Source organism: Vipera berus, assembly GCF_964194415.1.
Source record: "Vipera berus genome assembly, chromosome: 9".
Taxonomy (NCBI): Eukaryota; Metazoa; Chordata; class Lepidosauria; order Squamata; family Viperidae; genus Vipera; species Vipera berus.
The window spans coordinates 23,545,776-23,666,654 of NC_138212.1; the positions used below are offsets into that span (position 1 = coordinate 23,545,776).

The following is a 120,879-nucleotide window of genomic DNA, read 5'->3' on the forward strand; positions in this document are numbered from 1 at the left end:
CCCGAGGCCTCTCGTTTGTGGAGTTCCTCAGGGGTTGGTCCTCTCTCCCCTCCTGTTCAACATCTATATGAAGCCACTGGGTGAGCTCATTCGTGGTTTCGGGGTGGGGTATCATCAGTACGCTGATGATACCCAACTTTTTCTTTCCACCCCGAACCAACTCAGTGATGCCCTCAACGTGATGTCCCGTTGCCTTGAGGCGGTTCAGGTCTGGATGGGGAGAAACAGGCTCCGACTCAATCCTGCCAAGACTGAGTGGCTGTGCATACCGGCATCTCGGGAAAACCAGTTTTGTCCATCGTTAACTATGGGGGGAGAAGGGACGTGGTGGCTCAGTGGGTTAGGACGCTGAACTTGTCGATCGGAAGGTCGGCAGTTTGGCGGGTCGAATCCCGAGTGCTGCGTAGCAGAGTGAGCGCCTGTTACTCGTCCCAGCTTCTGCCAACCTAGCAGTTCAAAAGCATGTAAAAATGCAAGTAGAAAAATAGGGACCACTACGGTGGGAAGGTAACAGCGTTCCGTGTGCCTTTGGCATCTAGTCATGCCGGCCACATGACCACGGAGATGTCCTTGGACAAGCGCTGGCTCTTCGGCTTTGAAACGGAGATGAGCACCGGCCCCTAGAGTCGGAAACGACTAGCACGCATGTGCGGGGGAACCTTTACCTTACTAACTATGGGGGGTGACGTGTTACCCCCCGTTGATAGGGCTCGCAACTTGGGCGTCCTCCTGGATTCACGCCTCAGTTTAGAAGATCATATAGGAGCCGTGACCAGGGGGGCTTTTGCCCAGGTTCGCTTGGTGCGCCACTTGCGACCCTATCTGGACCGAGATGCCCTATGCACAGTCACTCATGCGCTCATGACCTCCCGTTTAGACTACTGCAACGCTCTCTACATGGGGATGCCCTTGGGGACCACTCGGAGGCTTCAACTGGTGCAGAATGCAGCCGCGCGAGTTGTGATGGGGGCTTCCCAATACTCCCATGTAACACGTCTACTCCGCGAGCTGCATTGGCTTCCGGTTGCCCTTCAGGTGAGATTCAAGGTGCTGGTGATGACCTATAAAGTCCTTAATGGCTTGGGTCTGGGTTATCTGAGGGAACACCTGCTGCCGGCATCAAGCTCCCTTCGTCCCGTGCGCTCCCACAGGGAGGGCCTTCTCAGGATACCGCCGGTTAGGGAATGCCGGCGGGTTATTCCTAAGGGAAGAGCGTTCTCTGTGGGCGCGCCTGCCCTCTGGAATGATTTACCCGTACAACTTAGGACCACCCCCGATCTGCGTTCGTTTCGCCGGGACCTGAAAACCTGGTTTTTCGATCCATCAGGCCTGGACTGAAGGGGTTTTAGCTTTTTTAAATGTTGTTTTAATTGGGCTTAATTAATTTAATGTATTTTAATTCTATATTATTTTTATATTGTATTTTATGCTGCCCTGTAAACCGCCCTGAGTCCTTCGGGAATAGGGCGGTATAGAAATTTAATTAAATAAATAAAAATAAATAAATCTGCCTGTATTAAAAAGGTTTATCGGGATCTGGGTGTCTCAGGACAGTTCAGCAGAAAAAAGTCTCTTTAGCCTCTCAAATGCTGCTTGACATTCTGTTGTCCACTTCAGAGGCTGACTGGGTTTCACTGGGGACCCCCCCCTTCGTTTTCAACATGTTTGTGAGGGGCAGGGCTATTTGGGCAAATGAAGGGATGAATTGGCGATAGAAATTTGCAAACCCCAGGAAACTTTACAATTGCTTCCGTGTGCGGGGGTGTGTGTGTGCCCATTCTAATACTTCCCTGACTTTCCCAGGGTCCATCTCGATGCCCTCTGGGGATGTGCGATACCCCAGATAGTCTATTCTTTCCTGGTGGAACTCACACTTCGATAATTTAGCATATAGGTGGGCAGCCCGCAACTTTTTCAGGATTGCTCTGACTAGGTTGATATGTTCCTCTTTGGTCTCAGTGAATATCAGGATGTCATCTAGGTAAACCAGGACCCCCTTATATAGGTGCTCTCTTAGCATGTCATTAATTAATTGCATAAAGACTGCGGGGGGCCCTTGTAGTCCAAATGGCAGTACTTTGAACTGGTAGCAACCCATTGGGCAGTTGAATGCAGTCTTCCATTCATCTCCTTCCTTAATCCTAATGCAGTAATATGCTTCTCTCAGGTCTAGTTTGGTAAAAATCCTTCCTTTTGATAGATGGGATAGCATATCCTTCATTAGGGGTAGGGGATACAGATTCCATTCACTAATTGTGTTTAGAGACCTATAGTCCACGCATAAACAATAAGAACCATCCTTCTTCTCCCTGAACAGAACCGGGGTGGCCACTTTGGGTTTGGCAGGCTCAATAAATCCTCTTTCTAAGTTTTTCTTTATGAATCTTTCCATCTTCACTGTTTCCTTTGGGCTCATGGCATACATCCTGGGCTTTGGGAGCTTTGCCCCGGGTTTGAATTCTATAGCGCAGTCTGTGGGGTGGTGGTGGGGAAGCTCATCTGCCCGTTCCTCAATGAAAACCTCAGCAAGGTCCCTGTATTCCTCCAGTATTTCTGGTAACCCCTTCTCTTGCCCCACTGATGCTGACTCCTCTCTTTGGGTTGAGGGGGTGCTTTGGGGTTTTAAGCTCCTAGGCTCCCCCTCTGGGAAGTTGAGTTCTGCTGTCCTCCAATTTATCCCGGGGTTCCATTTCTTCAGCCATTCCAGTCCTAAAATCATTGGGCATTCCATGTCTGGGGCCACTACAAATGTTATGTTTTCCTCATGAGTCCCCAGGGACAGGTGAATTGGTAAAGTGGCTAGGGTAGCTGCCCCCCCCCGCTATTGACCCATCTAATTGGCTAAAGGAGATTGGTTGGTTTAGTCTCCTCACTGGGATGCTCAATCTCTCCACTAGCGTCCAGCTGATGAGGCAGCAGGTGCAACCAGAGTCTATTAGTGCTTTTACTTTAACTCCTTCAGGCATAGAAGAAGCTAATATAGTCACTGTCTTAAGGATGGGTGGAATGGATCCACTTACCAAAGGTTCTCCCTCTGAGCTGTCTTCCGAGGTGTCCACCACCCCTGCGGTGTAGGCCAGAATACAATCTCAGTTCTTGGCAGGGGTTGTGGACTCTACAGCCTCTGTCCCCTTCATGGAAGATTCTTTTGGGTTGCCTTGTCATTTCCCTAGCCTCTTGGAGGGTGATGCCTCTGATGTACGCTGGGGGGCTTTTGAGTGGCATTCTGTGGTGCGGTGACCCTCTCTCCCGCATTTGAAACAGCCGTGGACAGTGGTTTTTCCCCCTCATGTGTTTGCTCGGGTGGCGGGCGGGCCCATGGTTTCCCCCGGCGGTGCCTCTTCAGTAGGTCTATCTCCGCCTCCTCTGCCAGGACATACCAGTCATTGAGAGGCAGGCAAGCATCATACAGGTCATAGTTTAGCCCGTCTTTGAAGTGGCTACTCCCATGTAACACCTCTTCTCCGTGAGCTACATTGGCTTCCGGTTGCCCTCCGGGTGAGATTCAAGGTGCTGGTAAATGACCTATAAAGCCCTAAATGGCTTGGGTCCAGACTATCTAAGGGAACACCTGCTGCTGGCATCATCTTCCCATCGTTCTGTGCGCCCCCACAGGGAAGGCCTTCTCAGGGTACCGCCGGTTAATGAATGCCGGCGGGTTATTCCCAGGGGAAGGGCGTTCTCTGTGGGTGCGCCTGCCCTATGGAACCAACTACCAACTGCCCCCGACCTTCGCTCATTTCGCCGGGACCTGAAAACTTGGCTCTTTGATCTGTTTGGTCCAGACTGTGGGGTTGTTAATTTAACTGGGTTTTAGATTTACTCTTGGGGCTTGAATTTAATTTAATTGTTTTAATTGATTTTAATTTTTGTATTTCATGGTTTTAACTGCCCTGTAAACTGCCCTGAGTCCTACGGGAATAGGGCGGTATACAAATTCAATAAAATAAATATCTTCTGGCCAGTTCAGCTTGCTGGCAATGGCTCAGAATTCTTGGGTATATTCAGCCACCGCCCGTCTGCCCTGCCTCACCGTTTTGATTCTCTCCTGGGCCTTATGATCAGCCAAAGGATCCTCGAACCGCTGCCTCAAGGATGACATGAATCAGTTGAAGTCGTTAATAGGGGAAGCCAGGCACCACACAAGTTATGCAGCAAGTAAACACAGGGTCAGTCACAAAGGACTCAAATGTCTATACACTAATGCACAGAGTATGAACAGTAAGCAGGGTGAACTAGAAATTCAGGTACATGAGGGCAGATATGATATTGTTGCCATTACAGAAACATGGTAGGACGAAACCTACCAATGGAACACACAGCTAGAGGGATTTAAACTATTTAAAAGAAACAGACTAAACAAAAGAGGAGGTGGAGTTGCTCTCTATATAAGAAATAACTTTATCTCTACAGAAATAGAGCACAACAATGACGAAAACTGTAAACTTGAATGCATTTGGGTCAATATAAAAGGGGGGGGAAAGACATTGACATAGGTGTATACTATAGGCCAATTGGAAAAAGGGGCACATAACTAAGTCCGAATATAAGCAAATAGCCCGTGCCTGCAAAGATGAAGTGAGGAAAGCTAAGGCTCAAAATGAACTGTTCTGTACCAGCCTACTACCGGCCCTGCAGATAAGGCAGGGACAACCCCTTTACAAGAAGGCAAGAGGCTGGAACTAAGCCTGCCAAATTTATGGACACAAAAGCAAACAGAGCAAAAACAAGACACGAACCATGAAACAGGAGCTATTATAACGGTTGCCTTCAGCAAACCAGCCCTCCCACGCATTCCCCTTTTAAACAGTTCAGGGCGTGGCTTCTCTCTGCCTCCTTCCGAGGTGCCCCATTGCCTTCCTCTGTTTACTCCTGATTTTTTTTATTGAAAAGTTTTAAAATACATTTTAAAATACAAAAAGGAAAAACAAAAAAAACCCTCCCCTCCTCCCCCCCTTCTCCCCAGCCCCCCCCTCCCCTTCCCCGACTTCCCAGAGCTGAATACAGGGTATAAAAATACAAACAAACATAATCTAAAATATGCTAACACAATAAAACATTAAAGTCTATCGCACTTTAACTCTCCATCGTCAAAATAATAACAAAATAACTATTAGCTAATCATACATCATATAACTCCACTACTTATTCAAATGGTAAATGAAACTTTTTAGTCCCATATTTATTCTGGATATAATCAATCCATCTCCTCCATTCCACAATATATCTCTGTTGTGATTGGTCTTTCAAATATGCTGAGATCTTTGCCATTTCCGCCAAATTAGAAACTTTTAAAGTCCACTCTTCTATAGTCGGCAGTTCTTCCTTCTTCCAATATTGCGCTACTAAAAGTCTCGCTGCCGTAATTAAATTCAACATCAACTTAATATCTATAACAATAGTATCTGTAATAATACCCAATAGAAACAATTACGGAGAGAACTTTATCCTTTTCTTGAATATCTTTTGCATATTCCACCAAATTTTAATCCAAAAAGCTTTAACCTTTTTACATGTCCACCAAATATGAAAATATGTTGCGTCCTCACAACCACACCTCCAACATTTGGGCTGACAATTTGGATACATACTTGCTAATTTTTTAGGATCTAAATGCCATCTATAAAACATTTTATAAAAATTCTCTCTTAAATTTTGGGCCTGTGTAAATTTTACATTTCTAACCCAAATCTTTTCCCAAGTATCCATTGTTATAACTTCTTGAAAATTTTGAGCCCACTTTATCATACAGTCTTTAACGAGTTCCGTTTCTGAATCAATTTGTATCAAAGCATTATATATCCTCTTTATATGTGCTTGTCCTTGATCTCTAATTTGCTTTACCAAGTTTTCATCAGTCATTGAAAAACCAGTTTTCTGGTCCTCTTTCCATCTAGCTTGTAATTGCCCATACTGGAACCAAGTTTGTACAATCTTTTCTTCTTTTAAAATATTATATGGCTTTAATTGCCATATATTCCTTTCTAAACTTAAAATTTCCTTATATGTAGTCTCATCATGTTTAAATCCTACATTTATATTTTCTATTGCATGTTTAGGTATTGCCCAAATGGGTATCTTGTAGCTTAACTTATGTCTATACTTTTTCCAAACTCGCAACAGAGCACACCTTAAAATATGTGTCTTAAACACTCTATCCACCTTCTTATCATACAATAAATATGCATGCCACCCAAATAACAAATCATGACCCTCAAGATTTAATAATCTCCCTTGTGTTAAATTAAACCAGTCACTTATCGCTGACAAAGCAGCAGCCTCATAATATAATTTGAAATTCGGCATTTTAAGACCACCTTTATGGACACAAAAGCAAACAGAGCAAAAACAAGACACAAACCATGAAACAGGAGCTATTCAAATGGTTGCCTTCAGCAAACCAGCCCTACCACGCATTCCCCTTTTATACAGTTCAGGGCATGGCTTCTCTCTGCCTCCTTCCGAGGTGCCCCATTGCCTTCCTCTGTTTACTCCTGATTGACTGCCTCCTGCATCGGGCGTCCTTGAACAGGGCCAGCTGTGGGTCATCTTCATCCACGCTGTCAGGCTCACACAGCTGGGTCTGCGTTGTAACCAGGTGGGAGGGGCCTGGCTGAGGGCTCTCATCAGCAAGCTCTCCAACCCCCTCAGCAACCTCTCCAACACCCCCCTCCTCCTCCTCTGAATCGTCCGACCCAACTGCCGAACCCACAGGCTGACCCTGAATCACAACATGAGCTAAGGCTTGCGACCAAAGTCAAAAATAACAAAAAATGCTTATATAAAAAACAAGCAAAAAGTTAAGGAAATGATTGGTCCATTAGTGGGGGAAAGTGGCAAGAAGGTGACAAGCAATAGGGAGAAAGCAGAACTATTTAACTCGTTTTTTGCATCTGTCTTTACACAAAGGGAAAAAACAGTCTAACCTACCAAAACCAGTGCCATAAAAAACAGAATAGAAACGCAAGTTAAGATAGGCAAAAAAATGGTAAGTGAGCACCTGTCCAGCCTAGACGAGTTCAAATCACCAGGGCCAGATGGATTACATCCCAAAGTTCTCAAGGAACTGGCAGACGTGATCTCAGAACCACTGAACTATATTTTTCATAGATCCTGGAGCACTGGGGAACTACCAGAGGACTGGAAGAGAGCTGATGTAGTTCCCATATTCAAAAAAGGGAAAAAATAGATCCAGGAAACTACAGACCTATCAGCCTGACCTCAATACCTGGGAAGATTCTGGAAAAGATAATCAAACAACAAATCAGCGAACACCTTGATGCAAACAAAGTCATTGTCAGAATCCATTTATATCACATTTCATAATTGTATAGGTAGAACAACGTGCTATTTCTGGGGATTCTGCCATCTCTCCGAGGGGGGGGAGAGGATGGTTACTAAAGCGATTTTCAAACAACAGGGGATGTTTTAACTGGGGGAAGGAGTGGGACAGACAGGTCTGGATTGTATCTTCATTTACAACTGAAAAGGAAAGCAATAACCATAAAACCAAGGAGAGTTCCCTTTCCCATGGAAGGACCTGACACCTAGCAACTGATGACAGCCTGACCAAATGGATGAGGGGAGGGGCTGAAATGGGAATGTTTTATATAGGATTGAAATGTAACTTTGTCAGATTCCGTCTTGTATTCCCACAATCGATTCCATCCTAGTAAACATTTTCCTTTTGGACTAAACTTGCATCCAAGAGTTCTTATTTCCTAAGATGTGGATTGAGGTGGGTCCTGACAGTAGACGGAATCTGCTTTAAGAGTCAACCTGGAAGGGAAAACCTTACCGGGGGACTTTGCAACAAATACAATGTCTGGCGACGAAGCAAGAGAGGAGGGAAGCCCCATGGAGGGGGAGTCTTCCCCCCAAATGGAATCCCAGAGACAATGGGAAGCTGAAGCAGCATATTCCCCCGGGAAGAAGCGGTGGAGCAGTACGACCGAAAACCCCAGTGGTCAATGGGCGTTGGAAGGAAAAGTGAGTGGGAAAAGGCTTCGGGAGAAACGACCCTGAGGCGTAGTAACCACCAACCGGAATGGAGGCAAGAGATGGAGAGTTCCCTGCACGCCAGCGAGGAGGAGCGGATCCTGGAAAAGGCCATTGATCTGATGAAAGCAACCCTGAGTTCACTGAGGGAGGAGAGAGCTGAGAATCGCAACCGAGGCAGCGCCTGGGGACGCAACTGGAAAGGTAACGGAGGGGATCCAACACCTGAAACCCCGGGGCCGTCCAATGGAACAGGAATTGCTGCCTCAGCAGTACCCCCCCCAGAACCACAGATGGGGACCAGGATGAGGAGCGATACCGGCCACGGCGCAGACAACGCTCCAGCCAAAGACTCCCGCCCCTGGAAGTCAAATTCAAGGGGGAGCCATCACGACTGGGATTTTTCCTAACCCAAGTCCTCAGCTACATGAAAGAGTACGGACGGGACATCCCCAGTGACAAAACACGCATCCGAATTGTGCAATCTGCCCTGGACGGGACGGCTGCAGACTGGGTGGTGAACTTGCATGACTCCAACGCCCCAGAACTCAACGACTTCAACCGATTCATGTCATCTTTGAGGCGACGGTTCGAGGATCCTTTGGCTGACCGTAAGGCCCGGGAGAGAATCAAAACGGTGAGGCAGGGCAGGCGAGCAGTGGCTGATTATACCCAAGAATTCCGAGCCATTGCCAGCAAGCTGAACTGGCCAAAAGACATCCTCCTTAGCCACTTCAAAGACGGTCTGAACTACGACCTGTATGATGCTTGCCTGCCTCGAGGAGACCCACGCCACCTCGACGACTGGTACATCCTGGCGGAGGAAGTGGAAATAGACCTACTGAAGAGACACCGCAGAGGAAAACCATGGGGCCGCCTGCCACCCGAGCAAACACGCGAGGGGGAAAAACCACCAGCCACAGCCAAAAAATCAACAGGTTGCTTCAACTGCGGGAGAGAGGGCCACCGTGCTGCAGAATGTCGTTCAAAAGCCCCCCCCACGAAAACCAGAGGCATCATCCTCCAAGAAGCCGGGGAAGCCCCAAGGCAACACAAAAGAATCTTCCATGAAGGGGACAGAGGCTGTAGAGTCCACAATTCCTGCCAGGAACTGGGACTGGACTCCGGCCTGCACCGCAGGGACGGTGGACAACTCGGAAGACAGCTCAGAGGGAGAACCATTGGTAAGTGGACCCCTTCCACCCATACTTAAGACAGTGACTATATTAGCTTCCCCTATGCCTGAAGCAGCCAAAATAAAAGCTCTGATAGACTCTGGGTGCATCCGCTGCCTTATCAGCCCAACGCTGGTGGAGAGATTGAGCATCCCAGTGAGGAGGCTAAAACAACCAATCTCTTTTAGTCAATTAGATGGGACAATAGCAGGGGGAGGACCAGCCACCCTAGCCACTTTACCAATCCACCTATCACTGGGGCCCCATGAGGAGGACATAACGTTTATAGTGGCCCCAGGCATGGAATGCCCAATGATCCTAGGACTGGAATGGCTGAAGAAATGGAACCCCGGGATAAACTGGAGGACAGCAGAACTCAATTTCCCAAAGGGGGGGCAGAAGAACTTAGACTCCAAAAGCACCCCCCCAACCCAGAGGGAGGAGACAGCAGCAGTGGGGAAAGAGAAGGGATTACCAGAGATACCGGAGGAATACAGGGACCTGGCTGAGGTTTTCAGTGAGGAAAGAGCAGATGAGCTTCCCCCCCACCGCCCCACAGACTGCACCATAGAATTCAAACCCGGGGCAAAACTCCCAAAACCCAGGATGTATGCCATGAGCCCAAGGGAAATGGCAGAAATGGAGAGATTCATAAAGAAAAACTTAGAAAGAGGATTTATTGAGCCTGCCAAACCCAAAGTGGCCGCCCCGGTTCTGTTCAGGGAGAAGAAGGATGGGTCTGTTCGTTTGGTTGTGGACTATAGAAATTTGAACACAATTAGTGAATGTAATCTGTACCCCCTTCCCCTAATGAAGGATATGTTATCCCACCTATCGAAAGGAAAGATTTTTTACCAAACTAGACCTGAGGGAAGCATACTACCGTATTAGGATTAAGGAAGGAGACGAATGGAAGACTGCATTCAACTGCCCAATGGGGTGCTATCAATTCAAAGTATTGCCATTCGGACTGCAAGGGGCCCCCGCAGTCTTTATGCAATTAATTAATGACGTGCTGAGAGAGCACCTATATAAGGGGGTCCTGGTTTACCTCGATGACATCCTTATCTTCACAGAAACCAAAGAGGAACATATCAAACTAGTCAGAGCAGTCCTGAAGAAGTTGCGAGCTGCCCACTTATATGCTAAATTATCGAAGTGTGAATTCCATCAGGAAAAAATCGACTACCTGGGATATCGCATATCTCCAGAGGGCATCGAAATGGACCCTGAGAAGGTCAGGGCAGTACTAGAGTGGGCACCCCCCCCCGCACACGGAAGCAATTGCAAAGTTTCCTGGGGTTTGCAAACTTCTACCACCAATTCATCCCCGCATTTGGCCAAATAGCCATGCCCCTCACAAATTTGTTGAAAACGAAGGGGGGGTCACCCGTGAAACCCAGCCAGCCTCTGAAATGGTCAATGGAATGTCAAGCAGCATTTGAGAGGCTAAAGAGACTTTTTTCTGCTGAACCTGTCCTAAAACACCCAGATCCCGACAAACCTTTTGTAATACAGGCAGATGCGAGTGATGTAGCGGTAGGAGCCGTACTATTACAAGAAAATGATGGGGGGACATTGCAACCATGCGCATACACATCCAGAAAACTCACAGAAACAGAACAACGCTGGCCAATATGGGAAAAAGAGGCATTCTCGTTGAGGTGGGCATTACTAACATGGCGCCAATTTTTAGAAGGAAATAAAATACCTTTCCAGGTCTGGACAGACCACAAAAATTTGGAAGCACTAAAAACGCCCAGGAAGCTCACTCCTAAGCAAGCCCGCTGGTCCCAACATTTTCACCGATTCAATTTCACTCTCAAACACTTACCGGGGGGAAAGAACTTCCTGGCAGATGCATTATCCCGCATGCCCCAATATAACAGCACAAGAGTTACTGACTTTAAACCACTTGTACCGGAACAACAACTGGCAGCACAAGTCACCACCAGGGCACAAGAAAAAATGAAGCCGAAGGTAGATAGCCAAACTGGAATAGAATTCAGGAAATCTTTGGAAAGTGATGAATGGTTCCAGAAAAATAAACATGTGTGCACAATTAAAGATGGACTGCCGTGGGTGGGGGAGAAGCTATATATACCTGCCACACAGAGAATCAATTTCATGCAACTGTGCCATGATACAAAATCAGCAGGACACTTTGGCTTTGTAAAAACCTTACACTTAACTAAAAGGCAATTTTGGTGGCTATCTATGAAAAAGGACATAGAAAGCTATGTGGGTAGCTGTCAAATTTGTGCGATGGCCAAAAGACTGCAAGGGAAACCGCCAGGTCTGTTACAACCGGTGGCAAACCCCTCAGCCCCATGGAAAGAAATAGCCATGGATTTTATCGTAGAACTGCCAGAAAGTAATGGAAACACCGTAGTCTGGACTGTCACAGATCTGTTCTCTAAGCAAGTACATTTCATACCTTGCCAAAAAATCCCGACTGCAAAAGCATTAGCAAAACTTTTTGTACAGCATATTTACAGATTGCACGGGGTACCACAACGCATCATATCTGACAGAGGGGTGCAATTTACGTCGGCATTTTGGAAAGAATTTTTATCCCTCTTAGGAACCACCCAAGGACTGTCATCTAGTCACCATCCTCAGACAGACGGAGCTTCTGAAAGACTTAATAATATACTTGAACAATATCTGAGATGCTATATTAATTTTCAGCAGTCCGACTGGACGGACCTACTGCCTTTTGCAGAAGTAGCATATAATAATGCAGTCCACTCAAGCACAGGTTACACTCCTTTTCAAGTAGCTACAGGCCAGAGTTTCAACCCAATACCAGAACTAACCCCAAAAGAACCGGTTATCCCTGATCTGAAGGAATGGATTGCTCAATTACAAAATACATGGCCAATCGTTAGGAAAGCGTTGGAAGATGCCAGAAAAGCATACAAGACACAGGCAGACAAAAAAGAACCGATCCCACACCATTTAGGGTAGGAGAGATGGTATATTTATCCACAAAATACCTGAAATCACTCCAACCCTGTAAAAAACTAGGACCAAAATATATTGGACCCTTTCCAATTAAAAGAATCATAAACCCAGTAACAGTTGAATTAGAACTACCCAAAAATCTTAGACGAATACACCCAACCTTCCACTGCAGTCTATTAAAGAGAGAACAACAATCACCACTACGAGAAAAAATCCCACCACCACCACCCACCATCATGGTGGAAGGAGAACAACATTTTGAAGTGAAAGAAATCTTAGATTCCAGAAAACACCATGGAACGATACAATATTTAGTGGCATGGAAACACCTCCCCTCCTCAGAAAATGAGTGGGTTAACAAACTCCATGTTAAAGCACCTAAGTTGCTTAAGAGGTTTCATACAGAATATCCAAACAAACCAGGCTAACATTTATATGTTTTCTTTCCCCACAGATGGACTCATCTTTTTTCTGAAAGGAGAGCCGAATGTCAGAATCCATTTATATCACATTTCATAATTGTATAGGTAGAACAACGTGCTATTTCTGGGGATTCTGCCATCTCTCCGAGGGGGGGGAGAGGATGGTTACTAAAGCGATTTTCAAACAACAGGGGATGTTTTAACTGGGGGAGGGAGGGGGACAGACAGGTCTGGATTGTATCTTCATTTACAACTGAAAAGGAAAGCAATAACCATAAAACCAAGGAGACTTCCCTTTCCCATGGAAGGACCTGACACCTAGCAACTGATGACAGCCTGACCAAATGGATGAGGGGAGGGGCTGAAATGGGAATGTTTTATATAGGATTGAAATGTAACTTTGTCAGATTCCGTCTTGTATTCCCACAATCGATTCCATCCTAGTAAACATTTTCCTTTTGGACTAAACTTGCATCCAAGAGTTCTTATTTCCTAAGATGTGGATTGAGGTGGGTCCTGACAGTCATCACTAAAAGTCAACATGGGTTTGTCAAAAACAGATCATGCCAGACAAATCTTATTACATTCTTTGACCAAGTGACAAAATTAGTGGACCAGAGGAATGCTGTAGATATAATTTACTTGGACTTCAGTAAGGCATTTGATAAAGTAAATCACAACCTACTACTTGATAAGATAGAAAAATGTAGGTTAGACAGCATCACCACCAGATGGATTCGTAGCTGGCTGACAGGCCATACTCAGCGTGTGGTCCTCAATGGAACTGCATCTACATGGAAGGAAGTGTGTAGTGGGGTGCCCCAGGGCTCTGTTCTGGGCCCAGTGCTCTTCAATATCTTCATTAACGATTTGGATGAGGGGATAGATGGGGAACTCATCAAATTTGCAGACGACACCAAGCTGGCAGGAATAGCCAATACTCCAGAAGATAGGCTTAAGATACAGAAGGATCTGGACAGACTCGAACACTGGGCACTATCTAACAAAATGAAATTCAATGGTGAAAAAAGTAAGGTTCTACATTTAGGCAGGAAAAATCAAATGCACAGGTATAGTATAGGTGGTACCTTGCTCAATAGTAGTAACTGTGAGAGGGATCTCGGAGTCCTAGTAGACAATCACTTAAATATGAGCCAGCAGTGTGCTGCAGCTGCCAAAAAAGCCAACACAGTGCTAGGCTACATTAACAGAGGGATAGAATCAAGATCAAGTGAAGTACTAATACCACTTTACAATGCTTTGGTAAGACCACACCTGGAATACTGCATCCAGTTTTGGTCACCACGATGTAAAAAAGATGTCGAGACTAGAAAGGGTACAGAGAAGAGCAACAAAGATGATGGCTGGAGGCCAAAACATATAGGGAATGGTTGCTGGAATTAGGTATGTGTAGTTTAATGAAGAGAAGGGTGAGGGGTGACATGATAGCAGTGTTCCAATATCTTAGGGGCTACCACAAAGAAGAGGGAGTCAAGCTATTCTCCAAAGCACCTGAAAGCAGGACAAGAAGCAACGGATGGAAACTAACCAAGGAGAGAAGCAATCTGGAACTAAGGAGAAACTTCCTGACAGTTAGAACAATTAACCAGTGGAACAACCTGCCTCCAGAGGTGGTGAATGCTCCAACACTGGAGGTTTTTAAGAAGAGACTGGACAGGCATTTGCCTGAAATGGTATAAGGTTTCCTGCCTGAGCAGGGGGTTGGACTAGATGACCTCCAAGGTCCCTTCCAACTTATTATGATGATGAGGAGGAGGAGGATGAGGATAATGATGATGTTCTGGGGCATTGGAGTCATGCAGGTTCACCCCCCAGTCCGCAGCTGGTCCGTCCAGGGTGGATTGCACAATATGGATGCGAGCTTTGTCACTGGGGATGTCCCGTCTGTATTCTTCCATATAGCTGAGGACTTGGGTTAGGAAAAACCGCAAGTGTGGTGGCTCCCCCCTGAATTTTGCTTCCAGGGGCGGAAGTCTTTGAATGTATTGTAGTGTTGTGATTCAGGGTCAGCCTGTGGGTTCGGCAGTTGGGTCGGACGATTCAGAAGAGGAGGATGAGGGGGGTGTTGGAGAGGTTGCTGAGAGGGTAGGAGAGCTTGCTGATGAAAGCCCTCAGCCAGGCCCCTCCCACCTGGTCACGACGCAGACCCAGCTGTGTGAGCCTGACAGCGTGGATGAAGATGACCCATAGCTGGCCCTGTTCAAGGATGCCCGACGCAGGAGGCAGTCAATCAGTAGTAAACAGAGGAAGGCAATGGGGCACTTCGGAAGGAGGCAGAGAGAAGCCACGCCCTGAACTGTATAAAAGGGGAATGCGTGGGAGGGCTGGTTTGCTGAAGGCAACCGCTTGAATAGCTCCTGTTTCATGGTTCGTGTCTTGTTCTGTTTGCTTTTGTGTCCATAAATTTGGCAGGCTTAGTTCCAGCCTCTTGCCTTCTTGTAAAAGGGGTTGTCCCTGCCTTTTCTGCAGGGCCGGTAGCAGGCTGGTACAGAACATGTTGTCTGCGCAGCGGGCGGTATTGCCCCTCATCCTGATCCCTGTCCGTGGTTCGGGGGTGGGTGGGTACTACTGAGGCAGCAACTCCTGTTCCAGCAGACGGCCCCGGTGTTGCAGGTACTGGATGCCCCCCACTGTCTCTCCAGTTGCGGCCCCAGGTGCTGCTGCGGCTGCGGTGCTCAGCTTTCTCCTCTCTTAGTGAGCTAAGGGTTTTCTTCATCAGGTCAATAGCTTTCTCTAGCATCCGCTCCTCTTCACTGACATGCAGGAAGCTCTCCATTTCTTTCCTCCATTCAGGTTGGTGGCCGCCCCGCCTCAGGGTCACTTTTCTCGATGCCTTTTCCCACTCACTTTTCCTTCCAACACCCATCGACCACCGCAGTTTGTGGTCGTGCGGCTCCACTGCTTCTTTCCCGGAGGAATATGATGCTTTTCCATGGGGATTTCCTCCTCCCTTGCTTTGTCATTAGACATTGTATTTTTTGCAAAGTCCCCCGGTAAGGTTTTCCCTTCCAGGTTGACTCTTACTGCAGATCCTGTCTAATGTCAGGACCCACCCCAATCCACATCTTAGGAAAGAAGAACTCTTGGAGACAGGATTGTCCAAGAAGGAGCTTTTACTAAAAACATGATTGTCAGTGGAAAAACTAGACAGGATCTGAAAACTGTGTTACAGATTGATACTTTTAAAGTGTCCCCAAGTGAAACCCCCTCCCCTCAGTCCATTTGGTCAGTCCCCGATCAATTAAGGTTCAGGTGTCAAAACCTTCCAAGGGAAAAGGGATCTTCCATGCCTTTACGACATTTCCTTACTCCCTTTCAGATTCTAATCGGAGATACAAACCGGTCTCCCCCCCCTTTCTTTCTTCTCAGTTCAAAGGTTCTTCCCCTGGACTGATGACGGCCTCCAGGCAGGCTGAATAAACAACCTTACATCAAATGGATAGGGATGGCCAATTAACATCTTCTCTTCTCCTCCTTGGGAATAGCAGAATCCAGTGAGGGATGTAAGATTTTAGAACATACAGATAGGGATTTATGAATAGGATATAAATGGATTCTGACAGTAACCTTTTGTTGATTCACTCTAAAAGGTTCCCCCGCACATGCATGCTAGTCGTTTCCGACTCTAGGGGCCGGTGCTCATCTCCGTTTCAAAGCCGAAGAGCCAGCGCTTGTCCGAGGACGTCTCCGTGGTCATGTGGCCGGCATGACTAGACGCCAAAGGCGCACGGAACGCTGTTACCTTCCCACCGTAGTGGTCCCTATTTTTCTACTTGCATTTTTACGTGCTTTCGAACTGCTAGGTTGGCAGAAGCTGGGACGAGTAACAGGCGCTCACTCTGCTACACGGCACTCGGGATTCGACCCGCCAAACTGCCGACCTTCCGATCGACAAGCTCAGCGTCCTAACCCACTGAGCCACCGCGTCCCTTTTTTGATTCACTCTAGGTATACAATATAGCCATCTGCCTTTCATCCTATGCCTCTCTGAAGATCTTCCCTGTGCTGACAGTAAGGGAAAAGGGGATGGGGGGAAGATACAACACTTGGAGTCTGGGCAATAAAAGGATTGAATGATCGTGCCAACTGAGCCGGACTGAAATTATCTTCCCTGAAATAAACACCTAGAATTGCTGGTTTCGATCGCCCGGAAGAACTTGTTCTGTACCAGCCTGCTACCGGCCCTGCAGAAAAAGCAGGGACAACCCCTTTGCAAACGGCAAGAGGCTGGAATAAAGCCTGCCAAATTTATTAACATAAAACAGACACCAACCATGAAACAGGAGCTATGAAACAGGACGATTCAAGCGGTTGCCTTCAGCAAACCAGCCCTCCCACACATTCCCCTTTTATACAGTTCAGGGCGTGGCTTCTCTCTGCCTCCTTCTGAGGTGCCCCATTGCCTTCCTCTGTTTACTCCTGATTGACTGCCTCCTGCGTCGGGCGTCCTTGAACAGGGCCAGCTGTGGGTCATCTTCATCCACGCTGTCAGGCTCACACAGCTGGGTCTCCGTCGTGACCAGGTGGGAGGGGCCTGGCTGAGGGCTCTGCGGAGCCTCAAGGCCATCATCAGCAAGCTCTTCAACACCCCCCTCCTCCTCCTCTGAGTCGTCCAACCCAACTGCCGAACCCACAGGCTGACCCTGAATCACAACAGAACTGTGGGTTGGGGGGGTTGTTTGGGGAACACTTTAAAACTTTGAATGATGGGGAGGGCTCCCCAGAGCCAGTCTAGCATGCCTTCAGTTAATTTCTCTTAATAAAGATTCCTATTGGAAGAAAATATTTCCAAGAGTTCTGTCTTCTTAAGATGTAAATTTAATTGGGTCCTTACATTAACTCCTTCCGAGAGAAGCCTCCAGCCTCTCCTTTGCAAGTCAGACAGCCTTCCAGCCCTTGAAATACCCTGCCAGGGCCTCCAGCTCCACAGAGGGAGAGACAGGGGTCTGAGGCCCCTGCAGCAGTGGGGAGCTTGGCAGCCCCTGCAGGTGGATGGTCACCAACCTCTGAGCTTGCTGCAGCTAACAGACGTATTACAACAGCTTGGCATGTTACAGAAGCCAGGAGATCAGCAGTTGGTGGGAGGGCGACCGCAGCAAAGAGGCTGGTCACCTTCCCCAAATGCACAGCAACCACTGAGAGGCCTACAGCAGCAGAGGGCATCACAACTCCCCGCTGACCAGCAGCAGGGAAGACATGCAACCCCTGGGCATGCAGCAGCAGCCAGGATGGGGCCCACAGCAACTGGGGGTGCAACAGCCACAGTAGGGAGCTGGGCTCAGCTGGGCTCAGCAGCAATTGAATCAGCAGCCAGGGTAGGGCCAGCAGCAACTGGGGGTTCAACAGCCACAGTGGGGGCCCCAGCAGCCAGTGATTACCCTATCTTTCAGAGCAACCTTTGATGGGGACCCAGAGAAGCGGATTTTTTTCCTCAACCAAGTGTGCTCTCATTTGAACTGCTGGGCCTATCTCTACCTGGACCCAGGCACCATGGTCAATGTGATTGCGTCCAGTTTAGAGTGAGAGGCATCCAAATGGCTGAACAATTTATATAATGAGCAAGCTCCCGAATTGGAGGACCCCCCATGTCTTCCTCTTAGGACTGAGGGAAAGATTTCAGGACCCATCCATTGTCCTCAAAGCAGAAGAACCAATCCATAAGATTAAACAAGCTGGCAGGCCTGCTCTGGAGTATGTAAGAGAGTTTCACAAGATAGCTAGTCACATAGAATGGTGGCTTGAACAGTCCCTAGTCCACCACTTCAGGGAAGGGTTGGACTATCACCTCTCTCAGGCTTGCATCTATCGAGCAGTACCTGATCAGGCAGCAGTAAAGCTAGATGTTCAGCTTGCCCACTACAAGAAATCTTTCCCACCTGAAGTCGAGCCGAGGCCAGAGCAACCCAAACGGCAACCACTACCCCAAAAACCTCCAACTGCTAAGGCTGCTGAAAGTCCCAGGATACCTGCAGGCCAACCAATCAAGTGCGAATTGCCCAGTCCCCTACCCCCAACAGCAGAGCAAACCAGGATCAGCAGTGAGGAAGAAACCTGTGCAGCAGCCAACGAGAGAGAAATCCAACCGGATCACACAGGAGCCTGTTGCACATCCCCCACACAGGAGGATGCCGGAACTCAGGATGGACCCGCCCCCGCTCTACCCTCTTTTGACAGTGACGACGAAGGAGAGAATGACCTGATGGTGAGTCGATACATCCCACCTTTGTACTGCCTGCCAAACTTATTATCCCTAAGTTGGGGGCACAAGTAGACTTAAAAGTGCTAGTCAATTCTGGATGCTCCTGATGCATCATTAGCCTGCCATTTGCAATGAAAATGGGCATACGAGCAAAACTACTCTCCAAGCCTGTAAGATTTGAGCAAACTGGTGACACTATCTAGAAGGGAGCAAGGTGCTTTTTGAAGTATGGACAGATCACAAAAATCTAGAGGCACTGAAAACTCCCTGCAAATTGTCCCCCAAGCAAGTGCGGTGGGTACAGTACTTTAACCATTTCAATTTCACTCTAAAGTGAGGAAAAAAACTTCCTAGCTGATGCACTATCGAGATTGCCCCAGTACAAAAGCGAACGCGAAGAGGTTAACGAGTCAATTATCTCCAATCCACAAACTGCTGCTCAACTCATGCCTGGCAGGGCCCCTAATCCTGATGACCCTGGGGCAAAGAAAATAAAACAAGAACTCCTCACCCATCAATGGTTCAAAGACAATCAAACCTCCCTAACATGTAGGGATGGTTTGGCTTACAAGGTGGGGGGGACTGTATTTGCCTGAAGCCCTCCGTCTTAAGGCTCTCAAACACAGCCATGACATAAAACAGGCTGGACACTTTGGATATCTAAAAACTCTACATCTCATCTGCTGGCAATTTTGGTGGCCGGGGCTAAAACAGGATGTGGAAAACTATGTCAGGAGTTGTGCTGTATGTGCCACCATGAAAAGAATCCCAGGGAAAACCCCTGGGTTACTGCAGCTGGTGGCAGACCCTTCTCAACCATGGGAAGAGATAGCTATGAACTTTATAGTAGACCTACCTGAAAGTAGAGGAAATACTGTTATCTGGACTGTAATAGACCTGTTCTCAATGCAGGCTCATTTCATTGCCTGCAAAGGACTCCCATCGGCCCAACGACTGACTAAATTGTTCCTGAAACCTATCTACTGGCTGCATGGCACTCCTAAGTGAATAATTTCAGATAGGGGGGTGCAGTTCACAGCGAAGTTTTGGAGAAGCTTTTTAAAATTAATTAGTGTCATCTGCTTTCCATCCAGCTACCAATGGAGCTGCGGAATCTGCTAACAAGATGGTGGAGCAATATCTCATATGTTATGTTTCATACCAACAAACAAACTGGACCGACCTGCTCCGTTTCGCAGAAGTGGCTTACAATAATTCTGTTCGCAACAGTGCCAGCAACACACCTTTCAGAGTAGCCACAGGAAAAGAGTTCATCCCAATACCTGAATACCCCCAGGTGCCCTCTGCTTCCTAGACACTTGATCAATGGGTGAGGGGGTGGGGTTTGGAGAAACACAAAAACTGCTTTAAAAAAGACTTCCGAGACCAATAAAAAGCAAACTGATAAAAAGAGGGCTCCCCAAGTTGAGGAAAAGGTTTATCTGTCGACTAAATATATACGCCTCAAATTACCCAGTAAGAAATTAAGACCAAAATTCTTGGGGCCTTTCCTCATCGTAAGGATCATCAACCCGGTCACCATAAAATTGAAACTCACTAGGCTTTTACAGAGAGTTCACCCTGTCTTACATTGCAGCTTGCTGAAAACTGTTCAGGGCTCCACTTTAAGACCTCCCCCTAAGAAGGCGCCCGGGCCCCTCGTAGTGGCAGGTCAGACTCACTATGAAGTGAAATGTATTCTTGACTCTAGAATTTTTAAATGGAAATTGCAGTACCTAGTACAATGGAAAGGATACTCATTGTTTGAAGCCACTTGGGTAAAATCTAGCGATGTGAAAGCCGACAGACTCATCAAAGTTTTATAAGAAACATCCTAACAAACCAAGAGATAGTACCTAACATATGCTTTTCTTTACACTACAGGGTCTGTCATTTTTGAAAGTGCGGAGCAGATGTCAATGCTGCTAACATCAGATGTTCTTGCTTTGACAACATAGGGAGATGCAGCCTTTTTCTTTCTATGCTTTACTTTTAGAATTAGATGATACTCAAAAAGGAAGAGGAATGTGATGGGAGTTAATTAAACATAACAATTCTGGGGCTTTTGAAATAAGAGATGACAAGAAATGGCGGGTTGGAAACAGGAGGGAAAGCTTGCATTTCAAACTAATTGGAGAATGTGATTTATGACTGCTAATTGGAGGTGGGAATGGTGCTTTGATACTATGTGTTTGTAAAGGTAAAGGTTCCCCTGCACATGCGTGCTAGTCGCTTCCGACTCTAGGGGCCAGTGCTCATCTCTGTTTCAAAGCCGAAGAGCCAGCGCTTGTCCGAGGACGTCTCCGTGGTCATGTGGGCGGCATGACTAGACGCCAAAGGCTACGGAACGCTGTTACCTTCCCACCGTAGTGGTACCTATTTTTCTACTTGCATTTTTACGTGCTTTCGAACTGCTAGGTTGGCAGAAGCTGGGATGAGTAACAGGCGCTCACTCTGTTACATGGCACTCGGGATTCGACCCGCCAAACTGCCGACCATCTGATCAACAAGCTCAGCGTCCTAACCCACTGAGCCACCACGTCCCTAACTATGTGTTTAGGGGAGGGGAATTCAGATTTCAACTTTGACCATGTATGTGCCAATGCTATGATACTTGAATAAAGATTCTTTAAGGTAAACAACTTAACATTAAAACTTGAAACTTAACATTAAGAAAATCAAGATCATGGCATCCGGCCCTCTCAATTCCTTGGTGGAGCAGTGGGCTAATGCCTCCTTAAGTAACACCAGCTGCCTGCAATTAGTGCAGGTTCGCATCCCACCAGGCTCAAGGTTGACTCAGCCTTCCATCCTTCCGAGGTAGATAAAATGAGGACCCAGATTGTTGGGGGCAATAAGCTGTCTTTGTAATAATGCCGCTTGGGGTGTGTGTGAAAGCCCTAACAAGCAGGCATATACATAGAATGAAGGCTACTGCTAAGCTTGTAAGCCGCCCTGAGTCTTCGGAGAAGGGCGGGATATAAATGTAATAAAAATAAAAATAAAAAAAATAAAATAAATAGATAGGGAAGAAATGGAGGTAGTGACAGATTTTATTTTTCTGGGCTCCAAGATCACTGCAGATGGGGACTGCAGCCAAGAAATTAAAAGACACTTGCTCCTGGGGAGGAAAGCCATGGCAAATCTAGACAGCACACTAAAAAGTAGAGAGATCAGCCTGCCAACAAAAGTGTGTATGGTCAAGGCTATGGTCTTCCCAGTTGCAATGTATGGCTGTGAAAGTTGGACCATAAGAAAGGCCGAGCGCCAAAGAATTGAGGCCTTTGCACTATGGTACTGGAGAAGACTCCTGTGAGTCCCTTAGACTGCAAGGCGATCAAACTGATCAGTCATAGAGGAGATCAACCCTGACTGCTCTTTAGAAGGCCAGATCCTGAAGTTGAACCTCAAATACTTTGGCCATCTAATGAGAAGGAAGGACTCACTGCAGAAGAGCCTAATGCTGGGAAAGATTGAGGGCAAGAGAAGAAGGGGATGACAGAGAATGAGGTAGTTGGACGGTGTCACTGAAGCAGTAGGCATGAGCCTAAATGGACTCCAGAAGATGGTAGAGGACAGGAAGGCCTGGAGGAACGTTGTCCATGGGGTTGCGATGGGTTGGACACGACTTCACAATTTACAACAACAAAAGTAAACAATGCCTTGAAGTACTTTGAAGAGTTTCATTTATTGTAACCATGAGAGAGAGAGTGAGAGTGAGAGTGAGAGTGAGAGTGAGAGTGAGAGTGAGAGTGAGAGAGAGAGAGAGAGAGAGAGAGAGAGAGAGAGAGAGAGAGAGAGAGAGAGAGAGAGAGAGAGAGAGAGAGAGAGAGAGAGAGAGAGAGAGAGAGAGAGAGATGATAGATCAGGCAGATATAGATAAAATTGCAACCTTCACTCCCAGCAAAATTACCAATGGCAGTGACATGACTGCACGGGATATGCCTAGAGACAGCAACTGGGATTTTAGAAACTGCCATTGTAACTTGGTGCAGTCATGTGAACTTATGCTTTATGGCTGCGTTGCATCATGGCAGAGTGCCCAGTCCCAACTCAGTGAGTAGTTTTAAATTGTGCTCCCCTTTTTCTAACTCAGCTTCCCTCAGTATCTGAATAAATAAGAGAAGATAAAAGGAGTAATACTCCCCAAATATCTGTGTCCTCAGGAAGAGTCTCCCAGCACTGGACAATTCACAAACTACTCCATGACCTGGATGGCTGAGAATCTCCGTAGACATTTAGCTATGCACTTTGGGATGAACAGCCTTTGAATGGTGAAAGACTATGAATGGATTTCCAGAAAAATTGCAGACCTCAGGAACCATTTGCACTTCAGTTTGAGATGCAGACAATAGATTCATCCCACAGCCTGCACCTGTGTTCAACAGTGAAGGGACACAGGGCAGAAAACATCCTGCAGAAAGCACAGCTCCAAATTCTCAATGATTCAGGACACAGATAATGACCTCCAAGTGGCCTCAATGACTCTCTAAAAGAATGCAAATGACCAGCTGTCTGCAAGGAGTACAAATCCTTCTATTTCCCACCATCCAGTCGGAGCTGAAGAAGCTTCTTGGATGAGAAGCGAAACATTAAAAAAACACACCAAGAAAGTCTAGTTGCCTCCTGAAAAAGCACCTTTGGGACATTTGAAATCCAGACTTAGAGAAAAACCTGGCTGTTCTCTCATTCAGATTGGGTGCTGCACAAAGGTGTTCTCTGATTCTTGTACATTTTTGCTCAGGTGTTTCACACCAGCAGCGCTGTTTCAAGAGAGGTCAAAGGGCAAATGACTCTCTAGTGCGGGAAAGTCTTGGAGGTTTGGTGGCAAAGGTTTTTGTTTACACACCCTGGGAAGAGACTCAGGGAATGTGGACATTTGGCCTGAAAAATGATGGTTAGAGTAACAGGTACCAGGGCTAACCTGGGGGAAGAGTGTACTGGATCAGAATGGGGTGCGGAGGAATGAAAACCTTCACCAGAGAGCCTTTTTTTTATTGAAAAGTTTTACAATACATTTTTGAATACAAAACCCCCCCTCCTCCCCCTCCCCTCTCCCCAACCCCCCCCCCGTACACTCCCCTCCCCCCTCCCCGGCTTCCCAGAGCTGAATACAGGGTATAATAATACAAACAAGCATAATCTAAAATATGCTAACAACAAAATAAAACATTAAATTCTATCGCACTTTAACTCTCCATAGTCAAAATATTAATGAAATAACTACTAACTAGTTATACGTCATAAAAATCCACTACTTATTCAAATGCTAAATGAAACTTTTTAGTCCCATATTTATTCTGAATATATTCAATCCATCTTCTCCATTCCACAATGTATCTCTGTTGCGATTGATCTTTCAAATATGCTGAAATCTTTGCCATTTCCGCCAAGTTAGAAACTTTCAAAGTCCACTCTTCTATAGTCGGCAGTTCTTCCTTCTTCCAATATTGCGCTACTAAAAGTCTCGCTGCCGTAATTAAATTCAACATCAACTTAATATCTAGCTTGTAATTGCCCATACTGGAACCAAGTTTGTACAATCTTTTCTTCTTTTAAAATATTATATGGCTTTAATTGCCATACATTCCTTTCTAAACTTAAAATTTCCTTATATGTAGTCTCATCATGTTTAAATCCCACATTTATATTTTCTATTGCATGTTTAGGTATTGCCCAAATTGGTATCTTATAATTTAACTTATGTCTATACTTTTTCCAAACTCGCAACAGAGCATACCTTAAAATATGTATCTTAAACACATTATCCACCTTCTTATCATACAATAAATATGCATGCCAACCAAATAACAAATCATGACCCTCAAGATTTAATAATCTCCCCTGTGTTAAATTAAACCAGTCACTTATCGATGACAAAGCAGCAGCCTCATAATATAATTTGAAATTAGGCAATTTAAGACCACCTCTTTCATGCGTATCTTGCATTATCTTAAATTTAACTCGTGGCTTTTTCCCTGCCCAGACAAATTTATTAATTCCTTTTTGCCATTCCTCCAAATTTAAATCTTTTTTGAGTATAGGTATCATTTGAAATAAAAATAAAAATTTTGGCAAAACATTCATTTTCACTGCTGCAATTCTTCCCAATAAAGATAATTGTAGTTTTTTCCAACTATCTAATTCTTTTTGTATTTTTCCCATAACATTTCATAATTATTTTTATATAACTTCACATTTGAGGCTGACAGATATATCCCCAAATATTTAATCTTTTTAACTATTTCAAATCCTGTTAGCTCTTCTAAAACAGCCTTTTGTGATACAGTCATATTCTTAGACAATATTTTAGTTTTTTGTATGTTTATCTTAAATCCAGAAACTTTCCCATATAACATTATTATTTCCATCAATTCTACAACTGAATAATCCGGCTGAGTTACTGTAATAACCAGGTTGTCCGCAAACGCCCTCAGTCTATAATCCTGATCTCTTATTTGAATTCCCCTAATTTTATTTGAATCTCGTATTTTAATCAGTAATATTTCCAATGTTAAAACAAACAATAAAGGTGACAGCGGACACCCCTGTCTTGTACCCTTTTCAATATTGCATGATTCTGTCAAACTGTTATTCACTATTATATGGGCTGTTTGCTTCTGATATATTGCCCTAATAGGTTGTAAACTTTTTTCCCCAAAGTCCATTTTCTCTAATACTTTCATCAAAAATTGCCAATCCAATTGATCAAAGGCTTTTTCAGCATCCAAAAAGATCAGCGCTGCGGGGATCTGATTATTTCTTTCCAAAAATTCCAATAGATCTACAATGTGTCTCACATTATTCTTCATTTGTCTACCACTTATGAATCCAGTTTGATCACTATGAATCACTTGTTGCATTACCTTCATTAATCTGTTAGCTAAGATTTTTGCAAATATTTTATAATCAGTATTTAAAAGCGATATTGGTCTGTAGTTTTTGGCTTGGGTGGCATCCTGATCTTCCTTCGGGATCAACGAAATAAAGGCAGTTTTCCACGATGGAGGTACCCCTCCTCCCAATTGAATTGTCTTAAACAATTCCCTTAAAGGTTCCACCATTTCTAACTGTAAATTTTTATAATAAACAGCAGTCAAACCGTCAGTTCCCGGCACTTTACCCACTTTTAATTGTTTAATTGCTAGAAAAATTTCTTCATCAGTTATCAATTGGTTCATCCCTTCCTTTTGTTCTTGTGTAAGAACAGGAATATTAGCTTTTGTCAAATATTCATCTATATCTACATCTCTAATCTTATCTCTAGCATACAACTTAGAATAAAAATCAACAAAAGTCTTTTTAATAAGATTCTGCTGATAGACTACTTTACCCTTATGTTCTATTCTATCTATATTACAAGCTCTTTGCTTCTTCCTTAACAAGTAAGCTAACCATCTACCCGGTTTATTAGCATTATAAAAAGTGTTATGTCTAGCATACCGTAAGTTAGTTGCCACTTGATCTGCCATTAACATATCAAACTGACCCCTTAATAAGGTAATTACCTCTTTGATCTTCCCATCAGATGGATTCAGAATTAAAGCCTTTTCTTTGTCCTTAATTTCATCCTCTAATTCTTTCCTCTTAAATTCCAGTTTACGTCTATGTTTATTGTTCAAATATATTAATACACCTCTCATATAAGCTTTACTTGCATCCCAAACCATCTCAATAGAAGTACCTTTATGCATATTAATTTTAAAAACTTCTTTCATCTGTTTTTTATACTCTTCCACATTTTCCTGGTATCTAAACAAATTTTCATTTAAACGCCAAGACCGTCTATCTCCATTATCTTTTTCTATCTCCAACCATACTGGACTATGATCAGATATGGTTCTTGGACAAATCTTGATCTTCTTAATCCTAGGAAAAAAATCATTAGTAATTAATACAAAATCGATCCTGGAGAAAGATTGATGCCTGTCGGAGAAAAAAGTAAAGTCTTTTTCTTGCAAGTTCCTTTCTCTCCAAACATCTCTCAATTCCAAGTCATCCTTCATCTCAAAAAAAGATTTAGGCAGTTTAGCATGACTTGGGGTACTTTTAAAAAGGCCTCCCTTGTCCATTTGTACATCCAAGACGCCATTCCAATCTAGCATAAAAATACAAGATTTATAATCCCACTGAATAATCTTGCTGTGTAGTAAATTGTAAAAATCTCCTTGCTGTTGATTAGGAGCGTATAATCCAACCAAAAGCATTTTCTTGCCTTCTATTAATAATTCAATTATAACATATCTTCCTTGTTTGTCTGCTTCAATTAAACTCGCTGTTAAAGTATTCTTAACATAAATAACAACTTCATTTTTCTTATCAGGCACGGAAGCAATAAACTGTGTGCCCAACCTGAAATTTACCAAGTACTTTTGATCAGCTGCTCTAATATGTGTTTCCTGTAAGCAAATAACATCGTTTTTAAATTGCTTTAGATATTGAAATACTTTCTTTCTCTTATGTGGTGATTGACGCTCTCCTTCACCATTCTTCCTTTTGGGTTCCAGAAGTGGTATGGGGACTGCCTTCAAAATGTTAGCATAAAAATCACGTGCCTGTAACACTGTGAGAAGACGATATCTCATGCCTGCATGCATCACCACCATACCTACTGGGATCTCCCATCTGAACTGGATATCCCGTCTTCTTAATTCTTCTGCCAAAAAAGCAAACTCTTTCCTTCTCCTTAGAATTCTTGGAGGGATCTCTTTTAAAATTAAAACTTCTTGCTCTGCAACTGCAAATTTGCTGTTATAAAAGGCTTGAATAACCTCATTTCTAATTGCTCTCTTTGTAAAATAAACCACCACGTCTCTAGGTAGTTTCCTTTGTCTTGCAGTCCAGGAATTAACACGAAATATTTTATCTATATCCACCATAATATCTTCTGCTGAGCGCCCCAGAACCTCTTCAAGGGCTTCTGAAACTACTTTTTTCAAATTTTCCTTAGGGTCTTCCTTCATCCCTCTAATTCTCACAGCAAACTCCATCTCTCTATGCTGAACCAATAATAAATCTTCATCAATCTTTTCCATCACCGTTTCAGCATCCGTCATTTTGGCATCTAATCTCACATTATTTTGGCTAAGTTCTTCCACTCTCTCATCCAAACGTTCAATACAAACAGCCATGCCTTGAAGTGCAAGTAAAATGTCTGCCCTTATTTCTGTGTTCTCCTCCTCAATAAGTTCATCTAATTGCTGAGATTGCTTTTTCAAAGCCTCTTGCAAAACATCCTGCAGATCTTTTATTGTCAAGGCTGGTGCGGGTGCAGGTGCCCGAGGGGGGCATTAAAGCCTGTAATGAAGATTGCTGAACCAGCAAAGCCCCCGTGCTTCTAGGAACTTTAGATGATTTGGCAGCCATTTTCACCCACTTAATCCTGTTGCGCACTTTCACTTTTAAAAGTCTCCACAAAATCTACTGAGTTAAAGTTCATATACTTGCTCTGACAACGTTCTCCTGTACAGCTCTGCCTGCATCCAGGTAATCAAAAGTTCACTCTCGCTGGCAGGGATGGTTGCAGCGTCCTGCTCTGCTCCAAAGCCTTGGAGCAGAGGCGTCTCGGCGTCTGGAGCAAACTCAGGCTTCGGGGGGGGGGGGGCTCAACCCTTCAACCACCAGAGTTTCAACTCTGGTGGTCTGGGGGAGCTCTACCCCTGCCTGGGCACTCACCCCCTCCTCTTCTCCCGAGGAGCGGGCTTCCGAGCCACCAAACAGCTGATCGTTGCTGTTTTTGGTGGCTCTACGGAAACAATGGGGCTGACAGCCGAAATGGCTGCCATCAATGGAGCCTTACCACCCGGAAGTCCCTTCACCAGAGAGCCTTCAATGAGCTTTGAGAAGGAGGGTCCAGGGTGCAATGGCAGCCCTTCCACTACCTTGGGATTATTAAGGAGATATGTCCATGTGGCTCTAAGCTTAGATCTGTGGTTTCTAAAGCCATATTTAGGAACCCTAGCAGAGCTCCTTCTGAAGAGCCTGAGCCCTTCCAGATGCCCTTCTGGTGACCCTGGGATTGGTCTCAAAGGCTGAGGGGCTGTGGAGGATGTCTTATTTCAGACAAGAAACAGGAAAGGCTTGTTGTGACCACATTCTCAGATGGTGGGACCCAGGCATCTTGCACTGGACAGAGGCCCTTTTGGACAACCCTCCTTGGGGTGTCTAAGTGCAAGACAGTTATGGGAGCTCCAGCTGGAACTGCTGATGGGCATCTCTTGCACAGAGCCATTTGTCCTTACATTTGTCTTGAATGTAAACAGCAGCAACCCTATTTCAACTGCCTTAATAAAGTGTGTGACAGAAAAAGAGGTTCAAAACAGCTTATAGTCTTAATCAAGAGGGACTTTTCATACATATGTGATGAAACCCAGGTTTACCAGTTAAACCTATGCTAATAGCCTCCTGGGGTACGGGTGCTACATTTTTTCAGAATGATTATTTTCAGCACCCAAAGGCAACAGTCCACATAGCATTACATTTTTATCCAAGGAAATGGCCTTAGAGGTTGTTCTGTGATCATTTTGGTGGTTTTGATACTAACCTGAAGTTAGGAATTGTCTGCAGCATAAGACCACCAAGAACTGTCTACCAGGATATAATGAACATCTGCAAAATAAAACTCTTAGAAGAACACATAAAGGTGAATGAGTCCAGAGAGACTCCTTGAGTTTTAGAAACTACCAAGCTTAGCTCCAGTAATGCAATGGAGTCAATGAGGTTTTCTTTGAAATTGTCCTCACTGCATCTTTTCTTTCTTGGAGATGCCCTGAATTCTTCTGTTGTCCCTTGCAAGCTCCACTGCGAGGCTTTAGGAGAGTGTTTGTGGATGTTCAGAGACATCTAGCAGCCAGGAATGGCAACTCAGGCAGCAGGGCAGGGTTCAAAGTCCACGTTTTGCCCAGCTGTGTCTCCCAGAGGCTGTAAAGAGAATGTTGAGGCAGATTGAGGTGAGTTCAGTCAAGAGGGCTGTCAGCCGACCCCTAAGTGGGTGGGCAACCCAAGTAAGCACAAGGGGCAGCCCACTGCAAGAATGACAAAGTCACTACACCGGGACCTATGAAATCACTCAGCAAAAAAACCCAAGAACACGGATTCACAAAGTCCAAGGGAATGAAGTTGGTGGTGGTGCTGAGCTTTTTAAAAAAAATGGGAAGAAGGAATAAGCAGCTGCTGAGGCTGGTATCGCAGAGGCAGCCAAGAGGTGGATGATGACTTCCAAATAAGAATAGATTGCAGATCTTTCAAAGAGGCATAAATTCAAGAGTGGAGCACTTTAAACACCCCAATATTTGTTGGGAGCCTGATTCTGCCAATCACGGTCCTACCAGGAAACTCTTGTTGTGTCATCCTAACAATTTCTCCTTCAGAGGATGGAGAAAGGCTGAGGACAATTGGCTCATTAGGGCTCTCCTGCAGTTCAATTAAAGTGCCCTCCACTTGTCTCAAACCAGCATGTTTGCTGTCTCCCTTGTGCCCCCCTCCCCGACTCTGTTCTGGTTTCCTACATTTCCCATGCAGGGAAATCTGCCCTTCCCCCACCTTTCAAATGTCACCAGCAGGAAGGACTATCTGGCTTTGGCAGAAGTCGAGATCTGCATCTGTCAGAATTCTCCCCCCGCCCAACTGTCACCTCACTGAGCCCGAGGTTCAGCTTCTCTGGCTGAAGACAGAAAGGAGCTCTTCACATGTAATTCCTCTGATCCTGATCCATCCAGATACATGACAGCCCAAACAATAGCTGACAGGTGTGGAGGAAATTGTAGGAGCTGGCTGTCTTTTTATACTGGAGTCTTCCTCCCCATCAGAGACATTAGCTGCTTTTGTTTGGGCTGTTTCTGAACATGGTGATGTTCTTAGAAGTTCAAAAGCCATCCAGACAGCAGCTGACAGGCATGGAAGATGTTGTTCTCCCATTTAATGTGCCGCTACTGCTCAGCTGGATCCCCTGTCTCTGGATCAGTTCACGAGATCAGGCAGCTACAGGGAAAAAGGTCACTTTGAAGGAATCACCTTCCCTGCTGCCCAAAGATTATGCCTGGGAACTAGGGGAAGAGAAGCACTCCAACCTTTGCCTGAAGGCCAATGGTACCATCCAATTCCACCTCTACATGTCACCTGACTGCAATGCTGCACAAATGCTTAGTGAAGCACATTAGCACTGCTAATGGCTCATGGCTGATTTAAGGGGGGAAAAACAAGTTTAACCCTGAAAAGTCTGGGTCCAGGCTATCAGGAACCATTTCAACCCAATTGGATTGGTCTGCACTGGGCAAAGGGCATGCTGCAGACCCCGTTGGTCAAGGAATTCCACTTGGTAGGGTCTGGGTCAAGAGCCTTTTCTACTGTGGCTTCTGCCCTCTGGAACATTGTTCCCTGCAAGGTGAGATCTACCCCACTCACGTTCCTGGCCTTCGGAAAGGGCCCGAAGAGCTGGGTTTGTCAAGGGGCCCCAATGGGGGCACCTTGTTCTGGAGGTGGTTAATGGACTAAGATAAGAACCCTCTGTGCATCTTCCTCCCTTCTTTGCTATCTTTATCAATTTTAAAGTCAATTTAATGTCAACAATTATTATTGTCTTATTGTGTTGCTTTTATCTGCTTGGAAGCCACCTAGTCACCCCTAGGCGAGATTGGTGAAATTAATAAAATTGCTAAGGCTGAATTTAAGGTGTCTTAGATATGGGTCAGCAATGAAATGAAGGTAACTACATAAAATATGAGGAAGAAGAAAAAGTAGTTGTTTCTGGGATTGTGTGTGTCATGATGAAGGGCAAGTTTAAAAGCCAACATGTGGACATGTTTAAGAAGAGACAATCACTTGTCTGAAATGGTATAGGTTCTCCTGCTGGAGCAGGGGGCTGGACTAGAAGACCTCCATGGCCCCTTCCAGTTCTATTCTATTCTAACATAGCAGTGATATTTGGGGATGTGAGTGTATAATGATATTTTTATTTTAAAGAGAACTAAACCTGAGGGAAGTTTAATTTCAGAAAAGTAAATTTTAATGACCTTAGGGAAAAGATGAGTAAACTTCTGTGGTAGGAGATGCTAATAGAATTGGAGGTCAAGGTGAGTGGAAGATCCTAAAGGAAATACTAAAAGCACAATTACACAATTCCAGGTAGAGGAAAATTGGAAGGCAATGTGGCTGCACAAACAGCTTGTGAAAGGCACAAAGAAGATGGAAAGAGGGACAAGGAGTACAGACTGGGAGGCTAAACTGGTTGAGGTGGGTGTTATGTTCACAGTCTGGTGAGGCATTGATGAGGCAGAATGTGAAACAGCAACACGTTTATTCAGTAACAACAGAAGCAGCCTCAACTGCTGCTTAGCTTCTTTTTTTTTAATCCCATTTATATCCCGCCCTTCTCTGAAGACTCAGGGCGGCTTACAATCTAAGAAGCACAAATCAATGTGCTTAGCAATAACCTTCATTCTATGTATATGCCCCCCCAGTGGCATTTTTACAAAGTCAGCTTATTGCCCCCAACAATCTGGGTCCTCATTTTACCTACCTCGGAAGGATTGCAGGCAGCTGGTGTTACTTAAGGAGGCATTAGCCCACTGCTCCACCAGCCAATGAGATTAAAACAGTAATTCCCATCCAAAATGCAAACTAACAACTCTGGAGACAAGCAGTCTGGAGTTTAACCATAACGGCCATTAACCATTGCACAAATTTACAAGCAATTTACATAACACCCCTCCCCCCTAGATGGTGCAATTCTCAAGTAATGAACATAGTCCTGTAAATATGTTGGTGGCCTTCGTGGCTGCTCTGAGTGTCTCAGAGGTCTACCAGCTTGCCTGCCAGGCTGGGTAGACCAAGGTTTTGAGACCTGATTGCTCCGGGTCAGCCTGAGTCCCTTTGGCTGGTCTGTCCCGGTAGTCCTGAGCCAAAGTCCATTGGTGGCACAGTTTCTGCTAGGCTGGAAATTGGAGCCATTTGTGGGTCCCACTCATTGGGTGGTCTGTGCATTCGGGGGTGATTCGCCTGCCACTAGCCCCCCCCTCCACAGCTGGGAGTCTCATCAGTGAATGCAGACTCTGCTGTCAGGCCTTTGTCGAGCTGCCCCTGGGGTTGGCCATCACACGAGTCTTGAGCCAGCCTATGACCCGGCGCAGATCCCAGCGAGCCCCATGGTTCACCGCGGAGCTCCGGGAGATGAAGCGTCAGAGACGGGGCCTAGAGAGCCGTTGGAGATCCAGTCGATACGAATCCGACCGATTGGATTAAGAATCCTCACCAGGTCTTATCTCGCTGCGATAAGGGTGGCAAAATCCAACTACTTTTCCACCCTCATCGCGTCCGCAGATAATCGCCCGGCTGCCTTGTTCAGAGTGACTCGCTCCCTACTGAACCAAGAGGTGAGGGAGGAACCCTTGCAGGGTCGAGCCGAGGAATTCGGTCAATATCTGTTGGATAAAATCGCTCGGATTCGAACCGGCCTGGACTCCAACTGGGCAGAGTTGGAAGAACAGGACATGGACAGTCTTGTCGACGTCATCTGGGAGGAATTTGATCGTGTGACTCCTAAGGAAGTGGACAGGATTATGAGGAGGTTGAGCTCCTCCACATGCTTACTGGACCCGTGCCCTTCCTGGCTGGCTTATGCGGCTCGAGAGGGGACACGAGGCTGGTTCCTAGCGGTCATCTCTGCTTCTCTGAGTGAGGGTCACTTCCCCACCGCCTTGAAGGAGGCGGTGGTGAGACCTCTCCTCAAGAAGCCCACCTTGGACCCATCCTCATTGAATAACTTTCGTCCAGTCTCCAATCTTCGCTTCCTTGCGAAGGTTGTTGAGAGCGTGGTGGCGCACCAACTTCCTCAGGTCCTGGATGAAGCGGTTTATCTAGACCCGTGCCAATCGGGCTTCAGGCCGGGCTACAGCACGGAGACGGCATTGGTCGCTCTGATGAATGATCTCTGGAGAGCCCAGGACAGGGGCCATTCCTCTGTCCTGGTCTTATTAGACCTTTCGGCGGCTTTCGATACCATCGACCATGGTATCTTGCTGCGGCGCCTCAGGGGACTGGGAGTGGGAGGCACGGTTCTGCGTTGGTTCTCCTCCTTTCTCCAGGGTCGCTCGCAGTCGGTGCTGGCAGGGGGACAGAGGTCGACCCCGAGGCCTCTTGTTTGCGGAGTCCCTCAGGGGTCGGTCCTCTTGCCTCTCCTGTTCAACATCTACATGAAACCGCTGGGTGAGATCATTCGTAGCTTTGGAGTAGGGTACCATCAGTATGCTGATGACACCCAGCTTTTCATCTCAACTCCAAACAGCATCAGTGATGCCCTCGACGTGATGTCCCGCTGCCTGAAAGCGGTCCGGGAATGGATGGGGAGGAACAGGCTTCAACTAAACCCGGACAAGACTGAATGGCTGTACGTACCGGCAAGCCAGGATACTCAGAGCATCCCACCCCTTAACATCGGGGATGAGTTACTACCCCCTGTCGATAGGGCCCGCAACCTGGGTGTCCTCCTAGACTCGCAGCTATCCCTGGAAGATCACATAGGAGCTGTGACCAAGGGGGCCTTCTCCCGGGTTCGACTGGTGCGCCAACTACGGCCTTATCTGGACCTGGATGCCTTACGTACAGTCACCCATGCCCTTGTGACCTCTCGCCTAGACTACTGTAACGCTCTCTACATGGGGCTGCCCTTGAGATCCACTCGGAAGCTTCAACTGGTGCAAAATGCAGCGGCACGGACACTTTTGGGAGCCTCCCGATACTCCCATATCACACCTCTCCTCCGTGCGCTGCACTGGCTTCCGGTTGCCTTCCGAGTGAAGTTCAAGGTGCTAACAATGACATACAAAGCCCTACATGGCATGGGTCCGGACTACCTACGGGAGCACCTTCTGCCAATGTCAACACCCCACCGTCCTGTGCGCTCCCACAGAGAGGGCCTCCTCAGGGTGCCACCACTCAAGGAATGTCGCCTGGTGGCCCCCAGGGGGAGGGCATTCTCAGTGGGTGCGCCAGCCCTCTGGAACTGCTTACCAACTGAAATCCGGATGGCCCCCGACCTCCGCACCTTCCGGCGCGACTTAAAAACTTACCTTTTCCAGCAGTCCGGCCTGGCCTGATAGCTCTAATTGGGGTCCCAGTTTGTTTTGACTATTGTTTTTTCAGTATTGTTTCATTATGTTTACCTACCTTACTCTGTACACCGCCCCGAGTCCCTCGGGAGAAGGGCGGTTTATAAAAACAAACAAATAAATAAATAAATAAATAAATTGGTTCGCTAGCCTCTGGCACAGCTGGTCAATGTGCCGCTGTATCACTCTGCCATCTTCCAGGACCACTTCGTAAGAAAGTGGCCCTGACACCTTACCAACCACAGCTACTACCCACAGTGTCCTTTGACTGTAATTCTGGGCCCAAACCTCGTCACCAACTTGCAAACTTCGTGGTGGTTTTAGCTGTGATGTGTCTGAGGCAACTCGGTCTGGATGCAGCCGATCCAACTTAGTGATTAAGCGCCGTCCCCATCTTAGTTCAGCTGGGCTTCTGCCCATTGAACTGCAGGGCATTGTGTGTTGGCAGAGTAAGAAATCTGCCAGCCTGTGCTGCCAGTCGCCGGTTACGATCCTCTTTAAGGATTCTTTGGTTGTTTGGACTATGTGTTCCGCTTGGCCATTTGAGGCCAGGTGAAAGGGGGCCAAAGTGGCATGCCTTATCAGGTTAGCCCTCAGAAAGGAATGAAATTCTGCAGTGGTAAATTGAGCCCCATTGTCTGAGACTAGCATGTCAGGTAACCCGTGTGTTGAAAAGATCCTGCACAGTTCCTGGATGGTCCTGGCAGTAGTCATATTTGGGGTGGGTGCGACCTCTAACCACTTAGAGTGACTGTCCACCACAATGAAAAACAGCTGTCCCTGAAATGGCCTGGCAAATTCAATGTGGATTCTTGACCACGGATCATGCGTGGCTTCCCATTGGTGGACAGGGGCTTGAGGCATTTCGTGCCTTGATTGCTGGCATGTGCAACAGCTATGTGCCTGGGCCTCAATATCTTTATCTAGCCCAGGCCACCAAAGGTAGCTCCTCGGAAGTGCCTTCATCCGGACTATTCCCGGATGTCCCTTGTGAAGAGATTCTAAAACCCTGGGCCTCAAAGAGCTTGGGACTATGACCCAACTCTCCCAAAAGATGCAACCCTTATGAGCTGAGAGCTCATCTTTTCTCATGTAAAAACTCTTGAAGTTTGGCCCTGGACATTTGTCCAGCTATCCTGTGTACACCCAATTCAACACGCAGCTAAGCGTCTTGTCAGTGGCTGTCTCAGCAACCACATCCCCAGCGTGAAGGGGAGGCTCTGGCAAATCTTGGATAGCCAGGATGCAAGCAGCTGGAGCGGGGTCTGGCTATAAATGTGGCAGGAGCAGCCTGCTGATGCCGTCTGCATGGCCCATTTCCCTGCCCGGTTTGTGAATCAGCCTATAATTATAGGCTGAAAGGAAGATAGACCACCTCAGCATTTGTGAAGATAGAATCTGAGGTGTCTGTTTGTTCGTTGTGAACAAACCCAGAAGTGGCTTATGGTCTGTGAAGACTGAAATGGCGGCCATACAAGTAATCATGAAACTTCTTTATACCAGGCACTATGGCCAGTGCCTCCTTGCCTATTTGTGCGTAATTGCGTTCTGCTGAAGACAGAGTCCTAGAATAATAAGCGATGGGAGCCTGTCTCCTGTAAGCCATCAAATGACTCAACACAGACCCTACCCTGTACGGGGATGCATCACAAGCGATGTAGATAGGCAGCTTTTCACTAAAATGGGTGAGTACTGAGTTCGAAGATAGCAGTGATAAGCCCAGAAGCTTTTCTCATGGACACTCGTCCACTGCCACTGTGCCTTTTTGTCCAAGAGCCTGTGTAACGGCTCTGCCACTGTGGCCTTAGACTTAGGACTGGGAGCCTGCTTGATTGCTTTGAGCTTGGAATCTGCCGAATGAATGCCTGTGGCATCTCTGTGGAAACCAAGGAATTCGGCTGAATCCACCCCAATCTTGCACTTTTCTCTTTTTAGCTTCAGCCCTGCTCCACAGAAACGCTGAAGGATGGCTTTGAGCCGTTCAGCCAAAATCTCCACCGACTCCCCAGCTATGAAGACATCATCAAAGTAGGCACACACACCTGGAATGTTGAGTGTGCACTCCATCACTCCCTGGAAAAGCCCTGGGGCTACATTGACCCCAAATTGTGGGCGCCTAACCCTGAAAGCTCCCCTGTGGGTGACAATGTTCTGAGCTTCTGCCATGGCGTCATCCATGGGCAGTTGCTGGTAGGTTTGTGCCAAATCTAATTTGGTGAATACGTGACCTCCCTGTAGTGACACCAAAATGTGACTGACTATAGCATGTTGTTGAAGTGCTCTGTTAATAGTGCATTTATAATCTGCACATATGCGCACCTCACCATTGGCCTTAAGTGGTGTGACTATGGGGGTTTCCCACACCCCACTATCTACTGGCTGCAACACCCCTTGTTGCACCAGCTTGTCCAGCTCTGGATTGATTTTGGGTTTGAGGGCAAAAAGCACTCTACGAGGCTTGATCCGTATTGGGGTTACGGTAGGATCAAGGTGGAGGACAATTGGAGGTCCCTTGTACTTTCCTAAGTTCGAGCTGAACACATCAGCAAATTCCTGGCAAACTGCTGACAGGTCCGCTGCTTGCATTCTGTGAATGCCAGTCACTTGGATGCCCAAGGCATCAAACCAGTCAAGTCCAATGAGGCTTGTGCGGTGGCCCGTGACAACCATGACATCCAATGAACCCTGAAACCCCCACTGAGCGTAGCTTTCCCTTTAACTGCTACGTGGGAGTTTTGGAAGTCTGTCAGCAACAGGTTAGACGGCCTGAGTTTAACTCGTTTGCTGCTGTGACTGCAGATGTGATTAAAAGTTCCTTGGGAAACTATAGATAGGGCTGACCCTGTGTCCAGTTCCATGTTGCATGGAACTCCCTGAAGCTTGACCTTTAGCCTAAGCTTCTCTTTAAGGGGGCGATGGGACACCAGTTCTGAACACACTCCTTTGGCTGGACTGGAGCAATAGCCGACTCTGGTACCTTTCCTGAATACTTCTTCTTGCGGTATGTCCCACTGGCGACCTCTGCAGATGGCAGCAATGTGGCCTTGCTTGCCACATGCCCGGCACAATGCTGTGTGGAACCTGCACTCTGAGCGTCTGTGTCGGCCTCCATAGCCCGCACATCGAGTGAAGGGAACTGCCTTCTCAAATGGCCGCTGGTTCCTCTCTGGTTGCTTCTGAAGCCGATCAATCTCAAGGTCCGTGTTGGAGTCTTCTGTTCTTTCAGCGTCCTCGTGGTGGACAGTTTCTGAGCTGGGAGTGTTCTTGGAGGGCCGTAAGGCCTTGACAGCTCCTTAGGAAGCTTCGGCGGCCATCACCTCCTTCAGGGTGTCTTGGAACATGAGAGTCTCTTTTGCAAATAACTTTTGCTGGAGATCTCGGTTCCTCAAACCAATCGGTCTCTCAGTCTTTCTTTGAGATCTGCAAAGTTGCAAAGCCAGGACGCCTGTCATAGAGCGGCTATGAACTCGGCAGCAGACTCCTGGTTGCTGCTCCTGCTGCTTGAACGCATGCCTCCATGCAATGATGGAGAGTTTCAGCTCAAAATGGTCCTTGAGCTTCTTCTTAATATCTGCGTAGGTGACCAACTCAAGTGTAGCTGGAGTGACTAGGTTTTCGGCTATATCGAATGTCGCCTGGCCACACATGCACAGGAGCATTGCGGCCTTCAAGCGTCTTTGCTAACTTGGTTAGCTCGCAGATAGTTCTCGACATGGGAGATGTAAGAACTCCACCTCTCGGGATGTGCCACGTTGAATTCTGCCAATTTGCCGACCTTGGCCATGGTGAGTTTTCTTTGTCCTCGCAATTCCTTGTGCTGCTATACTTCTGTGCTGGCCCTAGGATGGATCCTTAGGGCATGGCTGTATACAGTGTGGCTTGCTGAGAGACGGGGGGGGGGGAATTTAGTTCCTGCCAGGGCTCTGATGCCTGGCTTCACCCCCTAGTGACTTCTGGCTCTCTTCTTTAAGCAGCACATCCCACCTTCGTCACCACTGTTATGTTCCCAGTTCGGTGAGGCATTGATGAGGCAGAACAGTGAAACAGCAACACGTTTATTCAGTAACAACAAAAGCAGCCTCAAATGCTGCTTAGCTTCTATTTATATGGACTGCTGCTAGTCGGCAGCCAATGAGATTAAAACGGTAATTCCCACCTAAAATGCAAACTAACAACTCCGGAGACAAGCAGCCTGGAGTTTAACCATAATGGCTGTTAACCATTGCACAACAGTTTACAAGCAATTTATCTCAATACGTAACAGTGGGATCCTGAGAATAAAAGCTCAGAACAAGCTGGGCTAGCAAACAATGCCAAGAATAACCCAAAATTTCAAACCCAGAAGCCGCCAATGGAAAGCTGCACCTTGCAGTCTCAGGGAACATAGAATAGAGCTGGAAGGGACCTTGGTGGTCTTCTAGTCCAGCCCCCCGCTCAAGCAGGAGAACCTATGCCATCTCAGACAAGTGACTGTCCAGCCTCTTTTTAAAATCTCCATTGATGGAGATTGATTGGATAAAGTTTTTCGTGTAAATTCATGGATTGCAAGGCAGAGGAAGCTACCTAGAGATGTGGTGGTCTATTTTACAAAGAGAGCAACTAGAGATGAAGTTATTCAAGCTGCTTATGATACTAAAGTTGTGGTTGCTGAGCAAGAAGTTCTGGTTCTAAAAGAGATTCCTCCAAAGATTTTAAGGAGAAGGAAAGACTTTGCATTTCTCGTACAGGAACTTAAGCAACGTGATATTAAGTTCAGATGGGAGATTCCAGTCGGATTGGTGGTGATGCATGAAGGTAAAAGATATCGTCTGGTTACTGTGACTCAGGCGCGTGATTTCTACAGCAATGTTTTAAAAGCAACCCCTCTATCACTCCTGGAAGCTGCAAAGGGATCTGGAGAGGGAAAACCTCAAGAGGCTGAAGGTGGACAGACAGAGGAGAATGGTGCTGGAGGGGATCAAATTATAGCTTCATCGGCTGCTGCTGGAGAGCAGAGGTTGACGCGTGCCGCTTTAAAACGAGCAAGACAAGTACAAGAGCAAGACCAGCAGAAGTTTATGGAACTCTCAAAGCGTACTTACAGTGAAGCTGTGGGAGGAGCGCGGCCCAAAGAAAATACAGGGGCCATTGAAGATGTGCTCCAAAAGCTTCGGGGCGCCACGCATGGTGACTAAATTTCTAACCTGGAATGTCAATGGATTAAACTCACCACAGAAGAGAAAGAAAGTTTTTCAATATTTAAAACAATTTAAGATTGATGTTATATGTTTGCAAGAAACGCATATTAGGGTTATGGACCAAAAGTATTTATCGAACTCAAGGTTGGGCACGCAATTTGTTGCTTCTGCGATGAATAAGAAAAATGGAGTGGTTGTCTACGTTAAAAGTACTCTAACAGCGGAATTAATTGAAGCAGATAAGCAAGGAAGATATGTTATGATAGATTTGTTGTTAGAAGGTAAAAAAACGCTTCTAGTTGGACTGTATGCTCCTAATCAACAACAAGCTGATTTTTTTAGTTCACTTCATACAAAGCTTACTCAATTGGATTACAAATCGTTTATTTTTATGGGGGACTGGAATGGTGTTTTGGATGTACAGATGGACAAGGCTGGTTCTTTTAAGCGTGCTTCGAGTCATGCCAGATTGCCTAAATCTTTTTTTGAAATGAAGGACGATTTGGAACTGCGAGATATCGGGCGTGACACACACCTACATGAAAAGGATTATACTTTTTTTTCTGACAGACATCAATCTTTTTCCAGGATTGATTTTATTTTGCTGACTAATGATTTTTTTTCTAGGATTAAGAAGGTAAAGATCTGTGCAAGAACTATTTCGGATCATAGTCCAGTTTGGTTAGAGATCAATAAGGACAATAGGGATAGGCGCTCGTGGCGCGTAAATGAGAATTTGTTTAGAAATCAGAGAAATGTGGAAGAATGTAAACAGCGGATGAAGGATTTTTTTGAAATTAATATGAATAAGGATACCTCTATGGACATGGTTTGGGATGCTAGCAAGGCCTACATGAGAGGGGTGTTGATATATATGAATAATAAATACAGACGTACTTTGGAAGCCAGAAGGAAAGAATTAGAGAATGAAATTAGGGAAAAAGAAAAGGCCTTAATTTTGAATCCATTGGATGTGAAGACTAAGGAGGTTATTAAGCTATTAAGAGGACAATTTGATAAATTGATGGCTGATCAAGTGGCAACCAACTTGCGGTTTGCCAGGCATAATACTTTTTGCAATGCTAACAAGCCAGGTAGATGGTTAGCTTACAGACTAAGGAAAAAGCAAAGGGCTTCTAATATAGATAAAATTGAACATAAGGGAAAGGTTGTGTTTCAACAGGATCTTATTAAGGAAGCCTTTGTGGATTTTTATTCTAAATTATATGCTAAGGAGAAGATTAATGAAAAAGACATTGATGTATATTTGGAGAATGCTAGCATCCCGGTTCTTACGCAAGTACAAAAAGAGGAGATTAACCAATTGATAACAGAAGAAGAAATTCTTATAGCAATTAAGGAACTGAAGATGGATAAAGCGCCAGGTACGGATGGTTTGACTGCAGTTTATTACAAAAATTTACAAATGGAGTTGATAAAGCCGTTAAAGGAACTGTTCCAGACAATTCAGAGAGGGGGAAAGGTGCCTCCGTCTTGGAGAACTGCTTTTATCTCTTTGATTCCGAAGGAAGATCAAGATGCTACTCAAGTAAAAAACTATAGACCGATATCACTTTTAAATACAGATTATAAGATATTTGCTAAGGTGTTGGCTAACAGATTGATGAGGGTTCTGCAACAGGTGATTCATGGGGATCAAACTGGGTTTATTAGTGGTAGGCAAATGAAAAATAATGTGAGGCATATAGTTGATGTGTTAGAGTTTTTGGAAAGGAACAACCAGATCCCTGCGGCGCTAATTTTTTTAGATGCTGAAAAAGCTTTTGATCAATTGAATTGGCAATTTTTGATGAAAGTTTTAGATAAAATGAATTTTGGGGATAAATTTTTGCAACCAATTAGGGCATTATATCAAAAACAAACTGCCCGAATAATAGTTAACAATAGTTTGACTGAAGCATGTAATATTGAGAAGGGCACAAGGCAAGGGTGTCCGTTATCGCCTTTGTTATTTGTGTTAACATTGGAGATATTACTGGTAAAAATACGGAATTCGGAAAGAATTAAGGGTATACAAATTAGAGATCAGGATTACAGATTGAGAGCGTTCGCAGATGATCTGGTTGTTACGGTGACCCAGCCGGAGAACTCTGTTGTGGACCTGATGGAGATAATAATGCAATATGGGAGGGTTTCTGGATTTAAAGTTAATGCACAAAAAACTAAAATTCTGGCCAAAAATATGACAGTATCACAAAAGGCTCTTTTAGAAGGATTAACTGGATTTGAGATTGCTAAAAGGGTCAAATATTTGGGGGTGTTTTTGTCACCCTCTAATACAAAGTTATATAAAAATAACTATGAAAAATTATGGGGAAAAATTCAAAAAGAAATGGAGAGTTGGGAAAAACTGCAATTGTCTTTGTTGGGAAGAATCGCAGCAGTGAAAATGAACGTCCTGCCTAAATTTTTATTCTTATTTCAAATGATACCGGTTCTTAAGAAAGATTCTAATTTGGAAGAATGGCAACGGGGTATCAATAAATTTGTTTGGGCAGGGAAAAGGCCACGAGTTAAACTTAAGATTATGCAGGATATTCGAGAAAGAGGTGGTCTTAAAATGCCCAATCTTAAATTATATTATGAAGCTGCTGCGTTAGCAGGAATAAGTGATTGGATTAATTTGACACAAGAGAGATTATTAAATCTTGAGGGCCATGACTTGTTATTTGGCTGGCATGCATATTTGTTGTATGATAAGAAGGTAGATAATGTATTTAAAGTGCATATTTTAAGACAGGCATTGTTGAGAGTTTGGAAGAAGTATAGACATAAGTTAGATTATAAGATACCGTTGTGGGCAATTCCAAAACACGCAATAGAAAACATAAATTTTGGTTTCAAACATGATGTGACTACGTATAAGGAGATTTTAAGCTTGGAAAGAAGTGTATGGTGTTTAAAATCGTATAACCTCTTGCGAGATGAGAAGATTGTTCAAACCTGGTTTCAATATACTCAGTTACGGGCCAGGTGGAAAGAAGATCAGAAAACTGGTTTTGCAATGACTGATGAAAATTTGATAAAGCAAATTAGAAATCAGGGTCCAGCACATATCAAACGGATATATCTTGCATTGATAGAAATTGACTCAGAAACAGAACTTGTTAAAGATTGTATGATAAAATGGGCCCAGAATATCCAAGAAGTTATTACAATGGACACGTGGGAAAAGATATGGGTGAGGAACGTAAAATTTACACAAGCTCAAAATCTAAGAGAGAACTTTTATAAAATGTTTTATAGATGGCATTTAGATCCTAAAAAGCTTGCAAGTATGTATCCGAATTATCAGCCAAAATGCTGGAGGTGTGGTGGCGAAGATGCAACATATTTTCATATATGGTGGACCTGCAAAAAGGTTAAGGCTTTTTGGATAAAAATTTGGTGGAATATGCAGAAGATCTTCAAGCAAAGGATAAAGTTCTGTCCGCAATTGTTTTTGTTGGGCATAATTACAGATGCTACTGTTGTGGACACTAAGTTGATGTTGAATTTAATTACAGCAGCAAGACTTTTAATAGGTCAATATTGGAAGAAGGAGGAATTGCCGACTATAGAAGAATGGACTTTAAAGGTTTCTGACCTGGCAGAAATGGCAAAGATCTCGGCTTATCTGAAAGATCACTCGCAAGAACGTTATATTATGGAGTGGAAAAAATGGATTGAATATATCCAGAAAAAATATGGGACTAAAAAGTTTCATTTAGCATTTGAATAAGTCTTCCTTTCTATTTTCTTTTTTTTTCTATATGAAATATTAGTATTGCTTGTAGTTATCTTATATGAGCTAGAGAGTGATAGATTTAAGAATTTATTGTTGGTAGCATATGGATGCTTATGATTGTTCTTTGTTTTATACCCTGTACTTAGCTCTGGGAAGTCGGGGGGGGGGGAGGGGGGAAAGGGGGGGGAGGGGTAGGGAGGGATAGGTAGGGGAGCGGGAGGGGGGGATTGTTAAAGGTAAAATGTATTTTAAAACTTTTCAATAAAAAAAAAATCTCCATTGATGGAGCACCCACAATTTCTGGTGGCAAGCTGTTCCACTGATTAATTGTCCTCACTGTTAGGAAGTTTCACAAAGCTCCACAGTTGGTTCTTCTGGAGCAGAGGAATTAAGGGGTAAAAACTGCCAGAACCCTCAGCAGTTAGGACATGCAACGGTGGTGCCATTCTTGGATCAATGCCACCCTCCTGCACTGGTTGGAAGGGGTTAAAGACCTTTGAAAAGGGATTGAAGGAGTGAGCCAAGAATGTTTAGGCCAAGACCCCCTTCTCTCTCTCTCTGCTTTATGAGAGCAACTTTAAAGTATCTGAAACATTTTTTCAGAGAAAGCAAAATATGGTTCTTTGTATTGGAAATGGGAACGGCGAAGGGATTACATTAGAAAAGGGCAAATTTTATTTATTTATTTATTTTATTACATTTATATACCGCCCTTTCCCGGAGGACTCAGGGCGGTTTACAGGGAATTAAAAACCAAAAATACAAAAGTTAAAACCAGTTTAAAAAAGATTAAATTTATCCCTGTACAAATAAAACCCCAATTAAAATAAATTAATCCTCAGCCTGGGCCAGAGAGCTCGAAGAGCCAGGTCTTCAGGCCCCGGCGGAATGAACGGAGGTCGGGGGCAGTCCTCAGATCCGCGGGCAGCTGGTTCCAGAGGGCAGGCGCCCCCACTGAGAAGGCCCTATCCCTGGGTGTTACCCGCCGGCAATCTCTTACCGGTGGGACCCTGAGAAGACCCTCCCTGTGGGAGCGCACTGGACGAAGGGAACTTGATGCTGGCAGCAGGTGTTCCCTCAAATACCCCGGACCCAAGCCATGTAGGGCTTTATAGGTAATGACCAGCACCTTGAATTTCACCAGGAGGGCAACTGGAAGCCAATGCAGCTCACGGAGTAGAGGTGTTACATGGGAGTATCGGGAGACCCCCATTACAACTCGCGCGGCCACATTCTGCACCAGTTGAAGCCTCTGAGTGGTCCTCAAGGGCAGCCCCATGTAGAGAGCGTTGCAGTAGTCCAAACGGGAGGTCATGAGCGCATGAGTAACTGTGCGTAGGGCATCTCGGTCCAGATAGGGACGCAACTGGCGCACCAGGCGAACCTGGGCAAAAGCCCCCTGGTCACGGCTCCTATGTGGTCTTCAAAATTGAGTCGTGAATCCAGGAGGACGCCCAAGTTGCGAGCCCTATCAACGGGGGATAACACCTCACCCCCCATCGTTAGAGATGGAATAGTCTGGTTGACCCGAGATGCCGATATGCACAGCCACTCAGTCTTGGCGGGATTGAGACGAAGCCTGTTTCTCCCCATCCAGACCTGGACCGCCTCCAGGCACCGAGACATCACGGCGAGGGCATCACTGGGTTGGTTCGGGGTGGAAAGAAAAAGTTGGGTATCATCAGCGTACTGATGATACCCCACCCCGAAACCATGAATGATCTCACCCAGCGGCTTCATATAGATGTTGAACAGGAGGGGTGAGAGAACCGACCCCTGAGGAACTCCACAAATGAGAGGCCTCGGGGCGGATCTCGGCCCTCCCGTCAACACCGACTGCGAGCGGCCCAGGAGATAGGAGGAGAACCACCGTAAAATGGTGCCTCCCACTCCCAACCCCCTGATACCATGGTCGATGGTATCGAAAGCCGCTGAGAGATCTAATAGGACCAGGACAGAGGAGCAACCCCTGTCCCTACCCCTCCAGAGATCATTCACCAGCGCGACCAATGCCGTCTCCGTGCTGTGTCCGGGTCTGAAACCCGATTGGTACGGGTCCAGATAATCAGTTTCCTCCAGGAACAGAGGAAGCTGATGCGCCACCACACTCTCAACAACCTTCGCCAAAAAGCGAAGGTTGGAGACTGGACGATAGTTATTTAAAACAGCTGGGTCCAAGGCAGGCTTCTTGAGGAGGGGTCTCACCACCGCCTCCTTCAAGGCGGCAGGGAAGACACCCTCCTTCAAAGAAGCAGTTATTACTGCATGGAACCAGCCTCGTGTCCCCTCCCGGGCCGCATCAGCTAGCCAGGAGGGGCACGGATCCAACAAACAGGTGGTGGTGCTCAGCCTCCCCATGATCCTGTCCACATCATCAGGGGAAACAGGGTCGAACTCAGTCCAGATAACATGCTCAAGACCATCCGATTCCTCCACATCAGACTCTGCCCAGTCAGAGTCCAGACCGGTCCGGATCTGAGCGATTTTGTCCGCCAGATGATGACTAAACTCCTCGGCTCATCCCCGCAAGGGATCCTCCCTCACCTCCTGGTTAAGGAGGGAACGAGTTACCCTAAACAGGGCGGCCGGGCGATTATCTGCGGATGTGATAAGGGCAGCAAAGTAGTTAGACTTCGCCGTCCTTATCGCCGCAAGATAAGACCTTATAAAGGTTCTTAACTGCAATCGGTCAGATTCGGATCGGCTGGACCTCCAACCGCTCTCTAGACCTCATCTCCGATGCTTCATCTCCCGGAGCTCCACAGAGAACCATGGAGCCCAACGGGATCTGCGCCGGGTCAGAGGTCGCAAGGGTACAACGCAGTCAAGTGCCCCGGCGGCCGCCCTTTCCCAGGCATCCACCAGAGCATCGACTGGGCTGTGGGTAAGGGTGATGGGTATAGGCCCAAGCGCCCTCTGGAACCGTTCCGGGTCCATTAGGCGCCTGGGGCGGAACCACCTGGTTTTGGCTGAATGTTGTAGAAAAAGGAACCAGGAGGTATTTCAGCCAAGACCTTATATCCCACTACCTGAAGCTGGGCAAATACTGATTCTGCTTATTTATTTTAATTTCCTATTCTGAATTTATTTCTATCTTCTTCAAATACTTTCTTTCTATGAATACTGTATTTCCATGCAAATTGCTTTGGAGGTTGGAGGGATATTCCTAGAATCCTTTCACTTGTCAAGCTACATAGCCCAAGGAAAGGTCTCTGGTTTTTCTAGAGTGGAATGTAAGGTCTTAGCTAAAATGTTTCCTTGCTCTCCTTTTGGCCTGGAGCTCCGTTCCTCAGCCTTACAAGGAGCAAAGGCTGGTGGCAACATGACCTAAAAATTGGTCCTAACTGGGGCAAGGCCTGGTATACACAGGTAATCAGCTTAACCAGTGCTTTTTTGTAAAAGAAAAAGGTGCCGGAACTCACACGTCATACAACCCGGTGCTGGAACTCCGTTCTGAGCGTTCTATGACACAAAAAGCCCTGAGCTTAACAGTGGAGGCCATATTTGGGGCAACAAACTCAACCAGTATTGACAAGCACAGCCATCCTGGATTAAAGCAAAGCAGAAAATCATGCTGATCTCTCATACATTAACTTTTCTTGCTTTATTTTGACACAAAAATGTACAAAATAATAGGTGTGCAGTTAATATGCAGTTGTTCATATTAAAAATCTAAAAGGTGTGACTGAGCCACTAAGAATGGAATCAGAATTGAAGCCTTAATGATGGTGCTTGTGCCCATACATTCAATCAAGCTTTTCCAGATGCGTTATTTACATCTTGGGTAAGAGAGTATCACTTTCCTGGCATCCAGGCTTGTTTGTAGATCCATCTTAAAGGCTTGGAAGAAACCCTTTTCCATGCTCCACAAGTATGGTATGCAGGAGACCTGATCACTCCAGCATGGATGGGACTGGATTCAGCACAGCCCGGTCACTTGAGGCAAGAGACTGGGCCCTGCGCTTTGGCCAGCATTGAACGGGGGTCATCTTGGCGTTGGAATTGGAACATCTATTGTAGTTCTGTCTCTATATATGTGTGTATGTATATATTTAGATATTTATTTTATATATATATTGACAATCTCACCTGCACTTCTTCAACTTTTCTTTTTTTTTTTTTACAAAATGAGGGATATGATGACCAATGGTTATTTATAGCAACATGCTAACATTAAAAAATTTTCCGGAGGTGCCGTGAAGAATTTCTTGGGTGTGTCTCTGGTAAATGGCTGTTCCAGGAAGCTTCATTGCAGCAAAGCCCGGATCTGCTCAGAAGTGGTGTCGTCATTGAGGTGCCGGGTGGTGTACCTAGGAGGAACAAGGCAATGGGAGGACAAGCATAGCCATCCTTGTGGAGGTGGGAAAGAGGGAGAGACATGTATGAAGCTCCAAAGCCTCTTGGCCCCCACTGGGCAAAGGGTGGATAGATGGCCCATGAACAGGAAAGCCCTGGAAGAAAGTAATCAGGGAATAAGCTAGCAGAGAGAAGTGTTTGTGTGTGTGTGTGTGAGTGTGAGAGAGAGAGAGAGAGAGATGTCGAGAGACAACTGGGAAATAAAGGTGAGCTACAGAACAGGACCGGGGTGGAAGAGTGTGTCCCTTAAGGCCACGTTCCCTGAGTGTAACACTGGAGAGGCAGCGGCTGTGTGTGATGAATGCAGAAAATCCCTGTGTGTCCACCTCCTGGTCACTAAACCCTGACTTCTTCCTGGTAAAATCCAACACAAAGACACATAACAGCATTTCCACCCACTTGTCCTTCCTGTCTTAGCGATACCCACCACTACCCTCTCATCTTGCAGGCAGACCCACAACATGGGCTGCATTCACCCTATGCTGGCCTCTTTAGTTTGCTTCTGGTTCAGGGCATTGTGCAAAGTGAGAAAAAGAAGTATTTCGGTCACCCAGTTAAGGGTGGTGTGTGAACCTAAATTTTCTGATGCACTGATGCTTACAAAAGTTCATTTAGTGACCATTCAAAGTTATAACAACACTGAAAAAAGTGACATGACCATTTTTCACACTTACAACCTTTTTACCGTGTTTTCCCGAAAATAAGCCGTAGCTTGATTTTTGGGGGTGGGCCTAATATAAGCCTTACCCCCAAAATAAGTCCTAGTTTGGGGGTGAGGCGCATGCCTAAAAATCAAGCTAAGGTAGGGGTGGGAGGGTGGAGCTACCCCACATGCCCCACATTCATTTACCGTTGCACCCAGGCCTCACATGCCCCAACACCTGCCTCGCCAGCCCACTTCTTCAATGGCCACTTGCCGCCACTCGCGTGCGCCGTCCCCAACCTCCATTTTGCCATCAGAGGCCTTCAGGAAAGGCCTCTGAGAACTGAGTTCTGGATTGACACGCACGGTGCCCCCCGGCCTCTGTTTCACCATCAGAGGCCTTCAGGAAAAGGTCTTTCCTGTGATAGAAGTGAGGAGAAACAAATGGCCATAAACTGCTAACAGGTTCCTGTTGAACTGTAAATCATTTGTGGTACCAAAGCATCCACTGGATGGAGTGGGGAGAACCCAGGACCCAGACCAACTCTTACCCTAAGAAAGCTTCATTTCCTGGGAAATGAGAATATTTGTTCATATTTGGGCAAAACAAGAATAGTTTTCTACTTAATGGATAGATGGATAGTACTTCTACACAGTTAATCTCTCCCAGTCAGCTGTCTCTGTTCTGTATCTTCTTCCCAATTTCATCCCATGAAAGTTCTCCCCTGCTATTCTCATGAAGCTTCCCAGAAGGGCAACAGCTGACCACCTGCAGTTCCAGCACCCAAAGTGCCTGGTCAAGAGCCACACTGGACCTTCGGTGGGCACGGGAGCACCTTTGGAGCTGCCATACCTCAGAGCATTGAGAAGGCCTTCTGTACTGTTGGAGGGCTGGCTGCTCTTTCAAAACCTTGATGCATCCTTTCATCTAGAGGGAAAGAGGAAGGAAAAGCTTTCATTTGCAGAGAGGAGAAAGGGCTGGAAAAGCGCAACGAGGCCTGCTGAACTTTCACCAGAGACCAAAAGAGGCTCCTTCTATCTCTAAGGGGTCTTTTTAGACATATGACTGTGAGTAAAGGGCATGCAGCAAAATGGGTAACAGCAAGTTTAAGCTGTAATGCAAATCCTTTCCTTGCCAGGGAGACTTCTCCAAAACTTTGTTTCCTTTGAAACCTTCCTGAGAACAGCCTCCCTTCTTTGCCCCTCACCTCCAAAGAGAGAGCAGCCCTCCTCTTGGGAGGACAAAGTGGCTTTAAGAGGTCACATGCACGTCCTTCTGCATGGGGTGTTTAAAGTGCTCCACTCTTTTGAATTTACGCCTCTTTGAAAGATCTGCAATCTATTCCTATTTGGAAGTCATCATCCACCTCTTGGCTGCCTCTCTGATTTCAGTCTCAGCAGCTACGCTGCTCCTATTCCTTCTTCCCATTTTTTTAAAAACCTCCAATGCCGCCAGCAGCACCACATGATTGGTTGCCTTTCTTAATGGATATTCTCTGGTAGGAAAAATGATGCCGGAAGTGGTAAGAAAGCCAAGGTGAGTCTCCCACTGAAAATTCATCGTGCAAGTAAGGCGGGGGAGCTCACAGAACCTGAGCTTTACCCGAGGGCTACACTGAGCCGTGTGGGTCTAAAATGTTACTCACATCTATTTTGGAGGTCTTAGCGAATGCCCCCACTGGGTGGACGTGATCATAGAGAATGATGACCCCCACCATCACCCGCATGCAGAAGAGGAGGGTCTCAGTGTTAGTGAACCTGCTGCGGTATTCCCTGTGGGAAAGCAGAAAAGAGACTTGGAAAGAACTGGCCTCAGGTTCAGTTTTCCTTCCTGGAAAAATGCCAAATGCCATCAATTCTGGTCTGTGTCCACACCGCTTCAAAGAATCCTGTTTGCCAGGGACACTGCAGCCTTTTCCTGATGCATTCACCCTGGTCCTTCTACACTTAACCATAAGCAGAACCACCAACCATCTTGGCCACTGGTCTGCTGCCCTCCTTCCTGCCAGCTTTACTGGGGCCTTAGTGGCAAGTGCCTGTGGTGTAAGCAGCCCAGCGGCCTCCGCAGTGCAAGCCTGTGTCCGTGGAGGAGCAGGCCAAAACTCACGGAGTTTCCAGCATCACTCGGCAGACACAGGCCATGGTGCTCAGGCAGTCAGTCGTATCCTCTATTGGGAGAGTTTTGTTCTGAAAGAAAGAGAGCAAGAGGGGATCACTTCCTCTTCATCCTGGGGAAGCGCATTCAGGGCGAAGGAGGGCCTCAGACCCTGAGCAGACCCCCTCCCTCCCCAGAGCTTCTGCAGCCCTGGTGCATTTCACTTGTCCTCAGCCTCAATCTCTTCCTCTTGGGACTTGCAAAAATGTCCCAGGAGGTCTCATGGCTCACCTCTGAAACAAACTTGGTTGTGGCACTGCTCAGAGTTTTCAGCATCGGGGTGGCCTCGGCGTAGAAGAGAGACATCCTGTTGGCCATCTCATTGTTGACCTCGCTCTCTGCATCCAGCTGCATGCGGGGGCACAGAGCAAGGCAAGGCAAGTGACCCACCTATAGGACAACTGCAGGACCACAGTGGGGGTGGAATTTCTCTGGGGAAGAGTTAGCTCTGCTTGCTCTCATTCCCCCATCAGAGATGAGAAAACTCAACCCTTCAAGGAGAAAACCAAAATAGGATCTGCTTTCCCCACTTTCAAAAGCCCACCTGGCTGAGAGGAGACAGTGGTCCTCCCGATTGGTTCCTTGGCGTTTTTCACAATTGAGTAAAAGGTTAGGATTAGGGTTAGGGTAAAATTGATCATTATCTCATAAGCAAATAATATATTTTAATTAATCATCACATTGCTCTGCATCGATCTTTTTCTTTTTTCCACTTAATTTATACCAGTTTTATCTGTCTAAAACTTAGCAAAACAGAAAGCATTTCCTTACTTGCAAATTGTTGATTCGATTTCGGCTGATGGTTCTTCTGTAGTAGCTAAAATCATTCTGAATGGCAGGATTGGTCATCTGGGGGAGATAAGGGAACACCTGGAAAGTTCTTCCTCCTGGCCCCACCTTAGCTTCACTGGAAGCCCCAACATTCCTTGGGGATGAGGCCCCAGGCTTAGAGTTTATTCACAAACTGGTAAAACCATTATCCCCAACACACTTGGGACCCCTAGCAGACACTGTCGGGGTAGGACAGGGTAGAGAGAAATCCACATTTAGCTGCTTCCTGCAGCAACTATGAGATGCTTTCTGACTACCCTGAAATGTGGGTTGGAAGAGGAGGGGGGGAGTTAGTGTTGACAGTACATAGGGCAAATGAATTTAGTAATCTTTCAGAATAAAATATCTGAGATTAGGAAGGGTGGTTGCAAGGTGTCCCTTTATGTTACAACCCCTTGCTTTTTAAATGATTTGTGGGAATTTTTTTAAACACATGTTTAGTGCTTTTCTGAAGGAGTGCTAATCCCTTGTTTTAAAGTAGCCTGAAAAAACTCCTCACAGGCCCTCTGGGCAGGCCATGGGGTGGCGGACAATGGCTGAGGGTGGGAGCTTCTTGCTCTCCATCAAGGCTCTGATCCTTCCGACAAGTGGGGACCTCCAGCTCCTGCCCTCTTGCCAAGCTGCCTAGACAGGAAAGCCTTGGGGTCAGCTGCCAGTGTGGGAAGAATTGGCAAGGAAAAGAGGAGGAGGGAAGGGTTATTCCCTGGTCTCTGATCCTGTGAAGTGAAACAGCTCTATAGAAGTGGGGAGCTGGTGGGGAAAGGGTCAGCTCCCCACCCTCGACACCCCTCTGAGTCTGGGGACCTGCCTCCAGGTCTTTCAAGGTAGCAGACATGGGAAGGGATGCCTCTCTGACATTGGGGTGGGGGAGCCCACATTGAAGGAACTGGATTCTCCTGAAAAGCCTGCAACAACCTGAAATGGCCAGTGGGAGCTGGGTGGATCCCAGCCTCAGCCACCACCAGGAGACATCACAGCTAATTCAAGATTGTGGAGGAGGAGGAGGAGGAAAAACAGCCCTTCCACCTAAAGAGAGATGGGAGCTGCCTAGATGGCGGGCTGGGTGAGACCCAAGTCTTGTCCTTTAGAAAGAGCAAGCAGTTGCAATTACATCAAGGAAACAGCAGAGAGACTGTTTATAAATCCCATATTTTATAGGGAATTATGTATTTTTCTGCACTGACTATTACTAGATATACTGCAATTTTATTATGGGATCTTACAGGATATGTTTACTCAGTATGTCATTTATTTTTATTTTTATTTTTTTTAAAATTCCATTTATACCCCGCCCTTCTCCGAAGACTCAGGGCGGCTTACAAGCTTAGCAGTAGCCTTCATTCTATGTATATGCCTGCTTATTAGGGCTTTCACACACACCCAAGCGGCATTATTACAAAGTCAGCTTAATTGCCCCCAACAATCTGGGTCCTCATTTTACCTACCTCAGAAGGATGGAAGGCTGAGTCAACCTTGAGCCTGGTGGGATGCGAACCTGCACTGATTGCAGGCATCTGGTGTTACTTAAGAAGGCATTAGCCCACTGCTCCACCAAGGCTCTTACTCAGAGAAGATAATGGGCAGATTAAATATAAAAATGAATGGGGCAGAGGAGAGAGATTCAGCTGAGAGAGCCCACCGGACAGAGGCAGATCAAGGCTTAGAGATCCAGGTTCCCTCGGGGTCTGGGCAGGTTTGGTGCATTTTGATTGCCCAAAGAAAAAGTTTCAACAGAGTCATGCTTAAAAGTTCTTGGGACCAGTTGTGAGCCTGAAGCTGCACCACCCCTGGAACCCCTTTACTTCATTTTCCTGTCCTCCATTCCCCCCCCCACAAGGTACCTTGAGCTCATCAAAGCTGAGGGTGAAGTGCAGGATTTCTGCAAACTGCTTGGCTAAGGCCTGCTCTCTCCCCAGGTGCTGGGTGGGGGCATAGGGGGGGCTAGTCAGGGCCTCCAGCAAGCTCCGCAAGGCGTTCTCTGGGGGGGGGAAACAAAGGGCAGATCAGTCCCTGTGTGCGACTTGGGGGCCTGGCCCAATGCTACAAGGGGATGAAGGCACTCCTTTTTCCACACAGCCAGGCCAGGCTCTTGTGCAGGAGAAGAACCAGTTGCTAAGAGGAAAAAGGCTCAGGAAAAAGGAGGAAGGGAGGCTCTTGCCTTCCCCCACAAAGGAACAAGAGAGAAAAACATCTTCAAAAGGGAAAACTAGAACCCAGGGACCACCGTGCCCAGAAAAGCCCCTCCCCAAACTGATCCTTCATCCCTTTGGCACAGGATAAAGACACTCGGGCACCCCAGGAGCTGCTCCCATACTGCCTTCCTTTTCTTAGGTTACCAGGGCCCCAGTATAATATAATATAAGAGCAGTGTAATAAGCACTTCCAAGACCCCAAGGCTTCTCTCAGTAATCGCCGGAATGCATTTTCAAAGACCATCAGCACCACTGCTCCCATTTTGCAGGTGGAAGAACTGAGGACAAGAGACACTGACTCGAGCAACAAGCATGTGTTGGGTCCAACCTATGGCTTAGCCAATCTAACCATGGCAGCTCAATTGAGCACAATCAATAAATGGACTGTTAATTTTATCCCAAAGGTATGGCTTAAGTTTTTTAATTACAAGAAAAAAATACACAAGCCTTTTCCTCTGTCGTTTGTGCCAGCATTTCATAATGCCAGCAAAATTCTCTTTCCTGTATGGGAGACGGACCGTTAGCATCTTGGAGGCGTCCACTCTCTTGGGCTAGGTGGAAGTGTTGCTTCAGAAAAAGACCTGTGATTCAGTGGTTCCCACACTAGGAAGTCTCGCTTTGGGGGTAGGAACAGAGGGGTGGGCTTGCTTAGACTTCTGTTTCAGACTTGGGGGAAAAGACTCCCAGCCTACATGCTGCCCTTTTAATCTGGACCGAAGGATGCAACCTTGGCTGCAACTGAAAGATCTCTAGCTGGGTTGTAAATGCTTTATACGGTTTTGCTTTTTACTTCTGGTTTTCCAATCTGCATCTGTCCTGAACACCCCAGAATGGCAAGAGGGGTGCAAAATGAGACACATACACCAATAAAAAGGTGCAGGGATTTAATGATCCCCAATTTGCTGGATGGGAAAGTCTGGACCTGAAATCTGAGGACGTCTAGGCGTCAGTTCTAAAACTGTGGGCACCCCTCCCTAACAGAAGCTGCAGCTTTTTTGTAGTGTAAACTGAGACAGATGCAGAGGCTGGCTCCCTGCACGAGACCAAAGGAATCCATGGCCCAAACTAGTGGAGAACAGTGACTCTCCCATCGGGATTTATGGGGGCCCCCCAGCCCCCTTTGTTTTGTGCCCGGGACTTACTTTCAAAATCCAGGAAGAAATGAGGACAGTTTTCTAAATCTTTGCCCAGCACTTTGATCAGGTTGCCCATGGCGGCAGACCTAAAGCAGGAGAAAGGGAAAAGGGTGGGAAAGTGGAGGCCCAGCCAGGACAAGGGCCAGCCTCAACCCCTTCCCCATCAGGAGCCCACAACAGGGCTCCTACATCCGCCCCCCAAAAGAGTAGCTTGCAAATCCTGCTGCTGCTGCTCAGCCCTGCCGGCAGATGCCTGGGGATCAAGCTCCTGACACAGAGACTCCTCCCAACTCCCATGGGTGCTTGAGGGCACCAAGAGCTGACCCTTTGCAGGCACTCAGTCAGCTAGGGGGGGGGGCGAGTCAGCAGCACTTCCACTTTGGGCTGTGGGGCAGGAACTGAGGGCTGTGGAGCTGGACCTCAAGCTCCCTGTGAAGCCAGCCTGGTTGCAATCCCTTCACAATTGGCCCCACTTCTGCTGTGCTCCAGCTTGAGGGTCCTCTGAGCTTCAGGCCCTCAAGCCTGTGCATAGCTCTGGCCCTCTGGCGCCCCCTGCAGTTGGGGTCGTCTTTCCATCTTGGCTAGGCATTTCAAAAAAGTGGCTTTTTGTTTTTTCCTTAGGTTTTTTGAGCTTTTATATTTATGATTTTCAGCCTCAGACCATTTTTTTTTCTTTTATCAGACACTTTCACCATATTTATATTGCAAAATTACATTTAGCCCTTGAGCCATGCTGGCTCACAGAGTGCACCACTACTGTCTTTTGCTTTTTCTGCTTTTCAGAAATCTTTTCAATTTTGGCCCCCATAGGCTCCCCCTGAGGCCTACTCACCTGGGCCTAGGGCCTGCCCTAGGCAGCAGACTGCAGGCGGGGTCCCTCTTGGCTTTCATGCTCCTTTGCTGGATAAGCATCCCTCAAGGTGCCCTTTTTCCTTCTTACAAGCAGCCACAATCTGAAGAGTAGGGACATCCTCCTTTGCAACCCCTCCCCAAGTCTGGCTCTGCCTACCCCAGACTCTCCTCCTGGCTCGGGAAGCAGAAAGGCCAGAGCTGAGCATTGGTGGGGTGAAGAGGGTCCACGGTGGCTCGTGCAGTGCAGGGGGGCCCCTTTTACCTCTGTTTATGGTGCCTGGGTAATGTCTACAGCAAGGAGTCCTGGAATCCTGTGTGGATCGTGAGACACTTCATCAGCTGGGAGGATCCTGCAGCGAGGAAGGGGGAGAGAAACGCAGGGGATGGGGGTGTGAGGATTCCAGATCCTCCTGGCCAAGTCAGCAGTTCCCTTTAGACGGCCTGTCTCAGGTGTCTGACCAGGAGAGCAATGTCCTTGGTGAAACTGAGGATGCGAAAATGGACACCTCAGGTCAGAAAGAGAAATTTCAACCATTGTTCCAGACAGGAGGGAGCCAAAGGATTCGGCTGCTGAGGGCAATTATAGTTATTGATTGCTTCTGATTTTTATTGCTCCCACCAACAGCAAGAATTCTCTAGCGGATTGCAAAGGTATTAAAAGACTAAACAACCCAAGAGAAAAATAAATGCCTCAGAAAGATATTAAAGCCATTATCTCAATACATGGCAGCAATTAAAATATCAAAACAGAAAAATCTTGAAAGACTGGGAGAGGAGAGACAGCTGGAAGGAATGGGGGGTTACTCTCTTTGTCCCTAATTATATGATGTTCACAACATTCTTACTTCTTACTTCATCAGGAAGAATTTGTTATCAGCTGAATATTAATACTGAGGACAACTTCAGGGAACAAAATCAATATCGACACCTAAAACAATGTTGGGTACTGTCTATGGAAATTCTCAATCTTCCAGGTCATGGTTGTCCTAAAGATGCTTTTTCAAAAGGCAACTTGTTCTTTTTCTTTAAAGATGTTTTGCTTCTCATCCAAGAAGCTTCTTTAGTTCTGAAGGCAGAATTGAAGAAGCTTCTTGGGTGAGAAGTAAAATGTCTTTAAGGAAAAAACCAAGGAAGTTCAGTTGTCTTTTCAAAAATACCTTTGGGACAATGTTGAGTACTGTTTAAGAAAAAGAAACCACACTGTGTGTATTTATGAAAGCAGTATTTCAGTATTTGAGCGGCTGCCACAATGAAGAAGGGGTTAACTTGTTTTCCAAAGCACCAGAGGGCAGGGCAGGAAACAATGGATGGAAACTAAACAAGGAGAGAAGCAACCTGGAATTACGGAAAAACTTCCTAGTGAGGACAATTAACTAGTGGAACAGCTTGCTGTCAGAAATCCTGGGTGCTCCATTACTGGAGATGTTTAAGAAGAGGCTGGACAGTCACTTGACTGAGATGGTATAGAGTCTCCTGCTTGAGAAGGGGGCTGGATTAGAAGATCTCCAAGGTCCCTTCCAGCTCTATTCATTCTGATTATTATTTTACAGTATTATTTTACATTATATTTGATGAAATGATAGGACCTGAACTCCAGAATTTTGGTGGGGAATAAAGAGCCAATTCTTATTGCAGATGAATGAGAAAGTTATAGAGGGTGAAGTTCCAACGAGGCTTTGGGAGAGCTGGGCTGGCACGTATTTGGCTTACAAACACTGTGCGAAGGGATCGTGAGGCCGGCTGGGGTGCCAGGAGGGGGAGAAGAGGAAAGTGTGGAAGAAGAGGAGGAGAAAGAAGAGGTAGCAGGAGCAAGGATAGGAGGAGGAAGAAGACGAAGAGGTAGCAGAAAAAGCAGGAGAAGGAAGAGGAGGAAGGACGTGGGGCCTAAGAATGGCAAGCCAGTTGCAAGCACAGCTGGCGGGGAACCTTTGCACTGGGCAAGATGGCTTCTGCCCTGCTGCCCTCCTGCCCAGGCCCAACTTCTGCAGACTCACCCCATGCTGCAGCTTCAGCTCACCTCCAGCTTCATGGCCTGGTCTGTTCCCTAAAAGGCGCAGACCGGGGATTGGGTACCCCTGAACTAAATTATACAAGCGGTGGGTATATTGGAATCAACATCCAGGGGATGCTCACAAATGGTTCTACATCAAGTTGAAGAGCAGCATCAGGTAGAGGGCCACAAGGTTCTGTCTTGGCCTGTCCTATTAAACATGTTTATTAATATTCTGAAGTTGAGGAAATGATCATTAAATATGCAAATGACAAAAAACTAGAGGCATGCTAGCAACAAACAAGCAAAGCTGTGGGATGCAGGCAGCACACAAAACCACGCACTCTCCGGTCCGTGGAAAAACTTTTCTCCATGGATCTGGTCCCTGGTGCCCAAAAGGTTGGGGACCTCTGATCTAAAGAGTTGCAAGAGAGAAGATGGAATGGATGTTCTCTGTCACCCAAAGGCAGCAGTAGAACAATGGTGTGAAACCATACGGAAGTAGATACAGGTATTAGGAGGAATTTCCATTATAAGAGCAGTCAATCAGTGGAATAGGCTGCCTCAAGAAGTGGTAGATTTGCTTTCACTGAAGATCTTCAAACCTTCAATGGTAAGCCATTTGTTTGAGGTGATTTAGGAGACCTTTCACTGAGCAGAGTATGCAATAGTTAAACTCTGAGATCTAGGATTCTACCATAATGGAATGTTTAATTTGAAGAACCTTTACAAGGAACAAGAACCTATTAAAGGAATTGAATTGGGGAAGAATCATTGCTCCCCAAAAGGAATATTTCCTCCATTCTTTTTTCACCTAATATAGTGGCTATATTAGAGGAGTAGAAAAACCAGAAGACATGGCTAAAATTAATTAATAAATATCTTATCATTTAGGATACATAGATGACAACACCTGGTTAGCAGAAAATAAAGAAGGCTTTCAAGAACTTATTAAATATATTAACTTATTAACAAGGTTTATAAGGGGAAAAGTTAAATATTAAGACGACAAAGGCTGATTTTGATTTCCTGGCTCAAGAATGAAGATGAAACGTGCTGGAAAAGTAGAGATGACTTGTGATTGGGTTCATGTAGTGGTGTCAGCTACTTTGAAAGTGGGGTAGTAGTTACTGCCTTAAAGGAAATGGTGTTGCAGGTCATCCTTGGACCTACAATTTTAGACAATTATCACCCTGGCTCCAAAAGATTGTTGAGAAGGTAGCTGGTCTGCAGCTGATGAGAACTCTGGAAGAAGCAGATTATTTCAATCCATTCCAGTTAGTTAGATCACTGGAGCTAAAATGTGGGGGTGCATTCGTTTCTGTGCTCTTTGATCTCTTAGTGGCTTTTGGTATCACCCATGGCTAGATCAGCTGTGGAGTTGGAGATGGAGGCCTACAGAGCACGGGGCCTGGCTACTTGGGGGATTGCCTGCTGTGGTTTCTGCCCAGGGCTGACACATTCCAGGTTCCTTTGATGAAACAGTGCCATCTATCGGCACCCTCGAAGAATGCCTCCTCTGTTGTGGCACCTGCCATCTGGAAGGCTTCCACTTGGATGGCAGTCCAGAGGGCCCCAAAGACCTGCTTCTTCTTCCGGGTGTTGGACTAAGTGTGGTTGGAACACCTTCTGGTGTACAACTTTTGTTTTGTTGACTGTTCCACCATCTGGTTAGTGCTATTGTTGTATGCCTTTTGTATATATATTTTGTTTTTATGCTGTGAAGCACCCAAGAATTTGTACTGTAAAATATACTATTTCCATAGCAACAAACATCAAAAATATAGTTCATTTTAGATTCCTGGATTTCCATATATTTTACAAGGCAGTTAAAACCATCCCATTCAAAAAGGGTATTGGGTCAATAGGCTATTGGGGCACCTCCAGCTTTAACTGCTCTCATGCTATATCTAGAAGTTACTATGGTTTTAGCTTCTTTGATGTAACTTTGAGTCTTAGGAAGTAAGGCAGTGTAGAAATGTGCTTGCAAAGAAAGACAATTTCACATCCCTCTTTTTTCTAAGGGAGGTGGGTAGTTAGTTATGAAATATGTGATTTGATCTAGTTGAAGGGTATTCAACCTTGGCCTGGGAATTGAACACAAGTCTTAATGTGGGCAATGTTAGACACCTCCATTTAGTTTATGTATAACTGCTGGGGGTGGGGGGTAAAAATGTTAAGATGTTTTCTATCACTGTACAATTGAAGTCCTACTGTTTTTTATGTGTGTTGCCTCTATTTCAACCAATAAAATAGAAAATTTTAAACAGAAAAACGTATTAGCAAAATTTAAAAAATGATTGCTAAGATCATGCTATTGGCAATATTAGTGTGTTTAGCATGCTTTGCCTCTCCCAGCACAAGTGGGAGTCGCCACCCTCAAGCCAAGGAAGATCCTCAATCGTTTAAGCAATTTATATGGGCACCCATTTATGCTTGCAGAGAACACTGATGGGCACTGCTAGTTGGACTCAAGCTGAACAGTCTCACCCAACTTTTCAACAGCTGGGACTGCCTTGCCTCAGAGAAGATCCAACAACCCATTTAGGTCTTTGTTTGTTTCACAGTTTTCTTTCTCTCTGCCAGATAAGGTGGTACCTGTAGAATAGGCATTGCATTATTTCCCATGTTACAAAGCCATTTGGCCCTGTTTAAATTTGGATATATCAAAGTCTAAGTTACTCCCATAAATTAAGAGAGTTTTAAGTTGCTGATGGGTTAATGAAGTATTGATGCTGCAAAGAAGCTGTTATTGTCTTAGTACTAATCTTACTTTTTTCCTTTGCTTAGAACAACAGAAAAAAAATCAGAAAAAATCTTTGTATATTGAAAAATAAACTAAAGCCAAAAATTGCTCAAGAAGATTTCAAGCTTGCTTTCAAAACTCATGATTATATAGTACATCCCAAATCTAAACAACAGTTTGGGGTTTGTTACCTATTTGGAGGAGAAACCTACCAGAACTACGGCAGTTTGAAAGAATTGGGCAGCTACAGGATCCTCTCAACTTCAGGACCCTGAAATGGATCCTCCCAGCAGGATCTGCCTGGATGCTTAGCATCCCTTAAAGATCTACCACCTTTAACCACTTTAACCACTCTCAGTCCAGTTGGGGGAGATTTTAAAAGAATACCATCTTGTTATCCTTCAGACAATCGGGTGGAGGTGCTCTGAGCCAGCTAGAGCAAGTTCCAAAAGTGAATGCTTTTAAACTAGAGTCTCCCAAATGGTCCCATGAAGAAGATAACTTAGCTAGGAGAAAAATGAGGCACCTGTTTAATGGTGTCCATTTAAGCTGGTGCACAGGGCAGAGGTGAACATACAAATCATGTTGTATATTTGGACTTAGGAGATGGGAGTTACTGGAAGATGTTTTCCCATGGATGGAAACAAGAGGCTGAGAATCATCAGACCCCAAGAAATGAGTTCTACAAGAACAGCATGGAGGACATTTGAGGGGATGGATTGTTGTTGTTTTGCATGGATGAAAGGCAATTGTTGTAGTAGTTTTGTAGAACTAGAAGGTGCTCAGAAAACAAAATGAAGGATAGAACAGTATAAATGTTAAGCAAAAATGAGAGGATCCCTGGGCGAATGTTTTAAAGCTTACATTTCAGAGCCAATATCAGAATCCATTTATATTTCATTTCTAACTATCTCTTCTGTGCAAAAACCCAAATCTCACCCCCCCCGTCCCCCCCCCCCCCGGATTCTGCCATTTTCAAGGAGGACAGGGAACAGGCATGGAGCTTTATGGCTTTCACTTCCTTCCTCAAATGTAACCTTTGTTTATTCTGCCTGCCTGCTATCCATCACAATATAATCAATTACTCTCTCACTAGGCATTTTCCCTCTCATTTTAGTGTAACTAAGAAAGCGGGTGGAAAAGTGGGGAATAAAACCTTCCGGAATCTGGTTTGTTTCTCTGGATGGAATGTGAGGGGTGGAAATGATCCTGCTACGAATGGACTGATGTCTCTCCTCTACCCATGAGGGGCTTGCCACCTGGAACTTGGCTGATCCTGAACTGACAGAATGAACTGTGAGGTGGGACTTGCTTGGGGACATTTAAAAATATCGATCTGTTAAGGGATTTCTCAGGTCCTGTCTATTATGCCCGCTATCTTCTATTTCTTAGTAAAAGTTCCTTCTTGGACAACCTTGTCTCCAAGAGTTTTGCTTTCTTAAGATGTGGATTGAAGTGGGTTCTGACATTAGACAGGATCTGCATTAAGAGTCAACCTGGAAGAAAGAACCTTACTGGGGGACTTTGCAAAAAATACAATGTCTAATGATGAGGCAGGGAAGGAGGGAAGCCCCATAGAAAGGGAACTTTCCCCCCGACCGAAATCCCACCAACTATCGGAAGCTGAAGCATCATATTCCTCTGGAAAGAGGTGGGACGATACGCAATCACAAACTGCGGTGGTTGATGGGCATTGGAAGGAAAAGCAAGTGGGAAAAGGCATCAAGGAAAGTGACCCTGGGACGGGGCGGCCACCAATCCCCATGGAAGTGAGAGATTGAGAGTTCCCTGCACGTCAGCGGAAAGGACGGGAATTATGCACCATATGCAGACTGGATCCTAGTGTTGTGATTCACGGTCAGCCTGTGGGTTTGGCAGTTGGGTCGGACGATTCAGAGGAGGAGGAGGGGGGTGTTGGAGAGGTTGCTGAGGGTGTTGGAGAGCTTGCTGATGAGAGCCCTCAGCCAGGCCCCTCCCATCTGGTTACGACGCAGACCCAGCTGTGTGAGCCTGACAGCGTGGATGAAGATGACCCACAGCTGGCCCTGTTCAAGGACCCCCCGACGCAGGAGGCAGTCAATCAGGAGTAAACAGAGGAAGGCAATGGGGCACCTCGGAAGGAGGCAGAGAGAAGCCACGCACTGAACTGTTTAAAAGGAGAATGCGTGGGAGGGCTGGTTTGCTGAAGGCAACCGTTTGAATAGCTCCTGTTTCATGGTTCGTGTCTTGTTTTGCTCTGTTTTATGTTAATAAATTTGGCAGGCTTAGTTCCAGCCTCTTGCCGTTTGTTGTCCCTGCCTTTTCTGCAGGGCCGGTAGTAGGCTGGTACAGAACACCTAGAGACAGCTATTGACCTGATGAAAAAACTGTTGGCTCCCTAAAGGGGGGAGAAACCTGAGTCCCGCAGCCACACCAGCGCCTGGAGCTGCAGCTGGAGAGATGGGGGGGGGGGAAATCCAGAACCTGTAGCACTGGGGGCGTCCGTTGAACCCAGAGCTACCACCGCCGATCTGCAGATGGGGATCAGGATGGGGGGGCAATACTGATCTAGGCACTGATCTATAGATCAGTAGGCACTGATCTATTCAAAGACTCCTACCTCTGGTAGCGAAATTCAGGGGGGAGCCGCCACTCTTGGGGGTTTTCCTAACTCAAGTCCTCAGTTATATGGAAGAATATGGACGGGAAATCCCAAGCAACAAAGCCCGCATTCACATCATGCAATCTGCTCTGGACAGACTGGCTGCACACTGGGTGGTGAACCTGCATGATTCTGACGCCCCAGAACTCAATGACTTCAATCGGTTCATGTCATCCTTAAGGAGGCGATTTGAGGACCCCTTGGCTGATCGTAAGGCCTGGGAGAGAATCAAAACAGTGAGGAAGGGCAGAGGGCCGGTGGCTGAATATACACAAGAATTCCGGGCCATTGCCAAGAAGCTGAACTGGCCGGAAGACATCCTCCTTAGCCATTTCAAAGACGGACTAAACTACGACTTGTATGACGCTTGTCTGCCTTGAAGAGACCCACACCACCTCGATGACTGGTGCATCCTGACAGAGGAGGTGGAGATAGACCTACTGAAGAGGGACTGCTGAGGAAAACCATGGGGCCACCCGCCTCCTGAGCATACATGCGAGCCAGCAAAACCACCGGCTAGGGCTAAGAAATCAACGGGCTGTTTCAAATGCGCGAGAGAGGACCGCAGAATGCTGCTCAAAAGCCCCTCAGCACAAATCAGACCCATCACCAGCCAGGAGATCAGGGAAATCCCCAGCCAAACCAAAAGAACCTGCCATGAGGGGAATAGAGGCTGTAGAATCCCAAACCCCTGCCAAGGAATGGGAGGGGACTCCAGCCTACATTGCAGGAGCAGTGGACACCTCAGAGGACAGCTTGGAGGGCGAAACCCTGGTAAGTGGATCCATTCCACCCATCCTCAAGACATATTAGCCCCCTCCATGCCCGGATGTCATGGTTCCGATGAATGAGAAAAATCAAACAGATTGCAGGCATATTATTTATCTAAAAAGTCTTAGTAATGAAAAGAAACATCGGCACTCATGGAGGGATGCCAGAATCTGAAATCTCCCCCTGCCCAAACTCATCATAACACACACACAATCCCCGCCCTTATCTACACATCATAAATCATATTATCCAATTAGTTTTAAATATGAAGTTTCACTTCCCATTCTGTACGCAGCTTTTTGCAATCTTATCACAACTTCCGGGTGATTCCTCCCTCCCATATGAAGCAATTAAAATAACAGGTTGTCTCTTATATTGTCCGTGCAAAAACATGTCAATGTTTGCAGCATTGACACCGAAGCTGTCAAAGTGAAAGCCTCAACAGATTCTGGCTGCACCCATTGCTTCATTAGCTCAACGCTAGTGGGGAAATTGGGCATTCCGGTGAGGAGACTAAAGCAACCAATCTCCTTTAGGCAGTTAGATGGGTCCATAGAGGGGGGCTGTATCAGCTACCCTAGCCACCTTATCAGTTCACCTGTCCCTGGGGACCCATGATGAAGATATAACATTTGTAGTGACCCCAGGCATGGAATGCTCAATGATTTTAGGGCTGGAATGGGTAAAGAAATGGAACCCCTGGGTAAATTGGAGGACAGCAGAAGTCAACTTCCTGGAGGGGGAGTGTGTGAACTCAAAACCCCAAAGGCCCTCCCAAACCCGAAGAGCAGAGACAGCATCAGTGGGAGAAGAGAAGGGTTTACCAAAATTACCAGAAGAATACCGGGACCTTGCTGAAGTTTTCAGTGAGGAACAGGTGGATGAGCTCCCTCCTCACTGACCCACAGACTGTGCTATAGAAATCAAACCCGGGGCAAAACCCCCGAAGCCCAGGCTGTACTCCATGAGCCCTAAAAAGATGGAGGAGATGGAAAGATTCATAAATAAAAACTTAGAAAGGGGATTTATTGAGCCTGCCAAACCCAAAGTGACCGCTCCGGTCCTGTTCAGGGAGAAGAAGGATAGCACTATGCGTTTGTGCGTAGATTACTGGGCCCTTAATGCAATTAGTGAAAGTAACCTGTACTCCCTACCCCTAATGAAGGATATGCTATCCCACCTAAATACTTACTTGGGGAAAAGAATTTCTTGGCGGATTCACTGTCTTGCATGCCCCAATATAACAGCACATGGGCCACTGACTCTAAATCACTTATGCCCGGAGAACAACTGGCAGCACCAGTAACCACCAGGGCCCAAGCTAAAATGAAGCCGCAGCTGGATAGCCAAACTGGGATCGAATTCCAAAAATCCTTGGAAACAGATGAATGGTTCCAGAAAAATAGACATGTGTACGCAATCAAAGGCGGACTACCCTGGGTGTGGGAGAAGTTATACATACCGCCACCCAGAGGATCAATTTCATGCAGTTGTGCCATGATACAAAATCAGCAGGACATTTTGGGTTTGTAAAAACCTTACATTTAACTAAAAGGCAATTTTGGTGGCCATCCATGAAAAAGGACATAGAAAGCTACGTGGCCAGCTGCCAAAAGTCGCCCGGACTGTTACAACCAGTGCGAACCCCTCAGCCCCCTGGAAAGAAATAGCCAAGGACTTTATAGTAGAATAACCAGAAAGCAATGGGAACAGTGTCATTTGGGGGGTTACAGATCTGTTATCCCTTGCCAAAAGATTCCCACCACAAAAACCTTAGTGAAACATTTACAGACTGCATGGAGCACCTCAACGCATTATATCTGATAGGGGAGTGCAATTTACGTCAAAGTTTTGGAAGAAATTTTTATCCCTCTTAGGAACTACTCAGGGACTAACATCTAGTCATCATCCTCAGGGGAACGGTCTATCGGAACGTGGGAACTCTGTACTTGAGCAATACTTAAGATGCTTTATTAATTTCCAGCAATCAAATTGGACGGATCTACTCCCTGTTGCAGAAGTTGCTTACAATAACGCAGTCCACTCCAGCCCAGGCTACACTCCTTTTCAAATAGCCACCGGTCAAAGTTTCAACCCTATGCCTATGCCAGAACTAATCCCAACCAAAACAGGAATCCCATCGCTGAAAGAATGGATTGCACAATTACAAAACACCTGGCCAATTGTCAGGAAAGTTTTAGACGAAGCTAGGCAAGCATACAAAGCATACAAAGCACAGGCAGACCAAAAGAGAGTCAATCCCACATCATTCAGGGTAGGAGAGATGGTATATCTATCTACAAAATAACTAAAATCCCTACAGCCCTGCAAAAAACTTGGACCAAAATATATAGGACCTTTTCCAATTAAAAGAATCATAAACCCAGTAACAGTAGAATTAGAACTACCCAAAAACCTTAGGCAACTACATCCAATCTTTCACTGCAGTTTGCTAAAAAGGAAACATAGTCACCCTTACGGCCAAAAACCCCACCACCACCACCACCTCCAATCATGGTTGAAGGAGAACAACACTTTGAAGTAAAAGAAATCCTAGATTCTAGAAAGTATCATGGGGGGATTCAATATTTAGTAGCTTGGAAACACCTTCCCTCCTCAGAAAACGAGTGGGTCAATAAACACCACATCAGAGCACCGAAGCTGCTAAGGAAGTTTCATACAGAATATCCCAACAAGCCAGGCTAAAATTTATAATTTTGTTTCCTCTACAGATGGATCTCTCCTATCTTTAAGGGGGGCAGGATGTCAGAATCCATTTATATTTCATTGGCAGCCAATGAGGAAAAAAGGGAAAGGATTTGATGACACATCTCTGACAGAGACATCTGAGAAACATGGTGTATTTCCAGGAGTGTATCACAGTGAATCTTGTGAAAAACACAAAACAAAAACATCTTCTACCTCATGTTCTTTAACACTGAATTCCCCACCCTCCATGAGCCAGTAATTCCCCAAAGGGTTTACCTAACAATTTTTTAAAAACAGCAACACTGAAACTAATTAGAATAAAATAGAATACAGTTGGAAGGGACCTTGGGGGTCTTCTAGTCCAGCCCCCTGCTCAGGGAGGAGAACCTATACCATTTCAGAAAAAGTGACTGTCCAGCCTCTTCTTAAAAACCTCCAGTGATGGAGCACCCACAATTTCTGGAGTTCCACTGGTTAATTGTCCTCACTGTTAGGAACTTTCTCTTTAATTCCAGGTTGCTTCTCTCTTTGGTCAGTTTCCAACCATTGTTTCTCATCCTGCCCTCTGGTGCTTTGGAGAATAGTTTGACCCCCTCTTCTTTGTGGCAACCCCTCAAATACTGGAATACTGCTATCATGTTGCCGCTATTTTTTCTTTTCTTTAGACTAGCCAAACCCAGGTCCTGCAGCCGTTTATTTATATGTTTTAGTTTCCAGGCTTTTAATAATAATAATAAACCTTTATTGTCAAAGTACAACATGTGTACATTGAGATTAGCTGAGCCTCCCCCGTGCTCTCTCCCCCCGACACACAGTGACAACAAACCCTCCATCCTACCACACCTTAGTTGCTCTTCTCTGAACTTTTTTCAAGGTCTCAACATTTTTTTTTGTAGTATGGTGACCAACATTGGCTGCAGTATTCCAGGTGTGGTCTTACTAGGATTTTAGAAAGTGATACTAATACTTCATGTGATCTTGATTCTATGCGTCTGTTTATACAACCCAGGATTATATTAGCTTTTTTGGTGGCTGCTGCACACTGCTGGCTCAAGTGACGTCCACTAGGACTCCAAGGTCTGTCTCATAGTTGCTGTTTTTAAGCCAGGTCTCGCCTAATCTGTACTTAAACCTTTGATTTTTCCTGCGTAAATGTAAAATTTTGCTTTTCTTCACATTAAAACTCATTTTGTTGGATAGGGCCCATTGTTTAAGTTTGTCAAGATCTTTTTGGATCCTGACCTTGTCTTTTGGGGTGTTTGCTATTCCTGGCAGTTTGGTGTCATCTGGAAATTTGATGAGTTCCCCTTCAATTCCCTCATCTAAGTCATTGATGAAGATATTGAAGAGTACTGGGCCTAAGATGGAGCCTTGTGGTATCCCACTGCTTACTTCTCTCCATGTGGAAGTAGTACTATTGAGGCCTACTCGCTGAGTACGTTTTGTCAGACAGCTACAGATTCATCTGGTGGTGATGTTGTCTATTTCACCTTTTCCTAGCTTATAAAGGAGAAGGTTGTGGTCTATTTTGTCAAATGCCTTACTGAAGTCTAAGTATACTATGTCCACAGCATTTCGCTGGTCTACTAATTTAGTCACCTTATCAAAGAATGAAATAAGATTGGTTTGGCATGATCTGTTTTTGACAAACCCGTGCTGGCTACCAGTTATAACTTTGTTTGCTTCTAGTTGTTTGCAGATCTGTTTTTTGATTATCTTTTCCAGGATCTTCCCAGGTATTGATGTTAGACTGAATGGTCTGTAGTTTCCTGGGTCCGTTCCCCCCCCCACCTTTCTTGAAGATGGGAACCACATCAGCCCTTTTTCAAACCTTAGGTACTTCCCCGGTGCTCCAGGATTTTTGAAAGATATGGTGCAATAGTTCTGAGATAACATCTGCCAGCTCCTTCAGAACTCTGGAATGTAATCTGTTGGGTCCTGGTGATTTATATTCGTCAAGGTTGGATAGGTGTTTCCTTACCATTTTCTTGCTTATTTTGATTTTGATTTTTGTTTCTAGTTTGTCTTTTGCAGTAGTTTTTTTGGTATGTTGGGCTATAATTTCATTTTGTGTGAAGATTGATGCAAAGAATGGGTTGAGCAGCTCTGCTTTCTCCCTACTCCCTGTTACTTCCTTGCCATCTTCTCTCTTTAGTTGGCCTAGTTTCCTTGACTTTTTCTTGTTATTAATATGTTGAAAGAAACTTTTTTTATTGTCCTTGATTTCTGTTGCAAGTCTTTGTTCATTGTGAACCTTTGCTTTCCTGACTTCATCTTTGCGTGTTCTGGCTGTCTTGCTGATAAATAGCCGTAGTTGTGTGTCCCTCTTTTCATTTTTGTACTTTTCCCTTTTGTCTTTCAGTTTGTCTGAGAGATCTTTGTGCAGCCATGCTGATTTCTTGACTTTCTTGTTTTTCTTTTTCAATGGTATTCTGCTGGACTGGGCTTTTATGATCATATTTTTCAGAGTTTCCCACGCTTCTTACGTCGTTTTCCCCTTTAAGATTTTCGTCCATGGAATCTTTCCTAGGTTCTCTCTGAGTCTGTTAAAATCAGCTCTTTTGGAGTTTAAGACACTGTTTGGATTTTCTATTGCTTGTATTTGCATTATATTGAATTTCAGCATGAAGTGATCACTTTCACCCAAGGTTCTGGCAACTTCAACACTATCACTTCTTCTTGATTAGTAAGGATTAGGTCCAGTATAGCTTTACTTCTAGTTCCCTCCTCCACCTTTTGGATGATAAAGTTGTCGCTAGGTTGGTTAAAAATCTGTTTGATCTCCCACTCGCTGCAGAATTTGTCGTCCAGGTGATACCTGGATAGTTGAAGTCTCCCATTACTAGTGTGGTATGCTTCCTACATATGTCTGTTAATTGGTTGGCAAATTGAGTTTGACACCCCTGAACTAGGCAATAAAGTTAAGAAGCTAGGAACACAAGTAGTTTTCTCATCAATACTCCCAATGAAAGGCCAACACCCATTGAGGGGAAAAAGAATTCTAGAAATAAACCACTGGCTAACGGGTTGGTGTCACCAAGAAAACTTTGGTTTCCTCAATCATGGATTGTTTCTTTGCTAGGTGTCTGCATGTTTTCTTTGAGGGGGAGGTTGTGGGTCTGCGTGTTTCCATCTAGGGGGAGAAACTGATTGCTCAGTTTTAGTGGGGCTGCTTCTGGTTGGGTTGGGTTGGCCAGAAGGGGTTTGTTAGTTGTGTGCCGCTTCTTTCTTTGAGTATTGTGTTTCCTTCTGTGTGTGACATACCTCCATCTGTCTTCCTCCGAGGGTTTATCAGTAGGGTCAGATCCTTTAGGAGTTATTTGTTCATTATTTGGTTCAGTTTGGCTAGAGCTTTCTTGTGTAGGTTGGAGTTTGGCTAGAGTTGCCTCTAGGTGATCTATAATGAGACAAGAGTTGATATACTGGCAAGAATGCCAGCTGAAAGTGATCACACTTAGGGCACTGATAACTGATAGTGAATGCTGAGGGAAAAAAGCAAAAAAAGGTATTTCAGGAATAAAATTTTATTCAAGAGAATATCTCCAAGGAAAGTATTTCCTTCTTCAAAAAGTTTCCAATTGTTTTAATAGATTTTAATTCAGATTCTGTGTGAATTCTCCTTTGATCATGTAATTTTAGTATTAAACCTGCTGTTGCAATAGTTTTCCTAACTTTTTTAAAAAACAGGCCTGAGGCCCATCATGGAACCAGAGGACAATATTCATTTGTATCTTCCATGCAGGGCAGCATTTCTCAATCTTGGCCAACTGAAGATGCTGGCTGAGAAATTCTGAGAGTTGAAGTCCACACATCTTGAGCTTGCTAAGGTTGAGAAGTACTGACTTAGAGAAAAAGTGCATTTTGCCCTCTCATAATATCCTAGGAATCCAGCTATTGGAAAATTCTCCAATAATAGAAGAAGTGTGATTGTCAAAGCCATTTGATGAAGTGCAGGAAACAAAATACTTGAATAAAAAGAATCTAGATAATGTTCAAATCACTAACAGGAATTAATTAGCAGTGTTCAACAGGAGGAAGGGAGGAGTTACCAAGATTTGTGTGTACTGCAATGCTGTATGGAGAGAAAAGATTGTTTCCTGAATAGCTGATAATGGTGGGGATGTGGCCACCAATTGCCCATTTGGGATGACTGAATGGCTGCTCCCTATTCAGCAACTGAGTGAGCTAATAGTAGAGTAGGGCAGGGAAGCTGTCACAATTTCCTCTATTAAGAGTGTATACCAAGTAAGGAGAAAACAAAAAGAGAGCCACAGGAGGGGATCTTAACAAAAACTAAACCAATTTATTTTTACATTGCTGTTACCTTAAGAAGCAGAAATGAAGATGAACTTTCCAAGCATGAACTATGTTTGACAGACATATCTGGATTCCTTCCTGAAATTAAATTTCTAGCTGTGCTGGAAGAAAAAGCACAGAACAGCAGGTGGCACCATCAACTGAAAAGGGAGCATGAAGATTTATTACACCAAACAAAATACAAGGAACAGAGAAGAAACTTTTCAAAATGAAGAGAATTAAGCAAAGAAGCTTCTGAGTTCATAAGAAAGACCCCCTAAAAATGAGAGTGCAGGTGATATTCTCCACTGCTGCAACCCAAACAGTTCTGGACCTCTTGCAGAAATAATAATAATTTCTGAGCTTTCAAGAAAGGAAAAAGAGGCCATGTTGAACAAGGGACAAAAGGGGAGATCCTTAAAGAGCAGAGCAAGTGCAGCTGCACCCTGCAAGAAGGCAAAGAGAAGAGCTGTGGCCGTTGGCTGACTCAATGAAACAAGGACACGGCCCAGTGAGTGACCACCTTTCAGTTATAAGAGGCAATGAGAATTTGATAGAGAAAAGAAATATTATTGTAAGACTGACACAAGAAGCAACTTTCCAGAAAGAAGAGAATTGAGAGAAAGGAAGAGGAATCCCAGGGAGCAACAAACACAGGCAATCTGTCATCAGTGCTAAAGAAAATGCTACGACTAAAGAAACCACTGTGTAAGCAACGCACTAATTACAAAAAAAGTCATAACAGTCATAATAGTAAAGTTGGAAGGGATCTTGGAGATCATCTAGTCCAACCTCCTGCTCAGGCAGGAAACCCTGTACCATTAAAAATAAAACGCCAGACTAACTTTATTTCCTTTTTTTATCAAGTAACATTAGTAGATTGCAAGAGTGCCGTCAACATAATAGACAGAAAGAGTGGGAGACTTTCTGGAAATGGCAGCTGGAGGCAGAGAGAGTGAAGGCCCTGGAGAGTTTCAGCGGTAGGGAGAGGGGGGGGAAAATGACCTTGTGGATCTAATGACCGGCCCCCCTCAAACAGCCAAGAGGGCGTCACTCAGGAGGGCAAACCCTATTCTCATCCAGAGCTCAGAAGACCAGTTAGGGGGAGGCCCTAGAGAGCTCCAGACCAGTTGTCTTCGCCTATGTTCCTCCACCTGTCCACCAGACTGACCAGGGAGAATCCCCTCCAGCTCCTGTCTTCTTGCAAGTGTTCTCCGGAGGGGCCTGGAAGCAGCTTTTCTCCACATAAAACGCCCCCATATTCCCTTCAGCCGGCTCCATCATCTGGGAAGATGGACAGGTCCCATCTGTTCTGTCCGGTTCAGGGGGAGGTGATGGTGATCAAAGGGGGGCTTCCCAAAGAGTGTGACTTTGGTATTTTGTTTTTTATTTGGATCCCCATTTGAATTTGCAGGGTGTTTTTTTTCCAAAAAAGAGGGTAGTCATGGCAACACAAGTGAAGCTCTCCCTGCATGCATGCATGAAAAATGGGCAGAGCATCAATTGTGCCATTCCAGCTGCCATATTGACGTCTTAACCACTCCTACTTTTTGGTATATTTGGGATGCATTTTCATTTTTATTCTTTTTTCTGGATGTTTTTATTTAGGATGAAATTGTTAGCTGTCCCAGGCTTTCACGATTCAAGAGCATCCATGTGAGGCAAATAAGTAAATCCTCAACCAAATTTTGAAAAACCTCCTAGCAGGAAGCGAGCCTGAGGGCAGAGAGCCCCCCCCCCCCAACGGGTGGGTTCAGCAGAGGCTGGACCACCCTCTGTGGGGACACTCCCCTTGGATCCCTGGCAGGGGATGAGGCCAAGGGATCCTTGCTCCACAGGGGAGGCGTCCCTTGGCCTTTCCTGTCCAGCCTTCCCCATTTCCCTCCTAAGGATAGTCTCTGTGCCAGTCTGGTGCACCCAGAGGTTGCGGACCTGCAGCCAGGGCAGAGCCAGACCCCCTGCCAGCAGCATCACAGCCAGAATGCTCCACACTCTTGCAAGGGAAGCTGAGAAGGGAGATCCACCTTCCTCCCCCCTCCTCCCAAGAAGACTCTGAAGAAATGCAAAGCTCTGCTCTTCCTCATTCAAATTCCACCTATGTGCCGCTAAGCCAGCCCAGAGCCTGGGGGCTTTGAGGGAGATTTTCTTTTTTTTTCTTAATGAGTTCTCCACAGGGAACTGCCTTAAGGCTGCTTCCCTTGCAGGATCTCCAAGGATCCTCTCAGATCACTTCTATCTTGGCCCAGGGCATCTTCATCATCCTCCTCTGGCAAAGTCCTCACCTACCTGGGCAAGGAACACCTGGCTGGCTCAGACCAGGACCAGCTACTCCAGTATCCTGCCTCCAGACTGTCCATCCCCCACTCTGCCTTTTCACCTGCTTCAGCTCTGATTTCAGGGAAAGAAACCTCCCTTCATTACTGCAGCAGACTTTGGGGATCAATCCCTCCAAACACCCCAGAACTGTGGCGGGTGGAGAGGGCTGAAGGTTACCCTCTCAAGCGAACCACCTCCAAGAGAAGGGGAGGGAGGAGCCCTCCTCGAGGTTGGGCACTTAGAAAGCAGAGATTTTTAGGGGGAACCCAGGAGGAGCCTATGCCTGTTCACCTCCCCTTGTCCTGGGCTCCTTCTGCCTTGGGACTGCTGGAAGGAGAGAGTCAGCCACTCCCTCGCCTCTCCCCGCTTCAAACTTCCCCAGCAGGCAAATTCTGGAGGGTTGTTTGAGGGGAGGGAGTGGGCTCCTATATCCTGTCTCTGCAGGTAAAGTGCGAGGGGGTAATCGGCAGCGGCCCATTTCACAGAAGCGACAACTAACGAGAATCCCCGGCATGACTTGGTCCCCAAAGGGGCGGGCACTGACCGGACTGGGCTGAAGGAAGGAAGCCGGGGCGCCCGGGGCTCGGCCGTAGCGGAGCGAGGGGCGCCCGCAGCTCCGGAACGCCCCCAGAATCCAGGCTGCCGCCGCCGCCCCACCCGCCTTCCCGTCCCGGCCGAGGGGCGAGGTGCCCACCTTTGCACGGAGGTCGTGGACGAGGCCAAGGCGCAGGTTGGATGGCGGGGGTCCTGCTGCCGCCGCGGCTGCAGCTGCTCCGACCTCGCAGATGGGCCGGCGGAGAGCGCGGGCAGGCGGGTGCGCGGCGGCGGGCTGGGCTCCGGGAGGGCGCGGCGCGGCGCCGGGGCTGGTGCGGCTCCTCCGCGCGGGCTCGACGTATCACAAACCCCCCCGGCCCCCCATGCGCCCCCTCCCCTTCTGCTCGAGCCCTGATGACGTCTGCGGTGCGAGGGTGCTGGGGCAGATTAACCCTTGCCTGCCGGGGCCAGCCGCCCAGTGAGGAGGAATTGAGAGAGATGCTGGGCTCCCAATGGTCATCCAGTCTCATCCACTTTGCAGCCGAGCCGCAGCTCTGCTCTTCTCCAGTGGAAGCCTGCAGAGTTGGCGTATTGGTGGGAGGCTGCCTTCAGCCAAATGTACAGGCATAGAATAGGTGGAACCTGGATCTACAGTAGTAACTGTGAGAGGGGTCTTGGAATCCTAGTGCAGGGCTTTTCAGCCTTTTCAGAGATTGTACCACTTTTAGGATATGGCAATATTGGAGCACCACCAGTTGCTCCACACCACTCTCTGGACACAGCTGACAACTGGGTCCCAACCGAACAAGTCACACTGGCTAACTTGATGTGGGAACAACTCAGTGCCCCACAAACTCCTGGGCTCCCCAAACTGCTAGCAGCCAAGCACATGCATGCACACACACCGCATAAAAGGTTGGGGAACTGTTATCCACAGAGGAAGGAGAGGGCCTTCTCCCCAAGCCCAGGCATGATTGGCAATTTGATAGCTCAGATATTTGAGAGAGAGAGGGAGAGGGAGAGGGAGAGAGATGTTATTTTTTCAGGGGTAGGTAGATGCTGACTTCTAATTATTGATTGAATCAATAATCCATCACAGTCATGGAGCAAGTTTCAAATTTACTCCAGAGTTCAGAGATCTTAAACTAGGTATGGGGAACCTCGGCTCTTTTATGATTCATGGACTTCAACTTCCAGAATTCCTGAGCCAGCATAGCTCAGCTTGGAAACCTCTCCCTTCCCCCTCAGCATGGCTGGCTCAGGAATTCTGGGAGTTGAAGTCCACCAGTCATAAAAGACCCAAGGTTCCCTGCCCCTGTCTTAAATGGCTGCTCCATGGGAATTGCATCCCATGAGGGAAGCCGAGCAAGGGATTTACTTTGGAAATGGCCGTTTTTAAGTCTAACCAAACAGGTCACAGCTGACAGCTACTCTTTGCTAAACTTCTCTCCCCCCCCCCCCCCGCCCAAAAAAAGCAACATTGCAAAAAAGAGAAACCAGTGAAGGAGCCAAACTTTTTCCTTCAACCTTCTCCGGAGGAAAGAGGAATGTGGTATCCGTCAGGCGTTTTTTGTACAAATTGGGCACCCAAAGCATAGGGAAAAAAATGCTGTGGAGTTTTGAAAAACGGCCAGGGCTACTGCGCCCTGCACAGCCCAGGCACATCCCGCACAGCTACTGCGACACCCAGCCACCTACTTGTCCAAAATGAAGTATAGGTCGAAGCCCCCATAGCAGGCAGCACCCCCCCTCCTCTCACTGCCCCTCTCGCCTGTCACAGGGGACCATCTGAGCGGCCAGGAAGAGCCACTGCAAGCCCTGGGGAAGAGGTCTCTGTGCTGCACGAGCCATTCCCGAATCCAGGCAGCCAAAGGGGCGAAGGTCCCTGAGCTCTGCTCCTCCCAAGCTCCTTCAACGGATGGCCAGGCGGAGGCGGCTTCTCAGGGGATCAAATCCTCATGTTCAGAAAGGAGGGGAAAAGGCTGTCCAGAGGTGGGTTTTGGTTTTTTTGTGTGTGGTTTCAGATTTCCCTTCTGCTCTGCTTTCCCTCCGGTCCATTTTCAGGGTGTCTCTGCCTTGCACTTCCAGCGCAGCGCAACCGAGCCCGCCACTGTCGGCCAGGCAATTGGCAACTTCTGGTTCATGTTGCTTTGCTTTGCCCCAGATTTGAGGAACGTGGAAGCCTTATTCCCCCCCTCCTGCCCCCTTCCCTATGAAGGAAAGAGCTGGAATCTGGTGCTGATCCTGGTGCTTCTGCTGAACCCAGAAGAAGCACCAAAGAAGAAGTGGCAATAAGGAGAAGCACGAATCAGAAGAAGCGCTAATCAGCTGGAGCTCGGGCGCTGATCCTGGCACTTCCGCTGAGCCCTGACAGCCCTGCAGCTCCAGCTGTCTCTCACTCAAGCTTGTGTGGTGCTGCTGCCACTTCAGCTCATTCCCTTCCCCCGCTACCACTTCTAGGATGGTTGCGTACCACCTGTCAGGTGCCAATGTACCACAGGTGGTACCCGTACCACCGGTTGAAAAGCCCTGCTCTATGGGGCAACTTCAGGCCCATTTAGGGTCCCCTAGCAGGCAGAAATCAGCCGGAGGGTGTGGATATTTGCGACCCTCTACAGATAGTTTATTCCCTTTTTCACTCAAATTGCTCTCTCCATCACAAACCTACTAAAAACAAAAGGGGTGAGTAAACTGAAACCCAGCCAGCTGATGAAATGGAGTGCCAAGCAGCTTTTGAGAAATTAAAAAGACATTTTCCTGCCAAGCCAGTGTTAAACACCCGGACCCAGGGCAGCCATTTGTCATTTAGGCAGTGGGAGAGGTGCTTCTCCGAGAGAATCGGGGGGGGGGAATTGCAATCCTGTGCGTACACATCCCAAAAGCTCACTGAAACTGAACTGAGGTGGGCAGTGTGGAGAAAGGAGGCATACATCACTTGGAGACATTTCCTGGAGGAGAGTAAAATCCCCCTTCAGGTGTGGACCAATCATAAGAACCTTGAAGTGCTAAAAACCACAAAACAAGCTCAGTGGTCCCAGCATTTCCACCGGTTTGATTTTTCAATTAAGTACATCCTGGAGGGGGGGAGAACTTTTTGGCCGATGCCTTGTCAAGGATGCCACAATATAATAATGTAAAATCCAACATGATCAAACCCTTGATAACTCCAAAACAATTAGTGGCCCCTATAACCACGAGAGCTCAGGCAAAGAAAGCGATGCCGGCGAGCAGTAACATGGAGGCCCCGACCACCATAAATGAAAACTCTAAGAAAAAAACACCCCCGAGCAGCAAATCAGGGATCAAGTTTAGACGAGCATTGGAGAATGACGAATGGTTCCTTAACCACAAAAAACTTTGCTCGATGAGCAACCTGCCCTGGGTAGGAGAAAAATTATACATGCCAAAACCCCAGAGTAAAAATCATGCAACTTTGCCAACTTGAAAATGGTGAGGCATTTTGGGTTCATGAAAACTCTCCATTTAACCAAAGGCAATTTTGGTGGCCAACTATAAAAAAGGACATTGAAAGCTATGTGGCTAGCTGCCCCATCTGCGCAGCAGCAAAGCAGAGACAGGCATTATTACAAGCACCTGGAGAGAGCTCTCTATGAATTTCATAAAACTGCCAGAAAGTGCAGGAAACACTGTCATTTGGGTAGTGATGGACCTATTTTCCAAACAGGTCCACCTCATACCCTGCCAGAAGATCCCCACTGCTAAAGCTTTAGCCAAATTACTTGTACTACATATTTATTGGCCCCACAACGCATTATATCAGATGGGGGTCCAGTTTACTTCAGATTTCTGGAGAGCCTTTTTGGACCTACTTGGTACCAGTCAAGGCTGGTCATCTAGTCATCATCTGCAAACAAATGCTGGGACAGAACATTTGAACTCAGTACTAGAACAATACCTGAGATGCTTCATAAATTGCCAACAAGACAACTGGACTGAGCTGTTGCCTTTTGCAGAGGTTGCTTACAACAACGCTGTACACTCAAGTACCAATTACACAACGTTCCAAGTGGCGACAGGATGAAGTTTCAACCTGATTACCTGTTAACGAGCCCACCATCCCCTCTTTGAAAGAGTGGATTAAACAGCTGCAAAATACTTGGCCTGTGGTTAGAAAAGTTTTAGATGAAGCGAGGGAAGCCTATAAAGCATAGGCAGATAAGAAACGAATGGAACCTAAACCATTCAAAATAGGGGGGAAAAGTATATCTCTCAACCAAATTCCTAAAATCTTTGCAACCTTCAAAAAAGCTAGGACCAAATTCCTAGGATCCTTCCCCATAAAACGCATAATTTTAACCCAGTAACAGTGGAATTGGAACTCCCAAAACCATTAAGACAAGTCTACCTGCAGCCTGCTTAAACGGGAACTAATCTCCCCCTTAAGGCCTGCAGAAGCTCCTCCCCCCCACAACCCATTATGGTGACAGGGGAGCAACATTTTGAAATCAAAGAGATATTAAACTCCAGGAAACATCATGGGTCGACCCAATATTTGGTGGCATGGAAAGACCTCCCACCATCACAAAATGAATAGGTGCATAAAAAGCATGTCAGGGCTCCCAGATTGCTGAAAAGTTTCCACGCCTGTTACCCAGATAAGCCTGACTAACGGTGTTGTTTCAACTCTCTCCCCTTTGTTATTTTTTCTGTCTCCAGGTGGACCTCTCATTTTTCTAGGGGGGGCGGCATATCAGAACCCTCAATTATTAATCATACATATTCTCTGAGTTTAGGTTACTCGGATTCTGCCGTTCTCCTACAGGGGGAGGGGGGAGGCCAGGGGCTTGCAGTGTATGTAGAATATTTCCTCTATTTGCTTTGATGTATCGTCTTTGGGGTGTGAATGGAATGCCTCGGGGCCATCTGCCTTATCTCAGCACAGAGGGAGGAACCGGAGAACACCTTGAGAGAGGCGCCTTATCAGGTTGTTCCCCACAGCCCGATGTCACCTGTGGATTGGCCTGTTTAAACCGACTGATGAACTGTTGGGGTGGGGTTATTACTTTGTGGGCTTAACCAATTGATTTGGGTGGGAAGCCCTCAGATCCTGCCTAGCTTTCCTGCTTTCTGTACCTGCCAATAAAAGTTCCTTTTGAAATGATACCAGTTTCAAGAGTTCTGCTTTCTTGGTAGAGAAACAGAGGCAGGTTCTTACATTAGGCAGGATCCAAAGGGCAGGCGCGCCCACTGAGAAGGCCCTACCCCTGGATGTTACCCGCCGGCAATCTTTAACCGGTGGCACCCTGAGAAGACCCTCCCTGTGGGAGCGCACTGGACGAAGGGAGCTTGATGCTGGCAGCAGGTGTTCCCTCAGATATCCTGGACCCTCGACATTTAGGGCTTTATAGGTCATCACCAGCACCTTGAATCTCACCCGAAGGGCAACCGGAAGCCAATGCAGCTCGCGGAGTAGAGGTGTTACATGGGAGTATTGGGAAACCCCCATCACAACTCGCGCGGCCGCATTCTGCACCAGCTGAAGCCTCCGAGTGGTCCTCGAGGGCAGCCCCATGTAGACAGCATTGCAGTAGTCTAAACGGGAGGTCACGAGCGCATGAGTGACTGTGTGTAGGGCATCTCGGTCCAGGTAGGGTCGCAACTGGTGCACCAGGCGAACCTGGGCAAAAGCCCCCCTGGTCACGGCTCCTATGTGATCTTCAAAATTGAGCCGTGAATCCAGGAGGACGCCCAAGGTGCGAGCCCTATCAACGGGGGGTAACACCTCACCCCCCATCGTTAGAGATGGAATAGTCTGGTTGACCCGAGATGTTTCTCCCCATCCAGACCTGGACCGCCTCCAGGCAACGGGACATCACGGCGAGGGCATCGCTGGGTTGGTTCGGGGTGGAAAGAAAAAGTTGGGTATCATCAGCGTACTGATGATACCCCACCCCGAAACCATGAATGATCTCACTCAGTGGCTTCATGTAGATGTTGAACAGGAGGGGCGAGAGAACCGACCCCTGAGGAACTCCACAAATGAGAGGCCTCGGGGTGGACCTCTGCCCTCCCGTCAACACCGACTACGAGCGGCCCAGGAGATAGGAGGAGAACCACCGTAAAACGGTGCCTCCCACTCCCAACCCCCTGATACGCCGCAGTAGGATACCATGGTCAATGGTATCAAAAGCCACTGAGAGATCTAATAGGACTAGGACAGAGGAACAACCCCTGTCCCGAGCCCGCCAGAGATCATTCACCAGCACGACCAATGCCGTCTCCGTGCTGTGTCCGGGCCTGAAACCCGATTGGTACGGGTCCAGATAATCAGTTTCCTCCAGGAACAGAGGAAGCTGATGCGCCACCACACTCTCAACAACCTTCGACAAAAAGCGAAGGTTGGAGACTGGATGATAATTATTTAAAACAGCCGGGTCCAGGACAGGCTTTTTGAGGAGGGGTCTCACCACCGCCTCCTTCAAGGTGGCAGGGAAGACAGTTATTACTGCCTGGAACCAGCCTCGTGTCTCCTCCCGGGCCGCATAAACCAGCCAGGAAGGACACGGATCCAACAAACAGGTGGTGGAGCTCAGCCTCCCCATGATCCTGTCCACATCATCAGGGGAAACAGGATCGAACTCAGTCCAGATAACATGCTCAAGACCGTCCAATTCCTCCACGTTAGACTCCGCCCAGTCAGAGTCCAGACCAGCCCGGATCTGAGCGATTTTGTCCATCAGATGGTGACTAAACTCCTCGGCCCGTCCCTGTAAGGGATCCTCCCTCACCTCCTGGTTAAGGAGGGAGCGAGTCACCCTAAACATTTCTTCATAGCAGTGCAGGTGGCACAGTTTTTCACATCTCAATGTCTTTTTTCATGCCTGGCCACCAAAATTGCCTTCATACCTGTTATGTACTGGGCTTGTGGTGATACACCACGTGTGTTGCTAGAGTGTCTAATGGCTCTCCAGTATTCCAGACTTGCTGTCTCCTCTCCTGCAATTGGCTAGCCCCAGGCGGCTTGAGTAGGTTCAAACCTATTGGCTGCCATCTAGGGGCTAGACTATATATTGTGGCTGGTTGCAGCCAGGTTCCAGTACAGTTCCAGCAAGAATAAAGTATGAGTTATCCTGTACTCAGCCTCGTGTCGTCATTCCTGCACCCAAGAGCCCACTACTTAATAGTGGCAATGAGGATGGGATCCTGCTTCGCTGATTAAGAGCTGAAGTCAACGAGGGGTTGGCAGCACATGCCAGAGAGAAGAGGCATTCCCCCCCACCTAGGCCGGCTAGCAAGCCACACTAGCAGCCTTGCACTCAGCGGACGCATTCCCTGAGCCTAGAAGCAGGATCCAAAGATTGCAGGAATTTGAAGGAAGAATGCCGAAGGTCGGCAAGCTAAGAGAATTTGACATGAAGTATCCGGAAGAATGGCCATCTTACCTTTCACAAGTAGAGAACTATCCGAGAGCAAATCAGATCGCGGAGGAAGGTCTGAAGGCCACAACATTGCTTTGCGTGTGCGGCCCAGCAACCTTCGATTTGGCAGAGAATCTTTTCGTGCCAACACCCATCGAAGCAGTTTCATACGCAAACCTTAAGAAGAAGCTAACCGGGCACTTCCAGCCCAAGATGTCAGAGATGGCATGGAGATTCAAATTTGACCAAAGAGTGCAGCTACCTGGGGAGACAGCATTGGAATTCATTGCGGGCCTTAGACAGGCCGCACGCCTTTACAAGTTCTCAAACTTAGAAGACCGACTAAGAGACCGGCTCGTCTGTGGCCTTCGGGACAGAACCCTTCAGCAGAGACTGTTTGCTAGACCCAATTTAATGTTTTCTGAGGCATAGGACGAGGTGATGGCTGACGAAGCCGCCAGGGGTGCAGTGCAGACAGTTCAGCCCACCAACTTTCAAAAGTCGAAGAATCGGTCCATCTTGAGGTCGCCAAATGTGCCGGGGAATTGTCAGAAGAAGAACCTGAAATCAACAAACTCCAAAGGCAACCCAACGCACAACACTGCAACAGCCACCAGCGAGAGGACAGTTACAAGGCAGTTCTCTTACCGAGATGTAAGCGGTGCGGAGGCAACCATATTCGTGCCAACTGCAGATTTCATTCGGCCACGTGTAGAGCTTGTGGAAGAACTGGCCACATCACGGTGGTTTGCAGAGCCCACCAGAGAGACCGGCCACCCAAACACCAGTCAGAGGAACCAACTAGGAGAGGTACTGGGGCCCAGGGTCCAGTTAGTGTGGGATTCTTCAGAAGCTGGAGAAGCGTTTGCCGCACCGGGGCTCGACACCCCCTCAAGCCTAAACTCAAGCTCTTAGTAGAGCTACAAGGAATTCCATGTAAGATGGAGTTGGACTCCGGCTCTGCTGTCTCAATCATTTCGCAAGACACATACAACTTTGTGTGTAGGGGCAGTAACAATTGGGCCAAACTAAGACCCTCAGATATCATTTTAACAGATTTTCAAAATGCTCACGTTAAAGTTAAGGTGAAGCTACTGTATTGGTAAAATTTAAAGATTTTTTGGGGCACCTGGATGTAATAGTAGTAGAGGGCCAGAGAACAAGTCTAATTGGACTTGATTGGTTTGATGCCTTAGGTATTCAGTTTACTGGCATAAACCGGACACAAACAGAAGACCTCATGTCAGTGTGCGAGGAATACGCGGATGTTTTTGATTCAACCTTAGGGACATACACAGGCCCTCAAGCAGCATGCTTATCCAGTTCCAGTGGTCAACCACATTTTAGCCTCTTTGCAAGGGGGAACCATTTTTGCTAAACTTGATTTAGCACAGGCCTATCAGCAATTGCTGGTTGACGAGGCCACAGCCGCGGCTCAAACGATCGTGACTCAGAGAGGGGCATTCAAAGTCAAACGCTTACAGTTTGGAGTCAGTGTTGCACCAGGTATTTTCCAAGGAATTATGGAACGTGCACTTAAGGGTATCCAGGGCATCTGCCCTTACTTTGATGATGTTCTTATTGCTGGGGAATCCCCAGAAGTGTTGGCCAGAAGGCTCAGGGCTGTTTTGCAGAGGCTTTGCGAAGCAGGCCTCAAATTAAAGAAGAACAAGTGTAGTATTGGGGTCTCATCAACAGAATTCTTGGATTTCTGCATTCATGCTAATGGTATTCACCCCGCTGATTCTAAAGGGAAGGCCATTAAAATGGGTCCTAGGCCCAAATCAAAAGGAGAGCTGCAAGCATTTTTGGGTCTCCTAAATTTTTATCACACATTCCTATCTCATAAGGCAGCAATAGTAGAGCTCCTCCAAAGGCTGCTGGACAAAAAAGCCCCTTGAAAATGGACTAACTTACACGAAAAAAGTTTCCAGGATTTGAAAGCACTTCTGTCAGAAAAGTCCACTGTAACTCATTACATAGAGTCTGAACCTGTATGTCTTGCATGTGATGCATCTCCCTATGGGGTGGGGGCAGTCTTAAGCCATACAGAGAAAAATGGGAAACAGGTCCCTATTGCATTTTACTCAAGGGCCTTGTCCTCTGCTGAGCGCAACTATGCCCAGATTGACAAAGAGCCATAGTTGCTGGAGTTAAGAAATTTCATGATTATTTATATGGCAGGGATTTCACTCTCTACACTGACCACAAACCTCTGTTGGGACTGTTCACAACAGACAAACAAACCCCCCCCCCCCACATACTATCTCCAAGAATGTTGAGATGGTCTATTTTTTTGTCTGCATACAATTTTAAGTTTATTTATAAACCAGGAAAGGAAATGGGCCATGCTGATGGCCTCAGCAGACTACCACTGCCACTAATGGATCCTGATCCAGCTCCTGCTGCTAGAATATTGTCCATACAGGACATACCTGAGTTTCGCCTCCATGCAGGGGATATCGCTGCTGAAACTGCCACAGATAAAACTCTGAGTAAAGTGTTGACATGGGTATACATGGGCTGGTTGGAAAAAAGTCCAGGCTCTGAATTTCAAAGTTATTTTGTCAGGAGGCATGAGTTGTGTGCACATAAAGGGTGCATTTTATGGGGGAACAGAGAAATAATTCTCACTTCCCTAAGAGACAGGGTCTTACACTCCTTACATGAGGCCATCCAGGCATTGTTAGAATGAAAGCCTTAGCTAGAAGCTACCTTGATAAGGCCATCGAGGGTCAAGTCCATGGTTGTTATACATGCCAACAATCTAGGCCTGAAATGCCACAGGTCCCAGTTCACAGGTGGGAGGAAACGCACACTCCTTGGTCTAGGATTCATGTAGACTATGCTGGGCCTTTTCAGGGGCAGCTTTTCCTGATAGTAGTGGAAATGGCTGGAAGTAATTCCAGTTCCTAACATGACTACTGCTAGGACCATCCAGGTGCTGAGAAAACTCTTTGCAACACATGGGTTGCCTGATGTTTTAGTTTCTGATAATGGGGCCCAATTCACTGCTGCTGAGTTTCAGGCTTTTCTTAATCTCATCAGATATGCAATTTATGCACCATTTCATCCATCTTCTAATGGACAAGCCGAACGCATTGTGAGGACAACAAAGGAGGCACTCAAGCGCATTGTCACAGGTGACTGGCATCACAGATTGGCAGATTTTTTACTCTGCCAGCATTCTACTCCCTGCACTCCCACAGGTAAAAGTCCTGCAGAACTTCGTTGGGGGAGGCATTTGATTGCTAAACTGGACATGTTGCATCCAGACAGAGTGGCAACAGAAGCCTCTCAACCAAAACCCCCGAGGGGGCTGCACATGGGCGATTGGGTTTGGGCCAGGAACTATGGCCAAGGGAATTTATGGGTTCCTGGTCAAATAACCAAGGCATCTGGACCCCTATCTTATGAAGTGGGGTTGGAGGGAGGGCGACCGGTTAGAAGACACATTGACCAACTCAGGAAAAGGTTTCCAGAATGGCCACTAAGTGAGGACTGCATCATAAGTCCCTCCCAAGGTCCTCAAACTTGTGGCCAAGCCAGCCCTCACTTGCAGCCAAGCCAGCCACCAGGGTTGTTCCTTCTCAGCAGAGATAGAATCTGAGGAAGAACCGGGTAGCATGGGAGTGCAACATGAAACCCCTGTCGAAGCGAGCCAGCCAAACTTCAGCAACCGCTGTGCCTACTCTGCAGAACAGACTGACTCTGGGGTGGGCCAACCTCATGAGGCCAGGCAGAGCGTTTCGATTCCCCTTGACACAGGAGCACAAGGGAACATGGGTCTTCCCAGCCCACTGGGTAAGCTGGTAGACAACAAAGTGATGGGAACTCCAAGACGTTCCTCTAGGCCACACAAGCCTCCTGCGTACCTCACAGATTACATTGTAAAATAAAGTGATGTATAGTTTTATAAAACTTGTTACCACTAACTACAGAAAACCTGTGCATTGTGAAACTGCTTTACTGCATTGTAAGCCTGTTCAGACGTTGTTTAATCTCATTGTAGCCACAGTGAATTTATTATTATTTATTTTTATTATTATCACTACAGTTGTATGTGAGTTGATTAATAAGTCTTGACAGCTGTCAAGACTAATTGCGGGTGTCATAGTCTGATCTAAGAGGGGAGGGGTGTTATGTACTGGGCTTGTGGTGATACACCACATGTGTTGCTGGAGCGTCTAACAGCTCTCCAGTATTCAAGTCTTGCTGTCTCCTCTCCTGCAATTGGCTAGCCCCAGGCGGCTTGAGTAGGTTGAAACCTATTGGCTGCCGTCTAGGGGTTATTGTGGTTGGTTGCAGCCAAGTTCCAGTACAGTTCCAGCAAGAATAAAGTATGAGTTATCCTGTACTCAGCCTCATGTCATCATTCCTGCACCCAAGAGCCCACGACTTAACAATACCAAATATGTTTTCAGGAACCCAAAGTGACTGGCCTGCTTTGCATCATGACTGCGCTGAAGGGCTTCAATCCTGAGGGCACAGCTTAGAACTCTTCCAGGCTAGCCCTCCCCAAGGCTTAATAGAGATTTATTGTCCTTGAATCAGATGTCAGTCTCTAATTGCTCTTTAAGTCTTTTCAGTAAGCGGTCATCAGGACCGGTGGATTGCTTTTGCAATTGAGCTCTAGTGGTTATTTGAGAGGCAGATTGTGGTAGAGGAATGCCATTAATGGCAATGGCTGTCAAGGTTGGGGTTTCCCCCCCCCACACACCTTTCCCTGTTTTCAGTAAGTTGGTTATTGACATGGCTATCTTTGCGAAAGAGGGGACAAATTGGTGGTAAAAGTTAGCAAACCCCAGAAAGCTTTGAAGTTGTTTATGGGTCCGAAGGGATTGGCATTTCAATACAGCTTTCACTTTTGCAGGATCCATTTCTATTCCGTTTGAAATTCAGTACCATAGCCTAGATAGTAAAGGCGTGTCTGGCGAAACTCACATTTAGATAGCGTTGCATACAGTTAGCCTTTAGTAGTTTCCTCAGGACTTTGCGGACCAATTTAATGTGCTCTTCCATAGTCTCAGTGTAAATGAAAATGTCATCAAGATAAACTAAAACCCTCTTATACAAATGATCATGGAGCACCTGGTTGATTAATTGCATAAATACAGTAGTCCAAAAGGCATCACTTTAAATTGGAAGCTTCCCAGGAGGCAATTGAAGGCAATTTTCCATTCGTCCCCTCCTTAATTTGGACTCAGTAATAAGCTTCTCTTAAATTCAACTTTTTAAAAACTTTCCCTTTTGCTAGGTTGGCCAACATGTTCTTCATCAAGGGAAGGGGGTACATGTTCTCTATGCTGACAATGTTTAACCCTTTAAAATCCATGCATAATCTCAGCGACCCATCTTTCTTTTCTTTGAACAATACAGGGCTGCAACACATGATTTTGCTGGTTGGATAAGCCAGGTTCTTATCAATGTTCTCTTAACTCTTTCATCTCTCTGGGCCTCATTGAGTACATTTTTGGCTTCGGGACCTTGGCCCCAGGTAAAATTTCAATGGCACAGTCCATAGCCTGGGGAGAAGGACATTGCACTCTTTCTCATAAACGTCTCAGCTAAATCATGGTGTTCAGTTGGGACAAGCTGGATTCCTGGCAGCTTTTCTACAACAGCCTTTAGTGTCTCAGGGTGCTCTTCCTGAGCCTCATTTATGGTATAGTCCTTTATGTCATTGGTGATGGCAGGTGGCAGGGGGCCTATCCCCAATCTTAAATTCCTCACTCCATTCTCCCACCAGATGTTTCGGCACCATTTGTCGAGCCAGGCCAGACCCAAAATCACAGCCTCAATCATTTTCGGGACCACTACAAAATGGATGATTTCCCAGTGACGACCCATTTCCAATCACACTGGTTCTGTCAGGTGCATGGCAGGTGCACCACAGATAAGGGATCCGTCAGCTTGTTCAAATCTCATGGCTAGGTGTAACAGCCTTACTCAAATCCCCAGCTTGAGCACTGTGGGCAGATTATTTTATTTATTTATTTACTTATTTAGATTTATATACCGCCCTTTCCCGAAGGACTCAGGGCGGTTTACAGGGCATTTAAAAAACAGTCAATACAAACGTTAAAACAAATTAAAAGAGATTAAATAGAACCCTGAGAAAATTAAAACCCAGTTAAAATTAAAATTAAAAATATTAATTAGGCACCTGGTGCAACCTGAGTCTATTAAAATGTTTAAGTCCATTTGGGTCCTAGTTTTTGGTATTATTATCTTGGTGGGGATGGCAAAAGATGGGATGGGCTGACTTACCATCAGATCCTCCTCTCCTTCCTCATCAATGTCATAGGGTGCTGGCATCTGCTGTGGCTTGGACTGGGCTTTTGCCTCGAGCTTGGTTGGAGGGGAAGCTTCCAGTCTCCGGAGTTGTCCCCTCTGATCAATCCTTTTCCCTTCTGGTATGCCACGGACAAAAAGCCCTGGGATGGCAGCAACAGGAGTTCCTCTTCAGCAGCTACAGGAGTGCTCCTGTGCTGAGGGGCAGCCTCGGCTTGATAGAGGTCTGCCAGGATTGTAGTTCCCTCCTGCAGTACCAGCTTCCAAGGTTGGATCAAACTGGACTTTGGCTGAGCCCCTGCCAGTGATACCTCCTCGGTGGCTAGAGCGGCTGTTTGCACTCTGACAGCTGGAGTTCCATTGTGGCCACAACGGCTCCATTCTTTTCCTCCATCTTCCAATCTTCACCAAGTCTTCACTGCTCTCCGAAAGGATGGGTAGGCTGTGGGGCCCAGCACACTGAGAAAATGAAAGTTTTAGGAGACTTGGTTTAATGTCATGGTTCCGACAGACAAGAGACGAATAAAGCAGAACTCCTCAAAGAACATATTTATTAGTTACAAAGTATTGGCACTGTCAAAAGTGAAACCAAGTCTCAATACACAAGTAACAATTACCCAATTACAAAGTATAATGTCCCACCCACAAAACTATGCAAGCAACTACGTTCCCCAATATATTCATTTGGCAGTTTAAGGACCTGCTTCAATCCCTCTTCCCAAGAAAGCAGAACTCTTGGAACAGAGTCATCCCAAAATGAACTTTTATTAGGAGAAGTTAACAGCAGGCATAAGGCAGGATCTGAGGGTTTCCTGCCCAAATCAATAGGTTAAAGGAATAAGAAGCAAACCTCACCCCAATAGTTCATCTGGTCAGTTCAAATGGGCCAATCCCGAGGTGTTAAGTCCGCTGTGGGAACAGGGCTAAGATGCCATTCCCAAGGGTGTGAGAACATTGTTGGGTCTTCGCAACTTTACTTCTGCAGCTAGAGATAAGCCAGATGGCTGAGGCACATTCCTTTCTCACCCCAGGCTGGCATCAAGAGGAAACAGTTCAAAGAGCAAGCAGATAGAGGATACATTGTAGTGGTTAAGTGAAAGGAAAAAAAATACATTGCAATTCCCCAAAGCTTTCACCCCCACAGAACCTGCAGGAAAGGAAAGGGAAAAGAATTAACTAACAAAATCTCTCTTTCCCCCAGCAAAGGAACGGGTTCTGATATGCCGCCCCCCTTAAAAGAATGAGAGATCCACCTGTAGAAAAAAAAACCAAATAAACAAAGGGACTAGTCTGGTTTATCATAGTACATAGCATGGAATTTACTAAGTAACCTAGGGGCTTTGATGTGGCGTTTATGAACCCATTCGTTCTGGGATGGAGGCAGGTGTTTCTAAGCTACTAAATACTGTGTAGAACCAAAATGGCTGTCTGAGGAAGCTTTGCAAATAGCTGAGGAAAGGAGGGAAGTGAAAGGCAAGGGAGAAAAAGAAAGATACACCCATTTGAATGCAGAATTCCAGAGAATAGCTAGAAGAGATAAGAATGCCTTCTTAAATGAACAGTGCAAAGAAATAGAAGAAAATAATAGAATAGGGAGGACCAGAGATCTTTTCAAGAAAATTGGAGAAATGAAGGGAACGTTTAATGCAAAAATGGGCATGATAAAGGACCAAAATGGCAGGGACCTAACAGAGGCAGAAGAGATTAAGAAGAGGTGGCAAAATTACACAGAAGAACTATACAAGAATGAGCTTAACATCCCTGATAATCACAATGAGGTGGTCACTGACCTCGAGCCAGACATCCTAGAATGTGAAGTGAAGTGGGCCTTAGAAAAGCTGAGCAACAACAAAGCTAGTGGAGGTGACAGTATTCCAGCTGAGCTATTCAAAATCTTAAAAGACAATGCAGTAAAAGTGCTACACTCAATTTGCCAGCAAATTTGGAAAACTCAACAATGGCCACAGGATTGGAAAAGATCAGTTTACATTCCAATTCCAAAGAAAGGCAGTGCCAAAGAATGTTCAAACTATCGCACCATTGCACTCATTTCTCATGCTAGTAAAGTCATGCTTAAAATCCTACAAGCTAGACTTCAGCAGTATGTGGATCGAGAACTACCAGAAGTGCAGGCAGGATTTCGAAGAGGCAGAGGAACTAGAGATCAAATTGCCAACATACGCTGGATCATGGAGAAAGCTAGGGAGTTCCAGAAAAACATCTACTTCTGCTTCATTGACTATGCTAAAGCCTTTGATTGTGTGGATCATAACAAACTGTGGCAAGTTCTTAAAGAGATGGGAGTACCAGACCATCTTATTTGTCTCTTGAGAAACCTATATGCGGGTCAAGAAGCAACAGTGAGAACTGGACACGGAACCACTGATTGGTTCAAAATTGGGAAAGGAGTCCGGCAAGGCTGTATACTGTCGCCCTGCCTATTTAACTTAAGGCTTAAGGCTATGGTCTTCCCAGTTGCAACGTATGGCAGTGAAAGTTGGACCATAAGAAAGGCTGAGCGCCAAAGAATTGAGGCCTTTGAACTGTGGTGCTGGAGAAGACTCCTGCGAGTCCCTTGGACCGCAAGGCGATCAAACCGGTCAGTCCTAGAGGAGATCAATCCTGACTGCTCTTTAGAAGGCCAGATCCTGAAGCTAAAACTCAAGTACTTTGGCCACCTAATGAGAAGGAAGGACTCACTGGAGAAGAGCCTAATGCTGGGAAAGATCGAGGGCAATAGAAGAAGGGGACGACAGAGAATGAGGTGGCTGGATGGAGTCACTGAAGCAGTAGGTGTGAGCTTAAATGGACTCCAGAAGATGGTAGAGGACAGGAAGGCCTGGAGGAATGTTGTCCATAGGGTCGCGATGGGTCGGACACGACTTCGCAGCTAACAACAACAACAACAACAGAACCATATTTCCTAGAGTCTAAAATGTCCTTGATTTCAAAATGCTGCTCTCCTTCTACCATGATTGGAAAAGGAGGAGGGGCTGCAGCTGACCTTAAAGGCAAATTCAATTCATGTTTTAAGAGACTACAGTGAAATACTGGGTGAAGCTGTCTAAGTGTCTTAGGGAGCTCTAATTGTACTGTTACCAGATTGATTTCCTTTTAATGGGGAAAAGTCCCACAAACTTTGGTCCTAGTTTTTTAGAGGGCTGCAGGGATTTCAGGTATCTAGTAGACAGGTATACTTTCCCCCCCACTTGGAATGGTTTGGGCTCAGTTCGTTTCTGATCTGCCTGGAACTTATATGCTTCCCTAGCCTTGTCTAAAGCTTTTCTCACAACTGGGCAGGTGTTTTGGAGTTGTGCGATCCAATCCTTCAGGGAGGGGATGATCGGCTCGGTAGAGGGTAGTTCAGGTATTGGATTGAAGCTTTTCCTGGTCGCGGGAGCAGCAGATGACCTTGGTCCCCACAAGACAGAAGATTATTTTGACTAAAGAAACACCTGGGCAACCCCCCTCCGGTCTATGTGGCAACCTAGAATGAGAAGAAAAAAATCACTGCAGCCATGCTTATTGTAGAGTTGACACTGGCAGTGATGCACCTGCTGCTCCCTCCTCTCTTTCTCCTTGTAACTTTGCACATGGGAATGGCAACTCTTGTGACTGGCAGCCTCCGTTGCTTTAATGAGCACTGAAAGACTGGTCTAGGTTGGCTGTGCACAATGGAAGAGATGAAGAGGGCTGTGGCACTATCATGTTTTGAATTAGTCTTTAAGCAGTTTCAGCTCACCTTCCTGGGCACCTGAACGTTTCTAAAAATTGTGCTTGAACATTACAGGTAGTCCTCGATTTATGATTGCAATTGAGCCCAAAACATGTTGCTAAGTGATATAATTGGTGAGTTTTGCCCCATTTTATGACCTTTCTTGCCACAGTTGTTAAGTGAATTGGTGCAGTTGTTAACTCAGTCATACAGTTGTGAAGTGAACCTAGGTCTCCCATTAACTTTGCTTGTCAGAAGGTCACAAAAAGTGATCACGTGAGCCCAGAACATTGCAAACGTCATAAATATGAACCAATTGCCAAGTGTCTGAATTTTGATCACGTGACCATGGAGATGCGACAATAATTTTAAGTGTGAAAAACGGTCATAAGACAGAGGCGGTAGGACACACATATCCCAGGCCAAACCCAAAGCCATGGTGGAGCAAAGGGGCTGTTCTAGGCAATGAGATTCATAAACAGGCTTTGCAGCTGGGCTGCCAATTCACCTGCAGACCCATCCCTGTCCTTGCTGGGTTCCCCCTCCACCTAAGGGTTTCCTGAGTCGACTGCTTCTAATGGAAAATTATTTCAGTTTTTCAAAAACTCGAAGCTGCGTGGGAAACGGCTAGCGAGCACCTGCACGTTCTTTATTGCCGGTGCCCCCCCCCCAATTTTCAGAAAAGGGGCAGAGCGAGGGGGAGGGCTGCGGCAAGGAGCCTTCAGGTGAATCTGGGCCGCCTTCCATACTCTCCCCCTCCGGCAGCCATCTTGTGACTAGGCAGCCTTCTCGCCGCGGCGACCGAGCCGCCCGCCTGAGCAGGTTCGACGGCCCTCGGCCGCTCCTGCAGGAACGGAGTCCGCGCAGCGAGCAGCCCCTGCCGCCGGCCCCTCGGACTACCAAGCGCTCCGAAGGGCTGCCCCGCCTCAGGGCAACCCCTGCCCGCTCCTGCCTCGGCCGAGCGCAAGGCTGCTGCTTTGCCGGGGCTCCGGACCCCTCCGCTGCCCGGGCGAGGAGTCGCCCCTCCGGGAGCGAAAGAGGGGTGACTGCCACTCGGCGCAGCCAATGAGGCTCCGCGCGGAGGCGGCGGGCGGGCGCCGGGCGCGCCACATTCTGCTCCAGGCGAGGCGGGCAAGGAAGGTGCCGAAGCGGCGGCGCAGGTGGGGCTCAGCGCGGCGGAGCTCCTCCTCGGCTTCCCCGTGGAGCGCTCGCTGTTCCCGCGGCTCCGGCTCCGCACCGGGCGCGCCTCCGAGGGAGGGAGGGCAGGCAAGCAGCCGGCCGAGGAGCAGACCCGCGCCCGCCAGGTGAGCTGCGGCGCCGGCGCTTCTGGAGCTCGGGAGCTTCCGCCGCTGGCGGCTGCGGCGCCTCTTCCTCGTGGGGGTGCGGCGGATTCCTGCCCTAGGGCTCCGCAGACCACCCCCGGGCCCAGGAGCGCGCAGGTGGGTGCCGGGGAGACACGCGCCTCACGCCTTCAGGCTTCCTCGGCGGTTCTGGAGCCGAGCGCTGGAAGGCGAAGCAGGCGCTGCCTTCCGGCCCGAGGGAAGGCGGAGATCGATGCGGTCCCCTTCTCACTCCCCCGCCAAGCCCCCTTGGGCTCCACCCGTCTGCCTGCCCGCCCGTCCCCTACGCCCCTTCTCCCAGTCCTTTGCGGCAAGCCCGTGCCTGGCCGTAGGGCATCTCTGTCTGTCTGGCGTGGGGGTGGGGGGGTAAGGTTCTTGCCTTTGCAAACCGGGGGAGGGGGAGGCAAAGGAGCTGCGATGTTGCCTCTTCTCAGCCAAGGAGAGAAATGACAAAACTGTTGTCTGAAGTCGGGGGTGGGGGTGGGGAGAGGCATTTTCCTATTTTCCAGCTATTTTTACAATGGCTAGAGAAGGAAGTGCTGACCTTTGACTGTAACCTGCTTCTCTGCATTCAAAAGGTCACACAGCTCTTCCCCACTCCCCTAAGGGCTTTCCTTATCCATCAGGGTCTTTGCAACAATTAGTCAGGCAGAGGGATTGATAAAAAGACTCTTGCTGTGTCCAAAAAACTTGCAGATGGGCAGATGGGGTGGGCGAGCAAACCATTGTTGTGTCTCACGCACATACACACCCCTTGCAGCAGGAAGCTCCTGAGGGAGGCAAGCAAGGGGGTCTTGGGTCTGCGACCCTCATGCCTGCATTTCCAAGGACAGTAGCCTGAAGCCCACAAAGCCTCTTCTGGAAATCCAGTTTGTGCTCTGCTCCTCCTTTGCTGATGCAGCCAACCTCAATGTGAACAACTGTGTGAACATCTTCTACATGAAAATGAAGCTGACTGACTACCACTCTGGGTCCTCTTAATTGACTGAGTCGGTGGCCCGGTTGGCTCACCATGAGCCGGTCTGACTGTAATTGCCCCCCTGGGCTGTCTTTGGGCAGGGAACTGGAAGAGTCAGCCAGAGCCTTCCCTTGGAGGGGGGCAGTGGTGGGCCTGCTCTCCTCTGACCCGTCTTCAAGAGCCAGTTATACATCTTATCCAGCCTGGGGGTGAGGGGGTGAAAGTGGCCAGGGTCATCTGCTAGGGAAGAAGTCTTGGGTTCAGCAATGGAGAGAGACCCCTAGATGTGGGGTGAGTATGGGCAGAATGCCTTATTTTACAAGTGGTTGTACAGGAGGACTTCATAAGCATATTTAGATGGATCAGTTACAAACCTGAGCCAGCTGCATTAACACAACAGACTTTTGGAGGGGGTCTCAGTGAATGGGCCCCCACCACTGGATTTTGTTTCTGATTGAGTGGTTTATGCGAACCCAGAGAATAGCCAGCTAACTTAGAACACTAAGTTGAACTCTGTATCGGTTATGCAGTCATTTGGATCACAAGCAATCACAAGCTTGCTTGCATCACTGAGCCCTTAACAGTCTGAGCACCAAGACTGTTGATGTCGCTGGGCACCAAGCTGGGAAATGCCAGGCTGGAAAACAGACCAAGAAAACAGCCTGCAGAAGTGTGGATGAGGGCATGTCAGAGGGAAGGGGTAGAGAGGTCCCTTGATGGCACTGTTCCACCTTGAGTTTTGAGGGTGAATTCCTGGAGGTCTGAGCAGGGATCTCAGTTGTCAAGCAAATGCCCAGCAGTAGCCAGAATAGGGAGTCATTTTGGAGCATTTTCTCGTGTTCAGAACATTTTGTAAGCCAGATTAGATCAGCCTTGTTTTCTCCTTGGCAAAGTGGAGGGGGCGGAGTGTTTTGTGGCTCCTGCTGTGAATGCACCGCAATCCTGAGGGTGTCATAGCTCAACTCTTTCCTACTGAAAAGCCTCCAGCTCCCCAAAAGAGATCCCAAGAGGATGAGCATGACTCGTGTCTAGCGCTCCACAAGAGCAAGGCAGGTTCCAACTGAATGTTGGGGAAAAGATTCTCAAGAGGAAGGGCAGGTTGAGAGCTGAGCCAATTTCCCAGGGAGTCCATGGTGTCCCCTTCCTAGATGGGTCCAAGGAGAAACTGGACAGTCATCTGTCATGGGTGCTGGCCTGTGGACTGAGCCCAAGGGTGGGCTTACTGACCTTAAAGGGCCCTTCTCCGATTGATTCTGAGATCACGGATCCAACACGAAACCTCAGAGGGAGCCTAAGAAGCAGCAGATGAGTAGCTTTTTCCACTAAGCAATTATTAAAAGGTATCAGCTGCCCAGTTTCTCCTGCTCTTGGGCCACCACGGACTGACGTGACTCTTCTCTTTGCCAGTCTTTGGACATGCTGGATGAGGGTTGTGTCTGTTGGCTCCCAGAGTGGTGAATTTGGAGAGGCTGACCTTGTCATTTGAAGACCTTGCCCCTCGCCCTTCCATGGGCATCTCTTTGGGTTAGAGTCTCTGTCATCCAAGGCAAGATGGTCAGCCCCAGTCAGGACATTCCTGTGTCTGCTGGAGATTCTCTCTGGAGGAGTTTGGTGGCGTAACTGATTTTTTTTACCCTTCTTGCCTATTTTTGGCTTCAGTGTTTGTCCAGCTTGATTATGGAGAAAATAACCAATATGCAGAGAAAGCCAAGGAAGGGAATCTCTGGCTGAATGTGAGGGCTCAGTGATGTGGGACTTTGGGTGCTTTGAAGGCTATTTCTGGGGCCCCTTCCCAGGTCTTCCTTACCTGTCATAGAAGTCTGTACAAACTGCCACTGGGAGGGACCCAACCACTTATAGCAAAATGACACCTCAAGCAAAGTGGTGTTTGCCTTTTGGTTTTGGTTTTAAGAGCACCATGTCTAGCTGTAACTCAGAGAGACCCAGGATTTTAAAGGCAAGACAAAACTGCATCCTTACCAGACCATTTTTTTCATTGTCTTACATGGAATTATGCAAATGGCCACTCCTGTTATGGTTCCTGAAGCAAAATTCAGAAAATCAGTCCAGCCCCCTACCTCTACCAGCATAGAAAGTGCATGGGTCAAACAAGAAAGGGTAGGGGATTGGCGGAGCCGGACATGCCTTTGGGGCTGTGCTTGCCTTCCAAGGGTGGACAAGCACACCTGTGCCAAGAAGGACGATGGGCAAAACAGCATGGAACCTGGCAGCCATTATAGGCATATTAAATAGCACAGTGATGTCAGATGCTGATGGGGAACTGGAAGGCAGCCCAGAGAGATGGGCATGACGGTCCATCAGGTGAACTGTTGACTTCCAGATACCTGGCTGCTGGGGGTATGGAGACAGCAAGGGCAGGATTGGCATCTGAAGCAGTGGCCCAGTTAGACAGAACGGAGAGCCTGCTTGACATGCTGGTTGGAAGAGTTGACTGCAGCATATCTGCTTGCCTTCATGGGTGGGGAGTAGAACCTGTGGGAGTTCCTTGGAAAACGGCAATTCCCCCTCCCCCTCCCATATATGCATATAGATGCCTTAACAAATAAACATTTCTCTTTCCAGTCTTTCAGCAGAAAGCTGCATTGCAAATCAAGGAAGCCTCCAGTTCTGAAAAAGGTTCTCCTAGTCTTCTGCTCAGGTAGGGCTACAGGGCTCCTTCCATTTTGCTTTTTTTTGGTAGCACAGTTGAGAACCTGCAAATTCAACTAGCCAGACATTTTATCTGGCAGGCCTTTTTTGCAAGATCCCTAAAGAGCCTGAGGATTCAGAGGTGGTAGTACCTCCAGTCCCGTGAGATGTTCTGTAATGTTTTTTGAGGATTGCCTGCTCTGTTTTGGATGCTGAGCACAATCTTAGATGTTTGCAAGTTAAGCTTAAGCTCCTATGAATCCACCTTGTATTTCTTTATGTTACCAATCAATGCAGTGCTTTATATATTTGACCTGAAGAGTGTTGAGTACAGACATAGCAGCAATGAGAGGAGTCAGTGTGGCTACCAAGACTAACTCACTGTTTGGTGACAGAATCCCTGTTGAAGCATGTGTGACAGATGGTGGTGCAGCTTATGCTTAACTGCACCCAGTGAAGGAGAGCCATCCCTTCCCCAAAAAATTGGCTGCCCCATCTTTGGTTCCACTGAAAACGGGCCTTGCAAGTTAGGATCGAGAAGACTTTCAAAATGGCAGCAACCTCTTGCCTGGAGCCGCAGGGACCATCAGAAGGGGGTCCCTGTGGCAGCTTTGCTTGGTCATAACAGAGCAGGGACAAGAAGGAAGAGGGGCGCATGGATGAAAGGGCCAGCTGGGCAGTTGCTTCAGGGGAGATGTTTGCTGCTGCTGCTGCAGGGGTCAATCTTGCAACAGTGCAGCAGTTGCCATGACAGCCACAGCATCTGTTGCCATGTGCAACAGAGGAAGGGGACGGTGAAATGGCTGCTGTTCCTTTTCTGCCCTCTGAAGATCATCCACCAGGTATCTAGCCTGGGAGAGAAGAGAAGGAATCTGAGGGTGCAAAGCAGCCATCCCTCAGCGGAGCCTCAAAAAGCAACTCGTTTCCACCTCCTTAGACTTTGCCAGAGAAGACAGTGGTTCCCACAAAACTGGTCAGCCCTCTGAGGTACTGGTTAAGGAGTGGGAGGAGGTGGGCCTAAAAACCCCCTGACTTTGGCCACTTGGTGACAGCCAGCCTACTTGCAGGGTTGTTGCCTGGGAAAAATTGGAAAACAGAGTGTGGTGTCCAGCGCCTGGCAAAAAGGTGTGATAAACAAAGCGCCCCCCCCCAATAAAGAGGTTCTGGACGAAATACAGTAGAGGTAAAGAGACGCATGGAATGCATAAGTGCAGCTAAGACTTTTATGAAGACTGGCCTGTTCCGTACAGTGTAACTTATTTATATCTGTTTTTGTACTTGTAAAATAGACTTTCCAAGAGATTTAAAACTGGTTAATTTATGTTTGGAAACTTCATTTGTCTCTTCTCCCCCCCCCCCAATTCTACTATTACACTTTCTTGGTCATTCACTTGCTGGACCCACACAGGATTAAATCTGCGTAGGACTGAGTGAAGCTGAGTCTTGGATCCTGTCTCTTTAACAGCAAGTCCTGGGTTGCACAAAGCAATGGAAAAACGCCCGTCTCTATATCGGGGCATGTACAGATTGTATATCATAGGCAGACAAGTCAAATGTTTGCCACAAATAAACTGTTCTGACTTGCAGCAGTTCAGGTTTTGGCCTGGAATGTTTTCCTCCTGTTTGGGAGCCTGATAGATTTTTATTTTATTTTATTACTTTGTTTTACTTTATTTTATTTTATTATTTCTTTATCTTTATTTTATTTTATTTTATTATTTATTTTTTGGAAAAAGATCAGACATCTTTCTCGCAAGGCCTTTGCAAAAAATGGCTGAACTGGTGATACCTGCAGTACTAAACGTACTGCAGTACTGCAGGCCTCAATTTATCACCGCAACTGAGACATTTTGGTTGCTAAGCAAGGTGGTCCTTAAATGAGTCACACACGGTTTTACAATTTTTTGCCATGGCCATTAAGTGAATCACGGCTGTTGTGAAGGGAATCTGGCTTCCCCAGTTCCCTTTGCAAGTGGTGATGAGGAGACTTGGGTGCTGAGACTGCCCTAGGTACATGCCAGTTGCCAGCACCCAAAATTTGGTCACATGATCCTGGGGAGGCTGCAGGGATCGTAAGTGTGAGGAATGGTCATAAGTCACTTTTTTTCAGTGCCGTTGCGGGCTCAAACGGCCAGCAAATGAACGGTTGTAAGTCTGCAAATCTACCTGCATTGCCCAAAATGTCACACAGCAAATCATAAAAGTTGTCCTCACAAAACAGGGCAATTGCCCTAGTAAAGGCACAACCGTTATTAGGCATGGTGGTGAAACATCCAAGTTCAGGGGCAGTATATCTTCAGACCTCACTTGCTGCAGAACCGCCGCAAGGAGAAAGCTGTTTGGGTCACAGTTTTGCTGCTGGACTACACAGACTGGGCGCCAAGAAGTGGCGTTTCTCGGGTCAGTCTTTGGTCTGCAGGCCAAATTCCTCTCTATGCCCATCTGCGTCGCTCGCCTGTGGCTGGGGACTTGTGGAACGGGCATAAAATGAGCCATTATGGTCCACGGTGGCTGGCGAAGAAGGAATTGTGATTCTCGGGGCCAGTTGGCACAAGGGCTTCCGGGCCCTATCAGGACAAAGACCTGACCAGAAAAACAAGATTTCCTCTCCTGGCCCTTAACTTCCCTGGAGGTTGGAAGAAATGTGCCTTTCAAGAGAGAAGGGTAAATACATTAAGCGCTGAGTTGTCAGTTCCTTGGCACTGAAAGGAGAGCGTGGAAGAGAAACTGAACTCAGAAGTGGAGGCGGCGGTTTAGCAGCAGCTTTCCTTTTGCAAAGGGGGTAGGGCCCTCCCCAGAATTAGGGGGCACCATCCCTCTGGGCCAAAGCCCTCTCTTGATCCCCCAAGTGTTCGGCTTGCAGGGGGGGGCTTTCTCCCAGGGAGCTGTTTCCTCTAGTCTACTGGCATGGGGCTGCGAGGAGGAAGCCTGAAGCGTCCCAGCCAGGCACCCTGGCCAGTGGGGAGAGGGCTGCAGGGTCCCCCAAAGGGGTGACATGATAGGAATATTTCAATACTTGAGCAGCTATAAAGAAGAGGGGGTCAATTATTTTTGAAAGCACCAGATGACAAGGCAAGAAACAATGGATGGAAACCCATTAAGGAGAGAAGCAACCTGGAATTAAACTTCCTGACATGAGAACAATTAACCAGTGAAACTCCTTGCCTTCAGAAGTTGTGGGTGCTCCATCACTGGAGGCTTTTAAGAAGAGACTGGGCAGCCATTTGTCTGGAATGGCAGGGTCTCCTGCTTGTGCAGGGGGCTGGACTCAAAGATCTTCAAGCTCTGTTATTGTATAAATTAGTAGCAAAATGTTCATTTATTTCCTCGATTGGATGGTGTGTAGTATACACCTATGGCAACGTCATTCCTTTTTCCTTTTATATTAACCACATGCATTATATTAACCAAATGCATCCTTGGTATCGTGTCCTGTTTTATATCGGAGTTCCCCTTCCTTCTCACCACTCCTTACCTCATGGTTTGATTGGTTGTCAAGTGAGTTGCTGAAGTTGGCAATGCTGTTGTTCAACCTCAAAGAACTATTTGCTGCCCAAATGCTGAAGATCGGTTTTGCTTTTCTCTCTGTGTCATTGTTCAGATGGCAAACCTAGTAATCTTACGCCACTGAGGATGTTACCTAGCCTGGTAACAAAATGCTCAGAAACCAACCCAAAAGCTCGGAGAACAAACTTTCATCCTAATAATCTTAACCAGAATAGAGCTGGAAGGCACCTTGGAGGTCTCCTAGTCCAATCCCCTGCTCAAGGGGTACCCAAACCTATGGGCCGTGGTCCACTACTGAGCCGTGGCCTACTGGCCACTGGGCCTCGGGACAGGCCAGCCAGTGCGTGCATGTGTGTACATGCACTCACCACCACTTGTACTAGTGCAAGGCCGCACAGCTTAAATGGGGTGCTGTGTGGCCTAAGTGGGATGCTGTGCAGCAAAAACGGCACCACACGGCCTAAATGGGGTACTGCACAGCAAAAATGGCACCGCATGGTGAAAATGGGTGCCATGCGGTAAAAATGGGGCACACATGGCCTAAATGGGGCACCACGTGGTGAAAACAGGGCGCTAGCACCTGTGTGGCAAAAATGGGGCAGGGTGTTGTGATTCAGGGTCAGCCTGTGGGTTCGGCAGTTGGGTCGGACGATTCAGAGGAGGAGGAGGAGGAGGGGTTTGGAGAGCCTGCAGAGGACAGTTCTGAGGCTTCGCAGAGCTCTCAGCCAGGCCCCTCCCATCTGGTTACTACACAGACCCAGCTGTGTGAGCCTGACAGCGTGGATGAAGATGACCCACAGCTGGCCCTGTTCAAGGACGCCCGACGCAGGAGGCAGTCAATCAGGAGTAAACAGAGGAAGGCAATGGGGCACCTCGGAAGGAGGCAGAGAGAAGCCACGCCTTGAACTGTTTAAAAGGGGAATGTGTGGGAGGGCTGGTTTGCTGAAGGCAACCGTTTGAATAGCTCCTGTTTTAGTGGTTCGTATTTTGTTTTGCTCTGTTTTGGATCTGTTTTGTGTAAATAAATTTGGCGGGCTTACTTCCAGCCTTTTGCAAAGGGGTTGTCCCTGCCTTTTCTGCAGGGCCGGTAGTAGGCTGGAACAGAATACAGGGCTACTGTGTCATGTGGGCGCTAGTGCCACCCAGTTTGCATTGTGTGTGTGCTTCCCCCTCCCTTTCCCTCCAGTCCACCAACTGAGAAAGGTTGGGGACCTCTGCTCTATACCATTCCAGATAAGTGGTTGTCCAGTCTTTTCTTAAAAACCTGCACTGATGAAGCACCCACAACTTCTGAAGTCAAGCTGTTCCACTGGTTAATTTTTCTCACTGTTAGGAAGTTTCTCCTTAATTCCAGGTTGCTTCTCTCTTTGATTAGTTTCCATCCATTGTTTCTTGTCTTGCCTTCTGGTGCTTTGGAAAATAAGTTGACCCCCTCCTCTTTGTGGCAACCCCTCAAATATTGGAATACTGTTATCATGTCACCCCAGTCCTTCTTTTCTCTAGCCAAACCCAAATCCTGCAACCATTCTTCATATGTTTTAGGCTCCAGGCCCTTAATCATCTTAGTTGCTCTTCTTTGCACTTTTTCCTAAGTCTCAACATCTTTTTTATAATGTGACCAAAACTGGATGCAGTATTCCAGGTATGGTCTTACTAAGGCTTTATAAAGTGGTACTAATACTTTACATTATTTTGATTCTATACCTCTGTTTATACAACCAAGAATTGTATTAGCTTTTTTGGCTGTTGCCGCACACTGCTGGCTCAAGTTTAAGTGATCCTCCACTAGGACTCCAAGCTCCCTCTCACAGTTTACTGTTTTTGAACCAGGTTTCACCTAATCTGTATTTGTACCTTTGGTTTTTCCTGCCTAAGTGTAAAACTTTGCTTTTCTCCACCTTAAATTTCATGCTGTTGAACAGGCCCCATTGTTCAAGTCTATCAAAATATTTTTGGATCCTGAGCTCGTCTTCTGGGGTGTTGGCTATTCCTGACAGTTTAGTATCACTTGTAAATTTGATGAGTTCCCCTTCTATTCCCTCATCTAAAGTCATATCTTCAAGATATTGAAGAGTACCTAAGATGGAGCCTTGCCCACTGCTTCTAGGAGTTTTTCATTTTTGTGGATTTGTAGAGATGTAATGATCTTTTAGGGATGCAGTGGCTCAGTGGGTTAGGATGCTGAGCTTGTTGATCAGAAGGTCGGCAGTTTGGCGGGTTGAATCCGGAGTGCTGCGTAACAGAGTGAGCGCCTGTTACTCGTCCCAGCTTCTGCCAACCTAGCAGTTCGAAAGCACGTAAAAATGCAAGTAGAACAATAGGGACCACTAGAGTGGGAAGGTAACAGTGTTCCGTGCACCTTTGGCGTCTAGTCATGCCGGCCACATGACCACAGAGACGTCCTCAGACAAGCGCTGGCTCTTCGGCTTTGAAACGGAGATAAGCACCGGCCCTTAGAGTTGGAAACGACTAGCACGCATGTGTGGGGGAACCTTTACCTTTACCTTTAATGATCTTTTATATATAATGCAACTCCACCTCCTCTTTTGTTATGTCTGTTTGTTTTGAATAGTTTGTACCCTTCCATCAGTAAATTCCAGTCATGAGTTTCATCCCACCATGTTTCAGGAATGGCAACCATATCATATCTGCCTTCATGTATTAGTACTTCAAGTTCACCCTGTTTGTTCCCTAAACTTTGAGCATTCGTGTATACGCATTTGAGTACTTTATGGGTCTTGGGTATGTTTCTTTTATCTCCTACTTTGGAACAAGGTTTTCCATCTTTTCCATCACTCTCTCCTTCACAGTGTTCTGCCTCCTCCTCCTCCTCTTCTTCTTCTTCTTCTTCTTCTTCTTCTTCTTCTTCTTCTTCTTCTTCTTCTTCTTCTTCTTCTTCTTCTTCTTCTTCTTCTTCTTCTTCTTCTTCTTCTTCTTTACTCCCTACCTCCTTATATGATTGGTTATCTAGTGGTTTGTGCTTGGAATCAGGTTCTAAAGGTCTTGATCACGGTCTAGGAAACCAAAGTTCTCTTGACGACACCAGTTTTTCAGTTAGTGGTTCTAAAATCCTTTGCTCCCTCATTGGATGTTGGCCTTTTGTTGGAAGTGTGGATGAAAACACCACTTGAGCTGCTAATTCTTTAACTTTCTTCCCTAGCTGTTTGTAATCTCTTGTTATTGTTTTTGTTGTGTCATTGGCCCCCACGTATAGGAGAAGAAAGGGGTAGTAATCCATGGGGCTGATTATTTTAGAAAGGGACTCAGTTACATCTTTGATTTTTGCTCCAGGGAGACAACATACCTCCCTAGACTGACTATTCAGTCTGCAGACTATAGTTTCTGTTCCCCAAAGAACTGAATCTCCTATCACCAATATTCGCCTTTTTCCCCCCTAGGGAAGTCTGGGATACTATTCTGCCTGTCACAGGATTGCTGGGTTGTCTCTCTTTCTTTAGAGACTATTGATGTCTGCTCTTTTATAGGGTATCTGCATATTTTCTTCTGGGGGGAGGCTATGAAAGCAGTTCCAGAGGGGCTTCACTGGAGTGGGCTAGGAGTAGATAGTAGGGGCTTTGCTCTTGGTTGTTGTTTTCTTCTAAAAGTGACATGTTTCCATCGGTCTTCCTTGTTAGGCTCATATATAGGGTCATTTTTTGAAGCTTTTTATTCCCTACTGTGTTTAATTTGGCTGTATTGGTGTTCTTATTTTGTTCACATATGGGGTCATTTTTTTCAAGCTATTTGCTCCTATTGTGTTAATTTTGGTGTAATCTTCTTGTTTAGGTTGGGGATTCTTACTTTGTTCATTGAGTTTTAGAGTGGATGGAGTTGCTTCTAGACCCTTTACTTTTTCTTCTAAATCATATAGTTTACATTTGATACATATATAGGTTGAGTCTTTTGTGGGCATAAGCTCAAACATATGACATATTTTGCAAGTCGCTATAACGTCAGTCTTTATTTCAATGATTTTTTTGTTTGTTAAAAATTAAAATGTTTTAAAAATTAATATTTTCCCTGTTGCAAAATGTCAGTTTAGAATAGTTTACAAAAGTTTTTGACCCTTTGTAGAAAAATTCATCACTATCTTCCCTGTTTTAAATGTCTGTCTCTTTTTCTGTGATTTTTTTTATTTTTTTCCTCTTAGATCATTATGAATTTAAAAATTTCTAAAGAATTAAAACAAGTAAACTGGTTTTTCCCCCAAATGTTTAGTTGAAAAAGAAATTGAAAAATTGAAAAAAAGCAGTTCCATTGGCTTAATTCTAGAATAATGTTGACTAGACCTGTCAAACTCGTGACATCATGTGACATCGTGCAATGTATTGGGACAGTTTTGCTATTGCCAGCAATGGGGTGGGCGCGTGACGCATCTGGCCCATGGGCGGGCAGTTTGACACCCCTGATGTAGGCTTTGTATAGGTATAGGTATAGGCATTCCTTCTGGCATGTCTTTCTCCTGGTGTTAGTGAATCACCGTTTGGCTCCCTTTTTATTATGAAATATGTAGCACCATCAGAGGAACAGTCCTCCGGGAAAATGAAGGGGTACATTCTACCCCATGCAGCTTTATGACCCAGAGTGGGCACATGACAGAGAGAGGGAGCCAGAGGCAACTGAAGACTGTGCCAGGGCAGTGGCATGGCTAGCATTTTTCTCTTTCCAGAAGTCACAATGGGGAAGCACAACAGCAAGTTGGCTCCAGAGATGCTGGATGACCTGGTGAGAAGCACTGAATTTAATGAGCAAGAGCTGAAACAATGGTACAAGGGCTTTTTGAAAGATTGCCCCACAGGGATCCTCAACTTGGAGGAATTCCAGCAACTTTACATCAAGGTATGGCATGGAGGGGCGAGGGCAGCTGAGTTAGGGCTGCTTGCTTCAACCAGGCTGTCAACGCTGCAAACATGGGATGTTTTTGCTCTGACAATATAAGAGGCAGCCTTTTCCTTTAAACTGTTTTGCTTTGAATTAAATGAAGCTGGGGCTGGGGGAGGAGAATGCTACCCCGGTTGTTTTAAATAAGATAAGGAATGGCAAGAACGGAAGTGAAGCTTTGCATGTTAAACTAATTGGAGAATGTGATTTATGACATTTAAATTAAGGGAGGGAATTATTTGATATGATGTGTTCGGGGAGGAGAATTCAGATTTTGGCATCCCATTCATGCCATGCTGACGTGTTGTTCTTATTATATAGACTTTTTAGAATAAACAATGCCTGAAGATTCTTTGAACTGTTTCATTAGTCGGAACCTTGACACAGGCATTCTCTTGATGTATGAACTTCAAAGCTCCTGGAGTAGCCACAAAGGTTGGAAGCTCTACTGTCCCATTTTAAGAAGTTTGTTGGTTGTATCTTTTGATTTATGATTTATCACTTTGTTGCTTGTGAGAGCACATGCACATGAGACAAATTCCTTGTGTGTCCAATCACAGTTGCCCAACAAAGAATGTTCTATTCTGTTCTACTTTCTGAGTGCTATAGGTCCGATGAAGTTCACTTGGATAATGTTGGCTTATCAGTAAAGCCTCCCATCTGGAGCTCAAGGTGGCCATTATGTCCTGTAACATCAGTCCTGTGAGGCAGGAGAGTGTGACTGGCTCTGGGTTACCTAGCGAGCTCTTGAGAGAACTTGAACCCAAGACTCAGGATATCATAAATAAATAGATAAATAAATCTGAGCTTCATCACTTCTAATCCAACAGATTAGCCGTGTCACTATACTGGCTTTGCAAGGGATAGGATGCACTTTTCAAGTCATTTGTGACTTTCTGGAATGAACCTTAGGAAAAGCAACAAATTTGAAATAGTGTTCCTGTTCAGCATTGATTGGGTGAGGGTCTTGAGGGATGGGATGCTGCTGCTGCTGCTGTTTCTGCTGCTGGAGCACCTGCAGGCGTTTCACCTGAGGCAGCAACCCCTGTGATGACGCCTCTCCCATTTTTCCTCTTGCAGTTTTTCCCCTATGGTGACGCATCCAAGTTCGCCCAGCACGCTTTCCGCACATTTGACAAGAACGGAGATGGGACCATTGACTTCCGGGAGTTCATTTGCGCTCTGTCCGTCACTTCCAGGGGCAGCTTTGAGCAAAAGTTGAATTGGGCCTTTGAGATGTATGACTTGGATGGGGACGGGAAGATCACACGCTTAGAGATGCTAGAGATCATTGAGGTAACAGAAGTTCTCTTGGGTGGATTTCCACCTCAGGCTTGGTATTCATAATTAGGCCAATGCAGGGTGGCCAAGCTGAAATTATGTTGTGAAGTCACAGCAGATCATCACTCAGACACAATTTTCTACAGCTTTATAATTTTTTTCCCTGGGAACCCCATAAAATAGGCTTGACCAAAAGTCAGGAAAATCAGGAAATCTTGTGGTTCCCAATCCCCCCAAAGTTGTCCTTTCCTGAAATGAAGAGCAGATAACGGTACCATATCTCCCTTAGGCTGGTCCTATGCTGATGGTCCTACTTTCAGGTGTCCAGAAGTCTATGCACAGTCTATGGCTGCTTATTGCAGCAAAGTAGGGATTAAGTCTTGTGATCAGCACTGGAAGAACCATGGCTCATTTTTCCCATCTGTCTTTCAGGCTATCTACAAGATGGTGGGCACTGTCATTATGATGCGGATGGATCAAGATGGGCTGACACCCCAGCAGCGGGTCGACAAGATCTTCACCAAGATGGATAAGGATAAAGATGACCAGATCAGCCTGGAAGAGTTCAAGGAGGCAGCCAAGAGCGACCCCTCAATTGTCCTCCTGCTGCAGTGTGACATGCAAAAGTAGAAGGGTTGGGGCACTAGTCAGCCCGTCCTTTGCCTGGCTGTGTGCTCTTTCTTTTCTCTTTAGGCCTGCAAGCCCCCTCTTGAGGGAGGCTGCTGCCTTTGCCCAGATGAGTCTGCAAGTGCCTGTCCCAGCACTTGCACCAGCACAGCCAGCCCAGATGTTGACCCTTTGGCCAGGGGCCTTAGCTTCTAAGCCAGGAGATGTCCACCTCTATCTACTGGGTTTACTCTGGCTGGAGCCCCTGGCCTGTGCTTTTCTTCTTGGACATGAGGTGTTCCCAAGACCTGGCAGCAGCAAATTTAACTTCTAATGGGCTGCCTGAATCCAAGATCCAGATGGCTACAGCTGCAAGGTCCATTGTCTTAAATTACTAGCATTTGCTCTTAAGGGTAGAAAAAACTATATCCCCTCCCCCCCATTGTGTCCCCCACAACAAATCTTTACAGAAACTCTTTTTGATGGCAGGTCTAGGGCTGTGTTTTCCACTCAGTGTCCTGAGATTTCCCCTCCAAGCCTGAAAAGAGGAAATATTTCTTTTCTCTCCTTCCCCCCATCACTTCTTCACTACCAGATGCAACTGTTTTTGGCCAGGGGGAGCCTGTGGTTTCTTTTTGGAAATTTTAAAAAAACTGTAACTCCCCCCCTTTAGATCAGGGGTCTTCAAACTTGGTAGCTTTAAGACTTGTGGACTTCAACTCTCAGAATTGAAGAGTTGGCTGGGGCTTTGGCTGGCTGGGGAATTCTGGGAGTCCATTAGTCTTAAAGTTGCCAAGTTTGGAAATCCTGCTTAGACCATTGTTCCCTGCACAAATCCACCCTCTGGATCTCTAATTAAATTCCCACCTCCAGCCAGCCAAAGGGCAGGACTGGGGATGTGGGAGCTGTATTCCCACACCTCTGAAAAGCTTTGGTTGGGGAGGGCTGGTTGAGATTCCTGCGCGCTTGCTAAAAAGTATATTTCTGTACTAATCGTATGTAAAAGTACAGGTTGTTTTCATTTTTGCTTCTGCCAATAATACATTGTAATAATTAATGGGCTCTAAAGACGGGAGAGGAAGAGGCACTGGCTTTTCCAAAAAGCCAGGGATGGTGCTGACAACCCCTATTGGTGGAGATTTCTGGAGGGCCCCCAGAAAGATTATTCTTGGGTGGCCAGTGCATTAAAAATAAACTGTTGGTGCAAGCAAAGGGCACCAGAGGGGACTCTTTCAATGAATGACCCTTGCCAAGGACTGGAAATTCTATGGAGGAATGCTCTGTTTGGGGACAGATGTAACCTGTGACAGACGTAAATAAGCTGCTTTTTGTTCCTTCCAACTTACAACCTGGGAACTAGCTGTGCTCCTAAGGTGAACAGGAAAAGGAAGTGTGGCAGGGAGCATCAGTAGTTCTGGCAACTCTGATGCCTTTCCACTCTTCATTCCTTCTCTCCCCCCCCCACTTAGTATTTAAGGTTTACAACTGAGCAGACATGCACTGTGATTGATTCCCCATGAAATTTAGGGCAAAATGTGAATTGGCTACTCCAGAAGGCCAAGGTGATGGTAACCTCCCTGCAATGAAGTGTCTGGTTAGGATAGCTAAATACAGAAGTGCCAAGAAAAAGGGTGATGAGAATTTCAGGCACTCTTAGGAGGGGGGAATGTCCCCCCCCTTAAAGCAGTGGAAGGACTGGGCAAAAGGCCCAAGACAGAGCACAGTTACTGGCAGCTGTAGGTCATTTGCTCCCCAGGAGCTTTTGCAGGGTGGGAGGTTAGCTGTGGCTTGCCATGTGAATGAAAGGCCTGGAGTTCATGTATGGAAGGAAACAAGTCAGGTCGAATGAAAAAGACTTTGTCCAAGCAGAGTTCTAGTGAATTGCACTTTTTACGGTGGGTGTTTTAGTTTCTTCATGGCAGTTCTTTGACTGGGGCAGAAGAAATGAGGTGGGGTCAGTTTAAGGTCCCAGGAAGGTTTCATGCGCTGCAAGGCAGCCACCGTCTATGCCAAGGCAGTCCCTTTGGCTGCCGTGTCCTGCCCTTCCGTGTCCCGTCCTGCCCTGAACATTGCTCTTGGAGATTGTCCTATCTGCTTATTGTGATTGTGAGTATTGTACTTGTTTAGGAACTGTGAGGTAGGTTGGGGAGTGTTTGTGTGCGCACATGTAAATCTATTTTTATTTAAGTGTTCAAAGGAATCCTCATCCGATGGGAGTTTGCAATTTGGTCTCTGAATAAAAGAATGATCAGTGAGCCTGGTCTGTCTCTGCGTACCAGGGAGGGGAGGGGAACTCTTGAGAGTTTCCAGTCTCACCTCATGCGTGGCTTGCTTGCCTTTGCCATTTTCCCAGATGGTTTGCAGTAAGAAAATAATGAAACTACAGGAAAAGGGATTTGCAGGTGAAAGCTGTCAGCATCTGGGAGCAACCCACGTGCTTGGAAATGGCTGAAACTAGAGAGGAGGGTGGGAGATGGAGGAGAAAGCATGGAGGGGCCGGCCTCAGGCCCAGCCACTGGATGCACCCTGGCACTCCCACTCCAGCAGCGTGGTTCCTTTGTGCCGAGAGCCACATCACGTGTTTGCTGAGCTCCAGCAAGGTTTTGGAGCCTGGGCAAAAGCAAGGTTTGATCTACTTCAAACTAAGGGATATTAATTAAAAGCAGTTGGCATATTTATACTTTTCTGCCATATTAAAAATCAGTCTGTTGGGCCTCTGGTATTGGCAGCCAGCAGTTGTGATAAGGGCAGCCAATGTGGTTTTCAAAAAGGGGATGCGCTTTAGCTATGCACTTTGGGATGAACAGCCTTCGAATGGTGAGAGTATGAATGGGTTTCCAGAAAACATTGCAAACTATAGGAACCATTTGCACTTCAGTTTGAGATGCAGACGTCACAGACTCATCCCCAACAGCCTCCACCTGTCTTCAGCCATGAAGGGACCCAGGGCAGAAAACATCCTGCAGCCAAGAAGGCACCACACCCATTTGCACTACTCAGGTGACCCAGAGGACACAGCTAAACCTCCAAATGGTCCCAAGGACTCGCTAAAAGAATGCAAATGACCATCGGTCTGCAAGCAATATAAATCCTTCCACTCCCCACCATCTAGTCAGAGCTGAAGAAGCTTCTTGGATGAGAAGCGAAACATCTTTAAAAGAAACATAAGAAAGTCCAGTTGCCTCCTGAAAAAAACAACTTTGGTTCAAAAAGGGCAGTTCAGGTTTCCAGATTTGGGCCTTCTCCCTTCTTCATCCGAAGCACCTAGTCTCACAGGCCGGCTGTAAAGCAGGCTTGACCACTGGATGCTGACAAGGTGGACCTTAGCACCTTTCCAATGTTCCTATCTATAGGTAGTCCTCGACTTACCATTTGTTTAGTGACTGTTCAATTCTGCAACAGCAATGAAAAAAGTGACTTATGACCATTTTTCACATTTACAACCGTTGCAACATCTCCATGATCAAAATTCAGATGGACCCACCATATTGCAGCTTGGCAATTGACTTATTTATGACAGTTGCAATGTCCCAGGTCATGTGATCGCCTTGTATGACCTTCTGACAAGCAAAGTCAATGGGGAAGCCAGATTCACTTCACAACCCTGTTGCTAACTTAACAACTTCGCTGATTCATTTAACAACTGTGGCAAGAAAGATTGTAAAAGGGGAAAACTCACATAAATGTTTTGGTTAGCAACAGAAAAGCCTAATTCAAGGACTACCTGTTCTATGTTGCTGGGATATCTGTTGGACAGTGACAAAGATGGATGGATACCCTGTTGCTTTTTGGGGGGGGGTCCTTGCAACTCCTACGAGAGGGACAGTAGTCGTGGGGCAGCCAGTTTGCCCACGAGCTTTATTTACCAGGCCAGCATCCGCACTGGACCACGAGGTTTATGTATAGTAAAGTGCTTTCTTTTTTTCCAGGTATAACACAAACCTAAGAAATGGGTTAACTCAGAAACTAAATGAAGTCTGGGAACTATCATCCTCTTGATCAAAATTTTGAGACAAGGACAACAAAAATGATACTCCTCATCAGGTTGAACTAAAGTCATATCATTTGTGGAGTCTGTTTCTTTCACAAGTATTTAAAAGCTACTAAAGTAATATAGGTGATGCTATATTTTGGCTAGGTTTGTGTAGGTTAATACATTTTCAAGTGGATTCAATACTTGGAATCGAGTTTTTTCAAAATGGTTCAGACAACTGGTTCTTTGCCCATCCAGTGTCTGACACGTCCGTTGCTCGTTGGGACAGTCATGGGCAACAAACCAGTAATGCGGGGGGGCAGTGGTCTGTTCTCCTTCCTAAATTGCCCCCAGGGACCAACCTATCAATTCTGGTGGACCTTTTGACTGGCTACAGGTCTGAGGTAGCTGTTTGAGATGGGTGGGTGGTGGAAGAGAGGCTGAAGGTTCAGTCTGCACCATCCCTGTGCTGAAGCACTTTCTCTTCTGGGCTTTGTGGAACCTCTGCAGTTCCGGTGAGACACCAAAGTGGAAAAGGCCGCTGTGTGTCAGATGCAAACAGCAGAGAGCAGTTTGGGACCTAACAGTGAAAGCAAACATCATTTAGAAAATAAGCCACACTCCTCCTCTGTCTGCCAATGAGTGTGCAAGAGAAGAGCCTGCCCATTGCATCTCTCCTGTTAAGGGGGCAGAAACCTCTTGCCTTGTATAACTCTTATTGCTTTATCAATGCATACAATACAAAGAAAGATAAAAATAGGAAATTAAGGAAGGGGTAAAGAAAATATGAGGTTCAAGGGAAGAAAGAAAAAGGCATTACAACCTCAACTTTTTACTTTTACACATTTGTATATAACTAGCCATTTCTATAACAACCAATCTAATTGGCAAAACCAAAGTCAAATTTTCATTTTTTTTCATTACAACCACAAAATTCAGAAGTGATATCCAAATAAAAAACATAAATATATTCTCCTCTTTGAATAGAACAACCAATTTAACCATTTCTACTTTATCTTCCTTGCTGTTCAAATGTATTTCTATTTGCACTTAATAATCTTTATAAACTATCATCATTTATATTAACAAAATTTATGTATTCTTTCAGATTCTTTAACCTTAAAGGGGAAAATATTTTTTTCATCCATTTTAAAACAAACCTTTTCTTTAAAAACATTTCTAAATTTAAAATATTCTAATACCTCTTTTCCTCTTAGCATACATCCTTTAAAGTTCGCTTTCAGGCCAATAAAATTAAAGTATTAAATTTAGATCACTCCCTTCAAGTTACCCTCATAGAATATTTTTTCTTGTATATATCCTTTTTGAAACTATATTTTCCTTTAAGTTAATACATCTTTTTCTTTAACTTTCTCTTAACATAGATATTTTCAAATACATTTCAAATAACATTTGGCAATCTTTAGGAATTACTTAAACATTATATATAAAGGAAAATACATTTTCAAACTTTAGATTAAGACTTTTAATTACAAATATCAAATCAATGAAAATACATCCTAATTCCAATTGATTCATTAAGTTTAAGTCACTGCTTCCAGCTTGTCTTCATGGAATAAAATCTTTTTCTTCTCTGATAAGCTTTTTTTTCTCTCAAGGATTTCTCAACCTTGTTAATGTCCATGAGGAAAAAGTCTCAAACTTGTCCTTCTAAAAGTTGTGAATTTTCTTGGAGCTAATCTTTCAATTGTGTTTGGAGGTGGTATTTAAACCATCATAATAAAAATTGGTGTCAGGTTTATATTCCAAAATTACAGTTGACTCTACATTTGCTTCACCATTTTCTTAACCCTCTTTAGAGAAAGAGTAGTACCATCAGGTATACTACTGCGGGCAAGAATCCCTCAGAAGAAATGGAGTAGCCTTCATAGTCAATAAAAAAGTAGGAAAAGCAATACTGGGATACATCCCTCAAAATGACAGAATGATCTCAGTTCGAATCCAAGGCAAACCATTCAATATCACAGTAGTCCAAGTCTATGCCCCAACCACCAGTGCTGAAGAGGATGAAATTGACCGGTTCTATGAAGCCCTACAGCACCTTATAGAACTAACACCCAAAAATGATGTCCTTATCATCATGGGAGATTGGAATGCTAAAGTAGGAAGCCAAAAGTTAACTGGAATAACAGGCAAGTTTGGCCTTGGAGTACAAAATGAAGCAGGGCACAGGCTGATAGAATTTTGTCAAGAGAATACGATGGTCATAGCAAACACTCTTTTCCAACAACCCAAGAGACGGCTTTACACATGGACATCACCAGACGGTCAACACAGAAATCAGATTGACTATATGCTCTGCAGCCAAAGATGGAGAAGCTCTATACAGTCAGTAAAAACAAGACCAGGAGCTGACTGTGGCTCAGACCATGAGCTTCTTGTTGCAAAGTTTAGGCTTAAATTAAAGAAAGTAGGGAAAAGCGCTAGGCCAGTCAGGTATGAATTAAATCATATCCCTGTTCAATATACAGTAGAGGTGACAAATAGATTTAAGGAATTAGATCTGATAGACAGAGTGCCTGAAGAACTATGGACAGAGGTTTGCAACATTGTACAACAGGTAGCAACCAAAACCATCCCAAAGAAAAAGAAATGCAAGAAAGCAAAATGGCTGTCTGAGGAAGCTTTGCAAATAGCTGAGGAAAGGAGGGAAGCGAAAGGCAAGGGAGAAAAAGATATGCCCAATTAAATGCAGAATTCCAAAGAATAGCTAGAAGAGATAAGAATGCCTTCTTAAATGAACAATGCAAAGAAATAGAAGAAAACAATAGAATAGGGAGGACCAGAGATCTTTTCAAGAAAATTGGAGAGATGAAGGGAACGTTTAATGCAAAAATGGGCATGATAAAGGACCAAAATGGCAGGGACCTAACAGAGGCAGAAGAGATTAAGAAGAGGTGGCAAAATTACACAGAAGAACTATACAAGAATGAGCTTAACGTCCCTGATAATCACAATGAGGTGGTCACTGACCTCGAGCCAGACATCCTAGAATGTGAAGTGAAGTGGGCCTTAGAAAAGCTGAGCAACAACAAAGCTAGTGGAGGTGACAGTATTCCAGCTGAGCTATTCAAAATCTTAAAAGACGATGCAGTAAAAGTGCTACACTCAATTTGCCAGCAAATTTGGAAAACTCAACAGTGGCCACAGGATTGGAAAAGATCAGTTTACATTCCAATTCCAAAGAAAGGCAGTGCCAAAGAATGTTCAAACTATCGCACCATTGCACTCATTTCTCATGCTAGTAAAGTTATGCTTAAAATTCTACAAGCTAGACTCCAGCAGTATGTGGATCGAGAACTACCAGAAGTACAGGCAGGATTTCGAAGAGGCAGAGGAACTAGAGATCAAATTGCTAACATACGCTGGATCATGGAGAAAGCTAGAGAGTTCCAGAAAAACATCTACATCTGCTTCATTGACTATGCTAAAGCCTTTGATTGTGTGGATCATAACAAACTGTGGCAAGTCCTTAAAGAGATGGGCATACCAGACCATCTTATTTGTCTCTTGAGAAACCTATATGCAGGCCAAGAAGCAACAGTGAGAACTGGACACGGAACCACTGATTGGTTCAAAATTGGGAAAGGAGTCCGGCAAGGCTGTATACTGTCGCCTTGCCTATTTAACTTATATGCAGAGCATATCATGAGAAAGGCAGGGCTAGATGAATCAAAAGTTGGAATTAAGATTGCCGGAAGAAACATCAACAACCTAAGATATGCAGATGATACCACTCTAATGGCAGAAAGTGAAGAGGAACTAAAGAGCCTCTTGTTGCGAGTGAAGAAGGAGAGTGCAAAACTTGGGTTGAAACTAAACATTAAGAAAACCAAGATCACGGCATCTGGCCCTCTCAATTCCTGGCAAATAGATGGGGAAGAAATGGAGGTAGTGACAGATTTTATTTTCCTGGGCTCCAAGATCACTGCAGATGGGGACTGTAGTCAAGAAATTAAAAGATGCTTGCTAAAGCCATGGCAAATCTAGGCAGCACACTAAAAAGCAGAGACATCACCCTGTCAACAAAAGTGCGTATATTCAAGGCTATGGTCTTCCCAGTTGCAATGTATGGCAGTGAAAGCTGGACCATAAGAAAGGCTGAGCGCCAAAGAATTGAAGCCTTTGAACTATGGTGCTGGAGAAGACTCCTGCGAGTCCCTTGGAATGCAAGGCGATCAAACCGGTCAGTCCTAGAGGAGATCAACCCTGACTGCTCTTTAGAAGGCCAGATCCTGAAGCTAAAACTCAAATACTTTGGACTCACTGGAGAAGAGCCTAATGCTGGGAAAGATTGAGGGCAATAGAAGAAGGGGACGACAGAGAATGAGGTGGCTGGATGGAGTCACTGAAGCAGTAGGCGTGAGCTTAAATGGACTCCAGAAGATGGTAGAGGACAGGAAGGCCTGGAGGAACATTGTCCATAGGGTCGCGATGGGTCGGACATGACTTCGCAACTAACAACAACAACAAGCTTTTTTGTAAGTCAGTTAAGAATTGCTGACCAAACAGAAATCATAAAAATCAGAAAGTTTTAGCCATCCATAGCAAAGCAGACCAAGTTACAAATTACTAAAAATAAGAAACTATAACCACTGATAATTCTCCATCATTTTTTTAAAGATAGTCCATATTTCCTTATTTAAGCTTGTGTTAGCAGCCTTTTTCCTTGTTGTTTAACAAGATGAAATCCCCAAAGTGGCACAGATCTTCTAAATTGAGCCTCTTTTAGCTTAATAAAGATTAATAGTCCTTAAAATGATTAAGAAATGAAAGGCACAACTTACTGTCATGGTTCCGACTGACGAACCCAATGAAATAAGCACAGCTGAGGCAGTCCAATCTCTAAGGCAAAACTTTATTGAGTACATCACTTTGGCACAGATGAAAGAAAAGCTAGCTCTAACTTATTTGGCACCAAACTCAGCATATTAAAAGTATAGAAACTCCCCTTTCTCTAATACTGCAGGTCACATTGTCCAGTTAAGTTCCAGGCAGTTATTACAAGAGAAAGCCTTCAGTTCTTTGTAAACAGCATCTGAGTGACCTTGGTTCTCACAGCCTGGCCGTTGGGCACCTGCAATCCACGTTCCATTCCTCCCCCTCCCCCTGAGTCTGTAGGCAAGCTAAGAAGCAATTATGGCCAAAACAGCATGAGCGTTCTTCGCAGCTTGACTGTCTGTTTGAAAAATAAATTCCAAAAAGGCTGCTTCAACAATGAACTGATTGCAGCCCTGTCAAGGGGGGGGGAGAAACCTCTGGAGTCTGGGGGTGACTTGATGCTGCAGCCAAATGGCAAGGCTAGTTTTGGGAATGTGTGAATGAAAATGGACAGACTGCCCTTAGAAATCCATATTCTTTTTTTTATTGAAAAGTTTTACAATACATTTTTGAATACAAAAAACCCCCTCCTCCCCCTCCCCTCTCCCCAACCCCCCCTCCCTTCCCCTCCTCCCTCCCCGACTTCCCAGAGCTGAATACAGGGTATAATAATACAAACAAGCATAATCTAAAATATGCTAACAACAAAAATAAAACATTAAATTCTATCGCACTTTAACTCTCCATAGTCAAAATATTAGTGACATAACTACTAACTAGTTATACGTCATAAAAATACTACTTATTCAAATGCTAAATGAAACTTTTTAGTCCCATATTTATTGTGAATATATTCAATCCATCTTCTCCATTCCACAATGTATCTCTATTGCATGTTTAGGTATTGCCCACATTGGTATCTTATAATTTAACTTATGTCTATGCTTTTTCCAAACTCGCAACAGAGCATACCTTAAAATATGTGTCTTAAACACATTATCCACCTTCTTATCATACAATAAATATGCATGCCAACCAAATAACAAATCATGACCCTCAAGATTTAATAATCTCCCTTGTGTTAAATTAAACCAGTCACTTATCGATGACAAAGCAGCAGCCTCATAATATAATTTAAGATTAGGCATTTTAAGACCACCTCTTTCATGCATATCTTGCATTATCTTAAATTTAACTCGTGGCTTTTTCCCTGCCCAGACAAATTTATTAATTCTTTTTTGCCATTCCTCCAAATTTGAATCCTTTTTAAGTATAGGTATCATTTGAAATAAAAATAAAAATTTTGGCAAAACATTCATTTTGACTGCTGCAATTCTTCCCAATAAAGACAATTGTAGTTTTTTCCAACTATCTAATTCTTTTTGTATTTTTCCCCATAACATTTCATAATTATTTTTATATAACTTCACATTTGAAGCTGACAAATATATCCCCAAATATTTAATCTTTTTAACTATTTCAAATCCCGTTAGCTCTTCTAAAACAGCCTTTTGTGATACAGTCATATTCTTAGACTATATTTTAGTTTTTTGTATGTTTATCTTAAATCCAGAAACTTTCCCATATAACATTATTATCTCCATCAATTCTACAACTGAATAATCCGGCTGAGTTACTGTAATAACCAGGTCGTCCGCAAACGCCCTCAGTCTATAATCCTGATCTCTTATTTGAATTCCCCTAATTTTATTTGAATCTCGTATTTTAATCAGTAATATTTCCAATGTTAAAACAAACAATAAAGGTGACCCCTGTCTTGTACCCTTTTCAATATTGCATGGTTCTGTCAAACTGTTATTTACTATTATACGGGCTGTTTGCTTCTGATATATTGCCCTAATAGGTTGTAAAAAATTTTCCCCAAATTCCATTTTCTCTAATACTTTCATCAAAAATTGCCAATCCAATTGATCAAAGGCTTTTTCAGCATCCAGAAAGATCAGCGCTGCGGGGATCTGGTTATTTCTTTCCAAAAATTCCAATAAATCTACAATATGTCTCACATTATTCTTCATTTGTCTACCACTTATAAATCCAGTTTGATCACTATGAATCACTTGTTGCATTACCTTCATTAATCTGTTAGCTAAGATTTTTGCAAATATCTTATAAAAGGTAAAGGTAAAGGTTCCCCCGCACATGCGTGCTAGTCGTTTCCGACTCTAGGGGCCGGTGCTCATCTCCGTTTCAAAGCCGAAGAGCCAGCACTTGTCCGAGGACATCTCCGTGGTCATGTGGCCGGCATGACTAGACGCCAAAGGCGCACGGAACGCTGTTACCTTCCCACCGGAGTGGTCCCTATTTTTCTACTTGCATTTTTACGTGCTTTCGAACTGCTAGGTTGGCAGAAGCTGGGACGAGTAACAGGCGCTCACTCTGTTACGCGGCACTCGGGATTCGACCCGCCAAACTGCCGACCTTCCGATCGACAAGCTCAGCGTCCTAACCCACTGAGCCACCGCGTCCCTTATAGTCAGTATTTAAAAGCGATATTGGTCTGTAGTTTTTAGCTTGGGTGGCATCCTGATCTTCCTTCGGAATCAACGAAATAAAGGCAGTTTTCCACGACAGAAAAATTTCTTCATCAGTTATCAATTGGTTCATCCCTTCCTTTTGTTCTTGCGTAAAAACAGGAATATTAGCTTTTATCAAATATTCATCTATATCTACATCTCTAATCTTATCTCTGGCATACAACTTAGAATAAAAATCAACAAAGGTCTTTTTAATAAGATTCTGCTGATATACTACTTTACCCTTATGTTCTATTCTAACTATATTACAAGCTCTTTGTTTCTTCCTTAGCAAGTAAGGTGCTGGTACTTACCTTTAAAGCCCTACATGGCTTAGGCCCGGGATACTTGCAGGACCATCTGCTGCTGGGAACGAATTCCCATCGCCCAGTATGCTCACACAGAGAAGGCCTCCTCAGGGTACCGTCAGCTAGGCAATGTCAGCTGGCGACCCCCAGGGGGATGGCCTTCTCTGTGGGAGCGCGTCCTATGGAATCAGCTCCCCCCTGAGCTTCGGATGGCCCAAAATCTCCAGTCCTTTCGCCGCGGCCTCAAAACACTCCTTTTCCACCTGGCTGACCTGGACTGACAGGCATTTTAATTATATTTACAATTTTTAATTTTATTTTTAATTTTTAATTTTAATTTATTGCACAGATGATTTTAATTTTATTTTTATCTTAATTTCTGTACTTATTATATGTTTTGTTGTTAGCCGCCCTGAGTCCTTCGGGAGATAGGGCGGGATATAAATCCCATTAATAAATAATAAATAAATAAATAAATAAGCTAACCATCTACCCGGTTTATTAGCATTATAAAAAGTGTTATGTCTAGCATACCGTAAGTTAGTTGCCACTTGATCTGCCATTAACATATCAAACTGACTCCTTAATAAAGTAATTACCTCTTTAATCTTCCCATCAGATGGATTCAGAATTAAAGCCTTTTCTTTTTCCTTAATTTCATCCTTTAATTCTTTTCTCTTAAATTCCAATTTACGTCTATGTTTATTGTTCAAATATATTAATACACCCCTCATGTAAGCTTTACTTGCATCCCAAACCATCTCAATAGAGGTACCTTTATGCATATTAATTTTAAAAAATTCTTTCATCTGTTTTTTACACTCTTCCACATTTTCCTGGTACCTAAACAAATTTTCATTTAAACGCCAAGACCGTCTATCTCCATTATCTTTTTCTATCTCCAACCATACTGGACTATGATCAGATATAGTTCTTGGACAAATCTTGATCTTCTTAATCCTAGGGAAAAAAATCATTAGTAATTAATACAAAATCAATCCTGGAGAAAAATTGATGCCTATCGGAGAAAAAAGTAAAGTCTTTTTCTTGCAAATTCCTCTCTCTCCAAACATCTCACAATTCCAAGTCATCCTTCATCTCCAAAAAAGATTTAGGCAGTTTAGCATGACTTGGCATGCTTTTAAAAAGACCTCCCTTATCCATTTGTACATCCAAGACGCCGTTCCAATCTCCCATAAAAATACAAGATTTATAATCCCACTGAATAATCTTGCTGTGTAATAAATTGTAAAAATCTCCTTGTAAAAATAATCCAACCAAAAGCGTTTTCTTGCCTTCCATTAATAAATTCAATTATAACATATCGTCCTTGTTTGTCTTCTTCAATTAAACTCGCTGTTAAAGTATTCTTAACATAAATAACAACTCCATTTTTCTTATCAGGCGCGGAAGCAATAAACTGTGTGCCCAACCTAAAGTTTACCAAGTACTTTTGATCAGCCGCTCTAATATGTGTTTCCTGTAAGCAAATAACATCGTTTTTAAATTGCTTTAGATATTGAAATACTTTCTTTCTCTTATGTGGTGAATTTAAACCATTAACATTCCAGGTTAGAAGCTTTGTCGCCATCTTTTGCGACCTGAAGCTTTTGGAGCACCTCTTCCAAAATCACCTGCACTCTCTTTGGCCTCGCTCCTCCCACTGCTTCACTGTAAGTAAGTTTTTGAGATGTAGTCATAACTCTCTGGTGTTCTTGCTCTTGTCTCATTTGTCTAGCTGCAGCGCATGTCATTCTTTGTTCTCTGACCTCCTCCGTTGATACTGAAACCTGATCCACTCTTGTAACTTTCTGGAATTCTCCATCTTTCAGCTGCGTAACTCCTTCAGCACCGTGGGTACTCTCACTTTGTGGTTGACGCTCTCCTTCACCATTCTTCCTTTTGGATTCCAGAAGTGGTATGGGGACTGCCTGTGAGATGGTCTCACGAGGCCGATGGTTCGTTAAGGTGCTTCCAAGTAAAAGGCATCGCGCAGGGATGCAATCAGTCAAAGCTTTATTTAACGATAAAGTAAATAGAGTTCCCTGCCATGGAGGCATCCATGCCTGGGTTGAGCTCATGGATCAGCAAGCAAGCAAGCAGAAGAGAGAACAAAGAGAGCAGAGAAGAGAGAGCAGCCCCTGAGCAGAGGTTTTTATGGGGGTCCTCAGTCCCTCCCTTACCAATTAACTCTCTCCAATGGGGCTGCAGGGGCCGGGGACCCCTGACCCACCAGTGGGAGCAAAGAAGCCTCTTTGCTCCCATCTGATGACCTTTTTGGGGAACTGCCATGGCTGGCACAAAACATCTAACACTGCCTTCAAAATTTTGGCATAAAAATCACGTGCCTGTAACACTGTGAGAAGATGATATCTCGTGCCTGCATGCATCACTACCATACCTACTGGGATCTCCCATCTGAACTGGATATCCCGTCTTCTTAATTCTTCTGCCAAAAAAGCAAACTCTTTCCTTCTCCTTAAAATTCTTGGAGGGATCTCTTTAAAAATTAAAACTTCTTGCTCTGCAACTGCAAATTTGCTGTTATAAAAGGCTTGAATAACCTCATTTCTAATTGCTCTCTTTGTAAAATAAACCACCACGTCTCTAGGTAGTTTCCTTTGTCTTGCAATC

The 120,879-nt window shown here is 45.9% G+C and overlaps 2 protein-coding genes and 1 long non-coding RNA gene across 8 annotated transcripts; 1 reads left to right on the plus strand and 2 right to left on the minus strand.

Moving 5' to 3' along the window:
• Positions 1–47,414: 47,414 nt before the first annotated feature.
• On the minus strand, positions 47,415–53,747 carry LOC308671967 (CYFIP-related Rac1 interactor A-like). 2 transcript variants are annotated; one of them, XM_081334504.1, is made up of 7 exons: positions 53,637–53,747; positions 51,736–51,813; positions 51,196–51,312; positions 50,917–50,996; positions 50,456–50,582; positions 49,663–49,737; positions 47,415–48,120 (listed from the first exon to the last, which is right to left on the minus strand). In XM_081334504.1, the coding sequence occupies exons 2-7, from the start codon at positions 51,811–51,813 to the stop codon at positions 48,097–48,099; spliced, it is 501 nt and encodes a 166-aa protein (XP_081190630.1). In that variant the 5' UTR covers positions 53,637–53,747; the 3' UTR covers positions 47,415–48,096. The 2 variants fall into 2 exon arrangements, with proteins under 2 accessions (XP_081190630.1, XP_081190631.1); XM_081334505.1 differs by lacking the exon at positions 53,637–53,747 and having other exon boundaries at positions 51,196–51,365; positions 51,736–51,815.
• A 1,375-nt stretch (positions 53,748–55,122) lies between these two features.
• On the minus strand, positions 55,123–92,164 carry LOC308671968. 2 transcript variants are annotated; one of them, XR_014027316.1, is made up of 5 exons: positions 90,556–92,164; positions 88,507–89,056; positions 87,628–88,110; positions 55,956–56,325; positions 55,123–55,209 (listed from the first exon to the last, which is right to left on the minus strand). It is a non-coding gene; the product is annotated as an uncharacterized lncRNA (long non-coding RNA). The 2 variants fall into 2 exon arrangements; XR_014027317.1 differs by lacking the exon at positions 55,123–55,209 and having other exon boundaries at positions 55,503–56,325.
• On the plus strand, positions 92,165–108,837 carry HPCAL4 (hippocalcin like 4). 4 transcript variants are annotated; one of them, XM_081334500.1, is made up of 5 exons: positions 92,165–92,670; positions 96,248–96,323; positions 104,490–104,659; positions 105,782–105,997; positions 106,415–108,837. In XM_081334500.1, exons 3-5 carry the CDS (start codon positions 104,498–104,500, stop codon positions 106,610–106,612), a joined length of 576 nt encoding a protein of 191 aa, XP_081190626.1. In that variant the 5' UTR covers positions 92,165–92,670; positions 96,248–96,323; positions 104,490–104,497; the 3' UTR covers positions 106,613–108,837. The 4 variants fall into 4 exon arrangements, with proteins under 4 accessions (XP_081190626.1, XP_081190628.1, XP_081190629.1 ...); XM_081334502.1 differs by having other exon boundaries at positions 92,165–92,526; XM_081334501.1 differs by having other exon boundaries at positions 92,670–92,805.
• Positions 108,838–120,879: the final 12,042 nt, after the last annotated feature.

Bases quoted from the DNA above. Each gene is read 5' to 3' on its own strand.
- LOC308671967 (XM_081334504.1), bottom strand. From the start codon at position 51,813: ATGACCAATCCTGCCATTCAGAATGATTTTAGCTACTACAGAAGAACC. The intron at 50,997-51,195 runs GTGAGCCATGAG...TCTTTCTTTCAG, and splicing joins CAACCAAGTTTGTTTCAGAG to AACAAAACTCTCCCAATAGA. The intron at 48,121-49,662 runs GTATGGCAGCTC...TGTTCCTCCTAG, and splicing joins GGCCTTCTCAATGCTCTGAG to GTACACCACCCGGCACCTCA.
- HPCAL4 (XM_081334500.1), top strand. From the start codon at position 104,498: ATGGGGAAGCACAACAGCAAGTTGGCTCCAGAGATGCTGGATGACCTG. The intron at 104,660-105,781 runs GTATGGCATGGA...TTCCTCTTGCAG, and splicing joins TCCAGCAACTTTACATCAAG to TTTTTCCCCTATGGTGACGC. The intron at 105,998-106,414 runs GTAACAGAAGTT...TCTGTCTTTCAG, and splicing joins AGATGCTAGAGATCATTGAG to GCTATCTACAAGATGGTGGG.